Source organism: Dromaius novaehollandiae, chromosome 1 (genome assembly GCF_036370855.1).
Source record: "Dromaius novaehollandiae isolate bDroNov1 chromosome 1, bDroNov1.hap1, whole genome shotgun sequence".
Classification (NCBI taxonomy): Eukaryota; Metazoa; Chordata; class Aves; order Casuariiformes; family Dromaiidae; genus Dromaius; species Dromaius novaehollandiae.
Window position 1 is genome coordinate 78078477 of NC_088098.1, and position 143622 is coordinate 78222098.

Sequence of the window (143622 nt, forward strand, 5' to 3'; positions counted from 1 at the left end):
CATCTTAGTAACTTTCCTGGTCTCCAGGCAAGAGCATTTCTCTAGATGTGTGCAAAATGTGTTTAGAAAATGCTCTTGTGATGATCTGCTGGCTTTTTATACCAACACGCAGCTTCCTTTGTGCTGCCGTGAGCACACAGCACAAGGAGTGAGGCAGTGGCACTGTCTCTGTACACTGCCCTGCAAAGCAATACTGTTTCCATGTGCTACAGCTCAGAGTAACCCTGACTGCATCAGCTCCTCTTCCTGCTCCTTCCTGGATCCAGGTTAGACAAAGAAAAGTCCTGAGTTGTGGCGATTTGGCTTAGTCTCATGTGCTGTTGACCCTGACCTGAAAGCTTGTTTTCTTGTCACAAGGAAGTTTGATATAATATGGGTAGATTTTGTTTCTCTTTTTTCCCCTTCCCTGAGCCTTTTCCTGCTGGGATGCTCTCTTCTACTTCCTTTCCTCCCTCCCCAGTCACATGCTTCAGCAGACAGCACAGGAAAGGGGTGGGGAGTCGGAGCTGAGTTCCTCCTATGTTTATGGAGACTGTTGTGTTGGAGAAAAGTATTGCAGGTGAAGGATTAGGTGACTCAACTGAAAATAAGTCAAAATGAGCATATGCAAGAGACCATGCATGTCAATTCATGGTTTTTCTAGAAAGCTCACGTAGATGACAAAGACCACAGCAGTTTCAGAGCCAGAGACTGAAAGAAAAAAGAAAGAGGGAAGGTGTCCCAGTGCAAAATGCTGAGGAAAAAACAAAGAGCAGCTTTAATCACTTCTTCAGAACTGCTTCACTTCAGAACTGTCCACTTCTGTGGACAAAGATGCCGCTAATTATGTACTATCGTTACTGTGCATCAAAATGCACTGTACACCAAAAAGTCCAATTCCAGTTAGCCAGATCCTGGTGACATGATAGCATGGTCAAATAGCATGCCTGGACACATATGCTAAATACTGGCCACTATCAAAAGACTGTTCCTAATCATGAGATAGAATTTAAAGATGGAGTGGAAAGTATAATTAACAACCTAGAGATTTATTCAAAAAAAACCCCCTTTGCTTAGTCAATTAAAATCACTCAGTGCGGTATGCAAACTGCTCCTGTAGGCTGCCTCAGCAACTGCTGCTCTAGGGAGCATTGGCTGGATATGCTGATAGATGAAACTTTTGCACCACCCAAAGGCAAAAGGAAAGGATTTCATGAGACAGTGACTTCTGTCCACATTCCATTCAAAACAGAATATAAAGCTGTCAGCTGAAGAAGAAATGCCACAGCAGTTATGGTTCAGTAAAACCCCTGACTTACTGCCACATTTACTTAATTCTTTAAGACTGCATAAAAAAAAGGACATGCAAAAATTCACGTTTTCATGTGGTATCAAGAAAAAAAGCTTCCTTAGGAAGATAATGAGAAAATATGAGGCATAATAGCATGTTATCTAGTTAGAAATCAGGCCTATCTCTGGGGATCATGGTCTGACAGGAGCGCAGGAGTACTTGAGAGTGCAGGAATGCTACTATTTATCTGGGGACTGGCTGTTGGGAGCTATGGCTGGTCAGGACTAGATGCAAGGGGATAGGGGAACGGTCATGCTAAAAGATCAGTCATGGATGCTGCGGGGGAAGCTAGAACAAAGACAAAGCTGAAAACTGGCATGTGCAATAGGTTGGGGGATGGATTGCTAAAAATCACCAGTGCAAAAGGGAGAGGGGCATCCGGGATGGTCACCAGCTGTTTAGGTGATTTATAATGGATTCAGCAGTTACAAAATGAGACTGAAAGTGAAAACACAGGCATCTTTTTCCTTATGTTGGTGTTTCTGAAGGTGCAACTCTGTGGCACAATCACTGTGGCAGCAAGGACGTTTAAAAGTTTTCTGTCCTTACCTGATCCCAACCATCCCTCCTACCTGCAAGCAATAGATTAGCATCTATGTTCTTCCACCAAAAAAAAAAAAAGCCTAGTGTCAGAAATACATAGCAATTAGCCTTGTTTCTTATTGTGTCTGTCTATGTGAAGTGTCCTGCCTGCTATCTTTTCAAAAAATTTGCCATCTTCTAGGTGAGATTCAGCTGCAGTGCCTATTTTCTCAGTCTCACAGAAAATACAGAGACCTAGCAGTGATTTTCCTCAGAGGTCCTCGAGGTCAAACAAGTGATTTCACACATTCATGTGAAGTCATTCAGAAATGACCTGCAAATGAAGAATTTTCCCTTCCTTGGGTAGGGGTTTTTTGCCTTTGGGTAGGGATATTTTTGTATTGTCTAAGGAATACATGGGGTCATTCTCCAGCTTTTCACTGGAGTTAGGACCTAATTCAGCCCTCACGTAACAAAATTAATGTCTACTGAGTTAACTAGAATTGTAGATGGAGTTTTGCCTAGTCTTTCAGAAGCTGTGCATCCTTTCGATGAGAGGATGTGATCAGTAACACACAGCTTTCCAAAGAAGCATCTCAGCTACCTGACTGCATTAGCCCCCCTGTGGCCTTTTCAAATATTGCACAGAAAACTGGTCAAAAGCTAGAGTATCATTTTCAGAAGAAATTTAGCATTCTGTGAGGGGAAAAAAACAACAAAAAGAGAGTGAAAATCAAAGTTTTCTGTGAAATAACATTTCTTCAAAAATAGCTTTGGATCAAAATATTTTTATTTCATTCTCATTTTAACTCTACATACTTCTGTAATTTAGTTACATTTAAGAAATAACATTTAACCATAATGAACAAAAATATGAACATTATGAAATTAATCTTTGAATAAAAATGGAAGTGTTCAGTCTTTGCAAAATAGTTTTGATTTTTTTTTCAAAAACAACCTTTCCAGCTAAAAGCTTTCTCACAATAAATACCTGCCACCAAAGCTCACACTACTCTTGTTACCTTCTGCAGCTTCTCTGGGGTCATGAGCTACAGTTTCATCTCAGCCTCTTTTGCTTTCTCACCATGCACAATTATCAGATGTGAATCTTCAGCTCTTAATCTATCAGCAATGAACAGAGCCCTGTTAACACTCAGTAAAGTTTAGATCCAGATTCCTACAACAGTTCGCATGCCTATTCTTACTCAATTGGAAAGACCATAATGAGATCTTAAGTCAAGATTTTACCACCAAAGTTGGTACCTTAGCTAGAAGTTCTGGCTGTCTTGAAATGCCCAAGGTTAGCTTCCCGTATCTTTTGCAACAGATGGAAGAAGCAGGGCTGGAGTGGAGTGCATTTGATACCTCATGCCTTTTCAAGACTAGGGAAAAAGAGAAAAAAAAGTTAGCATCATTCCTAATTTGCACAGTGGATTTGGGTCTGCTTTGGTCTCTTCACTACAGTCATGGCTACAGCTGCAAAGTGCAAGCTCTGGAACTGGGGACAAAGCCACCACTTAGAATTTTAGAGTTTATCCCAGGAACTCAAAAAGCTATATAAATATTGGCTTTTGTGATCCCAGTCCTGCAGCCAGGGTTCCCCAGTCACCCACAGCAAGTGTTAAAAATAAATAAATAAATAAATAAATAAAAAGGGAAGAAAACTGACTTGAAAACACTATAGGATAATAAATAATTTAATCCAAAAGGGACGCAATGTGAACTCTCTATAATACTATATGCAGAGCTGAAGAACTGAGCCTAAGTTCCTTTCTCAATACTTTCTCTATCAGGATTCTTAAGTAATTAACATTCACTAATAAATCATGTACAAGATTTAGACAAAACAATGCTACCTAAATAACAGTTAAAAGTCAGAAAAAAATATGCCTTTGAACATAATGCCAATTTTGACTGTAAATCTCACCCTTTCCTTTACAAACAAACAGCATGTAAACTTTTCATGAAAGCAAGAAAATCTTAAAAACAATTATTTAAAAACCTACAATTAAAAAGCTTATAGGTCAGGGAGTGAAAGCCCAGCAATGCATGTTACATATCAATTGGATAGTAAGTAATGTCTCATCTAAAAAGATTTCTAATAAATCTAGAGGTTGGAGTTTAAATACTGAGGACTTGCTTCATGCTGCAAGTCTCATCCCACCATAATCCACATATTTCATGGTCTGTCTTTCAGTTAGGCTCTGGTCAGAGGGGACAACACTTAGTGCCTGGAAACCCTGAAGAAAGAGGCTTCAGCTCTAGGAGCCCTGCATTAGATTAGATTAGTCACCTGCACTAGATACAGTCAACTGAGGAAAAAAAAGGGGGGGAGGGGAAGATCCCCCCAGTATAATTGAACCACCTTGCACCTATTACAATCAACCACCACAAAAAGCAGATCAGAAGGCTCCATCCTGTTACACAGATACAAAAAACATTTGAGAAGAGACTTTTACATTTGTTTCTAATTACACATATGTACATTTCTATTTATATGAATATGTATTAGGATAAAAAATGCACATTCACATTGAGACATTTCTTTATAAATTAGTAATTTTATTTATAAATTTAAAAAGCCTTTACATTTTTCAAACCATTACAAATATAGGTTTTCTACATAAGCAAGAAGAAATAAAAGAAAAGGCGAAACTACAAGGAAATGTTTTGCCTAGAAGAGCTATATAGCCCTGGATGATACATATGTCATCACAGCGACCTGTCTCCTGCACAGTCATTTGAAATTTCATAACTCTAGTTCAGATTAAATACCAGTGACCTGATTCACTCTTACAATGAATTTCACCATAGATAATTGTAAAAAGCACATTTAATACCATGACTCAGTATGCAAAACACACTCTTCCCCTGCAGGTCAATGCTTGCTAAGTCCCACATCGACCTCCAGCAAAGGCCAAGTGTCAGAGTTTCAGATAAACGGCCCCACGGCTCCATAACCAGGCTCCTGACACCTACTTTGCCGAAGCTGAACTAGTGAAAGGACCAGGATGATTTGCCATCAGTACCTGCAACAAGGAAAACACCCAATTATATGATGTTTTAAAATAGCTTCCCATGCCCTCAAAAATAGAGAAGTCATCATCAATTCACCACAGGTTTCAATATATGGACCATGGACTTTGGGGGGTTTGAAAACAAGTACTGAGGAGTCTACAGAAGATCACGCTGAAAAGCAAAGGTCTTAATAGACTTGTAGGCACTATACAGCAGTCTGCAGCTATCCTGGAAATGCTATGAAGGATCTAGGACTGAAAACAGCTGTCAACCACTTTTATAGTACTGAGATCAAAAGCCAGGAAAAAAAGATGACAGGAACACTCTGTTATAAAAAGTTTTAATTCCTGGGAATCCCAAGTGGTCAGTATTGTGTAAAATATTTACTAAAAATGAATGCCATTCCATGAATTACTTGCATGATGCTTAATTTGACTATAAACAATGCAATTACCCATTGCAAATGAAGTTCTGTCTGCTGGCTGTTGGGATGTCTTTTAAACCACAGCCTATAACCCTTCTCATAAGTAAATTGAAGACCACATTTTATACAGACATATACTTTAAAAACAAGCTTTTGTACAAATAAATTTTAAAAAATAGAAAAAATAACAACGAATGCAGCTCATCAGTAGCTCCTGACAGGAGCTCTAAGAGGATGGAAAGCAAATATAATAGAAATGATAAAATGTGATGAAGAATTTCTAAACCTCGCCTAGGGCTGGGAGACAACTATGTCAACATGAATTAGAGTTCAGGTCTATAACCCACTGAGTTAAATCGCTTCCCACTTTACCCCTTGTACATTCATATGCTCTTTCCTGTTCTCACTTACACTTGCACACAATTTACATGGCACAGCCATAACTTTGGTCCTTCCACTCCAGGTGTTCCCTCTGCATTTTCCTAAAGGCAACTCTTCTGCCACCCACATTTTTCAAAAAGATTGGAAAACCAGTAGCAAGATTGAAATCTCGACACCTACAAGAGGGGCAGGAGAAATAGCAGAGCATCCCTACATACTCATTCCAAAATACAGCAGCAAAATACAGCTGATCTCCTGTTGTACATGCTGGCCTCACATGAAAGGGGTCCAGAGGGAAAATAAATCAACACACTAATTAGACAACTAAAAAAAAATCCCCTTTAACAGAGCTAGAGATAGATATCCCTACATTATGGGACCAATCTTGAAGCTAGGTCCTGTCTTCAAGTGTTTCTTAGCTATACTTCATGAAGGGTTAGAAATGTAACTTTAAAAACTGCAGACCTGTCTGGATCAGCTGACAGAATATACAAAGGATTTGTTCTAGCATCTTCCACTTTCCATACACAGACCCTTCTCTGTCAAGCTCCTCTGCTACCTCACACACAAAGACTTGTAGACTATATGTATATGTGTATATGTGCATATACACACACACATATAAAAATCTATAATAGTATAAATATATAGCTATATAATATCCAATATATTATTAAAATATTGGATAGTCTATCCAATAAATTAATTTTTTTGCATACACAGTGATTCCTACAGTTAATTAATCTGCAGCTATGCATACACAAATTTCCTTTCCCTCTAAGTGAACAAACAAGCTTTTTACAGAAACTACATCATCTGTGTTCCCTGACTATGTTGTTTCAGATTCTGACTTGGTCTTCTTTTTCCCTCTGGGCTTCTGTCTTCTTTGGTCTTAGTATTTTGTTGTTTCTATTCCACATATCCTTTCCAGAAGACAAACTACAAAATCACAGGAGTGAAACTGCTGATTTTTTGAACCCCTAGCTCTCAGAGAAAGATACTTTACCAGCACATCCTCATCTTGAGCAAAGATTAACTCCTTATTAAAAAGGAAAACATACATGAATACAAAAATATTACCTAAAAGAAAGAAGCCTGGCATATAACAAACTGAGAATAAGTCATCCAACAAAACAAGAAAAGCCCCCTAGTCAAATATTAAAGAAGCATTTCTAGGGTATGATTCACCTACTTCTAGGGTAGACATCTAAAATAGGTCAGATGAATCACTCCCTAACAGTGCCCTGCTCTCTCCAGTGCCTGTGAAGGGAGCCCGGACCATAATTCAGATGCAGACACCTGCCTTGCAGGTATTGAAGTGTAAGCAGAGGAACCCCAGCCCCAGTCTTCACCAAGCCTGCCTCAAATGCGTTCCCATTTTTGCAGAAATTACCCCACAGAAATATAGCTATGACAGAAAGGGAGCAAAAGCTCTGTTTGACTCCTTTGCTTGCTTGCCTGCCCATTTCCAGCTTTCTCAAGAAAAACATTCAACCAGAGCTGCTGCAGTGAGCAGGCAGAGCTCTTCTTTCCCATCCCTCCCCTCAAGAAATGAGAGATTTTAGAAGAAGGGGGAAAGGAGAATTAGAAAATGCTTTCATGCTTTCCTACTCCTGTAAATACAGCGTCTGTCTGCTCTGTTTCTTCTTGGCTTTTGTCTTGACCAAAAAGATATTTTTTCTAAATTTTATTTTGACCTAGATATTCAGAATGAGCCACGTTTCCAAACCAGAAGACAGTTCAAAAGTGCTGTATGACCTTCACTAAAAATATATCTGCAGATTTAGGGATCAGTTTCATGATCTATTTTTGACAGGCCCATGTTTTTTCCTGTAGTTGCTTAAGGAAACAAGGCTTTTTTATCACACTGTCAGTGTGTCACTTAGCAGTCCTCCATTAGTGACTTTGGACCAACTGTAACATTTCAATGGACTTTACCAAGTATGTAGAGGAATCAAACATGAGTCTGTTCCTAGAGCTGCAAATCAGCAGCTGAGTGCAGCAGCGAGGTCTCACTGGCACCCCCATGAGAGGAGCAGCAGAGAGAGCTTGGCCCTTATCCATTTTGTTCGGCAGCTTATATAATATCTTGTCCAGGAAGCAGGTCGAAAGGTTTGGTTTAGGGACACTGAAACTGCTGGGAACATGGCAGGAAGGTACAGATGATTTGCTGAGAGAGGCTTGCTGGACAGAAGGAATACTAATAAGCTGCTTTTTCTCCAAAACAGTAGACTGAAACTAATAACAAACAACAAAATATGTTACCTTTATAATAAGGTATTAATGACAATATTAGTAATAATGAGCTAACTATATACTTTTCAGGGTCTTGATTTAGATATTTAAGGTTTGGGATTGCAACACTGCACATGACTGGATTTTTCACCCCTGTCCACAGAAGCAGCTGATACAAGGACTGGCAAGAGCCCAATTTTGGGTTAGATGACCTGAACCGAGCCTGGAAGTTGCTGCATCTAAAGTGATGGCAAAACATCTGAGGAGAGAGTGAGTGATTCCCCTGAACCTGGGAATTAAGGATTATAACCGGAGAGCAAGGATGCCCCTGCTTGCTAGCTGGGCTGGGAAGCAGCAGAAGCAAAGTGCACATGCTAGCTCCTGCGCTGCACATGGCCTGGGGGCCTGGCGCCTGCCCTTGCAGCAGCTGGCACATCAGGGCTCACATCAGCCACCCAGCACCCTCGCTGTGCCCTGGCAAGGAGTGAATTCACACTCCAGTGCAGACAAGAGGCCGTGGTGGGGCACACCACGTCTCAAGAGACACAAGGAGTCACTGCCTGCACTGCGCGGGAGGACACCATCTGGCCAGCTGAGGCATGGAGCATGGGCATGGGAGGGCATCTGCAGGGATAAGAGCTCCAGAAAACAGGGAGTCTGAGGAAAACTGCAGGAGCTGGGGTTGTTTAGTCTGGAGAAGAGAAGGCTGGAAGTAGGACAGGCACAATAATACAGTTCTAGCGTGTAAGAGGTTGTTATTAAAAAGGGCAGTGCTTACATTGCTGGAAGGACAAGGATAAGATCTAATTGGCTTGACTTTCAGGAATGGAAAGAAGAAAAGAAAAAGAAAAAGCCTGGATATTGCAGAAAACTTTCTCTGAGTAATTCAGCATTGGAGTAGGTTACATAAGGAGGCTGCAAAATCAGCTTCACTGGAAGTTTAAAGAAGTTATGCAAATCTTACCACGCTTTCTCAGTAGAGGATGGACTACCATGCTGTTTCTCAGCCTTTTCAAATGAAAGGGCCATCCAACTTAAGAAAAGAAAAGAAAAGAGAAAAGAAGAGAAGAGGAGAAGACAAGAGGAGAGAGAAGAGAAGAGAGAAGAGAAGAGAAGAGAAGAAAAAAGAAGAGAAGAGAAGAGAAGAAGAGAAGAAAAAAATCTACATGTATTGTATGGATTGTCAAATGTGTGGATGGTAAATAAAAATGTTTAGCATTTAGGTAGAAAACTACTATAGTTTTACAAATCCTATTTTTCCTACTACAAATGCAAGCATTTAAGTTCAAAATATTTTTAAGGGCAAGAATGGATAAGCTCTGATCTTTCCTGTCAAAGAAATTGGCTTACAGTTCTTAAGTAGGTAAATGCTGGCAAGCTCTTTTAGCTCTATTTCTTGTCATACAAGATACCCCGTCACACCTTACTGCCGTCTACCAGCCCTTCCCTTTTCTATATAGTGAACTGTAGCGTCTTGCAGAGAAGCAATGGCCAACTTCTGTATTCTTGGGCCACTTTTATTCCCATCCAACTGTTTGGCAGCTAGACCAGTCTAATAGCATGATTATATCTCTCCATTAGCTACAGCTATGGGATCCTAGGAACCTCAAAAACTGGAAAATCCTAGGTAATATGGTTGGTTCATTTGGGACACATTGAAAAGCATTGTCCAAATATATAGAGTATAATGAGTGCATGGAGTCCTTCCCAGTCCATCAGGACATATTAGCTCCATCAGAGCATCTTAATTCCAACACCTATACCATACAGAGAGAGTTAGGGAGGTGTTCTTGGGATGCTGCACCAGTATCTAATGTTAAACATCTAATCTGATGCTGAATTCAGACTGGCTTTTTATCACTCAATGGTCCCAGTACCAATAACTCCAATAAGCTTGGGCAGACAACTAGTTAATGCTAATGACACAGCTTGTTAGGACTATGTGCTGACTGGGCAGCTTGCCGGCAGTCCCTGGAAAATCCTAGGTGTTTGTTCCCATGCAAAGAAATGGTGCCATCTACCCCGACACCCTATTTCCTCTCTGTGCAGTGCTAAAGTGTTGCTGGAGGTAGTAAGATAGAAGCTAACTCCACGTAGCAGAGGCACTCCATACCGTGTCAATCCCTCTTTCCTAAAGAAATGGCAAACTTTGGGATAAAGGAAAGAGGAGCGTCTACAGGCTGTCCTGCAGGAGGACATCTCCTTCTGAGATGGAGTATCTCCTGTGACACTGTAGTACAACCTGGGCTAGGACTCCATGGTTTTATTTTAGTGCGTAGCCTGCATTTTGCTTGAGAATTCCAGGATTCTTTGCATTTATGAGGAATTAACATATATTTTCCCCACAGCCTGTGTAAAAGGGGAAAGAGATTGAGAAATATAGTGCAAATCAAAGCTAAAAGAATTTGATTGGAAAAGAAATACTGTTTCAAGTTTGGATGTTTGAACAGACATCACTTCTTTCCTGTATCCTGCCTCAGGCATCATCGTCAAGAGAGTGTCTGTCTTTTGGTTTTGGGTGTTTTTTTTCAGATTTGGAAATGATCAAGCAGTAGCTTAACCCTTGTGCTGAGTCACTACATCCCCAGATGTGCATATATCCTACAGGTCTTGGTATAAATTTTCCATGCCCAGAATATTTCTATGAATATCCTCTGTCTGTTCAGATAACAGATGCCCTGAAACAATAGGGGCAGTAAGTTTCAAGTCCTTGATGGTAATATTTACATGTATTAAATTATCTTTGATATCACTCATTTCCTAAGGCTTTTATTTCTAAGCTGTGTGCGATCCCCTACATGGATCAAGTGGATCCAAGGGACTAAACAAGGTGCCCTGAATCTCTGCGTCTGTGACCAAGCTCCTACTTTCAACCTTATAAACTCTTGCACATTTGCTTTTCATTTTTGGACAAACCTGTAGAGAGTTTATCAGGTTCATCACTGAAAAGGAGGGTCTTTGGCACAAGAGCTCTAAGGGAAAGAAAGCACAGGGTACATGAACAGGGGAAATTTTGCAGAATCCTGGCAATAGGAAATCCTCAAAGCATCAGAGCAGGAAAGAAAAGGGAGAACTCTACACGAAAGAACTAGAGTAAATCAATTTATTATGGAAGAGTTTTGGGAGAGCACAAGGACATCCTTGCCCAGGGAATGGGACTGAATATCTGCAACAGATGTTCAAAGAGCTTCCATCTGAGATCAAACCGCCCCAGCGTTCCAGCAACTCTATCTAGGAGAATCATCTTACATACTCATCAGGTGCAAAAAGTATTTCATCCAGAGACCCCTGCAGCACCAGAGAAGCCACAGCAAGAAGAAACTCTTCAAACGCCTGGATTGTGGGAAGAGCATCACACTGAGCTCCTCACTCATCCCCCATCAAAAAAAAAAAAAAAAAAAAAAAAAAACCCACAAGGGAGAGAAACCCTACAGATACACCAAAAGCTTCAGTAAAAGGTCCACATTTGTACAGCATCAAAGCATACACACAGGAAGGAAACCTTACAGCTACCCTTCTGTGTGGAGTATTTCAGCCATAGCTCAACACCTGTTCAGCATGAGAGGATCCATGCAGAACACAAGCAGCATGAGTGCCCCCAGTGCGGGAAGAGGTTTGGGCAGGACTCAGACCTGACTGCGCACAAGTGGATCCACACCAGAGGAGAAGCTCCACTGCTGTCCTGATTATGCAAAAGGTTTAGCTGCTGGTCAATAGTGATGAAACACCAAAGGGTCCACACGGAGCAGAGGCCATGTAATTGTCCTGCAGATGAGAAGAATTTCTCCTAGAGCTCAGACCTTATTCATCACCAGAGAATGTACGTGCAAGAGAAACCCTATAGGTGAGATAAATATGGGAAAAGCTTTGGAAGGAAATCACAGTGGATCCAGCATCCGAGAAAGATAAGCTGTCCTGAGCTCCTGGGCTAGAAGGGAAAAAGCATGCTCCTTCCCCTCTGTAAAAAAACTTCCATCAGCACAGTGAAGGAGATCATTTATTGTCAGTAGCTGAGATTGTCTGCTGTCATCCATGGCACTAGAGCTCCAATTCACAAAGTTACTTAAGCACCCACTTATTTAAGCCACAAATGCTTTAATTATCTCCCTCTATTTCTTTCTTCTTTTTTCAGAAAAAAACAACAAATCTCCCTGACCCTTTCCATCCTTTGCCTTTTGTCCCTTTTCTCTTGACTTCCTTCCCTTCTTTCTCCCCTTGACTGCGTGAATCCAGCTCACAAGTCTTTTAGAAGGGCTATGTGATGAAGAACACCTCCCTTCCTAGCACCAGAGCCACAACATCCTCTGCTTCACACCTACTGCTTGACCTTTTGAGTCATCTCTGGAAATTGAGAGACTTCATATCAACTGTTTCACACACAGATATCATTCGAGAAGGTGACAGTATACTTTATCCTGGAAGAATGGCGCTTGCTTGCAGAGTAGAAAGAAAGGCAGAAGTGGACAGAACAGCAGAGTGACCACTGCAAGGACGTCATGCAGAAGGCTTTTGAGTTGGTGTTCTTACTGGGTGAGTGCTTGCTTCAATTTGACTAGCCAGTAATACACATGCATTTAACAGATCAGAATATCATCTGCTTCCCATCCCATACATAGAATTTCCAGTCCCCAAACCTGTTGTGACTAGAAGGAACAAGGAGAGCCTTATATCTCCAAACTCAGACCAACGAAAGACAAGCTCTGAGACCTATCCACACATGCTAAAAATAAATTATTTTACTAACTGTGAAACAATGAACAATGTCAATTGTCATGGTTACTCACAGATAATGATTATAAAGCCTATAACCTAGAGCAGTGTGGAGTTGGGACAGCCTAGATACTGGGAGAAAATGGTTAATATGGATATCATGAACATGCTGGGAAATACATTGCAGTGATGCTGGAATGACTAAATGGGTCTAGGACAGCCTCTTGACTCTGGCTCCTACCGATTTGCGTGTCTTTACATCTGGCTCACCAGTGCTCTGAGATCCACATGGGCTTGTGAGCTCAGGCACAGTGGTACATGAAAACACAGCTAGCTCACATCTGTCAGGGAACACAGGATGAAAGGTTGTCTGGGAGGTGGGAACATCAGGGAGTATGGTGCGGGGTGCACTGACAAGCTCCATCCCTAGGGCCAGCCCTGGATCAGTAGTGCTGGTGCTGAACCACAGCTTACAAACCTTGCTGGGTCTGAGCTGACTCTGTGGGGAGCCATTCAGGTGCCTCTGCATCATTCCCCAAAACTTCTGGCTCCATCAGGGCACACTGGCTTGGGCACTTCATCATGTGCTTCCAGGCCCAAGATGACTCTGAAACAGTCTAGGCACGTCCCTACTTATAATCCCTATCAGGCCAAGATGTGCCTTCTCAGAGTCAGCTCTGGTATCTCTGCACTTCAGGAATAATATATCCACAAATGGGATAAGCTATCTAGAGGTAATTGAGGGTTGACAGTATTTAGCATTGAAAGAGCGCTTTGATTGTTCAAAGTCACATACAGATACTATCTAATGAGGACATCACTCCTTTGCAAAAGAGATTGTGGAGTAAGATTTATCGATCATCCTGTTTTATGATGAACATACCAGCCTAGAAAGAGGCTAGAACACTGGTCAAGGACTCTGGAGATGTGGGACCACTTCTTATCTCTGCTTCTGGCCTGATGGGCTACTTTGTGCAAGACTCCTCATACACCACAGTTTTCTCCATCCCAGTTTTCCCTATTTGTAAAACTGGAGGCAGTGCCATGCATCTGATGGGAAGAAGTACTATATAAAACAGATATTACATAGATAAAGGCTATGAGAGAACTGGTGGCAGAACAAAGATGAGAATCCAGGAATTGCAGGCTATGAGCTCTGTGCTTAGTTCTGTCAATCATCATCATTTGATCTGAGAACCCTTTATTTGAAGAACTGGTTCCTGACTTTCACTCTCATTAATGCTGTTCTTTATGTGTTGTTTGTTTGGAGGAGCAATCATATCTGAGTTCTCTCTTTTTTTTTTTTTCCTGTTTCAGTTGATGGCAAGATTGTCCTGTCTGAAAATAAGGAGAACTCTCATTACAGAATTCATATGAAAATGAACACATTTCAACCTTTACATTCACCAACAGATGATGGGTCTTTGAAGATCATTTTGCTTTTGATGAGAATCACTAATGAGGGAAGAGGAGGTCCAGAGAATGGAGAACCTTTAAGTGGTGAGAGAGAAAGAGAAGAGGTAAACAAAGGAGCAGGATGAATGCAGTCATCAGGACACTGAAGTGGGGCATAAATGATGTTGGGATCTCTGTGATGTGAAGAGACCACCTAGGTGCTAGATTGGTAGTATACTTGTATATCTGGGGTACCTGCTCAGAAGAGAAAAAGCAGTAACTGAATCCATGTTTAGTGCTGAGAAAGTATAATATGACAGATTCTAGATTCATTATGAATCACTATTTGCACTTTGTTAGTTGTTGTTAGCTGTAGCCTATAAGTACTTCAGATCCTAGACTAAGCAAGACCTTACAGGGTTGGTCTCCCTCACCTTCTACTCAACAGAAGTCAAATATCTAAATCTCCAATCCACTGACTTATAGCTGTGAAAAGCCAACCACTAAAAGATTTTTTGGTCTTTGTTTCTTTGTTCTCTCAAATGCTTTCTCAGATGCTTTGGGGACTGCAACTCACCCATCCCATGGGATGTGATAATTTCAGAAAAGACAGAGGAGATTCTCCCTGTGATAAATGCACTACAAGCATAGGACAAAGACGTGGTCTCTAACTCAGATAGATTACAATCTAAGCCCGTAGTGTTATGTGCTAAGGTTTTGGGTTTTTTTCCAAAGGTAGGAAAAAACCTCTTTTCATAGAGTCATTCTGCTTTTATGTTTTACTTGCAGTATTATTCTTGCCCCATTCTTAATTAAATACAAAGAAAAATAAAAATACTGCAGAGTGTGAACCACAAAAAGACCCTTTTTGTGAGTTAATGACAAAAGCTTACTTCATGAAAACTGTGCCTTTCTTCATACAAAACAATCCTTCTCCAGTCTGCCCCTCCAACAATAGCACCATAGTGCCAGACAAATGATACCTTCCCACCACTGTGTGGATGGTCTTAATTCTCTGGAAGCTCACATCTGAGAGCTTAGCTCTGGCTGCTCACCAAATATTAATGTTTGCAACCCATCATATAGGAAAGGTTTCATTTTTCATGATTGAAGGATGTGGGTGAGGGGCATGGGGATCCTCTCTCTGTATAAAACACTGGGCTAAAGATAGGATTAGAAGGAAGGTAACAAAGGAGGAGATGTAGCATGTCCAATAAGGGGTGTCATTGCATTGCCTTTGGTAGCTTTAGTGCTGGAACTACAGTGGCCCACAATAATGTATTTATTTAGCAGGACTAAAGAACCACAACCACCACCACCACCACCACCACCACCCCCCACACACGTACACTTAGGATTGGGTGTCAAAACAACTGTCCTGGGAGTTTTAGGACTGATAATACTGTGGACCTTACTCATTTTACTCTTACATCTTACTCATTTTAACCGGCTGACTGGCATTAAAGTCTGAGCTGGATGAGATTTGTGGACTGTGTTAGGAGCTGATCCTGCAGGAGATGACTTGTGAGAGACTTGTGGCCTGAAGCAGCTTCTAATCAGTTGTCCCTGTTAGGTTTAGATGCAGCACTGTGTTGGGCCAAAGCTGTGTAAGTGATTTCAGGAACATGCGGTCACTTTTCTATTACTAAATTTGTGGGCTACTATAGGATTAATGTTAAGTTTGGGGCCTCCAGGAAAGTCAGGATAGTTGGCCTAGTTGGGTTTGGCCTTGTGGTACCATGGGCCAGAAGAGTATTCATTTTCAAGGCCTAACAAGGTCATGGATATTAAGGATCAGCAACCAGGTGACAGTTGGGTTAGAGTAAGGGTTCGGTCTCACAGAAGATGTGACCAAGGCTGTCCTCTCGATGTGGACCCTGCAAAGTAAGTTATCTTGGGCCAACATAGTACAGGCGTTCTGAGGAACTACAGTATCAATCTAATTTCAATTTTTGGAGTAGGGTGAGGGTTCACTGATGTACGATTAGGACTGGATGTTGAGGATGGCAGGATAAGGTGGGAGGTAAAGGACAAAGGACATAGCTCTGCTTCTTCAGGGCAGGGGAAGAAAAGGGATCAGGCAAAGCCCAGGAGAGAAAGATTTCTCTTGTTATTGTCAGGAATGGGAGAAATAACTGCTGCTACAGGGAGAAGGTACTCTAAAACTTGCATCTTGTACATAACAACACCTCTTCGTGCAAAGACTAAGGACAGGGTTTTTAGGTTAAAGCTGATCCACCTCTCCACAGACAGACTGAGCAGGCAGTCCGTGCCCCACACATCTCCCTGCTGATTCGAGTCAGCTTGACTTGTATGCTTTGGGCTGAACACGAGGCTCTCAGTTTCTTCTGTGGCTACTATCACTGAGATTTTATTTTAAAAAAACTTAAACTGAAATGAAATGAAATGAAATGAAATGAAATGAAATGAATAAAATGGTAGATCATTCTTGAACACTCTTACACAAAGTAGTGCTACTGCTTGTAAATTTAAACAGTGCTAATTTGTGAATGAGTTACTTTCCCCAAACCTAAAAAAAAAAAAATCTCCCGTGACCAGGGAGGAAAAGGTAAGTTGAATTTTAAACTTGCTGGTGTGACGCTATATAGTCTTCACTAGCACGTAAGAACATGTATAAAAGTAAGATATTTGTGCTGATTTTATCTCAACTGAATGCAACCGAAGAGAGTTATAAAAGGTTTCCCAATAGGGGGCACTATGTTATTACATATGGAAACCTAGAGCTCTCCACTTTCAGGAAGTGTCATGCAAGGAGACTAAACATGGAGGAAGGCACTTACCAGTTTTGTTAGTCCTCCTCTGCAAAAACTAATCTCAGTAAAAAATAATACTTGTTTATGTAATCAAAAGCTACATTATTATGCATAATTATATGCATAAAAAAAAAAAAAAAAGAGAAAGCCCAAGCCCTTCATCCAGGTCTCAGGGAGAATCCTGAATTTCTGAACCTTTAAGTGCATGATTTTACTGCCACTCAAGATTCTCTTAGTACAAGCCAGAGATTTTTGTGTGCAGTTTCTTAATTAGCTGGGAATCATCTTTCTATGTGCATGAGACAGAGATTAATTTGTCTGTGGGCTGGATTTTGTGTCTAGCCAACAGGAAGGAGGAAAGCAAAGGACTGGTCTGAGTCATAAGTAGTACTGACCTATACCACAAGCAACAATGCTTGGACGTTGTCACATGAGAATCTCAGCTAGGACGAAACAGCTTCCTAGCGCAGTGGTTTCTAAATAAACATGGGCAAGATGGATCTGAGGCAGGGGCAAAACTGCTGTTTTGGACTTGGGGGAAGGCTTCTGTTTCCATTTGCTTAGTTTTGATGCTCACGCTAAGGGGCTACAGCTGCATGCATGGGAAAGGCCTGCATGCATGCATGCTGCATGCCTGTGCTCTTTCATATGCAGCTCCTGCACACCAGGTTCCTCCCACTCTGATCCAGAGTGCTATTTGGCAAGTCGCTTGAAAGCAGTACGCTCCCCCTTTTGCCTTCAACCTCCATCCTGGATTTTGCTGAGGTCCTACATACAGCTCACTGTTTGAGCAGCTCTGGGCTAGAACAAGACTGCCCAGAGTGGTGTGACTATGTCTATATCCCACCTTTCACTTACAGTAATTTATTTCTAGTGCTCACAGTTGATCAGAAAGCTTGAAGAAATGACCACAGGATAACTGGCTTACTGGAATCAAAAGAGAGAAGAAGTGAGGGATGAAGTTTCCTAGTTGTTCTGATAGCATATTGATTTATTTGTTGGTAGCATCCCTTCCACAGAGGACTTTGTGCGTCATACACAAACAGCTAACTTATCTATTGCCATGACTACCCATATATATGAGACAAATACAGAGGAAGACTCTGCTCTTGCCTTGGTAATGGATGGAAGTTAAAAAGAGTCCCAGTAGCCTTCTCCTGGACTTCTGAAAGGATGCTGGGGGAGGAGAAAAGGAGAAAATTGGCCACTGTCACTGATCCTCTGTTTAGGCCTTTCCTCACTCCTAAGGAAGGACAGAAAACATCAGTGTGTGAGGTCCAGGTAATGGGCAAGGCTGTTAGAGACTCTGACCCTGCAATTATCTGTGTATGAAGAGAGAGAGGTGTGTGTTTGTAATGGAGTGGGAAACAATTTGCTTCACCAAGATACAGAATTAGGGCTCTGATTCATGTTTGCAGGAGGATTTAGCTGAGTCTGTTCAAGCAGTTATCCTCCGCACAGCTGTCTGCCCTGCCCCTCACCTGTCACCATGCAGATGGGATGGCCAAACACGACATGCGTTGAATTCCAGTTTGCCGGTTTACAGATGGGCCTATTAGCACAAATCCCCAGTGACCTCCTCCATATATCGGTGTTAGGATCTCTCTCCATCCCAGTAGGCCAAGTTTGGAGGTCATTCACTCAAGTCAGTCTGCAGGGAGAATTTGATTCGAAAACTTCTGTAGGGTCAACAGTCCTACAAGAGAAATGAGAGGAAATTATAGTTATTTAAGTATCAAGACTACGAATTTACAGAGGTCAGTTAATGAATTACAGCCATATAGCTTGAGCTCTGAATGAAGCCCCAGAAAAAAAAAAGGGGGACAGATAACAAAGTTGTCGGACAATTAGTGTCTTATTCAGGAAAGGCAATACTCAAGACAAGGCTTTTAAGAACTTTTAAGAACTTTAAGACAGCTGCAGAGACATCCCAACAGCCTCCTGCCTCCACTAGCCTTCCAAGACATTCGTATTTAGCTCCTGCTCCCCTACCCTTCCCCAGACGTCTCATTCCTGCTCCTGCAGGGCAGTTCACTACCTTCTCAGCTGTGTAGTCACAGATCTTTCAAGGCCTCATGTATCTGAGATCACAAAAATAATTTGGGGTAAAAACAGTGTTTTGCATTCCTCTTGCGGTGTTCATAATCACAAATGCAGAAATCAGAGGACTCTAAGAGTCAGAGAGCTGCACAGCCAGCCTCCTATGACCTCTTTGGGATTTCAGTCTGTAAGAGATATCTGCCAGGAGCAAGCAGTAATCAGAGGATCCTTCGCATATAGCAGGTCAGCAGGGAGAAAGCCTAAGCCCAAAGATTTCTTCAAAATTGTACCTGAGCTAGAAATTTCCTATGTTAATTGGCATAAAAGAACAATAGTTTGGAAATGTTTGCAAAATTAGCTTTTGCTAGGATTTTTCAAAATTTATTTGTGGTATTTCTGGACAGTGAAACCAATGTTGTATGTTCTGGATTCCCAGGAATTAACACTTATGATGATGGAGTAAAAGCAAAGCTAATTAAAAATGTTCCTATCTCTCTCCTTGCCAGACTACTCATTCCCAGCTACAAAAGTTTTGTTTCCATAGTGTGTTTCTGTCCTTTTGGAAGTGTCTTAATGATATGTTTCATTGTTTTTTAACCTTTTTTTGTTCTTAGGATCCTTGTTTACAACTATTGCCTTGCATTTCTTAGTTACCTTCTATGGACCCTGTTCAGGTAGTCCAGGGACCTTCTGATGTGTGTGGACAAATGTAGAAATTACTGCTGTAATCTTATTCAGTGAAAGACACAGGTACCAACATTTAGTATAAAGTAGCAGGGAATGTCCTAACTCATGTTATTTAGCTGTGGGGTCAAACTCATGTTATTTAGCTGTGGGGAAACATCCATACATATGACTATATGTTACTCAGCTGGGAAAAGGGCTTGAAAAACATTATTCAACAGGAAAGAGTATGATTTGCATTAGGTATAGCAAACATAATCTTTGCAGTTATTGCTGGGGAAAATCTAAGAATTTCAAGGCTCATTACTATTTCATTGGAACTGTAGACACTAAGTTGCCAAACGCTATTGGTGAGTAGGAAACAGGTTGCTTTCACCACAGTATGTATCATCCAGGACTGAGTAATTACTTCTGGGAATATACCCCATATAGTTACAATTTTTTTAAAATATATATTTATTCTTGCATGTGCAAGAGGTCTCTATATTTATTACTCCTAGATAATGATGTTTAATTGAATTAAACTAAGCTTTAAGCTATGCTTTTTTGTCTTTTAGAATACTGTGTAAGGAAATAAATATAAAGTTTTGGATTGTGTTTTGCTGTAGCTAATCATATAAAATCCTATGTACAAGAATGACTGATTATGTTGTGCGGATTTTTTTCTTCTTTCTTTGGTTTGTACCTAAAGTTATGAGTAGTTCATAGTAACTTGTCTTCTTTTTGCTTTGTTGACAATATTTGCCCCCTCAGCAAAAAAATAAAGGCTGGGGCTATTTTGCCTGCTTTTGCTATTGGAGGCTGGCTATTCCTGAATCTATTTCAAGAAAAATCAGGAAAAGTGAGGAAAACCAGCATCTGTACATGTGAAGCCTACACCTTACTGAACTCCTGGGACAAGCAGTCATTTTCCTTGACAATAGTCTGGATTGCCCTGAAAGAGCTGCAGCTATGATTGTAACCGGGAAAGCTCATCAGCCTCGGCCAGGCCCATGTCCATTTGCACAAAATAAGAACCACCTTTTTGCTTTTAAAACAGGCAGTAGCTTATAATCAGGTGAATTGTTGAGCAATGTCAAGGCTAAATGGATGTATGCAAATTAAAATATGCTTTTTTCCACATAATGCGGTTGACGGTCTCCAGAGGAACCCTTACCCTTGTGCCTCTAATAGGAGACTTTGTCTCTGATTTTGATTTTGAACCCTTTTCTATTTGTTTAAAGTCTTCCTGCAGCACCTGTAAGAAAGTGGACCTTAGCAAATACTGCCCATTTAGGAGCATGGTCCAATTTGCACACTGGACACAACCACTGCTATTATTCTGGAAGAAATTTCTATAACATAGCAAACAGGCCACTAGTTCTTAATCCATCCTGCCAAAGCAGATATTCGTATTAACTGGTACACACAGTTCATAGTTCAGTATGACATAAAATTATTACTACATGGCACGTATCCACTTGGACAAAGTGTCCCTATTGCTTTTTGTAAGAAAAAAAACCCACTAGGTTGAATAAAGATTATAAAGACATAGTTTAAGTGAATGACTTTGTTTCTGATTTTATTTTGTAACAGAAAACACAGTGTTGTGTATAGGTCTCTTGGTTGCTGCTGAGTGGTTGGGATTCCTAGGCGAGAAAGCACTTGAGAATGAAATGGGAGAAGCCCATTTCAGTCTGTAATTGCTTTTCTTGAGATGTACATGTTCTTTGGCAAGAAGTGTGATTTTAAATTGAGATCATTTCAGTAATCCTTGTTTATAACTGCTTTCACATAGGAAAGCATTGCTAGCTGTATCACCTGAAGGACTTTTCAAGTTCTGTGTTTTCCTAATCCCTGCTGTCATGGCCAGCTATTCCTGGACATCCACTGGAACAAATTTCAGGGAAGACCACAGAAATCAGTATTTGTATATGTGAAGTCTCTACTCTCGAATCCTGGGATAAGTGAAAGCTCTGACAGACAACACCCGGAATTCACTATTACAACTGCATCCACAACTGTAATTGAAGCTGATTTTCAGATTAATCCATTTCCGCACACTAAAAACTACAACAAAAGTAAGCAAAGAAACAAAAGCTAAAAATACTGTTCCTGCATAGCTGCCATCATGTGGAGATGTCCGAACATGAAATGTGTGTGAATCTGAACTGGGGGAGCTCAAACCCATACCTCTGAGAGAGAGTTTTCATACTAAAACAGCTTAATATTCCATCATATCCTCTCTGCCCTGTAAGAGTGAATTCAAAGGGATCGTTACAGGAATCTAGATAAGATCTCTGTTAATATTACGAAGGCTGTATTCATCATGTAAGATAATAACAAAAAAGCTCAGTAAACTCCATAAATCTGTTATTCTTTCCTCTTTTACCCCAACATCTGCGACGGTTCAGTAAGGTGCTAGTGCCTACAAATCCAGCAACAGCATAGGACCTGTGGTCTTAAACACGAGTTGAGGCCTGGAAGAGTCTGCATCTCTCCAAATGTACTGCAGAGAGACCTCTGAAAATTCATGGCCCTGGATGTCGGGACTCTGCTAACTAATGGCAGCAAGCAATAATAAATAAGGGGCAGCAAAAGAGATGACTGTAATTTATAGCTGACATTTACCATTGGGTGTTCACAGCAAACCCTGGGGGAAATGAAGGAAACACCCAGCACTTGGCACACTCTGGAGATGGGTGTTTTAGTTACTGTTCGTATAAACATATGTTGGTTAGGTTTCCAAGTTCTGTTTCTTTCCATTTTTAAAAGGGGGTTTTCCGGTCTTAGACACAGGTTAGTGTTTGCTGGGAGGAAGGTGTATCTGCTAAACACACCTCAGGAAGTGATTTGGTTTTGCCAGGAGTGTGGGCTCAAGCAGATGACTTTAGTTAATTTTGAGAGAGCTTTGGACCTGCTGGTACTTCTGTCATGTCAGCAGCTTACCTAGTAGTTACTAAAACTATCAGGTTTTGTCCTACTGTCTGCATAGCTTTTTACATTTCCAATTGTCTGCTTTGCATACAGTTAAAAGCTAAATTCAGAATAATGTCTGCTGCGGAGTGGTGAGGGCGGGATATGGAGCAACACAGGCCTCTGCCTGGATGGGATGTTTACAAGGAGGATGCATATATGGGAAGAAAAAGCCTGAGTGGGAGGCCAGGGTTTGAACTGTCTCTCAGCCAGCTGAGGTAGTGGGGAGCTTCTATAGCATGGGGAACGGCAGGAAGCAGGAGCCTATCAGGGCTTAGGAGGGACGGCCCCGATCGTGAGTAGGGTGGAAGGTAAAGCAATACAAAGCAGCTTAAGGGAAATGGGGCTCTTGGCACTGGCCCTTGGAATATGAGTGTTTCCTTGGCAGAAAAGGGACATGCTGGCTACTCAGGTGGTGCAGTCCATGATTTGGAGGGCTGAGAAACGATGCAGCCCAAAGCACTGGGGAGCGGAAGGTTCTTGCTCTCTATCCTCCTTCCCACTGTTGCTGTCTCTTGGCTTTCATCCTGCTTGCAGAGGATCCCCGTGCTGTGGGCTCTGCTGGCCAAAAATGTTGATTCATTTAGCTCATCTTCCTAGAGAAGGGTGAGTATTCCCAGAATGGGACAGGATCTGTCTCGATTGCACTGTGCAGTGCTCCAGATGTGCACCATACGTGCTCTTCATTCACCTTCCTCCAGAAGTATCTTAATAGCACTGCAGGAATGTCAATGGGTGAAAACAGAAGATAGGAGTCCATTTCCCACTGAATTAGGTAGACAAGGAGGGCTTAGCCCAGAAAAGGACATAGATATTGTGATACTGAGAGCTGCAGGATATAGCTTTGGGGCACCTCTTCATCCTAGGGAATCCATGGAGACAAGTTAAGCCCTCAGACTCCCTGCGCGATAGGCAGGGAAAGCAAGGGACCTCAGCATATGATTCAGAAAAGCACAGAGAAAACTGCCTCTGAAAACAGCTGGAGATCCCAAGGAGAAGGGTGAAGCTTAAGCCCTTCTTAGACTCTAAGGTGTCCTTTCTAGATGACAGAGACGTGCCATTTTCCAGTCAGGATCTCCTGTTTATGTAAGGGATTACAGCACTAACCCAAGAGGTATCTGATCCAGAGTTGATTTCTCCACTCTCTTCCCTGAGGGAATTTGAAGCATCCATTTCCTCTCAGTTGACTGTGAACAGCAGACACATGGAATAAGAATATCAGGTACAGAAGCCGTTCCACTATGGTGAAATTATTCGTCCACATGGATGAAAGCATTGACTAAATCAGGAAGCACTAGCAAGAAAGAGCATGATTTTGTTATTGTCTGGGTCAGGCTTTCACTGTGCCACTTCTGGGGGAAGCGTCCTGGATGGGAGATCCCACACTAGTCCTGCTATGTGGGCTGCTCTCCAGAGTTTCAGTGAAGATCCCCCTTGTCTTTTACTAAACTGTTCAGAGCATGTCCTGGAGATATGCATCTGCAAGCCTCATGAAATGCTTAGGAAAAGGACCTCAGGGAAGAGGGGGCACTGGTTATCAATTCAAGGAGACACAAAATACAATACAATGCAATACAATACAATATACTATAATATAATTTCCTTGCTCAGTCAGCTGTCTGACAAAATCCTTTGCTCACCTTGCATTCTGTGTAAGCAAAGTTCTAAACTGTAATTGAAGGAATTCTTGCATCAAATCCTGTACTCCTTAAAGCAAATCCAAGCATCTGTGCAGCAAGTAATATAAGGGAGGGGGGGCAGCAGAGAGGGTTAGGATCAAGCAGCTTACTCTGTTTTGTCATGGAATGAAAACCCTAATTTGCCCCTTCTTTTATGACTGCAATAATCAGTCCTCTCTTTTTCTTCTTTCCCTGTATTCAGACTTTAATAGAATTTAACAAGTTTCTCTACCGAAATCCCACTCAGTTTCTTCTGAATTCAGATATCTAATTTAGATTTATTTGACAGTCTCAGACATAACATTGGGATCTCTGAGGTCTGGTGCTGCAGAGGCAGAGTCCTGGCACTCTTCAAACACCTAGTGCTTTTCCTGAAAATCTTGGCTGCCTGCTGGAGGGAGGACATTAAATACAATGCAGAAGGGCTCACGCACGCAAAATTAACCAGTGACCTTAAAGAAAGAGAGCCAAGAGACTCAGGTAAATAAGATCCATTTAGGAAAAAAACAAAAGGGGAGTCCTCTCGTTTCTTAAGCCAGTCCGGGGACCTGATGGAGGCTGAGATCACCGGGGTTAGGTATACCCGCTCTGCGCACACTTTCAAGCCAAAACAAACTAGCATTAAGTGCGTTTTCCACCCCGAACCCAGCAGAGGAGCACTCACCATTGCCCCAGTTGCAATAAAAAAAATCTTACGCTCAGATTAAAAATATATATATATACATATTTATGGAGGCACGGCGGGCTGTGGCGGACCGGGAGCTGGAGCGAGCGCCATGCCGCCGCGTCCCCCCGCCGCCGCCCGCCGGTGTCCCGGTGTCCGCTGCCCGCGGCGGGGGCCGCTGCCCGGCGGCGGCGGGTGAGCGAGCGCCGCTGCCGCCGCCGGCGGCGGCGGCGGCCGGGCTGCGCCCCGCACACCAATCACCGGGGCCCGCCTGCCTTCCTGTAGGTGTGCCCGGCGCACCTGGGGAGCCTCGGCACTCATGACATACCTTCAGCCCCGCGCAAGGCAGGCAAACTTCGGGCGGGGGCCGTAGCCGGAGCGGCGCCGGGGGGGCAGCGCTGGCCTCGGCCCGAGGATGTGAGCCCGGCACAGGTAGGGGCGCTCCGGGCGGCTCCGCGGAGCGGCGCGGCGCGGCGGGGCCCGGCCCGGCCCGGCGTTGCCGTGTTCCTGGGAGAGGCGGGGTGCGGCGCGGGCCTGGCGTGGGATCCTCGCGGAGCCTGGGCACGGGGGGCCGCTGTCCCCGGGGCCGGCGCGGCGGGGCAGGGCGGCCCACCATTTTGGGATCTGCCAGGGAGGAGGAGGAGGGATCTCTCCAGGGAAAGGAGCTTTCACTCCTCCCGAGATGGGACGCTGGGGCCTGGTGCGCTGCTCCGTGGGGAGCTCGCCCCGCTGCGGCGCGGCCCGTGGTGGGTGGGTGCGGTGCGAGGGGAGGGCTGCCGTAAAGGGGATGCGGCCCCCAGAGAGCAGGGAACGGCACCTCGCAGGAGGCACTGCATTGGACGCCTGCGTGAGCCCCTGGCAGGTCCGTGCCTCCGGAGATGGTGACAAAGGGGGGCCTTTGCCTCAGCCCCCAGTGCGGACCAGCTTGGGGGCGAGTCCTCAGAGAACCTTAAACACTTGTAGTGGCCTCTATTGGGGTGCTGAGGTTCAATGCCCCATAAGGAGATCACTTTCTTCCCCCTCCTCCCAGTAGCAGGTAGGGCCTGAAGCGTAGGCCTGGTCCCAGGTTCAGCTGCCAGCGATCCGAGTGTCTTCCCGCATAAACAGTGCCTCCCACGTAGGGGTGAGAGCCCACGGCGTTTGCTGGGCTTTCAGTTCCCAGCAGGCTGCTGAGGGCAGAGGCCAGGCAGTCTCAGGGCTGTATCTGAACTCTGGACACCTTGTTGTTTTCCTGCTTGCTTTACTTGCTGGCGTCTTGTGACTTTTATGGCCTGACAGAGAAGGGAAGGCAGAGGAATGAAAGGCACGATACTTGCATGCTGTACACTTCCTGTCTTATTCCTAGATCTGCTTAGGAGTCCCTCACTGCTGTAGTGGCTCTGGTAGGGGCCTTGGTGCCCACAACCTGCCAGGGGGCTTTTGGGCTCCCATTGCTCTGGCCTGACCTGTCCTGCTGCCAGCATCAATGTTACTCTTGTGCTTGACACTTCATTTGTTCTCAGAAGTTGGATAAGACCTGGATCAAACCTGGCAGGGAATACAGGGAAGGAGACCTGGACTCATCTGTGTGCAAAGAGTTGTCACTGGCTCTACCAAGGATTTGCTGGATGTGGATGCTGTTGCCTCCTCCTTGGACTGTGTGCCAGTTCCTCTTTGACCAAGCCACAGCTGTATCACTTTATGGAAGTTTTGTAACCTCATTCTCTGATGGTTTGGAGTTTCTTTTTAACTAAGTGGCTTGTTGGAGATGGCTTGCATAAGAGCAGAGTCCTTTTAAAGGGTTGCATGGGAGGTGGTTCAGCTTGGAGGAATAATGTATGGGTGACCCAGATTTCAGAACTGGAACTGAACTGGGAGAGGAGGAGGCATCTGTAAATCAGTCTTGAAGTTGTATCAAAACTGAATTATTGTTAATTCTTAATTATTATTAATATTTGGAACAGCATAGCTGGCTTACATGTAGAACATATTTTGCCAGCTCCTGACTGAGGCTAGTATTTGTAGTGCCATTTGTACAGTAGCCTGGTGAGCTTGATACATCTGTGAGTGGGGTTACACGATGTAATTGCCAGTGACAGCAGGGGCCTAGACATGAGCTTGGTGCTCCTGCTGCAGCCCCCTGCTCTTGGTTTCTGAAATAATGGGGCTTGTGTGCTCCCTCTGGGAAGCTTTCTACAGCCTGACAGACTTTGCTGGTAGGAATCTGTTCCTTGGGCCTTTCTTAATTTCATCCTGTTATATTTAGCTGGATATTCTTGCTCTTGTCCTGTTGAGTCTTCTCCTTCTTAGGCTTGTTTCAAGTGTTCATGTGTTGTTGTCTAGCGGTAAACAACTTTTTTTTTTAATGTACTGCAGAATTTGTTTTAAAATGGGCTGTTTTATTTAGTTAGTTTGTATTCATGTAAGTTGTGTTCATTGGCTATTCTGAGCAAAACTTAGGAAACAGCTGGGAAGTGATTTCAAATTCATAACTAGAATCAAATATTCATGGGAAAAAATTTGATTCCAAGAGTTATGCTTTTTGCAATCTGGTATTTTCCCAATTCCATGTTCACTACTTAGTTACTGTTTAGCTAAATTATACGTAGTTAGCTTATTTTAATAGTCATGCCTGATACATCATTTTGTAATTCCTTTCAACATTCCTCGCTGAACTCTTACTGTATCTTTTAATAACGTACTTACAAGTGAATTCTCTGCAAGTGTAGCTGTGCTTTGTTGCTTCTGCACTTGGGCCATACAGAGAGAAATTGTTTCTCTGCTTTGTGATTGTGCAGCTTGTATGTTCAAGTTTCAGCCCTTTGGGGACAGATGGCTTATTCTGACCCCCTGCAGGTATTTACATTCACAGCTGGGCATCGCTGCCTCAAATCCGAAATTCTATTAGAAAAGTACCTGGTCTTGATTTCATGATATCAAGCAGTAGACTGCACTGGTTCTCCAGGTAAATTATTCCAATAGCTGATTACCCTCACTAATGTCTTATCTGAATCTGTCCAGCCTGGTTTCTAACCACAAAGTCTTGTTACAAATTTTCATGCCAGATTAAAGAGCCTGTTGCTGCCAGGATGACACATTCCAGCAAAAAGGTGGCCTATTGTACTGCAAACTTACAGTTGTTATCCATGCTAAACTCTTAGTTCTGGTAATAGGCAAGCATGAAACTATAGTCATGAGATGACCGATGTAATTTAGAGCAGCAGCTAAGCGCTTCTTGCTGAGGAGACTGTGCTCAGACAGGGTTTTTAGAGAAATGTGAGTGAATAACTTCTCTTGCTTGGAGTGCAGATTCACATTATTTTTAATCTAGTGTAACTATAGGCTACTCCTGAAAGGAATGATCCAGTCTTCTCTCACTTAGCCCTGACTGCAGGCTCCTGCCCCTTCCCTTGTGTTAGATCTAGTGATCGAGCAGCCTTGGATCAATTCAGTCACTGACCCAACTGAAAACCAACCCCCCTTCCCTAAACAAAAGTATTGCTCTGCTTTTGGATCAAGAAGCTGGACCAACCTGCCTATGGTCAGATGGTGCTAGGTCTGATGCAGAAGGGTGGCCTGGAGCTGGGGATGAGAAATGTGAAGAGGGACTACCTCTTTCCGTAGTGACCCATGCTTATGTGGGATTAGGTGCAAGAGGGAATCATGCACTTCTGGGTTCAGATAAACAGGCTGTAGTTGCACAAATCCTCTCAGCTGGCACTACTGTTGAAAGAAGCAGTCATGCATACCCCTCATCATCTATGTCAGTCCCCCAGTCTGGTTCATGTTAGACTGTACACATGCTTTTACCTCCAGAAGAGAAAGGGCACTGTGAGGGTTGTGAATGAGGAAGGCAGAGGATGGGACTCCTTTTGGCAGTTGTCTGCTTCTGACAAGCTAAAGAGTTTGGGAAACTAAGGCTTGAGTTACAGGAATTGTCACAAACATGACTTAGCTTAAATCTTAATGGAAGCTAATTTATTTTTACCTCCACTTTGCAGCAGATGTATCAGAATAGCTGCCCTGATCTGCTCATTAGTCCAGGTTAACTCAATTGCTTGTCTTGGGACAACTGGATTTAGTCAAGGCTGGATTTAGGTCTATGGTCAAGAAGTGTGTGTTGGAATTGGACTTCGCGTGTGAAAGAGCATGTAACATAAAGTCTGTATCTTGGTTGTGATGTGTCTGATGCTTGTGACAGGTTCATCAGTGCAGGAAAGTTGCTACTTATACTTTTGCATTCTAGATATGAAGTTCTTAGTGGTTTTCAGTGCCTGAGTTCGGTGGGTAGCCTTCTGGGATAACTTTGTTAATCTTGTCTCTTCCGTTTCCAGATGATTCCAGCTTTCTTTTCTTCTAGTGGAATTAGTTTGCTGGGACAAAACCCATTCCCCATCTATTGTTTTAAACACTGTTTCATCAAATACAACCCTGAATATTGTAGGGGATGTAGAACTGATCCATATGGTAAAGAGTGGTTTCAAGCTCACGATTAGGGGGTGGATTACAGCTAAATAAAGTCAAAGAAGAAATCCTTATGACTCCAGTACCAGGTCGGTGCAAAGTCTGGAGAAGGCTGTTGGTTTTGATAGCAGGAAAAATTTGAAACAGGGGAAGGTGATTAGCACAACATGTGTATATATGTATATATAAATAGACATGTGTGTGTATATATGTATTTAAAATAGAGGGTGTTTTGATGCTAAAAGAGGTTGAGGAGGAGGGGCTATAGAAACTAATTGGCTAGTATATGAGAAGTGATTGAAAGTGGGAGGAAACGTGAAGCTACTGCTCAGACAATACTGTATTAAAGCAGAGTTAGCCATAAATTAGCTTCCTCAGAGTGTACCCATCTGCAGTAACTCATGTAGATGTATGTGGTGACCATGAAAACATTCAGATATCAAACTACCTCTTTGTAGTCTTGGATCTAACATTTAAGTGCCCACAGAGTCTCAGTGTGTGAGGTCCACTGCTCCCAGACTTGTTGGTGCCTAGAAAGCACTTAGCACTTAAGTTTCTGCCATTGATGGTACACACAACTTCCCAAATCCTTACCAGGGAGCCTTGGGTCATGCTGAGGTGCCTGTGGGATCCATAAACTTGATGGTTTTCTGCATGTGCCACTTGTGGGCACAGTACAGTCATATGCCAATAAGCAGATTGAGCCTTGCACAGAATATGACCAGAGATGAGTGTCTCTGGGGAGGAGAGGTGGGAACATCTGCCACTTCATCAATAGCCAAGTAATTTGAGAATCCTGATACCCTGTGGATATCTAATTATTTGTGTAAGGTGGAATGAATCCAACTGTAGAGACTAAAGTTCCAAAATATTCCAGTCTGAAGCAGAGGGGATTAGGATCAAGGTGTTCTCCAGGCATTAGAGACGTTTGGGTTCCTTCCCCATTTTATGCAAAATGGGGAGTTGGAAGCATGTTCTCATATTCCAGGTGACCTATTGGTGGAAAAACTGGTACAGGGGATTGAAGAGCACCCTCTTCACAAATGCCTTCCCCTCTGCCCCCTCCCCCTCGTCCCCCAAAAATAAAGAAAAAAAGAAAAAGATTTCTCAAAATATTTGCATGTGTAGAAGGGAGGAAGTGACCACTGGGGTTTTGTCATCATAGAAGAACACTATTAAAGGAGATGTGAAATTCACTTTAGTTCAGAACAGGAAGTGCCTCTGCCTCAAGGAGCAGAAGATCCTGGTTCATGTCAGGGTATGATTCTTCTAGATTGCAGAAGACCTGAGATGATCTGAACTTTTATCATCTGACTTGTGGTGCAAGGCCACTTGCTGGATGTGGTCATTTCTTACAGCTGCCACAAGGTGGCTGCACTGGCTACACTTGCATAGTCACATAATAATAGAAACAAATTACCCAAATCACTGCTAAACTAACCTGTGCAGCACCAATGAGAGGAGGGGTGTCAAGAGAAAGATGCTTTGTCCTTGATGTTGAAATTCTAGAAACATTTGGGCAGCTACAAAAAAATTAGTATATGTAAGCTTGATAGCACACTCTGTAGTCACAAAAAATTACAGGTGAAACAATCAAAAGTGCCTGGAAATATTCTTTGAATAGCATAATTCTTAACAGGACCTTCAGACTTTATTACAGATTTCCGCCCTGTGAGGGGGCGCTGGTGGAAACTTGGTGGTAACCACTGGTTACACTGGTAAGAATACAACTTTGCTGATATATTTCATTTCATAGAAGGAAGGATGCCCTAACCATACTGGTGCCTAGCAAAGCTCTGAAGCTCTGTGTCTCTCAGGGCTCTGGTCTGTGAGCAGAATCCTTCTACCATAGATCAGGCCTGAGCTTCTGTCTGTACACAAAAATTTTACTCTCTTAACTCTACTAGTATAGGTATTCTATAGCATAGGTATCTCAGGGTAGCTCTAGATCTCTAAAATATAATCTAGCTGCAATGTTTGAGTCAATCTCCTTTCTAAAGTAGTCCTAAAGGCACAAGGGATTCAGAGAGATGGATTCAACCTTCAAGTCACTCAGTAACTTCTTAACACCATCTAGTGTTTTGTGTGTTGAATGATAGGAAATATCTTACTACGTTGTCACTCTTCATCATCCCTGAGCACCAGTGAGAAGAGGAAATATTGTCTCAGGACACATGGAAGGATTGAAGAGGAAGCTGTGAGGTGTTCCTGTAGGCACAGGGTTAATGGTATATTCCACTGACTTGTGGGTTTTTTCCAGCTTGCCTCATTCCAGTCTCCCCGTATGATCTGGGAGGCCAGCCTTCCTCCAAAAGCCCTCCTGTGGTCTGCCTTTTCCTCTTGCCTCTGTGCAGTGAGTAGAATGAGCTGTGTCCACTTCTCTTGTTGCAAAGAAAGGAAGATGAGCAGTTTGGACACATGCTGGAGCAATGAATACAACTTATCCTGGAAGAGCAAGGCCAGGCACGCTAGTTATGTCATTGTAGGATGTACCATGACTAGTCACAGGGGAGAGTTAGGGCCGTAAAAAGCAGCCTGAGATTATGACTGCCTGTAAAGGAAAATCATGACAGCTGAGTTGCCCAGTGGATATTATCAAACATATTAGAGCTGTTTTTCCTTAGTTCTATAGGCAATGTCATTTTTAGCTTTTCAGCTGCCGAATATATAATAATAGTGGTATCAAAGGCACAAAAATAGGCATCAGCATGTAAAAAGGGAAAAACAGATTCACTCTGTGTCAGTGATGATCATAAAATGGTAAACAAACAATAAAAATACGTCCAAGACTCAAAAGAGTGTGCAAGGTTTGGTGGATCACATGTGCAATGAAATTGGCACATCTGGCATTAACAGAATGAAGTTTAGCAAGGCAATAAGAAAGCAAACCCTGTTCTGAAATGTACTATTTTTTACTAGTATTTTTTTTTTGATAATTTAAAAGGCAAAATTCTAAAGTTTATTTATGGCAGCGGAAAAGAATGAACAAAGCACATTTTAAAATAGAAGTGTGTACTAACAGATGTAGAGGCCAAACACAATGTTGAGGCAAGCATGTGCAAAAGCACTGACTCTTGTGTTCTATGGGGTTTTTCCTTACTGTTCTGCTTAGTACTGAAAACAGAGCTGCATTTCTCTAGTTTGTAAGCACAGTGCTATGGTGAAGCAAAAATTGCCAACATATATTGCTACTTCAGTAATATTTTTATCTTGAAATAGTTGTCTGGGACCTGATAGAGTTGTGATTTTGCACTGAAGTTAAGCCATAATCCTGAGCGAAGAGTTAAAGAATAGTTTCATAAAATTAAGTACCTGAATCCATTCAGAAGCGATTAGATGAGTGTAGCATGACTGAAAAGTTGCAGTGTTGCCAACACGTGATTTTTTTTTTTTCTCCCTCTTATCACCAGTAATGCATGCGGGATTCTTAAAGCCACAGGCTCAAAATTAATGGATTATGTGAGAATAGTAGGGTGTGGCGTGTTTTTTGTTGTTGCTGTTGTTTTTTCAAAGAAATCTTGAAAATTCAAAGAAAGCTTGAAATGAGACATAAGTGTAGCCTGAAAGCTCACAAAACAGAAAGCATGGAAAGAAAAATCCCAAATGTCTTTTGTCTTGAAGAGGAGACTTTAAAAAAAAGGGATGGGGGGTGGGGAAAGAACTGGCGTAGGCACCTGATTTCAAGCACTTGTTGGTGAAGGCTTGGTTTTCAGGTATGGTTTGGTAGAAAAGTCTAGTTTTACGCTTAGGGGTAGCAAGAAAAATCTGATGGGGTATGCACTGAACTCATAAAGCTCTTTCTGAAGTGCAGAAGGGATCTCATCTGAATCTGTGTCCACATACAATAAAAAAATAATAACATTGAGTATCTGACATGCTATGAAATTATGGGTCAGGTGTTTTCATTTACTGACAGGACAGTGAAATTGCTACAGTACGACATGGTATGTTACAAGAGTAACACTGATCCAGAAGAATAGGCTGAAATAAATAATTATGGACACTATTTTCTGCGAAGAATGTGTCTAGTATTTGTATTAAGCATCTCTGCAGCACAAAAGGGAAACATTTTAGTAAAACATTTTGTATCTTGAAGAGCTAGGAGGCAAAAGACCACATGAAGGTTATAAAATGAACAGGGAGTACATTTTTGTTGGTGAAGGGATTGTTCAAATTAGACTTTGCTTATGGTTGCACTCGGATACAGATAACAGGGCTTTGCATATTCAGTGCACTGAGCAGACACTCCCTGACGAATCCTCAGAATATACCTGTGAGATAGGAGGGTTAACATTACCTCAGTTTCACCCGCAAGTAGGCAGAAGCTGCTAGAAAAAGAGGTGAAATTAGGAACTGGGGATTCTGCTGGATGAGGTCCAGGGATGAACGGGCAATTCTAGGTTGTCTTGGAAGAAGAAAAAAAATGCTTATAAATACAAGCCTTTTGTAGATCCTTCCTTTAATAAATGGCAATAGGGAGAACTGAAGGAGAGAAATTTCCCACTACCCTAATGTGCATGTTCCCGTTTCAGCCAGTATTATGTTACTGATGATCACAGTGCTCCTTTGTAGACCTGTTCATTGAAATCCCTAGGTGACCACAACTGTGTTTAACTGTTCACAAGCTGTAACTGTGAGTAGAGACAAGATTTGGAAACAGCAGTCCATTGGGTGCATCTTTGTCACCTTCCATTGGGGTAAATTCTAGTAGAGCAGGGATATCAATAAATCAGGAGTACAGGGCATTCACGTATTTGAAATAAGAGCAGTAAAGGTAATAATTCCTGATCTGACTACAGCTGTAATCACACCGTCTTAAATGCGATTGTTTCTTTAGAGCAGATGTGCAGTGATCTGTGTCATACCTCATGTGTAAAGCACTGCCAAGGGTGACAGAGTAGATTTGTCACATCAAGATGTGTCATGGTTGAGCTGAAGCTCAGCACTGTTGTAGCAGCCCTTGCCAGATACAACTGTCGGCTCTGCAAAATGTGGCCCACGGCAAAGACGAAATCACTGATCCCAGAACAGTAGCTGGGCTCGGGTTGTGAAGCCCTCCTACTTCACCGCCCCTCCTTACCCAGGACTCGTGCCTCAGCCGCCTCCTCAGCGTGCTGTGAGGGGGAGACCTCATTCTTCTTTTCTTCAGCTCTCTGCTTGCTTGCAATTCACTTTCCCCTGCTGAGCAGGGGCCTCACACAACATGCTCACTTGTGCTCGCAGCCTGTCCGCTAACATGCTGGCCAGCTGGCTGGGACACATGGAGAGGGGAGGTACTGGGTTAAATAGTAGTCAGCAAGGATCTGTGCTTAAAGCCAGTTTCCCACTGTGTACCAGTCTGGCAGAGAAATGGCTGAAGACCCATTTTCACTATGGCAGAGATGTCAGGAAGAAAACTCTGAGAAGGAGAGCTCTGATTCTTTCCTCTCTCCTCTGCATGGTCCACTGGTTTTCTTTTTGCACCATCTCAATCTTTCCCTCTTCAAGCAGTTTGTTGCTCTTAGCTTTTCCAAACTAGAAGGTTCATACCAGATTGTATTCTTTGCTGTTGCCTGTAGTGATTCAAGTGCAGTGAAGCAGTATGCCACGTGCCAAGTCTGATTAATTTGTGCAGGTGAATTCAATGGGCAGTGGCAGAAGTTATGATCAAAAGCTGCCTGGGATGCTGAACCGGAGGAACTCTGCTGTATCTCATTGAACCCAGGAGAGATGAGTGTTTGTGTTTATTTATGCCCCACTGATCAAAGCAAGTTGCAGGTAATGGGAAAGACATTGAGCTAAGTCTTAGATTTCATTTGACGGATGCCTGTACTTCCCAGGGGAAGTTCCTCATTCATATTAAAGAATGCACACCTTCAACTAGAATATAGTATAGTATGCAAAGTTGTGTAGGTTGGTGGATGCAAGTGTATTGAGGACTCTGCCTTCCTTAGCTTGAGCTGACATTATTTTGTGATCACGTCATAAAAGAGGTAGAGGAAATTTTATCAGGTTTCTAGTACAGTATTAGTCATGATGACTGTTAGGAGTCTGCTGTTCTGACTTCTCATTAGCACACTGAAGTCATGAGCATAAGTGAGTTTAGGCGCACAGGCCTTACTTTACTCCTCTGTATCTCCATTTGGCAGGGTGGGGCCTGGGAGGGGAAAAAGATAGTTTTACATGCCACAGGGATGAGGAAAAAAAGGCCGCAGGCCAGTCAAGAGTCGGAGCTGATGTCTTCAAAGACTGCCAAAGGGCAATCTCAGGATTTTAATTGCTCAGCTAATATCTGAAGAGCCGTGAAGGAGTACTCTTTTAGGAAATCTTGAAGGATGGCAGTGGGAATTAGAGCCTGCACCTCATTCATATGTAGAAAAATGAAAATAGAGGCAGGAGGGATTAAAATTTCTGTAATTGTGCCTTATTCATTGAAATTAAAGTGGGAAAATACTGTAATCAGTACATCATAGAAATGCTAGTGATATTTCTCAGCTGGTAGAAATTCTGTGCTTTTAAGTAATACAGACGTGGAGCTGCTGCATGTGAAAACACATGGGCAGAGTTTTTGCTTGTTGACAGGTGAGGGAAGATATTGCTGAAACAGAGAACATCAGTATTATTGACCTGGTTGGGCTATCCTTTTTTTTTTTTTTTTAGGCTGTGCCTGTAGGGCTCTGACAACAATATATAAATGAAGAATCAGTGTTATAATGAAGATACAGAAAGAGCTTAGGTTCATAGAGGAAAAAGATTAGGAAATGACTGAGACTTCTCTACTTTTTATAATATGCTATGTTAATTACAGTGTTAGGAACTAATGCTAAATCTAGATTACAGCTATAAACTTTAATTACCTACTACAATAATTTTGAAATAAATTAATGGTAATTGGTGATATTAGTTATAAAAAGCTTCACAAGACTGATGTATAGCAGTTGCACCGTTTTAAACATTGATTTATGGAATTTTTCACTACTCATTCTGAAACAAAAGGTCACAAAAATGCCTCCCTCTTCTTCCATTTGGAATATTTCCGCACTAGACTTTGCGGAGGGGTTGAGAAGGTTTCCAGGGCTTTTCCTACCATCTCATTTTTGTTGTTGTTTGTTTTCAGAGTTGCTTGCAGGGGGCTCCTTTGAGTTGATCTGGCTTCCATGCAATGTCCCTTTAGATCAAGGCCTCTACTGGGGAGAGAAAGAGCCTTGCCTGTGTCATGGGAATGATACTGTAAGTGGTGACACTGAGATCAGGAAACATTAAACTTGGAAATAACTGCTCCCTTCAAAATGCTCGTAGAATCTGATTAGAATATCCAGCTTCATATATTGTGTGCTTAAAATCTGAACCAATGGTGAAAACATTACTAGCAGAGCTTGCATAGTGAAAATGTGAAACTTGTGCTCTGATGCCTGTGTTTTGCGCCTGCTCTCCAGGGTGCATCTCATCCTTAGTTTTAGGTGCTTGGCCACAGCAGGCAGCAAGACTCATATGCTGCAATGGCAGGGCTTGGCCGGGGATCTGGAGTGTGGTTCCACAGCAATTTCAGTCCAAGTCCAGGTTGCTGCATTCCTGCTCTCCAGCCCAGCACCCAGCCCCTAGTCCTATCCACACCTTTTGGCTGCTGCTAGGGCTTCTCCATCTGCACACAGAGCTGCTTCAGGGAGGGGACTGGCCTGCAAACTTATCAATCATTTTTACTTTTGTCCTCCTGCCATTGGTTTGTTTTTCTGGCTGGATTAGCTCCCTGAACTGGCTCACATGGGCACATGAGCATGGGCACATTGGAGAAGGTGGGAACATGCAGCAAGGGTAGGTGCAAACACAGCAGCCTGGACCTGTATTGCCTTAATCTGTTCTGGATTTTGGGGCCTTGTGTTATGTTTTGATTTAAATTTATTAGGACCTGATTGCAAGTGGCACTGAGTAGTCTGTACAGCCTGCAACAGCAAAAGAAGTTGAAGGAACTCTACGTCTTTGCAGGACTGGGCCATATCCAGATGAACCTAACAGGGTATCTGCAAATGCCTAAATTGGGCCTCATGAATTTGATTATTTAAGTTTTGTTAATGCAATTATACCACAGCATATTTCTCTGCCAATCTCGTAGTTACTGGTATATATACCCCTCCTTCCCCCCTTGCTCTCTCCCCCCCCCCCCAAAAAAAAGAACAAAACAAAACAAAGTAATTTTTTTTTCTTTGCGGGCTGGTAGGGGAGGGAGGTTTGCCCTTACTCCCACTAGTCACGGGTTGAGCCGTAACATTTTGGCTTAAAAAAATTAAGATAATATGAGATCTTGCTTTCTGGTTTTTGAGCCACAGTTTCTGGTTGGCTCTTTTTTTTTTTTTTTTTTTAGGACTTTTCCACACCCATATAGGACAGACATGCATTTTTCTTAATTGTAAGCCAAAATTCTCATATAAGCACATCATTTTAGGAAGTGGGACTATACAAAAACCAGAAAATACTCTGATGCACATAATAAACCTATGCCAGTTGGCCATGCAGGAATTATGCTCTGAGTAATGAGAAGTTTTCCATGTGTTTGCATTAGTACCTTTCTATTCAGCACCCACACAATTCCTGTGGCTTTGGGTGTGTGAAACTATTTTTCCATAGGGAGAGGGAAGGGGTCCTCTCTGGTGCTTTCCCACATTTACATTTTTTACACCGCTTTATTTATATTTAATACTCTTTCCTCCCAATAGCAAACATGTCTCATTGTGCTTGTTAGCTTCTTCAATCTAGGTATACCAATTACATTTCCAAGAAAGAACAGTTCATTCTCTGAAAAGCTGGATTAGGGGAGGGTTGTACCAAACACTGTTTTCCCCACACACTCCCCTTAACCCCTTCTGGATGGATTTTTTTCCCCCTCCCTTTATCTGCAGTTTTCAGTGGAAAGCTGCACCATTGTTGCAGTGTTGCCAGCTATTTTTGATTATGATACAAGTCTCATAAAAATTTTTTAACATCTATCATACATCTGGTTACTGGAGTCATAAAATAATAATTTTAAAATGTGGGGAGCTAATGCTGGAAATGTATTCTAAAATCACAAAATGAGGACAAACAAATTTAAGAATTTTCTTTTTTTTAGTTGCTATCTCATGATATGTTGATACCAAACTATTTTTCATCGTTAACTCTATTTGATGGTACCAACAATACTGAAGCCAGATACATGGTACAGGTTTCTGCTGTAGGTATGCTGGTCAGGACTGATGAAGTTGTGTTGGTAGAAGTTGTTAGGATGGTGTGATGTACGAGTGCAATTTTTTGGTAGTATTAGGACTTGTTTCAGTTGCATAGGATATGCTTTACCTATGTTGATACAAAAGCACAGTTTTGCCAGTATATTTATGGCTGAGCGCATTCTTCCATATAGCTTATGTTCTGTACTGGTAAACTGTTTTATGTATGTTCTATTTTGTAGGAGTTCTGGCAAGTATCAGTAATGGCAGCAAGAAATCTTACTATTTTCAAGGTGGAACTTGATCAGGCTGTGAAAGAGGTTATATTATGTTTGCCAAAAACACCAGAGAGGATAACTTAGGAGGCCCTTTCTGCAGGGGAGGACAGTGTGTTCTCATTCAGTTGCTGAATGCTGTTCCTCCTTATCTGTCTGTAGCTTAACTGTGCTCAGGAGTGGTACAGGTAACGTGACAATAACTGTACTCAGCAATGGTTCCACCTGGGCAAGGCCAAGCTTTCAAGTGTGTTTCCAAGCCCTTTGATGTTTTAATGGCATTTGCATCTGTCAAGATGGTTTGGTGCAAACATTAACATTCTTTAATCCGAGACTCAAAAATGGCAGCGTGGGATTCTGGCTCATGCTTCTGTAGCATAATAAAAAAACATTGAAATTCCTGCAGCTAACTGAAGAATCTCCTCCATCTAGGCCCTGGATCACTGTTTAAAGAGGAACTGGGAACTCCTCTAGTTTACAGCAAACCTTCTGTCTAGGAATGTGCATAGCATGTTCCACATCCTCCAGCAGCCAAGAGCAAGCACTCTGCATCACAGCATACATTTTGGAAGCCTTTGCCCCTTTTTGGGCTCCAGATGTGTTTCTGTCAGTGCTCTCTTCATCCCCAAGGTTTGTAGAGACAGCTGCATAGAGCAGCTTGCAGTGACTCCATCCATTGCCTTCACTGCAGGAATTCTTTCTCTGTCAGTCCTGTACTGTCAATATTCTTCTTAGACTTAGCTACTCTAAGTAGTTCTACTAAGCTACAGCAGCGAGAACTACACACCATTCTTATTTGGTCTCATAACTAGAAGACTGTACAATACCAAGGCTTATCCAGTGCTTCTGTGAATATAAAACTGCTTAAAGTGAGACAGTTTTTCTGATATGCGTATGGCACCATTTATCTTAAGACTGAATCATTTTTGTTGCATCTCTGGGAAGTGCAGTGTGCAATGCAAGCAATGGTCTTTATTCACTGCTTGGCAAACATTCAGTAGCAGCTGCAATTTTGTACTCCCAAAATATCTCCCCCCCTTTTTTTTTTTTGTTAGTATTAAATATTATAATCTATTTAAATGGAAATAAGTATAGGAAAAATGTTCTTGTTATTTTTGTCAATTAGCAAGTCATTAGATAATTAATAGGTTCAGTATATCTTGACTGTGTCTTCCATTAGTGGAAGCTAGTGAGATGTTACTGGGAGTGTTACAACTCAGGCAGACTGTCTGCACCTGTGTGGCAGGGAGGTCTTATTCACTTCTTCTGAGCTGCAGTAGCAGCTCAGATGTTTTTTCCAGGAGATCAGATAGTATCAACATGACAGGTTACTTCTGTTTCCCCTGGTCTGTCTATATGTGTTCTCCTTCAAAAGCTCCATTTGCTCTCCATATCTCCAAAACCATTTCTAAGTAACATTATTTCCCTTCTTGATTCCTGTCTCTAGTGCTTGGTGTAATCTCTTCTTGAGCTCAAGAGTGCTGACCCCGCTACTTCACCTCTCTTAATGGGCTGTATAGTGACAGAGTAGCCCAGTGGTGCATGAAGATCAGCAGCTTGGACCCAGTGGCTGTTTTCTGCAGCAGGAGACTTGCAGTAGGCTTCTCTTCCATGGTGGAGGCGTCAAGGTGAGAAAACAGCCTGAAGCATGCCACCGAGTAGCTACATCACTCCATAGCTGGAGAACAGCAAAATAAAAATTGAGACTTGTGGTAGGGCACACTTTGTGTTAGAACAGTCCTGACTCCTTTTCCAAGTGTTTTACCAAACTGAATCAAAATGTGGCTTCTAGGTAGGGATGTTAACTCTGGTAGCAATTTTCCTACACAGTTAGTTCTGGATTTTGTGTGGAGAAAGGCAGATTCTGAGCTCGCCTGAGCCATCTTGACCCCTCTTAAAACAGATCTGTTTTATGTGATGAAGACACAGTTAAGCTGGGAAGAAATAGAAGGGGTTCAGCACGCTGTAGTTGCCTGTTCCTTGCCAGGCGGGTGTTATACCCTGCACTGAGCTTTGTTCTCTTTGCAGCTGTTGCCTGGTACCTAAGCTGCAGCACTTTGAGCTCACTTAAGCATTTCTGCACCAAACTGTGGTCACATCAGCATGGGTATGTCCAAGCCATAGATTCTCAGCCTTTGTTTTATTAAAAAAATCAATGTCCTTAGCCATGCATAATTGCCTGCAAACAGTGTGGATTTCTCCTATTACAGCCAAAAGTTCTTGACACTATGTCTTTAAAAAACCTACAAGAGCCAAAAGAGGAGCAGCCAGTGTACCAAACCACAGGCCCCAGTGAGCTGTGCATGTCTCCGTGGCTACCCCAGCAGCTCCCTCCTCCCTCCAGCCGGTTTCAGGTGTCTATCTGCGAGGCTGGGAGTGGAACGTGCCTCCGCCACGGCACACCTTGGGCCCCACATGCACCCCAAGCTCACCTGGCCACCACTGCCACGCAAAGCCCACACAAACCAGAGCAGCTCCAAGTTAATGCAGGTTGTCCTGTTGCCTGTGTTGCTGCCCCTGCCCTTGAGAGAGGGATAATTGGCCAGCCAAGCCAAGTAACTCAACCTGCAGTGTGCCTTGGTTCAGCTCCAGCTCGCAGGCTTGTAATTGCAGGGCAGGGCTTTCTCAGCCAGGAGCATGTTTACAACAGCATGGGTGTGTTCGTGTGTGCTCCCGTCCTCCTTAGCGCTGCCAGGGCCCATGGCAGAAGGAACAGGAACAGGGAGCACCACGTGTTCCCTGGCGTAGACTAAGGCCTGCACACAGGGGAGAAAGCCAGGATTGTGCAGAAAGGTGACGAAGGCAAAGAAAGTTAGGTCCCTCACACTCTTTGGAGAATGAGGATTTGGGGGCTTGTTTAACTCTAGAGTTGCTTAGGATTAACACGGTATTTAATTCTATGTGTGGACATATTAATTGTGGAATAGGAGCACCTTGTTTCCTGACTAACTGGAGGGCTTGTCTGTGCTTGAGTATGCTTGTTTTTTCTCAGGCTTTCCATTTGGGGGAGTGTGTGTGGGACACAATTAGGTACTTCCTATTTAAAATCAGAAATGTTTGTCATCTCCATCCAGATTAATTGATCCATGTTGGAAGGAAGTATGATATTCACATTGTTTTCTGTAATCTCGGAAAGTAGCGTATGGATGTGTGCACCTTCACAGGAATTGCTTTGTCTGCTATTGCTTTCACTGTTAGTCTGTTTTGCTTAGTTGGCCACCTTCCTCACCCATCCCCTCTCCAATTTTCTGCTCACTACTGCAGTGCAACCAGGTATTATCCATGTGTTTTCATGCTGGCATGCAGTCAGCTGCACCCCTTTGCCATTCCAGCTTGTGCCCAGAGTCACTTGCACATTACACAGTAGCTGCTTCCTGCTGTTGTGTGGTGGTGAGCTGAGGTCTCGCACTTCCAGGCCCTCTCAGGGGAAAAGTGTGGCTAGCCTTATGTAAATAGGAGCCGTCAGCCCACCTCGCTTCAGAAGTCATGTCAGAGCATAGGATGGAGAGATGGCATGCTGAACATCTGATCCAGAGAGATGCGGAAGAATGGCAGCCCCAGGAGTGATAATAGTGAGACTTCTGGGAAAGTTTGCATAGCCTGCTCCTGTGTGCTTTTCTGTCACATTGTTGGACCTACTGCAAATGCTAACTAACAGATTCTCCAGCAAGGCCAGCTCCTGGGCCTTCAGTACTAAGCAGTCTCTCAGGTAGAGGACCAAACTGGCTTGTGGTTGGAACATAATGTGGCAGTGCTCCAAAGGGGATCTTTCCTAGTAACTACTAGGCTCCTGTATACTGCTTCTCTGTATATGACTGACTGCTACAGGTGCAGTCAGGGTTGTGTTTTGTTATTTTCTTTCCATCTCTATGAAATCCTTGTTGCAGAGAGATTTGCGTCTTTGACCTCAGTGCACCAGCCCTCGAGGAGCTTAACTGTGTCCCAGACTAGATGCATAGGGCCCTCTTCACTGTCACTGCAGAAAGCTGGCTTGTCCCTTCTTCTGCCTAACTTCCCAAAGCTTCCCGTTATCTCTGAGGTGTGCATGACACCTAGCAGCAATAACATGAGACAAATCTCACTTGGCAACTTCCAATGTTAATGCACTATGCACTCCCCTCTACTCTTCTGTGTCCCACTATCATTGTGGAACTGCTCCAGCTGCAGCTTTAAACTAGTCCTTTCAGCCATCCAAATACCTTGGCATCAGGGCCTGGGAAGTGGAAGCTGGGTCTTTCAGCTTAGTAAGAGGAAATTCAGTGTTGTTTACATCTGTAATAGCTCAATGAGCAAGAGCTTTTCCTTTCATAGGACAAAGCTTGAGTTTGAAGATTTTGCTATTCAAAACTTTCTAGACCATCTTGTCTATTAATAATAAACTTCCTTAGTAGTCAGCTTTTGTCCAAGTTCCCTAAGTGGTCTCTACTCTTGGGGAACTCATTTTTGAAAACTGTCTGTGTTAGCTGTGATTAGCAGTATTTTTCTTTCCCTACAGCAGAGGAGACTCAAGTTAGACAGCAGGAACAGTGTAGTACAAGAATAATCTGATGTGATCATGAAGCTTATGGTATAGGAAGGGTAAACATACGTATTTGGGATGACACTGGTATGAGTCGATCCTGCCTTGGACAAGGTGACCTCTTCCAAGTTTATGACCCTGCTACTTTCTGTGTACTGCAGAACTATGTTTCTGTGTAGGAGTCTTTTTTTTGACAGTACTGTGCATGTGCAACAGTGCATGTGCCCATGTGCAAGAGTTTCAAAAGATGATTTATCAGCACCAAAGTAGTTGATTACTGACTGATAACAGTAAGATACGGCAGAAGCCCTGTGTAAAGTTTCCAAACAGACATATCTCTTAGGCACATAATGTTTGCTGAAATTATAACTATTTACAACTACTCTCAATTTGAGGGAAAAAAAATCCAGAATGCTAAATCCCATTTTGGAATTATTAAAATTAAAGATTACATGAGAAAAAAATATCCAGGAACAAAGTTAACTGATCAAATCTCTGGAAAAAATGCTAACCTTAAATTTGTAGGGAAATTAGGATTGTTAAAGAAAGAAAAAGTGTATGGATTTAGTTGTCTGTTTTGAGTGGGAAAAGGAATTTTTTGCACAAGTAGTATGAACTTTCCAGAGCCAGGCTTGGAGCTTTTGTGCTGCTAGGCAGCTACTAGGTTTTTTTACCTGAAGAAATATGGAATGGTTTCTTTGACCAAAAGATGCAGGACTACACACTGGCGTCTGGAAGCTTTGACAACTGTAAGATAGGATGAAGGAGGAAAACACTGAGGCTTTGCGCAGAGAGGAATCTGACTGTGGCTGCACATTGTAGCAGTTCCTTCAGGGCTAAATTACATGCTTTGGCATGACTGCAAGGGTACCCAGTGTATGTAAAGCTGCAATTTATAAGCCATTTCTGGTAAACAGAGGACAGAGAATAAAGAAGAAAGGCTGGAACAATAGAGAAATGTTCCAAAAGCAGAGGAAGGATGGGGAGGGGAGCCACTAAGGTTGGTTTCTTTCTCCTGTCTCTTAAGGTTGGGATTGTGGATCACAGGATATGTAGAATCCAGAAAGAAAAAAGTAGTGAGATTTTTACTGTCCTTTCAGACAAATTCCCTAGTGTACATTAATTCCTACATTCCCTAATGTACATTCCCTAGTGCTTTGTCATGTCTGATCTACAAATGCACTAACGGATGGGAAATTTCGGTACATCCTCTAGAAGAGTGTCCAACAATCCTGAGTGTTCGTTCATCCCCCCCACCCCCGAAGGGCAGTCTAAATTATGATCTTATTTCTCTTTGTAATCTGTAGTTATGTCCATGCACATCAAACTTACTCCTCTCAACCCATGTGGTTTACAGCCTTCAAGTATCTTGTGTCTTATGTCATGTTCTAGTTATCCATTAATCAAATGCTTACATTCCTAGTCCTCATTAATCAATTCCTGTGATCAATTGTGTTAAGTCCCTCTGTTACACCTACGTGCATAGAGATCTAGTAAAGAGAGCCCTCAGCTCCAAAGCATGGGCTTCTCCTTGTTGATATAGAGATCTCTAAGTAATCTCAGCTAACCACTGGAAGAGGCAGTGAGTATCCATCAACTGTGCATCAAAAATTAGTGGAGATTGTTTGATTGTTTTCTTGTTCTCTGAATGCCTTCTGGTTTTGCTTTTTGGGTTTGAGATGGCTAGGAATGACCAACACTTTCAGAAGTTGCGCTGTAGCTGGGTATAGAGACACTGCCATCTCTCTACTCCTTGACTAAAGTCATTTTCAAAATTTGCACATAAAACTAGAAAGGCACTAGTAGGTTTATTTTGGTGTTATCATCATACTGGAAACTTTTATGGAGTGTTTGCCTACCCTCAGACATAGTGTTTGTTTTCCAACTCTTATCACCCTAAGTATGTATTTTGCTTTTTTCTCAGCTACAGTAATATATGTGTTTTAAAGCTTTTTAAGCCAATTAGATCTGCCAGATCATTCTGCAGTAGTAACAAAAATATGCATTTTTCATTGACAGGATGTGTCTCTGATGGAGCCTGAAGAAACCAGTGAGGGAGGTACCACTCCCCTGGAAGCCAGCAGCACCACTGGGGAGGCCTGGGATTCTATGGTAGCCAAAAAAGAACATAATGCTCCTCACACATCAGTCAAGATGAGCGCCAGCCCATCTGACTCTGTAAAGGGAGGAGAGCTCAACCCTCCCCAGGACTGCCTTTCTGCTCCAGGGGAAGCAGCAGAGATGCTGGGCAGATCCTCTAACCCCGTGCAAAAAGTGCCAGCAGGACCGGAACTGGAGCAAAGTGATGCAGGGCCTCAAAGAGGACTCTCAGAACATGAAGGAGAGATACTTTCAGAAGAGGGTGGAGTGGATTGTTCTCTCAAACTTAACCAAGTAGAGCTTGCTGCCCTGGAAAGCAACCAGGACTCTTCCTTTCCCAGCACGGTCCAGGATGGGCTGGCCCATAGCAGCAACATCATCCTGCAGGCTGTGGACCTTGGCACTGAATGTCCTCAGTGCCATGCAGAACACATGGCTCTTCACAGCTCAGATACTCAGGCCCAGTGTCTGAAATCTCCTTTGGCTGATGCCATTCCCTCTCAGAGAGAACCAACAAAGTGTTTCGTGGTGTGTAAAACCACTTCAGAGGGCCACTATAAGGCCGAGCCTTTTCTGGATAAGATCTTGACAGAGTCTTTGCAGGAGGTTGAAGCTACTGAAGAGCAACAAAGCACCACAAAAGTGGTACCAGCAACTGATGCAAAGCCTACCTCAAGGGTAGCAGCAGAAGACAAGCCTAACACTTCTGAAGATGCTAAGGAAAGCATAAGAGCACTGCAGGGTCAGGGAGGGAATACAGAGTCATCCTCTTCCCATCATGTGTCTTCCACCTTAACAGATGACAGTCAGATAAGTTCACTGCATGTAGAAAGAAACATCTTAGCTGGTGAGACAAGGAACAGCAGCATGGTCAAGGACCAGGGAACAGTGATGGTTCCTAAGCAAAATTCATCCGTTTCTGAAAGTCTTCATCTTGAAGAAGATGACCACAGAAAAATTGAGAGCGCACCTGCCTCTCCAGTAGGGAGTGCTATCCAAACAAAGGATGCTGCTATAAAAATGGAAGAAATGAATGATTCACAGCATAAGCAACCACGACACAAGGAACCAGAACAGGAGGGGGCAGTGTCTGAACTTAAGCAGGCAGAGAAAGAAGAGGAGAAGAAAGAGTTCAAAGAGCAGAATCTGCAGGAAAAAGGAAAACTAGAGCTGGAGCCCAAAGATCAGAAAAACAAGGAAGGGAATGAGCTGGAACAAGAACTGCAGAAGGAAAAGCTTGAACTGGGGGCTTTGTCATCAGCCTTCAGTTCAGAGACATCTATTCCCAGATACAAAGGAGACTTCTGTGATTTGGAGAATGGTTCTGTTTGCTCAGCTAAAGAAACAGCATTTCTTCCTGGGGAATCTGTCTCTGTGAGTCAGCAGCCTGGTGAAGATGTGCTGCTGAAAGCCTATGTCACAGCAGCAGATTCTGGATGTCAACCAGCTGCTGTCAGTCCTCTGTCATCAAATAGCCTGAACCCAGTGGATGAAACTCCCATGGTGCCCCCACACACATGCCATACCTCCGACCAGGTAGAAGACCTGGAAGACTCTGGCCGCTTTTCCATCAGCGGTCAGGATAGCGCAGCTGACTGGGATGACAAAACAAAACTGAGCAAGGAGGATGAGCACAGTGATGGAAATGGAAAGGCAGTCCAGAAGTTTGATAAAAGAGATGCAGCACTCTGTGAAGGAATGGCAGCATCCTTTAGTGCAGAGAACTCGGGAGCTTCTGTTCCAGCATACTCTTCCTCTGGTACCAAGAACTTGGAGCCACCTGATTTCATAGATGCTCATTCCATTACAGAAAATTCGGGAAAAGCTGAGCTTCATGACTTCGTTCCAGTTATGCCCTTAGAGCTCACCTCAGGAGCTTCAACATCTGGCCAACATCAAGAGGATGATGATGGAACACCCTCTGTCAGCTGTGAGGAATGTCCCGGTGCCAACCTGGACAAATTGCTAGATTCTGTAGAGAAGCCAGCCAACCAAGGTGCTCCTCTGTATGTGCAGGACCCAGCATCAGGGGAAACTGGTATTTTAACTACCGATCCAGGGGAGGCCTACATTTCTCATGAACTGCTTACCTCTGAGGAAGGCTTTCATAAAGGGCTTAGTGGCCTGTCTTCTTTCTCTGTAGTATACATGAGCTCTCCTCTGGAGGAGGAGAGCCCTCCTGGAGGTAGAGGGACAGTGACTTTTGTTGCAGGGCCTCTAGAATCACCCCAAACACCAGACAGGACTTCCACTCCCCTGAGCTACCCAGAGACAATTCAGCATTACCAAAACCCCCCAGAAAAGGTTGCTGTTATCCAAGGAAGTGAAATGGAAGAAAATGTGGCTCATGAGGCACAACAAATGCCTTTACTTGATCGGTGTGACTGGAATGTAAACCAAGAAGAACCTGGATCCAGAATCTCCAGTGTCCTGAGCACCCTAACTTGGCCCCCTGAAGAAGCTATGGTACTTACTGTGAACCAGCAAGGACCAACTCTCTCCCCTGCACCTGAATCAAGCCTACCTCTGGTATCTAAGCCTGATGCCAAACAGCTTCCACATCCTCCATCCCATGTCCCAAGCCCCAGCCAGGTTCAGGCCCCTGCACTTAATGCAAACCACCTTGCCCAGACTCCAAATCTTGACAGTAACCAGCCACCAGCTCCTGTACCCTACTCTAGTCCACATCTAAACTGTGCTATAGACAATAATGACTTACTAGCCATTCCCCCTGCTATGAGCCACCCTCTCCAGACTGTCAGCGCTGTATCTGATTCTAACACTGTGGCCTCTGCTCCTGATGCAGAAGTGGCAGAGAAAGATGTCCTTGTTCCAGCAACTAAAGAGTGGGAGCTCTGTGACTCAGCTACCCAGGATACAGAGACTTCTGATGATTCAGGGGTCAGTCTGTTGGCCAAAAACTTTTCTGCCATTGGAAATGAGCCATTGACCAGCTGCTCTGACACCAGCCCTGAAACAATGGATCAGTATATGGATATACAATGTGGAAAATCCTCACCTGACCACAACTCTTGGCCCTCACTGGAAGGCCTGAGAATGTCCATGGACTCCAAAAATAGAGACTCTGTACAGCCACTTCCGATGCTAGCATTCACCAATCCAATTCACTTCCTTCAGCTCAGCCCTACATCACCACCAAGCACCAGAACAACCTGCAAAGAGGAGGTCTCAGGGGAGATGCAGTGGGAGCAACAGGCAGACATCTTTAGCATGGACACAAAGAACATCTCAGCTCTGGCAATGATTACAGAGAAAACAGAAGCTGAGAGGCAGGTCAAGCAAAGGCTGGAAGGACAAGAAGAATGCCTTTCAGTAGCTCAGCCAAAGGAGGAAGTGACCAGACATTCACCCTTGGAAAAATCATCAAGCTGGCCAGATAAAAAAATGATGAGGGTGGTTGCACAGGAGCTGGGATCCAGTCAAGAAAACCCAATTAAACGCCGAGTAAAAAGCAAGGACTGGCACCGGCAGGGCCTGAAAAGGGTATCAATACCATCAGACATCTTGCAGGGTGAGTCCCCTCCCTTCCCCCAAAACTTACTGCAGATACCAAAACCTAACGTAAAATAGGCAATATGATATGGAGTCATGAGAGCTGAGGGGTCAGCATTGCTCTTGTGCGTTTCTGGTAATACCCCTCACTCCAGCCTGTATCTCTTGATGTCCTGCTCCAGGCTCTACACACACAGCTCTCTGATCCCCCATCCCTTAATTTCACATCCAGTTTCTTCTCCTAAATCTCTTCCATGTTTAATGATCTGTTGCACTTAGTTGATAACACAGGTTATTTTGGCATACCTGCTGGAATTAATTTCTTCATAGAGCTTAGTTCATAAGAGTTTCTGCTAGTCATCTCTGCCACCATCACATGGCTGTTCCATTTTGCTGTATGTCAGTAATGGCCCATTTCCAAGCAATAAGGAACACACATGCACACGCCTTCAGTAGCCTATATCTGTTGTAGCATGTTTTAGTTCCTCATTTATTGCTGCCTCCCTGTATTTTGCAACTGATGCCTTTAGGTTCCAATTTGACCTTCTGAAAGAGATGATCCTCCTGAGAGCATATGATTTGAGATTCCAGATAAGAGTGCAGATTAGTCAAATCCAATATCCCAGCTTGCGTAAAAGCCAATTCACTGATGTCATGAATGGAAAACTTATGTCCTCTGTAATGTAGTGCATTCAAACTGTACTTTCTGTGAGGATGCACGTCTGTTCTTCATTATATCTTACATGAATGATACTTTTAACATTCTTCTTCTCAGATCTTATTTAGTTCATTTTCTAAGCTCAATAAAATGCTGGAGTTCTGGTATACAGGAAGAGGAGGGGAGTGTCAGGGAGTGCAAAAGGGTTTGGCTTTAGCATATGAATCAAGATTTGTTCACATATTTAAATGTTTGGTTCCAAATTTTAAAACATTTAAAAGCAACAATATTGTCTTGCTCCTGACCCATACTTGGAACCTGTGTGTGTGTGTGTGTGTGTGTGTGTGTGTGTTTGTGTATTTTCACTTGTTTTGTGAGAGGCTTAATTAAATAAAAACCCATACTTTCCCCATTTTACATAAACAGAATCTGACTTAAAAAACAGCAGTTTGTAAACACTGATGTAGTACATAAATGTGAGAACGGGATGACAACACTTGTTCTCATGTCTAATCCACCAGACTACATTCCCTCTAAAACTCTTGGTAGATGTGACTTTGTTAGATTCTCAGTATTTATACCACAGAAGTCAGTGAGAGCATTGGGGGCTCAATGGCTGCAAAAGAACATATAAGACTTTCAGCTAGTGACTTGGGGTCCATTGGTCCTCAGATGCCCAACCTGCATTGCCCAAAGGGGAAATACAGCTTATAAAATAGGGCCCATAGGTGGTGTATTCACTTGGGCAGCTAGAAATGGAAGCTTTTAGAGTGGCTGTCACTTCTGAAAGTATCAGCCTTTTTTTGGATAAGAAAAGCTATTATGATTAAATAATGGGTGTATAGTGTAAGTAATGTGAAGGATTATTAAAACCAGAAAGTGGTTGACCCAGAAATAAAGGTCAGGAGGGCAGCTGTACTCCTGCCCAAAACCACCAATTAGGTGGGGTTTAGGCAAGTGGTATCTGTGTATAATTTGGCTTGTAGCTTGACTCTAAAGTTGGACTTCTGTGTTTACTTTCTGATTGTCTTATATGCAGAAATCTCTCCTGTCCCTTCAGAGGAAGAAGCGCCCAAGGCACGCAGGGAGCCACCAGTCAGTTCAGAAACAGTTATAATGCGGTGAGTCTCATAGTCCCCTTTGCTTTTACCCCCAGCCTTGTGTAGCACAGACACCTGAAAGTCTCCATTGTTCCTTAGGAACCAAAGAAGATGATAAGCAGTAGAAAGCTATAATAAAATGACTTATGGTTGTGTCCATACATTCTGGGAGGGGACCCCACTGCAACAGAAGTATTTGTGTCCCTTTAGTACAGTGTCTCCACCAAGCCAAAGTTTGTCCTTTGTAATGGAAGTAAAGCATATGGAGCCTGAGCTTTTTGGAAAGAGGAGTTCCTGTGGTGTGAGGTCTGTTACTAAGATTTGGATAGGCCAACTCTTCATTCACTCTTTTTTTTCCAAATCCTTGCTCTCTGACAGAGAGAAGAAACCTGCAGATGCAAGGGAGAACTTCAAACGCCGTCACTCCAAACTGATCAACTCCTGTGAGTACCTTCTGCCTGAGGTGCTGTGGCAGACCCCTATCCTCTGTCATCTCCCACCCTTGCAGTAAGCACAAAGCAGAGGGAATCCAGAGGCTCTTGCCACACAGTAGCAAGCAGGGAGTGTTAGAGAGGCTGTTTAGTGGGGGCAAGGAAACTGGAGTTCCACAGTGCACTCAGTACTAGTGAGCTCTGCTCACAGCAGGTGCATATGGTCTAATGCATTCTGTTATCCTAAACAGTGACAGTTACAGAGCTTTCTCCAGATAGGAAGATTGAAGTAATAGCTGCTATAGAAAGAATAAATGTATATGCCTCTCTTCACAGCAAGGTTGCTGTATCAGGAGTACAGTGATGTGGTTCTGAACAAGGCCATTCAGAACCAGAAGAGAATGGACTCTTTCTCAGAGGACATAGAGTCAAGTTTCCCGAGCTCCCCAAGGCTACGGAGGAAAGTGCTCTCTCCTCAGGACTCATATTTGCAACGTCTGTCGGTCTCATCTAATGCATCCCTCTGGCAGGACATCCCCGTGATACGGGGCAGCAGAATGCTACTCAACATGTCCTGTGATGAGCAGAAGCTGCAAGAGGTAATGGGTAGATGTGATAATTATGAGTGGTTCCTACTCAAGAAAAAGGATCCAGAAGTATGGTTGAAGTGGAGAGCAAAAATGTGTGATGTGGGAATGCAGACAGTTGAATGCAGAGGTCACTGTAACTAGCCATGTAAGAGATATGGGGACTTGACACCAACGGTTATGAAGTAGTACAGTGCTGAAGTTCACCACTGGAGAGGAAGGCATACTGGAGTAAGGACTCTGGGACATATCAGTAACTTCATGAAAAAAACATGGGGAAATCAGAACTCTTACGAGATAACAACAAGGAATTTTAAGCATGGTCACTGTAAGAGAGGCTATTAAAGAAGACTCCTAGTGTTCTTCCGCTTATGAGAAATGCATATATGAAACCATAATGAATTGTAGTTCCTGTGGCAGACTGTGAGTTTACAGAATTGGCCTGTGTGAGCTGCAATGCTGAAAGCAAACAGTAAGGCATGTGTTCAGTAAAATGGCACAGAGAAACTACAGGAAGTGGAAGGGATATGGGAGGAATTGAAAAGCAGGTGAAGACCCAGGGAAAGAGAAGAAAAATGACAGCATGGAAAATGTGATGAACGAGAAAAAAAGATGAGGGCTATGTGGATGCTGGAAAATTCATGGGAGCAGGTAAAACGGAACCTAATGAAATTAGAGTTGAAGGGGGAGTGAAAAGCAAAATGATAGCAAGTAGTTATTTTTCTTTTAAATCACACCACAAGTTTGTCTTTCAAAAGAAAGTTAGTTTGTATGTAACAGAATGCTTATCCTTCATTCCTAAAGCCTCTTTTTCCTGTAATTAAAACTCCTATTTATTCATGTTGTCCAGTTGGGAGGAGCTTGGCTTTCTATATTGCATATAACGTACTACATGCTACTTACATCATGTATCAGGAAGCCTTCTTGCTTTGCCCCTCAATCTTGTCTCAGTAAGATTCCTCACAGACTTGTCTAGTCTAATCCTTTCTTTTTCTCTCAAGGCCAAGTTTGAGTTGATAATGTCTGAGGCTTCATACCTGCGCAGTTTAAATGTGGCAGTGGATCACTTCCAGCGATCATCAGAGCTCCAGGCCGTGCTCACTAATCAGGAGCGTCAGTGGCTTTTTTCCCGTCTTCAGGATGTACGAGATGTCAGTGCCAGGTGAGATGCAATTTTTTTTTTTTCCTTTTTAACCTTCCAGGACTAACACCCCTCGCTGAAGCACAGATGCAGTCTGGAAACTACTAATCTATCATTTCCATTTCACTCCATGTTCACTGAGCATTGAGATAGATGTGCACATACAGCACTTTGTGATGGGTTATCAATACTGCCCTGAAAGGAACTGTTTCATCTTTTTAGGTGACAGGGCAATGCATATCTTGGTGTTAAGTTCCAGAAAATATGATGCAATTGTGCAAGGAGATCTTTGCAGGAGATGAAAATATTCAAAATGCTACTGTTGCCAAGCCCTATTGGCCCTACAACCAAACCTGACTAACTAGTCCTGAGCCTACAACCAAATGCATCTCCTGCCAAATACAAGACAGCAGAAGCAACTGCAGCAGAAACAGCTGCTGACCTCCTCTGCCTCAAAAAAAAAAAAAAAAAAAAAAAAAAAAAAATTATAGCCATCACTTGACAGAACCTAATGTGGATTAATTGAGCATAAGTCATAAAATTTAGACGTGACTCCACATGCAAAGAATCCTGTATGTTGTAGGGTTCTGTTCTGCTTTCCTTCCATGAGACTTGGCTACATACCATCCTAAGGTTTACTGCTATATTTTCCATTTCTACTGATGGGATTATTATGGTGGTATCTAACTTTCAATTGTTTGCTGGCCATGCCTGGAAAAGTAGCAGATAATGACTTCAAAATAACAATAATCTATTTTGCCTCTGCTGCTTCTTGCTGAGCAAAAGTCCATATCTAATCCCAAATTGTCATCATACAGGCATCTCTTTAAAAGAGGTATCTTGTGCTCATATGCAGGTTTTCAGGATTGTAGGCTTTGCTAAATAACACTGACCACCATGCTCTGTATTTCCCTCTCCTTTTATGGCAACACAAATGTGCTGCAGTTTCCTCTTTGACTTGGAGGAGAAATTTGAGGAGGACATGTTCACCTTCCATGTGTGTGATGTGGCTCTGAAGCACGCCCCTGAGTTCCGGAGGGTATATCTACCATATGTAACAAACCAGACATACCAGGAGCAAACCTTCCAGCGGTTACTGTAAGTTTTCTTGTTTATTTGCCCCTTTTCCCCTCCCCCTGTCCTCCTTGCTGCACTTCTGATGTGTGTTCTTTCAGGTGAGGGGAAACACAGCAGGGCTAGGCTGTTTGCTGGCACTCATGCTCCGCTCCCAGGAGAGCAGGCAGGAACCTCTTTCAATGCGATGGCATTTGGGACAGCAGGACAGAACTGCTGCAGGCTCCTTTTTCATAGTATCAGAAAGGGAATGATTAATAAATAACCTCATCATTTGCGAGCTTCTCTGTCTCTCTCTCCCTCCTCTACTGAAGAAGGCAAAGATGACTCTCCTGGACAGTCGTTTTCAATCTGTGGTCTTCAGACTACTAAGAACATGAAAAAGATAAGAAAAGTATGCATCTTGCCAGTGGGCTTAAACTGGCCATCCGGGAGCCTTTAAAATGGATTGAAAATCCTAGCACCAGAAAACGTTTGGTCTTTCTCGCTTTAGATGATGGAGTAAGCATCTCTTGCCCTCCTCTTCCATGCCCAGCCAAGGGCCCAGTCCTGAACAAGGTTTCCTGAGTACTACTGCACTGCTTCCCTCCCTAACAACGCAATTCCAATGAAGCTGTATTGATTCCAGAAAATCTGTTCCAGGACACTGTTCACAATGGGCCATTCAAGCACAGTCTCTGGGTGCTGCTGACTGGCAGAGACCTTGTCTTACAACTGATTCCCCTCAGTTCCACATGGAAAGGACCTCCAGGATACTGTCTAGAGCAATGTGGGCCTGATAGCTGCTTGTGAGGCACTTCTACTGGGCCTACCTTCCTCCCTATATCTTCAAGGAGATGGGATTAGCTATTTGGTAGCAGATGCTACTCGCATACCATTAGCCTGGTATTTACTATGTATCTTCCATGCTACTGCCCAAAACAGAAAACTGGATGGCAGTGGCTATGTCTAAGAGAGTTAGAGACAAATTAGGGGGGAAGGCAGCTCCTCACAGAAGCAGCAACCTCTGCTCATTCATAAGCACAGCAGGGTCAGTTCTGCTGCTGCCCTTGTCAAGGAGAGGGGAGGCAGCTGTTTCTAAACCCTAGATAAAGCTGCTGGAGCTGGACCACTCAGTGTAAGGAAAGAACACCAGTCATCACTGTCTCTGTGAAAGGTGCCCTTTTGGTAGGGGGAAGTGCAACACAGATGTTACTTCTGGCCTTTATTCCAGAGGACTCTGCCCCAAAGAAGAAAGATATAATTATAGTTGTACTGCCTTCCTTCTATAGCTGTTATAAACCCATACTCCCTTGTCCTCAACAATGTGTCTCAGTTTCTTGACATCTCTTGCCACATGGACAAAACCTGACCCCAGTGGCTGGGTACTCCAACACTCACTGAAATCGGTTATTCTTTTTTCCCCCTGTGTTACGAAGAGTATTCATTTGTTCTGATGCCTAGATACCTTCTCTCTTTACCACCCCCATAGAAATGGAAATGCAGGCTTCCAACAAGTCCTGGAGAGACTGGAAAGTGATCCAGTGTGCCAGCGCCTCTCACTTAAATCCTTCCTCATCCTCCCTTTCCAGCGCATCACTCGACTCAAACTCCTCCTACAGGTAACTGTGCTGCTTCTCTGTTTTCCTACAACTTTTCTCAAGCTACCCTTCTTCAGGTCTGAAAGCCCTATAAATATGAGCAAGCTCCAAGCACTGTGAATAGACAGTGCATATAGGCCTTAGCATTGCATCTGTGATACATTTGGCTAGATGCTCTAAAACCACTCCACTGTGTAGATTGTTAATATGCCTTTGCAAAAACAAACCCATTTGGCAGCGTACAAATGTCTGCTGTGCATTACAGCAGCACCATGAATTGGATTTGATAGCCCCTATGAGCCAGTGCAGTTTGTATACTTGCTAGGACTCTACTGCAACACTATTTCAGTTGTATTCCAGTAAATAATTTAGAGTCTTCTCAGAACATGTTGCTATCAATTTTTTTGAACTAATTTGGCATTCTGCTAGGAAAACAATATAACTATTCTTTAGCTTCCCTTCTGGAAGGCAGCTTGTCTCTACTCTTTGCCTGCAATATTGAGTAACAGGAGCTTTCCAGACAAGCAACCAGCAAGTCCTCCAAAAATCAGGTTTGAGTTCTTTCTGTGAAATTCTTCTTTTTGATTATTCATGCCTTTTTTGGAACAGAGGAAAAGGAATGTCAAGCAAAGAACACTTCTGCACTTAAGTCTGTTTCATGCTTGGATTAGTGGTTGCTTCTCCATGCTGTGTAACTTGTTGTACATGACAGTTAAGTGTATGAGAATTTTCAGGGATGCCCTGTTCAATGCAGCTTGTCAGCTACATTCTGAATCTCTTAGATTTTGGTCTTGTTATCCCCATATCTCATCACTTACCACTGCTTTAGCCTTCCTTTAGGCTGGCATCTTGGTGTCTTTTTGTCTCTCCTCCCCCTCCCAGAGACATGCATCTAGCTTTCCCTGTCTGCATTATGAAAAACATATGCATTGTCCTGCAGAATATTCTGAAGAGAACCCGGCCTGGATCTGAGGAGGAAGTGCAAGCAACACAAGCTTACGATGCACTTGAGAAGGTAAGGCCATCAATCCATTCTCCACAGCCATGCACTATCCAACATCCAACTGCAGGGCAGCTAAGTGTGTGTGTCTGTGTCATTGATTCTCACCCTTGTCAGGGCCTTTGTTGATCCTCAACAGTAACAAATCAGTGTGTTCATGTGACTCTCCTGCATGTGCATGGGTAGCTGTGAGCAGAGAACACTGAAGGAGCCAGCTGGGATGCAGCTGAATGTTGGACCATTGATATCAAACTACTTTTTTCAGGACTTGCTGACTCTCTTCAGTCTCCTAATCACTTTTCCCCCTTCCTGGTCCTTACCTTTGTTTTTAATTAGCTATCACTCCTTACCCCTCCCCCGCAAAAATCCTGCTTAAAAAAAATAAGCATGGCAAGACACCATTCTGTCCATTGCATCTCTTTCCCTAGTATATTTATTAAGGAGACAAGATTCAAAGTTGTCAAGAGACAACTTGTTATCTGGAATTAGTACAGCAGCATAAAGGAAACTTGTTCCCAGCTAGCTCATGTTCCATCTAGCTATCATTTGACCTTCTTGGAGTGTCACTCCCTTTCTTACAATCCCTCCTCTATTCTCCACTGCAAACCTACAGAGCAGTTTAACATCATGCATACTTCCTTAAAACTCCTACAACTGCATCTGCCTGCTGCACAGCTCCTATAACATTGCAGTCTGAGACAGGTGGGTAAGATGTCATACACTGAAGCGTTAGGCTCCAGCTGTGTTTAAGCCAGCTATATTTCTAGAACTCGTTTTGTTTTGTTTTCCTTTCTCTCCCCCCCCCCCCCCTTTTGGGTATGCATATCATGTACTCAGATACAGCCCTATATCACCTCAGTCAGCTACTTAGGCGACTTAAAGACTGAAGTACCTTTGCTTCATTGCAGAGGTGCTACAGAATCTGGATTGTGGAAAATTGGGGGCTAAAGTTTATCTCATCAGCCTTCTGTGTGTTTACGGTGCAGCCTGTAGTAAGAGCTGCTTCCAAATGACCAGCAATTCAACCTCCCTCACCTGAAAAGAGAAGTCTCTACTATCCTCCCCTAGTATCCCAAAGTTAAAACGATACTTTTTACAGAGACTTCATCTGAAGAACGTAGTCCTTAAGAAAGAAGGACAATCTTTGTGGGTATGCAGAAGGAGGATGCCCAAGGGATTGTGTCAGTTGCACTGACTTTTCAGGGTACTCCAGTAGTAGTACTAATTCCATCAAGCCGTTCTGCTCCCACCTCACTGATCATTCCCTTTCCTCTGCAGCTCATCAAGGATTGCAATGAAAATGTCCAGCGCATGAAAAGCACTGAAGAGCTGATCTACCTCAGCCAGAAGATTGAATTTGAGTGCAAGGTGAGCTTGTTCATTCCCTGGGCCTTGCTCCAGATTGCCATAGCCTAATACTTTTTATCTCTTCCCTTGCAAAGTCAAGTGTCTTCCCTTCCGTTCTCCTTCTCAAGCATATACAGAACTGAGAAGCCAGGGTATCATACACAGGTCAGCTCCTCATCAACACTTTCCTTGTCCAATCATTTGTGCCAGCTGAAGGCTCCTTCCAGGATTAGCTGCTGTCCAGCTGGAGAGATGAAAGCACTCTTCCTCTAGTGAAAGGTGCAAATGCAAATCCAAAATGCATGGATGCTGGTTTCCTTGTGCACTCTTGACGTAAATGTTCATTTCTGTCTTGCAGATATTCCCACTCATCTCACAATCAAGGCGACTTGTGAAGTGTGGTGAGTTGACAGCACTGGACTTCAACACCCTGAGTCCAAAATGGAAAGTCACCACCCGCCCCATCTACCTACATCTCTTCAATGACTGCTTGCTCCTGTCCCGGCCAAAGGAGTGAGTGCTCCAACACAATTCTTGCTGCTCCTTCTAAATATCTGGACCTGTGCTTTGGTGAAAGTTCTTTCCCTCTGCCTGCCAGCAAGTGGCAGCATTTGTCAAGTCACTCTCCTAATCCTACGTTACATGAGTATTATGAAAGTATGTGGAACCTGCTACTCTCTACTCTAAATTACTGCATATAATATAACAACATACCTTCTGGTCCCCAGTGCAACACTTACTTTCTGTCTATCCATCTCTATAATGTGAAACAATTTAATGATAAGAATTTATTCTAATTTTACTTATTGGTAAATAATTTCTTCCTTAAAGACAGTATGAAGACCAGTGAATGTGCAAATCACTGGTATGTCACAAGACTGAAGCAATATATATATATATTTTTAACTGTAAGCTATCAAATAAAATTCTGACAAGACAGAGCTTAGTATTTCTACCCTTTTCATTAAGACTAAAGAAAAATCCCCTTTCTTCTTTTCTCTGGACTTCTAATGAGATTTCCAGCAAGAACAAAGCTTAAGGTGTCTAAAGCAGATGAAGATTCTTCAAAAGCTTCTTGCTTTCCTGACATCAGGAAATTACATGGACTCATTTCTTAACCCTTACCACCTTAAAACTAACAGCTGGTTTTGTACTTCCTCCTTACCTGCAGGGGTGGACGTTTCGTTGTGTTTGACCATGCTGCTTTCTCAGATGTGCGTGGGGAGAAGTGTGAGATGAAACTGCATGGAACAAACAAAAACGTCTTCCGCCTCTTTCTACTTCAGAATTACCAGGGCAAGAGAGTGGAGTTTCTGTTCCGTACAGAGACACAGTAAGAGCTCAAGGTTACCCTCGGTATATCCCAGTCCCGCAGCCTCCTACAGCCTGAAGGTGTTGTCTCAACTACCTGAATGTTGAATATCAAATGCAGCTGCTGAGCAGAGGACTCAAAGCTCATCCTCCAGCCTGCCATAGTGAGCCCTTAACGAACCACCTTGCTCTTCTCTCGTTGTGGCTGCTCACACTACGCTACCATGTTATATCATACCATTATCCTCCAAAAACAGGAGTTTTCTGCCTTTTCCCATCCCCTTTTTCCATTTTCACTTCCCCTGCTTCAAATGAGGCCCCCTCCCTGATCCCTTCTGTAAGCAAGCATGCACACGCACGCACACACACATACATGCACACCCATCATCAGGCTGCTGTCCCTCACATTGACTTCTGACATCTACATGGTGATGTTTTCCAGAAGTGAGAAGCTGCGGTGGATCTCTGCTTTGGCTCCTCCGCGAGGGGAACCGGACCTCCTGGAGTGTCCTGGTGAGACTGCTTGGCCATCATACCAATGCGGGTGGGCTGGCTGAGAAGAGCTGGAGTCACTGCAAGGTGGAACATCAAAGAGTGACTCCAAGGTGGAACATTTGCCTTTTCATAAAGGAATAAGCTATTCATGGGCTTTCTGTCAGTGCCAGGTTCTGCCACTTTTTTTACCCATTTTTACTCCTCATATGAGGTAGAAGACCAGTGATCTCCCTTCCAGTTCTTTGCTTTTCAGTGTCTGAGTAGTTCCTTATCTCCTTCCTCCTTTGGGCTGATGCACACAGGTTTACTGTTGCTTTCCTAGTTCACCATTATGATCTCTTTCTTCCCCTTTAGATGCACCACAAGTTCAATGCATAAGGACCTACAAGGCTCGAGAAAATGATGAGCTGGCTTTGGAGAAAGCAGATATCATCATGGTTATGCAGAGCAGCACTGATGGTGAGCCAAATGAACATAGCTACCTTAAATTAGGGATAGGGAGTTACTTTGGTAGTGCAAAGCTTTAATAACACAGTCAGACTTCAGAAAGAGTCTCTCGTGCCTGATTCTTGGGTTGGGAGAAAGAACAGACTTTTTAATCTTCAAGCTTATTTTATTTGGAAGCTGGAAGGGAATCTCTGTGATCTTAGGGCCTTGCTCTAGGCTTATTGTTTAGAAGGGGCTTGTTGGGAAGAGAAAGGGAAAATTCTTTGACTACTTTACATCCTACTGTACTTGTCCCCACACCCACAGGATGGATGGAAGGAGTGAAACTTTCTGACAGGGAGAGAGGCTGGTTCCCCTCAGAACATGTGGAGTTGATCTCCAGCAAACATGCACGGCAGAAGAACCTGAAGGAGGAAGAACGTGTGAAGAATGCTAAGCAGCAGGTCTTCTGCAATAAATAAGACTCTACTTTGTTTGGACCTGTACAGTCTCCCTGCCATGGATAAACCACCTTTTTCTTCTGTGCCTCAGAATAAACACCTCTGCAAAGAGCATAATACAGCACTTGACAGAACGAGGTGCTTTTACCAAAGAATGCGGGAATTCAATCAAGAAAAATCATTCACTTCCTGTGTGTCATCATGTCTACAGCAGCAGGAGGAAAAAGGTTGCATATATTGCTTGCTTTGTGGTAGCAGAGAGGGACTTTAATCATACAGAGGTCTGGGATCTGGACTTCTGAAAATCTATGCCTGGTTTTGCCACTGACAAATTTCAGGACCTTGGGCAAGTCGCTTCAGAATTCTGCCTCAGTTTTCCCATCTGTGAAATGGGGGTAAACTTACCTACCTCACTGAATGTTGTGAGGCTAAATTCAGTAGTATTAGTATACTAAGAGCTTCAAGTTCCTGAGAAGGAAGGTGCTAAGTGCAAAGCACAATATAGTCAAGGAGAGTTTTCCATTTGAGTGTCCTCTTGATATCTTGATAGTTTTGATCTCCACAGTCTAATTTCCATTTAGGACAGTTTAACTACTTGACAGTAGAAGTCTGCTGGTTTTTAAATAGGAACACTATTTCATTGTGCCTGAATTTAGCTCACTCTCAGCATAATGTTAGAGTCTGTGACAGCATTAGAAAATCCACTTGAGTTAAGTAAAGTTTTCAGAAGCCACTGTGATGGTTTCCCCCACCTTAAGGAGTATCAAGTTGATGAACTTCACTTTCACAAAGGTCACCTCTCTTCTGAACAAGTGTCCCAGTAAGGTATCTGTACTCACCATTTTTTTACCCTTCCTCCTACTCAAAGTAGAACAGTCACTTTTGACAAAGATTTTTATGACATGTTGGTACATGCCCTGTACAAAATAACCATGACTAGACATAAACAGTAAAGTGGCACTTTCCTGCTGCTCTTAATCTGATAGCTGATGTGGTATAGCATGCACCATTTTGCACACTTATAGAAAGCACTGAGACAGTTAGCCACTGTAGATAAAGTCAAAAATATGTACCAGGGACTTTGTTCTTTTGTAGAACTCTTTGGTTTTAACTCCAGTTTACATGCAGTCCTGCTTTTGTGCAGAACTTGTCTATCTGAGGACATGACTTCAACTGTAAAATATTTTTTCTGTGTTAAGTGTTTGCATTCAGTTACATCAATGCAAGATCAAGTATGAGAATCAATATACCAAAGAAAACAATGTATAGCCTTCTTGCCTTTAATATATTTGAAGAATTAGTTATCTTTGTATCTCCAGCTTTCCGTCTCTGTAACATTCTGCCTTTAATTCCCATTTACATTGTACCTGGCATAGCTTATTCCAGCCTATTTATATCAATAATTTTAGCTGGATTGAAAAAAAATGCTTTTAGTCCTAATAAACTGATGCACTTCTCCAGTTAAGATATACAACTTTCTGCTTATACAAGTAATTCAGTATTTTCTGGGTGCATTAGGGCTCCTCCCTGCCTATTTAGCTCCCCTTCTTGAGTGCAAATTGCTATACTAAGCAGGAGCATAAGCCTATCCTCAAACTAAGTGGCATATGAAGAGTTATAACCTTCAGCAAGATCTGTGAATGTGCCATGAATGTTCATGAGATCTGAAATATCTGTTTCTCTCAAATTGACCTGAATCCATGCAATACATACAGGTGTTCAAGATCACTGATGTCACAACTGGGCTATGGAACTGGGCAACGGGATCAAATCAGTGTGTGCTTGTGTAAGGTCTTCTCATGCAGGCAGTCTGAGGTATACCATATCCATGCCATAGCCATTTCAACTTCATCTTTGCTATCTGTATCTGAGGAGGCAGGCCATAGAAATTGACACTCTAAATCAGAGGCCATCTAGTTAAACATTTTAAAAGCTAAGAACCTACTCTCTCAACTTTGACTCTCAAAAATAAGCCAGTAAATCATTTATTAGGGTCTATCTTTATTAGTTCCATCTTAAATTCTGCATGTGCTTGTTAGAATTCTTGTTAAGATAGGAAACTTTAAGGCCACTGTTGTGATTAACAGCACTTTTATGTTGTTTAATTAGTTGTTTCAAAGATCAGCTTTTCCCTGTCACAGGTATGTCATTAGTTTCCTGGTGTCAGGCTTTTTGTATTTTAGGGACAGTTAAAGACAAGCTTATGCTTCAAAGAATAAGGGCTTATACACTGTTTTTCTTTGACTTCCTACATTTGAGATAGCACACAGATTCTCCTTTATCTCTACACGTGACCAATTTAGCTAAATTTTAGCCCTATCACCAAATTTCATGAACAAATCTATACTGCTTTTAATGGTTTTTGACTTTTGACTAGTTTCATGCTTTTAAAACTGTCTTGGCTTGTATAAACTTAGTCAGTCAGAAACTAGTAAAATTCCTCTTACCATTTCTTAGCACAGGCAACTGCACATTCAATTAGAAGAAACCAAACAGACTGTGTAAAAGGATGAAGTGGATACGTGATCATAATTATGAGTCAGGCTCTCTCCCTCCATTATGTAATGGGGATAACCTGATTTCCCATGAAATTTGTTTTAAACAGAATGGTAGATTTTGTCAGCCAGATCCCTATACTCTTCTGATAAGATCCGCAAAGAAGGTCCACAGAATAGAACACTATATGAGAAATGGCCTTTTCATGTTCATCAGCAGGAATGAACATAACTCAAACGTCAGCCCTGCCTGTTCCCTGTTGCTCTATCTAATCAGCTTGAGACAACTATTTGAATGGTAACACAGTGGCTACAGAAAGGAGGCAACTGCATGTGTAAATAACAACTTCACAGCAGTATGCATTTGAAGAGCCATAAAAACTCTTAACAGTGCTTTTTAATGCTCCCTCCCTCCCCTGAATGACACCACACATCGCAGTAGGAGCCATTATTTCAGGAAACATCTCCTAACATTTTAGGACATTCACGTGAACCAATGTGGTGGCTGGCAAAGTCTGAGAAAAACAGGCTTATGTTTCTATAAACAGAGAGAAGAGCCCTAGGAAGCAACTTCTCTCCCCTTTCAGTCATGGCCCTGATAAGCTTTAACAGTCCTGACTAGCTTCCTCTACCTCTACCTGCACAGCTGCTGCTTCTTGCCTCACGAGCTACCTTTAAGCTCAGGCCTCGACATCCAGACCCATGCTGTGAGTGTGCCTGTGCCCGGTCCTGTCTCTGACTGTTTCATGCATGAACCTTGGACCTATGTTGTGGACCTTCGTCTCCAGTCCTGTCTGTGGCCCCCAAGTCCTACTGCTCCTGACTGGGCCCCCTGGATAGATGCTAGACCTGACTCACCTTGCCTTGTCTGAGATTATCAGTGAACCTTGTTACCAGCACCCTGCTCTGTCCACCCTGTTTAGATACTCTAGGACTTGCTCTGGTTACTGATGGCACTATCGGTGCCTGTGCTGGAGTCACACTGGCTCCTGGCTTGTCCTATTTTGCAAAGCAGCCCTGCTTTTGCTGACCCCTGGCACCCCTGACATGCTACGTCCTCAATCAAAATGATACAGAAAAATCCCCCCATAATCCATCCAACGAAGCATTCATGCCAATATCACAAATCCTTCTGACATGTCACATAAGCTAATAATGGTCTCTAGTGACTTTCACCTAGTGACCTCTATTCAGTTTTTGTTATATGGTACTCCAAAGCAGACAGAAATGAAATTCAAGGATGCTCACCAGGGCAGGCAAGATCTGGAAAGAGTAACCATGTGGGAGTAAGAAAATAAGATTGGAATCTTACAATCCACTCCCATCTGGGTGGATCCAGTATTCACATGGACATTATTCCAAGCCTGGGAGCCTCAAATCCATATATGTGAGTTATTTGACAACAGCAAAGTAGAAGAGGGAAGGTTTACAGCAAATAAAGTATTTTAAACTAAAAGTAATGGAAGGAAACTCAGATGCATGTATGAGGGAACCAAAGCACATCAAGATGTGCTACCGCCACCTAACTTTAAAAAAAGCCTAAATTTTGCACACAATTTGGATGTTAATTTTCTATAGTCAGTGAAGAAAATTTATATAACTCTAAAAAGTAAAAAAAATAAAACCCCACAGCCCCTGGTGATCCTGAATTGATCCCTCCTAAAAGAAAACAAAGTTTCTCTCGACAGTTCCTATTGTCCTTTTGAATACTAGAAAAAAAATGACAAGACCAGAGCTCAGTAAATAACCACAACATTGCTAGAGGACAGGAAACCCTAGAGCAGTTGGATCAATTTTATCTACTATTCAAGAGGTCCCACCCACCCTAAGAGTAGACTTGTGTTTGGTCAGCTGAATGCTGCTAAATGTCATTTAAACTGCAATCACATTCCAGCCAGCTTTTTCTTGCATTTGGGAGCTGAACTAAGTATACTCATGCTTTCATATTAACTGTCCTCAGTCTGAGAAGTGCTAGCACACATGCTTCAGTTTATACTCATTTAACTTAATGAGATATCTCCCAGGTGAAAGCATTTGCAGCAACAGGTCCTTTAATGCTATAACATACCTTGAAGCCAAGATAGGGCAGATGGGTAAGTGCAGTGTAGGAGAATGGTGCTATGGCAATCCAGCAAGAACATATCAAGCTAATAACCAATAAGATGATGAAGGATGTTCCATCTTGGTGGAGCAGAGCACAATTAAATATGCCATATTTATTAAGGAAGTGTTGTCTTTGTTGTTTGTAGACCTATATATATATATAAGCTGTGTTTAGAGCCAGCTGCATTTTTGGTGATTAGAAGAGTTGTATATGGAAGATATAAAAGAGGAGGACCTGATTTCTGGAACCACTGTGACTTAGTGAGTTATGGCACAGGTCTCTCCATCAACTGCACGTGAGAAGAAAGAAGTCAAATAATCTCAGCTTGCTTCACTCCTGCTTGACATGTTGTGTAGTTGCTTCATGCACACAAACCTGGTTTTAAATGTTACCACAGCAAATGAAAGCACTTGTGGTACTTTGATAGCAAGAGTTGCCCGGTATCACTGCATTAGGAGCCTTGTTTCTTCTGAGAATTATCAATATAAAAGGAAGCAGGATTAGAGCATCTCCAAATCAAGAAGTGTGTTTATTTCTTCCAACCACTCATTTAGAGAATTAGAAGGGAAGTATTTCTAAGCAACCAAAGCCAGAGTACATAAAAATCTATATATATATATATATATATATATATATATATATATATATATATATATCCTTCTGACGTCCTGCCAGCCTGCAAGGAAAAACTTCATTCACTTCATTGAGTGTGATGTTACATGATTCAGCTTTGTAACAGCTAGGTTTAAAATGCTTGCTACTACCGATGTTAAAGTCCACTCCTCATGGGGACTCAAGAAGCATAGTCTTTCAGGTGACCTTGCATTTCCCAGACATGCTTCTGCACCCTATTTCAACACGGGAGAGCGACGACTTCTTGCCATTTGGAACGCAGCTCTCCCGCCCTCCAAGCCCGCCTCACACACGAGGGAGGGAGGGAAACGGCCTCGGCGCGCAGCAGCCCGCAGAAGATGGCGCCCCTGGGGGGTAGAGGGGACGCACGAGACAGCGGGAAGGCACGAACCCCCAAACCGCCACAACGGACGAGCGGAGCCGCGCGCCCCCGTTACCTGCGGCCGCCCCGGGCGCCAGCTCTCCCGCTCCCCCACGGGAGCAGCCTGCCTCGCGCACTCCTCGCGCGGCTGAGGTAGGTTGGAGAGGCAGTCTCGGCCCGCTGCTGGGCCTCGCTCTCCCCCAGGTGCCCTTGATGAGCCCGCCGCGGCAGCAGTCTACGTGGGCTCGCTGCCGGGCGGGACATTAACTGGGCCGGGCGGGACGCGCCGCCGTCCAGCCGATATGGACGGGGCGGGTGCGGAGGAGGAGGAGCAGGCGCCCGACGGGCTGGGTAAGGGCCCGGCCGCGGGGCTCATTAATGACCTGGGGGGAGGCACCCAGCAATGAGCCTAATGAGCAGCCCCGGCGGCGGCTAACAACCCTATCGCCTCCTCCTCGTCGCAGTCCCAGCGGGGTGGGCAGCTGTTGGTCCCTGCCGCCCCCCCCCCCACACCCATCCCAAGCAGAGCTTGGGACCCTGCAGTGCCCGGGCCTGGGGTGTAGCTGCCATTGAGGGAGCTGGAGAGTTTGGGGAAATATGCTGCTGCTAAGCTCTGTATCTGTCACTGAGCTTGTAAAAGTGCCTGGTGTGAAGGTTGGGGCCAGTTGCTTGCTCTCTATTGCACTAATGGGACCCTGCTGCCTCTGGGTTTCTAGGCTGGTGGCACTTTTGGCCCTTGCTCACTGTTCGGTGTTCCTCCTCCTTGTCTTAGCTGGTGTGGGTGGATCTGCAAAGTTCATGTTTCTTACTCTGTGTGTGTGTTCAGATTACTTTGTACTATATGCCCAAAGCAGCCTTAAAAATCTCGCTGTCACTGTGCAAGTGGTTACCTTGTTCCAGCTAAGGAGATGCTTGGACCATTCAAGGAGAAGAAAAAGGGGACTCACTTCCTGCTAGTACTTTCAGCAACTCAAGACATTTCAAGCTCCTTTAGTATGATGTTTCCTGCCTATTAAAATTCCTTCTATTTAAAGTTATTTATCTAAAAGTGGCACAAAGTGATGTTCAGTCTGCTCGCTTGTAATTTTAATGATGGGCGAGAGGAATGAATTGGCAACTTCCAGATTACCATGAAGGTCTGTGTTTCTCACCAAACTTTATTTTCGTTGCAGGTCTTTTCTTGGCACCTGTAATCCTAAATTGCACATTGTCAGGCCCTTCCTATATGTTTTAGCAATAGAGCTAGCAATTCCCTTTCTGATGAAGGAAGATTCCTGTAGATGATGTAAAACTCCCAGATGTTGATCTGTCTCTCTGCTGCAGATACAAGGGACATGCACAAGACTTTGAAATGTGTTTTATGATGTAAGCACAGACCAGTATGTGTGTAAAACTAAAATAAGGAAAAAGACTTCTCATTTCAAAACTCTAGGCTGAAAATACCCTTCCTCATTTGAGTCAGAGGGTGAGTGACAGAATGAACAACACAAGAAAATACTGTTTTTTTTGTATAATTAGAACAGGATTGGCTTTTTCATGTAATCAGTGAGAATGGGACTGAAAAAGACTCAGATATAGTGGGGGAGCACAGTGAAAAAAGGAATTAGAACATAGCCAGCTTCTGCTTGGCTTCATTCTCAACGCTGCTAATCAGGATATTTCTTCTCATTTAACAGCGGTGAAAACTGTTGCTGCTTAACAAGATCAAATTATTTTGGTTACACAGTTTCCTGCTTCTGTCTCTTTCCCATGCAACTAATTCCACTCTCTTAATCCTGTAAAAAGGTGAATTGGAGCCTTGGAAGCAGCCTCTTACTTCCATGAAGGTTCTCCTGGCTGACTGGTGTTGTGAGGTTCCTACCTGATTAGTTGTATAAGGAGAGAAACATAACGGGGAAGAAAGCAAGTCCTTTATTTTGGTGTTGCAATAATTTATGTCAGAAGCAGGGTAGAGTGAAATGAAATGATTTTAGATCTTTTTTTCCCCCAAAATTAAACAGCCACATTTTTCTGTAGACATTTAAAATTGAAATGCTGCCAATAGTCTGCTCAAAGTTTCCTCTTTCCATACAGAGGCAAATATATGGTTCTGCTTTTATTATTCTACCCTCAATTCTTAAAGAAATAGTCACCTGCTTAAGAAAAAAAAAAAGTAACAGAAATCGCACTGACTTATATACATATTCTGAGACAATCAGCAGGTTTTCTTGGTTTTAAAATGTGTATCTTAGCTGGGAAAGAATGCTTATTTATTACTTTGTTACAAAAATAGTTGCATATTTATTTCTTTATTTTCAGATCTTTCTGACCTGTCTTCTACTATTCAGTCTCTGTTAGTACAATGCAGTTTATGCTTTTTGTTAAACTTGACCAGACTTCTTAAATTATTTTTCTCCTCAGCCAGCTATTTCATTTCCCGTCTTGTAAGCCTATGTTATCATAAGTATTGTTGTGTTTGAAGCTGCAGAAAACTAATTTAAGGCAGTTCTCAGAAGTCTGTACAATTCAATTGGGTTTTGCTTGGCCAACTCAAATATGATAGAAACCTCTATAATCAGAAAGTGACATCATCTGTCAGATAATTACTATTGATAGAGTAAACCAGAATTTTGCCCGCCTTTTTCTTTTAATCTTTTTTTTTGTAATGAGACACTTAGTGTCTGGATATGTAAACATCATTGATTTTTGTTCTATTCCTCATTCCAAAGACCTTTATCCCCAGTGCTATTTTACCACTGCTGTATTTGTAATACACATTATTCCGTTTATTCTGTATGTCTGGCCCTAATTCTTATTGCAGTTTGCAGTTGGTTGTTCTTGCAGGCATCTTCACTCTCAAAATGAGGCTTTTCTCGTCTCAGTTGCTTGAAATATCTCCATGTTGACCATATCATATCCTCTGCTTTTACTTTCCTAGCAGCACTTTATCCTAGTCACAGTCGTCTTTTTGAACTCTAGCTTTTTTCACCATTGGCTTTCATTGCATAGTGTTTTCCTTCTCCCGTAACTGACACTTCCTGTTGAGGCACATCTGGCTTAGACAATGTGTGTGGGTTGGGGGGCTGGTTTTTCATTTTTTCCTTGTAGTGTGCAAGGACGAGAAGGAGGATTCATCACAGAATACTGAGCACTTTGTGGTGGATGCTGACCCTGTTGGTGGGCATGGTACAGGGAGCAATGTGCTACCCACACCCCAAAGCGCAGCTACAAAAGAAGTTGGGGATACCTTGGGAACAGAAGAAGGGATAAGCCCTGTGGAGGAGGAGGAGGAAAATGGAAGTTACTGCATGGTGCAGGCAACTGCGTCAACTTCCCAAGACTCAGCAGCCCTTGACTGTCAGCTCAACCTTGCCCCGGTATGTAGGCAGCAACCAGATTTCCTCAGTGACATGAACTCTGTGCCTCCACCTCCTGTGGCTGAGTTTGCTCAGGAACCCACAGATCAGTCAGGGTCACATGAACACTGTGAGAGTTATTACTCTGATGGGATTGAAAAGGAGGCAGAGAAGAAAAAAAAAAAAGATAAAAGTGGATTGTGTCCTGAGAAGACATCTAGTGTCATCCCTGGAGACCTCTGCAGGCTAGCCCAGTTACAGCACGTGTGTGGCCTGGCTACCCATCCATCATCCAAGTGTGCTTCAGCCAACACTGCAGCTCAGCAGTCCTACAAGGTACCTTCAGTGCTGGTAGCTGGAAATAGCCATGATGGGCCCAAGGAGAAAAAAGAGTTACTTGTGAATCCAGAAATTCTGCTGCCTGTCAGGAAGAAGTCACGAACCTTCTACAGTGCAGGTAGATAATGGGGAACTGAGTGGCAGACAGTGACACTTATGGTGGCAGTGGCAGTAGTGTTTCCTTCACCATACAGAAGACACAACTTGGAGACACTGACTTGCACTATTTGCAATGCATTCTGCAATATTAGTTGTGCAGGAACATCTTCAAATAAAGGTTCCTGTGTGCCTTGTGTTTGAAGTATTACTAGCAATGCTTTTTGTTTTTACTGTGGATGAAGATTTGTGTTTATTTTTGTGGTGTGCTTTTAAAGAAGTTCTTTATTGCTCAAGTATTTCTTTTTCCTAAGTATAGTAAAAGTTGTTCTATTTTGTTTTTTCCCCTGTCTTGTTTCTCTTGGAATATTTTTATTCTCTTATCACCTACTCCCCATATCTCTCTCTCTCTCTCTCTCTCTCTCTCTCTCTCTCTCTCTCTCTGAACAATACATCATTTTTAGAGCAGCTAGGAGAGTTGGAGAAGATGTTCCAGGAAGACCACTACCCTGACAATGAGAAGAGGAGGGAGATTGCAGCTGTTGTTGGTGTAACACCACAGCGTATCATGGTAACACCTGTGTGGGTAACAGAGTTGGCTGTGGGTTATGTGCCAGAAAATGAGAAGGAGAGGGACTGGGGCAGGGAGGAAGATCTTGAGTAAGAAGAGAGGAGCTTGCGAGAAACAGGATAGAGACTGCAGCTTCCACTGATGAGAAGGTCAGAAAGAGAGGTTGTACAGATGGATACTAGACCAAAAAAAAAAAAAAGGCAGTGGAATCAGCTGATTTCTACTCCATCTCTCTTCCTGCCTCTTAACATGAGACACATAATGTGTGAGTAAAAGAGGCTGGAGTTAATCTCTTTATCTTGAAGATTATTCTATGAGTAACAAATGAAACTGGGGCTTGAAGTATGATCTTTCTGCTGTTATTCTTCTCTTTCTGGTTGCAATGAACCTTGCTGATTCTCTGGAAGAGAGGAGAGTTTTGGTTGAACTTGGTGGGCTGTGGAGGCAGTTATTGCTGATTTTTTCCCATGTCCCCATGTGGAGATGGTTTCTGCTCTGAATGTATCTTTTCCCTCCATTTATCAGGTCTGGTTTCAGAATCGCAGGGCAAAGTGGCGAAAAACAGAGAAGTTGAGTGTGAAAGGGAATAAAAAATACTCAGCATCAGCAGCTCCGTCAGTCCCCTTGGGGTCAGACAGTTATGGGTGAGAGACTTGCTCTGTTTTTGCCTTCCTCCACATTAATTACCTAATGAATGAAATATTTCCCTGTCCCTCTTTCCCTTTACATTTAAGCCACTGAGAGCTGACCATTGAGTTGGACCTCTGTAGCTCCTCCTCTGTATCCTACAGTCTAACAGATGTCTAGGCAGATTGTAGTGGACTGTCTAAGAGGGCTTCTGATTAATCTGCAGCACAACTTTGAAGTAAAAATGTTGAAATCCCTCTGTTGAAGACATGTAGAGAGCAGAGAATGAAATAGGAATTTGATTACAGCTCCGTTTTCAGTTTCTGTGAGTGTGCTGGCCAGACCCTTTGTGTGTGTGCTTGGGAATTCTTTCATCCCAGTCCCTCTGTCACCTGTGCTTTCCTTGTTCATAGATTTTCCTTTGATGATAGAATTGCTACTTGCCCAGATTAGTCTTACAAAGACATGGGTTTATCTGAAGAAATGAAAGCTAGCACCTCTGCAGAGGAGAGGTGGGAAATTCCTATTGGGGAGAAATTGGAGTGAGTGAGGATAGATGGTCTTTCAAGTGGGGGGAGAGAGGGAAGGAAGAAGTGAATCTTTCTGAGGGAAGTATTTATGGCAGCTTGGAATGCAGGTCTTTCTCTGAAGAGAACGGAATGAAGTGTAAAAATGGAATTGAGTGAAAGACAGGAGACCACCTGACTGGTCTCACTGTGCTGTCCCTGTCACCTGCCCTTTCTGCCACTCGTGACCTGGGACTGCTTGTCCAGATATTTGATACAACATCCCTTGCACTGCTTCTTCTTGTTCTTGGAATTCAGCCAGCACTTCCCCTTCCATCTACTAGTGATCTAGGGCTTGTCCCTTATAGGAGAGTTTAAGTGTATATTTTTTGATAATGTCTTGTCTTGTCCTCTGGTTTACGTTCATGTCCTTTATGTACACCTTCAGGGCACCTCTTCTGCCTATGCCTCCACTGCCTGACATTGTTCATGACCAGCCTGCCATGTTGGGTGTAGACACTACAGTTGGGAACTATTCCAGCCTGCTCAGTGGACACCATGCACCACTTGCTTCCTCTTCAGGTAAGACCCATATCAGTAGATACAGTGTTTTGATAGTAGCTACAGCATTGGTTGGTGGTGCTGATAGGTTCCCAAACACTCTTAGGAAGGTCTTGTGAGTCATGTTCCCCCTGACCAGTCCAAACAGTGACACCAGGTTTAACAGCTCCCTGCTAATCCAGTTACCAGCTATGCTGGGTGGAGTCTCAGTGCTAACACTGGAGCCAAATATGCAGTACTTATTCATAACCTAGCACAGCCCAGCAAGGACTTCCAAATACGACTCCATAGGGTTACAGGATTGGGACAGTCTTCTGTAATAGCTATATGATGCTGGAGCTGTTGGAGATATTCTGGTCTCGATTACAGTGTTTTGGCTACAACCTGTAATAGAGCAAGCTGTGTGAGGAAGGTGCATTGTGTAAACTGTTGGTGTTGCAGAGCCTCCCTCAGATCCCTCCTAGATCCACCCATACCTTTCCATCTTCCCAGAGAGGTTCTTTGACTTCTCCAGCCACTAGGAATGGGCAGTGCAGATTCCTATTTTGTGCAATACCTTGAGGGAGTGAGACTGTTTGAATTCTTAAGCATACAGCCTAACTTAGTTCCTGTTGCAATGTTGTTGAAAGTCAGAGGGCTGTGCTGTTGGATCAGTTTTCTACCTGAGCTGCAATTAGACTTGAAGATTCATAGCAACCAAAGAGAAAGGGTTTGTTCAATTGCATATTCATGTGTGGAGTACCAGGACATTCCCTGGGGTCAGGAATGTTCCATAAAGCATTTCTTATATATGTTTAGTTTTCCAAGTTGATATGACTTGAAAATATTTTCAAAATAATGAGGGTTTCACCACTTCCTTAGGGAGAGATATCACAAGCAATAGATGTGCTGACACACAGTACAGCTGGGGGGGGGGGGGGGTGTTCTGCTCTTCAGTACTATTCATTCTTTTGAATTTCATGCTCTCATTTCTGTCCTTTTGTTGTATGCTAAATACATAGTGGTATTACTTTTAAGACCAATTCTATGCAAAACATATTTTTAATATGACTGAACTTTAATACAGTATTATTTTTAATAGGACTGATAACTTACAAAATATTTTGGCACTGTAGAAAGCAACAATAAAACTGTATCAGCAAATTCAGAATTCTAAAAACCAGATATCTAAACTAAACATATTTAATTGTGATGCTTTCTTGATACTCTAATCCAGCACTTCTGTCATTTAAATTTGCCTGTCAAAAATAATCTCAAGGCAAGGACTACTTAAGTCAGCTCTATGAGCTGTTTAACCAATTTAACTGTAATTCAATTAACTGCAGTTTTTCCACATCTTCTTGCAGCAGAGTAAACATGGTCAAAGTGTTTGAATAATCCACTGCTTCCCAGAATGAAGAAATGGTGCAGTCAGTGAGTCCTGTATTTAATTAGATAAAGACCAAGATTTTGAATAATTCATTTAAGGAAAACAAACCAAATATGTTTATATTTCTACTCTTGTCTGCAAAACTCTCCTGGTTCCTAAAGTTCACCTGCAGACATGTTATTTAGTCAAGAGAATCAAGTTTATTAGAGAAAATGAGCAGAGCTACAGCTAAAGTTTCATTCAGGGCTGTGATCTTGTCATCTGTCTGTACTGAATACTTTCTTCTGAAGAACCTGCACACTGGATGCCACTGCACTCATGGAAAACACAATCGTTCTGTTAGGAAAGAAAAGTCGTGTCTGAATTTTTTTGCATAATGTGTAAGGAAGAAAAAGGCAAGTGAATGTTTCTGAGAATGGACTGCTTATGTGAGCAAACGAGTGATAAACATAGCCAAGTTCTTAACTGCCTGAGTCCTCTGAACTCGCTGCTGTCGTCTATTGCATTTACTGTGTGTACATGTAGCTTCCATAGTTTGTCTGAAACCACAGTATCTTCAATATTAGGTGCACGTTTAAGGATTAGAGTATACTTCATTTTGCTAGATGTATATGAGGGAACAGACTTCCCCTTGTTCTGTTTAAATGATGCTGCTTCTGCTGGGCAAGAAGTAATGAAATCTATTTGTGTCATCTAAAGCTGGTAAACACTTTCCAGATACAGATCTGTTTGAAAAGAAAGTACCATTTCTAAATTGCTTCACAGAAAAGAGGCATACTTTGCTAATACACACAAATCCTGAGGGCTATTTGTTGGTGGTGTTTTTTTTTTTTTTCCTGACTTGGTTTCCTCAGGGGAAGGAGATGTACGTTGTATGTAATGAGCCACCACACAGAAGTGTGCTCTGTTTATTAAACCCAGTTTCCCCTCCAAATTTATTTAACTCCAGTCAAATTTGATGGAACGTGGACATCTTAAAAATACTGCGTTCCTACAAGTCATGGGAAAATTGCTGCCAGGGCGGAGCAGAGATATCTAAGTTAGTGCTCCCTCTGAGGGAAAGACTGTTACGAGGTACAGAGAGACCTTGTGGGAGGGAAAGCTGCGTAGCCTAATCATGGGAAAAGCTTCAAACACAGTTTTGCCACATTAGATGTAGGAAAACCCAACAATAAGGAAAAAAACTTCCTTTTTTTGTTATCTGACATCATATAAGCAGACTTTTTTTCTTTAAGAATGAAATTAGAAAATGAGATGGAAGAAAAATAAAAGACAACGCAACTTTCAAATTCAGCTGCCTTCTTCAGAAAAAAAGCTTGCCAACAAATCGAAACATGCAGGACCCACCTGTTTTCTTCATTAGAAGATCTCAAAATGAAGGAGATAAAATATGGATAGGATAAAATCCAAAATATAAAAAAACCAGAAGGACAAATGAATAGCATGGTGCATTTGCAAGACAAGAGCAGTTGCTTAGTACAAAGAATGGCCTCTGTGTAAACAGCTCATAAATGACAGGTTTCTTCAAACTAATCTTTGACCTGTGTGTCATGGTACAGTTCTGCCCAAGATTGTGGCCCAGTAGAGTGATTATTCGGACACTTTCCTTGGTAGCAGTGGGCTAAACCACTTTCAGCTGGACAAGCAAATCACTTATGTGCATGAGAACAGTAAGATTTGTTACCTAACACCATTGGAGAGTGTTCAGTGTCCTCTTTTCCTTTGTTTTTTTCTTGTTATTTAGCCAGTAATTCAGACTGAATAGTGTTTTTTTATGTCCCACCTTTTTGTATGGTTCTGTAAACAAGATGATTAAAAATGTCACCAAGTTCTATTTGAGACTTAATCTTCCTTGCCGGCAGTTGTGGCTTCTGAGTTTGGTTTCAGTTTTCTAGTCTTACCCACACAACTTGCCATAAGAGCCTTGTTTACTTTATAAATTCTTACCTGAGCTTTCTTTGATCTTAGAATTGTTTTCCTACTACTTTTGTAAGACAGCTAGCTTGTTTTAAACAAATTAATGTACTTAATTCTTTTTTGATATTTTCAGTTATTTGAAGTTTCTCTTCTTGTTTGTCTGAGACTTCCCACAGATTTCTTTCTGGTAATTTATTGACTTAAGGCATAAAGAGACTCTTGGAGATGAAACTCTAATGTCTCTAATTAGGCTTGAATCTTCCTTAGCATTACAGAAAGTATGGATGCAAGTACAGTGAAGTGTCTTTTACATGCAAATCAAGAGCATGTTTGTGCAGGTGAGCAGTGACCATATGCATACATAAACTTTCAGTTATGGCAGTTCTTCAGGCAAGACTAGGCATGCACTTGTGCATATTTTTGCATATTTTATGAGGTTACTGATGATTTAACTAATGATGTCTACTTTGCAGAAGCTGTTTGTGAGCAGGAGAGATGCTTGTATCTGTATGGCCTCCTTACCCCTTTAGATTTGACCCTTTAGAGAGAAAAGTTACATTCTATACCTCTGGTTTGTAGGATGAGATTTTTCCCCCCCTACCCCCAGTGCTGCTTTTGCAGGAAGTATTTTGCTTCTTGTAGCTATTTTGCTGAGGACACGTTTCAGGAGCCCAGCATATGCTGGTAGTTCTTGTGCAAATAACAAGGTAATTACTTAGTAGCAGAGATGGGATTGTAATGGAAGTTTTAGAAATAACCGCGTGAAGTTTGACATGACCTAGACTCTGCTCTAGAATAGACCTCTGTCTGCTTCAATATTGGTATAAGACTGAAATCACAGTCATACCAAGAAGTGTACACATCCCTTTTTAATCATAAAAGACTCTGTCCCATACACTGGAAACTGTTTGCACTAAAGAATGGGTATCTTAACTCTACCAGTATGCTGAGGAAGCAGCTAAAGCATGGAGAAGACATCTGTGTAGCTGAAGACTTAGAATAGCTACTCTTGAGTTAAAAGACAAGTGTATCACCACAACTGGTTCAGAGACTGACCAAAGTGAGATCTGAAGCTGCAAATTATTAAATTGCTCTCCATAAATTGCCAAGGTTGTCTCATGGACTGAAAATCTAGAAACAGTGGAAGTGATAAACAAAATCCTACTGTTGCATTCGCACTTTCAATGGAAAACCTACTGAGAATTTGTATGTCTACATCAACGTCTGGCAGAACAACAGAATTGTAAAATGTAAGTATTATCTTAAGCCAGGGGTCATCAAACACACACTTCACCATTGAACAAGATGCTGAAATCTTACGTAAATGTAGTGTCGTATTTAGCAGATACTACTTCTCTGGAAATTTGTTTATTCTCACTGCAGTTGTTACTGTACTCAGAAGTGATGCATTCAGTGTCTGTCTTAGAATGGTCTGAGAAGCAGAGGAAATTCTAGACAAGGCTGAGCCAGCTCTTTGGAGGCTGAGTATGCTATCTTCATGAGCTCATTGCCCATGGTACTATTGCCATGATCCATAAGGATAATCTGCACTAGGTGTTGCAAATACTTCACGAAACAGAAATTAATTCTAAATGTGTGTGAAAGTGAATTTAGAAGTGATTCTTGGGCAATGTTGGTAGCAGTGCTTGTATTAATTCTGAGCAAGATGATGGCCATCAGCAGAATAGCTGATCCTACTGTCATTGACTAAAGGTTTATTTGTATGTGGTCAATTTTTCAGGTAAGTTATTCCCCAAATGACTGCTGTTTCATAACATCTGTATTTACTACTACATTTCAGCACAGAATGGTTAGGAGAACAAGTGCAAAAGAAGGTTTCCAAAAGCCGGAAGAGATTCTCAGCTTCATTTCTGACTTAAGCCATTTTGACTTGCAAGGAAACTAAATATTCTCTTGACTAATGCTGTGTTATATGGGACTAGATGAGCTGTGTTATGTCAAAAAATAGCAAATGGTGAGATAAACCTATCGCATGTACGCTACAAATGTTGCCCAACATGGAGAAAGGATACGTTCAAATAAAGAACAAACCACTGACAATTGCCTGGGCATGTGAATGCTTTTGAGATACCATCATAGGACTTGCTCTGGTTTTCTAAATGAATCAAAAGTCAGGGCTGTTCAAGTTTTCACTGAAACATTGCAACTCCCTCTTTCCATAGCTGCAATGAATTGAAAACCATTTGATGTAGGAAGATAAAATAAGATAAGCACAGCTGCACAGTACACTGGGGAAACTGAGAAATTGTGCTGCAAGGTGTTGAAGTGGAATCTCCTTATGAGCTCTCTGAGCATGCATTCCAAAATTCTCTAACAATTGCATATGCTTGTCATTGCAGTATTATGATTAAGTCTTTTGTTTAAGGCCTTTGATTCTCCCTTGGTGGAGTGCATCTGATGTTGCACTGTATGTCTGCAAGGGTGCAGATCACCAAATACAGTTACAGCTACAGCTGTAAGCTATTTGTACTTTTAACTTTCCCTAAATGCCTTCCAATGCGTAGCAGTAGACTAATGTTGCCTGAACAGTCACTGGCATTTTCTCATATTTGCCTACTACTTGTGCTCATTCAACCTAGCCAGACTTGAAAATTCATTTCAAATTGTGTCATGCACACCTGATTGTCACACTTCTCAGGAAAGAGATAGTTTGCTATTTGGCATAACAGAAGAGAATCTTATTCGCTTGCACCATGTGCAAGCTTCTTGAACTCCCACATACACTTGTTATTTTGGATCATCAACATATGCGCTTCTGACTTTCTCATTTCCTACACTGTCTTCCTTTCACAGAGATAGGAAACCATTCCTCTCTCCTTTTCCAGCAGTGACTGAGGAGGCAGGTCATGAAACAAGACTCTAGCAATCAAATGATGTCCATTTCATTTTCCATCTCCCAGCTTCTTGTTCCCAGGGCCCTTCAGCTGGCATCTCTGCTTTTTTGGATTGACTCATCAGAGGCCCAACTAGGAGTGAAATTTTGGTAATGACCTAGACAGTGGATCTCTGAAGGCACATTTTTGTTTCTTTCAAACCACAGTTAAGTCTTTTGAAAGGGTAGTCTGTGCAGCACATTCTTCCAAGAGGACACTAGAGATGGAAGATGGCTGGGGGATTGTGCCTGGCTTTTTTCCAGGAAGTGCTTTGCTTCATTTGGCTGGCTTCTTGAGAGCTGAATAAATCCAGTGTGCAGAAACTGAGATCATGAAGGTAATTTTATTTAATCAATAAACATCAGCCTCTGTTCCAGAGAGCCTGACTCCTTATATACCTTTTGCTTCCCAGCAGCCGTGCTGCTGCTTACTTACTTTTATTCTCATCTGTTAACCTCTGCTCATTCACTGACATCTTGCCTTTCTCTTCTGTCACTCCTGTGACTTTCTTCCCTCTGCTTGCTCCTTTTTATTTTCAGTATTACAGCACAATGTGACAGTGTCTCTCTTTATTCACAGTATCTTCAGTGACAGGAATGGTGTCACCTTGTGAAGCAGTTCAGACAAAGCCACTGTCTCAAGGCAACTTTGGTTCCAGCAGAATGGAGTGCTTTCCTAGTCTTTCCAGCCCTCCACCCATCCGCAGGGCCAGCCTCCCTTTCAGTCTGTCCTTCAACCCCCACAGTCATATTGTCCCCTTGATTCTGGACACTCCCAACAGTGAATGCAGCTTGTCCTGTCAGGAAAACGGCTCCATGGACACCTTCACTTACAACACCCAGAATCAAGGGTAGGAATGGATGAGATTGTGTTTGAAGGAGATGAGAAAAGTGAACCTTGGGAGAAGCCTTGCGAGGGCAAAGCTGGATTGTTGGACAAGGAAATAGATGGGAGCATAAATGAAGATTTAGATGTGGGAGTGAGAAGGTCCAGAGAGTAAAAGAAAGGAAACTCCTTTAAAGGGAGTATAAAAAAATGTAAAGATGTGCATTACTTCTCACAAAAGGCATACCTTTTACCAAAATGCAGTCAGAATTGCAAGTATGTTGACGAAAGTGGGGTTCAAAAGTACAGTGATAAGGAATCCTTAGGAGATGATGTACTGAGTATTGGGGGGTGCTTAGAGGCTAGGCAGAGCAGAGGTAAAGGTAGTCCTCACTAATGTGCACTGTTAAAGAACCCTATGATATGCTATGATACCCTATGATAGCACTCTGCTTGAGTGGTTTCCGTTGCTCTTGTTCTGTGCCTGGGATTTGGGAGAGAGGATAGGAATTATATCAGGGTTGGAGTGGATGTTAAGGGGGAGATATAAACAATTATTTGTTATACAGGTTGCTGTTGCCCCTACTTTAATCTCTGAATTGCTTCTCTCCTTGCTTGCAGTGCAAGTTCCCCAGCTTCCTGCAATTACCCTGAACAGCTGGAGTCTGCAGCCAACTTAGAGACCTCGTACTGCCAATACAGCAGCCAGGGTGGAACCTACCACCTGCCCCAATATCCTCAGCAGCACCAGCTCTCCCAGTTCCACCATCTGCCAGTTCACCTGCCCAGCAATGAGCTCTCCAGCGTCCACCTCACACCTACAACATCCACTGAGTCCAATATGCCTTTTCTCACCTTAGCTGGCAACAGTGGAGTCATAACCTATGGGGCAGCAGGGGCCTCGCAAGGCTACGTACAGAACCACATGGGGGGACAGATCTTGTTACAGCAGCCAAGTGGAAGCTCAGGTAAATTTCTGAATTCTTTTGGCATTCTACTCCTCTGGAGTAACTAAATGATACCCTGAAAGGTCCAGGATGATCAGTAATTTTACTGATGATAATGAAAGGAAGAAGGAACATGCATATACATGTGCATATATATATATATATATATGTATACACACATATATATGCCTCCCATCCATTTATTTCCCTGTATTCTTTTTTTTTTTTAAGTGCCAGGTGACACAGATTTGATTAAGAAGTTATTTCTTGGCTGCATGTCAGAGAGAGTGTTATCATGTGAATAGGTCAGGTAGTGCAATGGTTTGTCTGGTAGGAAGCTAATTTTTCTTTTCCAAAGGTGTACTGTGGAGCAAACTAATATGCCTATGGTATAGGTAGGTATGGATCAAAGATGCAAGGTGAAAAAAGTGCAACAGCAAGTCAACTAGTTGGTGATAGCGAGAAAAATAGTCTTCTGACTTTACTGGGCTTCTGCTGAAACCATTTGGAAATGTGTGTACCATGGGGCAGTGCAAAAGAAGAGGGTTAGAGCTATAGGCAATACAATATGAATATAGCTTCGTTATTTTTCTTCCTCTGACATTAATTTGTAACATCAATTAGATTAAAGCACTTCAACATAATTTATTTTCTAAAAAGTAACTAGGTAAAAATGGCATTGTCAACCTCCTTGTTTTGTGTCAGTGATTTGTATTTTGAAGTTGTTCAGGTCCAAGTAAAATCAAAAGATAACAAGCTATTGCAGTTTGTTTGGACTGTCAGGCTTGTTAAAAGTAAGCACACAGTCCAAAAATCTGTCTCACTTCTTATCACATAAGAGAATAAAGGGTTTTCAGACCACAGATGCTGCTCCTATTTCTGTACTGTGTTTGCATACCTTGTCAGGGAAAGAAATCTGACTCACAGGTTTGTTGGCACACGCTGGCTCATGTTCACACTGTTCATGGCTAAAAACAGTTTGGCAGCATCCATTCTATCTGGCACTTGGCCTGGCTCTCCTCTGTGGTTGTAAAGCAGAATTATTATTTTCTGTGGTTTTTCAGTTTGAAGTGCCAGAAGTAATGAGAGGGCTGTGTCACAGCACACCAAATTAATGCTTTTATAGCATGATGCCAGGAGTGTGCATTGTATGCCTTGGAGCATGTCATGAGAGCATGAAGGGATATATAAAAGTGCTAGCCTTGCAAGGACTGATAAAGTTGGAGGACTGCTGCAGGAGCAGAGTGTCAAAGTTGATGCTCTCTCCTTCTGTGCTCCTGTGTGGAGCACAATGTGTAGTGAATTCGCAGTGCCAGGCTCTTCTCTTCAAGGAGGGGATCCTTTGATTGTGCAGTGTGGACAGCTGAGGCCCAGGGCCCGGAAGTGCAATGGGGAGAGGACCGGACTGGCAGTTACACACACCCCTAAAGTCTTATTTCAGCATATAAGTGAGTGAGCAGTTCAGCTGGATTAATATATATGAGTTAAGAAATGTACCTGCTTTTGGGATTGCAAGTTTAATAAATGAGAGTGATGAATGAGCATCCAGCTCACACTTTGCAGAGCTGATTTGGACAAGTAGGGGTGGAGAAAAAACTTTTTTTTTTTTTTTTTTTTAACTATAAGGTCACTAAATACTCCCAGGATCTGTGCTAAAGTGACATCACATTATTTAGATTAGAACAGTGCTATGAATTTTTCAAGTTCTTCCACCTATGAACTATGCCCTGAATAAAAATACTGCTGTAGAAACAACAAAGTTAACCTTCATATGCCTGCAGTGTCTGCTCTGTTGCAGAAACTGTTAAGGTGTAAGTGTTAATACTGATTTGCACTAAACATGTTTTTTGTGTTTTTAGAAGCACAAGATAAGCATTTTTACATGTACACGGTATTAATCCTACCTTCCTTATTTTTAATTATTCTGTCCTTTGTTGCTTTTTTCTCAGCAGGTATCACTGCCTATCAAGCTGTCCCCTGGAATGATTTCTATATGCAGGGAGTTCCATTCTCAAATCAGTTGGGCTCACGAATGCCATTTTCTAGCACAGCAGGAGGACACTACTTCGCAGAGCAGATTTCCTACACTCAGCCCAGCCTGCCCTCCTCTCCATATTTCCTTCAAGTGCCCAATGGAACAACATTAGGATCCATGTCACATACTGGAAAACCAAAGGAAGTGGCAACACCAGACCAGAGTTCATATCAGAACCACCAGACAGAGCTGGAGTTGACATCACTTGCTGAAGAAGTAGAGAGCAGCAGTAGCAAGAAAGGAGAGAGCATTGTTGGTAAATGAAAGGCCAGCTGAGTCCTTCAGAGAAGAGGGAGGGATAAGGAAAGAATTCCAAGGCTGCAGTAACTCCTCTGGATGCAGCTGTGGGATCAAAACTGTGGCATGAATGGGAATGGAAGCCTAATGATCCTATTGCTAGGTTCTCAGATTGATCTCTTTTCAGTGGTAGGCACTCATAGGCAGGTCAGTAAAAGAGACGGCAAAATTCTGTCCTCTGTCAGACATCTACTGTTGTGAGCTGAGTGGCTACACAAGATTGCTTTTTTTTCCCCTAATATTCCAACAGGCCTATACCTGTTTCTTCAAGGCAGAACTTGAGCAAGAGTAGGGAGAAGGGGAGAGTTTTGTCTCAATATCCCTTTTCAGGTTTTTCCTTTAGAACCAAAATTACCTTACTTTAGATTTGATGGAAGGTATCTTATGTCTCAAATAGTGAATTTCTTTGGAGTTTTCTAATTTTGAAACATAAAATATTTTTTAAAAATTCAGGTAATTCTGGGTGATCTGAGATCACATTTTATTATGAATCTGTTTTCTTTTTTTCTTCAGATGTTAAAGAAGAAAGTAATGACTGATGCTATGCTCTAAGAAAAAAAGAAGAGAAAATATTACCATTTTAGACTCTGCAAAGTAAGAACAGAGACAAGAAGAGAATACTCCTTGCAACAGAAGCGCGTTTTTGTTTCTTTTGAGAGGTTGATTTTTTTTTTTTTTTGTTGCCATGAGGATCTTCCTGCTGAGAAAAGAAGTGGGGAAATTTCAGTCAATAAAAGCTTCTGGTCTGTGTTTTTTGCACATCTCCTGACCTTATTCTTCTTACCAAATTCAGATCTTCCAGAGCACGCAGGCTGGAAAGCTTTGATACCAGCACCAGAGTCCCATGGGTAGGCAGAAATTCGAGATCATGCATGAAATGCATGCATGCATGGAATTCTGGAATATGTGGGAAGTGAGCCCAAGAAAAGTAAGACATATACAAAGCAGAAGGAGGAACTCCAGCAAGTACACTTAATTTTAGGGACTCCAGACAGTGGAAGAAGTGTCATGGGAAGTCTGTCATTGGTTCAGTGTTTGCTAACCTTGAGGAGTTTTTTTTGTTTTTTTAATTTTCAATATAAAACTATTATTATAAATGCCAGCAGTGTAACAAGATCCCCATCAGTTATTAATTGGTTTAGCGTGCCCTTTGAATTATAGGTGATTTTGAATGTCTAAGGATCATACTGTTCAGAGTTACTAATCAACTAGTTGATAACTTAAATGTTCAGTGGCTACCACTTTCATGAGATACTTGAATGTCGTCTCTCGGGTTGACCCAACAGTTCATTTCTGAGGTGGCTCAGTTATTGCAAAAGGAGTTAAACTCTCTATTGTCTTTCTCAGTTAACAAGATCTGTGGAAAGTCTGCATGGGTACATCTGCATCCTGTTAGGATGTGTTGCCGTTTAATCTGATAGAATGTTTCATAACTGTGGTCTCATGGCTTTTTTCTTACAGTCCTGCAAATCTTACTGTGGGAATGTCAAGCTGCAGTGTTAGCAGGTGTAATTTAGTATAGTAAGCAATCTTGGCATGATAGTGTTGGTTTCTTCTTTACCTGGGACCGTCCTCCCAGGAAGTATAAAATATGTCTGTGGATTCATTTGTTACTGGCAGTAGCAGAGGACTGAAGCGAAGAGATTGTTTGCCCTGGTACGTAAACAAATGGCTGTAATCCATAGGCGCTGCGATTCCTGAATGAACTTAACCAGCTGAATGTGTGGGATATATAATACGAGTGGCTAAAAATGTATGTCAGGCTATCACTGTGTCCTTGTGGGGGAAGACCACTGTGCTGCAGGAAGCTGAGGTGCATTTCCTTCGGTACCTTCTGTGTTTAACCCTGAGTCTTTCCGCTGTCTTTTGAACAAGGGAGAGGCCTGAGTAATTTTTATGTAAACAGTGACCTGCCTGTCTTGTACCTTGTGAAATCTAGCATTGTCAGGCCTTTGTTTCTGAATTTTCCATAGGCTGTTGGTGAGTAGTGTTTGGCAGGAGTCAAATGGTGCTGGTACACTTCATTTTTTTCCTCTTGTGTGTTCTACAGCACTATGTTATGACTGACAGTGGCTAAAGACTGCTGAAGAGTAAGGACTATAATCGGGGAGAGATATATATCATGAATCTACAGATTTGCATGAGAGATTCTTAAGTTTTCATTTGCAAGCACAAAAGTTTTCACTGTCTGTAACAGTCTGGGAATGTGGTGGGGAATGTGTATTAGTTCACACTTGTTTCACTCATCCACAGCTAAACAGTTTAAACCAGTATTTCTAAGAAGTGTGAATAGGAGTGTTTTCATTGCAATTACTGGTTCACCCTGAAAACTGTTAATGATGATGACTGCAGCATTCTTTTTAGCCAGGGCTGGTCATATATCTTGCCTGGGTCCAAAACCAACAATTTCAGAAGATAAAAAGGACAAAACCAACAACAGAATGCAAGCTTCTCTGCTCTTACCTGCCTCTTGTCTTACAATTATAAAAAAATTGTTTTTGAAAAATGTATTTTTAGAAATATGCCTTTGGGATGTTGTTTGGTAGCACAGTCATGCAGAGAACTCACCTGTTCTGCCCATGATGATCAGGATCACTAAGTGCTATGTGATTTAATCTCATAAAGTTTAGGGATTGAAAGCATAGTCAAACTTTTTAAGCAGAAAATCTTTTGTATTCAAACATTTGGATAAAATGTTGGCATCTCTGAGTGGTTTGAATGGAATGGTTTGATTCATTTGCATGTTAGTACCTTAAACTAGCTAAGTTTTACTTGGCTTGAAGTTTTGAATTTAGGGGTTTTTTTTGTATCACTTAACAACTGGTGTAATGCGCTAGAGGAAAGGATAGGTACTTGAGAGTATGTCAAATTCATGTCATGAGAATGTCAAATTCATCACTTGCATGGTTCTGCTGACTTCACTAGAGCTAAACCAGGTTTAATCTGCTCTAGAGATATGCAGACTTTTTTGCCAGGTGCTGCCATTAACAAAAACAGGAACAGTGTTTGGCTGTCTGCCACACTGCATACCAAGGTGGATGCCTGCATAATCTTGTGAGCTTGTGTATTATATCTGCAATGTAGATTGCAGTAATATTTTGGAATCTTATCCTTCTTTTATTCTTGCTACACTGTTTTCCCTGCTTCAACTCGCTTGCCTAGAATTAGATGCATCTTTTGCAACCACTTTGGGTTTAGAACCACTCTTCATAGATTTCCTTCCCATGTTAAGCCTCAAGAAGTCTTATTTTGTTAGGGTGGCATGATCAAAATTCAGAATGCAGTAGCTTTCTGACTGTGGTGTTTCCTCTGTCAAAATTATTACACTAAGCGACAATTGTTTTGCCTCAGACTATTGTAATTTATACTGAAAAAAACATTATAAACATTAATCAACAGCTTCACAGAGGCAGAGGTTCTGAGAGCAGCCCAGTAAGTATTGTTGCTGAAAAAGTGAACTGCAAAGAGGTGTTAGATTTTACAGCAAGGGAACTATAAATAGCCAGGAGTTTAAAAGTTCCAACTATATATAGGCATATAAGCAACCATCTTGTGATACTTCCCATGTCCTTAATGCTTACTACGTATTTTTACAGCACCTAGAAAAAAGGGGTCAAGTTCCTCTTCTGGTATTTATTAGGAAATTATTAGTGAAGTGTGAGCAAGAGAGAAAGCTGCTTCCCGTTACATCTGCAAACTGTTGGTCTGGGGTCGGTTTGGGCTGAGGGCAAAGAGGGAGCACCGCTCCGCCAAAGCTGCCTATTGGCAGTGGAGAAGCTGAGGCACAAGCTGCTAGGCAGTTTCTGGGGATGGGAACATGTCTGCCTTGCCTTTTCTGCAGCAAGGTGATTTCCTCCTTACTTTTCTCCTTTCCTTTCAACAGGGAAATAACGCTACTGCCTCTCCTCAGCCCAGGTTCCTGGGGAAGCTGGGTTTCTACCTGATTTCTTCCCAGTGTTCCCGGGCATGCCACAGTGAGACACCTCGGTGCCTCAGACAAGCGTGTGGTTCATGTGTGCAGTCATGCCTGTCTGCCTGGGGGCTGGGGCAGGGGCTTCAGTTACTTTCGTTTGTGCCCACTCTACCTTGCACCATGCACTGCCCCAGAAGCTCATAAATCCAAACCAGCTGTGACACGCAGGGATTAGAAGTGGCGAGCACCCCTTATTTTGAGCTACTGTAATCTCTGCTGTTAGAGGAATGCAGAAACACTGATGGGAGAAGGTCAGAGAGCAAAAAAGGGTCAAGGAGAGGGAGAATAATAAGAAAAAGGGGGAGGAGGAACAGATACACCAAGGAATGCTGTGTGACCCCGTTTGTGTTGTGACTAGAATCCTGAGTTTGTGAACAACAGTCTAGTAAAAATATTCTGCAAATGCTGACGCCAAGCACAGCCACTGCCTCGGCTTTGAGTTTGCATGAATTTGAGCTGGCATGTGGGGAAGCCACATACGGCCATTATCTGCTGTCCTACATGCTGGCAGGTTGGTTTGCCTGCTGGGTTGTTTACACTTCTCTGCTTGCAAAAACAACAAAAAAAAGGCTGAAAATATCTCGCGTAATTCTGTTTGCTGTTCTCTGAAGAGCAGTCATGGTTTATTTTTATAGCAATCACCCATTTTGAAAAGCACCTTCCTGTTTGTGTAACGTTCCTCTAGTAACAGGGGAATACATACCCTTTGAGCCCTGGGAGCAAATGCCAGTGGTGGCTGTGTGCTGGAGGAACACCACACCATGCCACTGAAGTCATGTTCCCTGCTGATTCATTTCGTTAATGGCTAGGGAAAAAAAGCCTTTTGTACACAGGCGACTGAATAGCAGCCAGTACATCATAAAGCAAAAAATCTTTGGCTATTTTTTTTGTTTAACTAGGATCCCCACCCTGTCAGAGCTGCTGTACTGAGTCATTCCCCTCTTCGAAAACACTGTTTTAAACTCTGTCTGCACAAAGACAGGAAATGGGAAGGGAATTCCCATCTCTTCTCCTCCCTGCAGCAGGGCCTTCACCTCCAGCTGTGTTGGTCCTAAACCAGAGTCTGCAGGAGGGGAGGCATGAGTCATACTTGTGGGAATGTGTGTCCTGCTTAACTGCCATTATGAAGCAACTGCATAAAAGCAGTTTTTGAAGGGTGCAACTGAGGCAATTGTCCCAGGCCCTGTGCTGATGGCAGGGGAGGCACCAGCTAATGGCTGCAGAAATCTGTTTCTGCCTCAGGCCCCCCAAATTCAGATCAGCTTAGCAAGCATGTTGGAGTGTTTTCTGCTTCTGTCAGTCTGGGCTCCAGTAACTTCAGGTTATCTACCTTAATATTTAATTATCTACCTTAAAAGGGGACTTGGGGACTCCATTGCTATGGTGATTTCCATAGCAAACCGTGTTGCCCGGCACCTTTAGCCTTGAGTCTTGGTGTTCAGCTGTATTCATTCCTCTCTTATCAGGCAGACATCAATAAAGATGGTGGGGAGTGCGTTAGGCTCTTGGTGGCAGTGGCACAAGTCCAGTCGTGTGCTCTCAAAGGGTTTGTCCAGTACCGGTGGTGGGAGACTAGGACTTGAATCAGAAATAGAGTAACCATTTCACAAAGTTCTGGGATAAATATTAAATTAGTCACTAGAAGAGGGCTGGGAGCCTCTTGCAGGTAAGCACCCAGACTGAGGTAGCGCTGAGGCTTACACTCAGGCTTGTTTCTGTGCCCTCCATGACTTAATTCCTTGCAAAATGAAGCTGTTTCAGGCAGAAGGACTACCCCAAGCCTGAGCAAGCCTAGTTTGGCGGGCACGGTGCACTATCTGGAGATGTGGTAACCTCCCTCCCTCGGGAGATGAAGCCACAGCATCCCTCTGCGAGATAGTGCTTGGCTGTTCTACAGTAAAGGATCTCCAGCAGCATTGCGTTTGGAAAGGAAGGTACTCGAGTCTGCGAAGGCCCAGAGGAGAAAGGTGACTCCCTGCAGCCCAGAGGAAGGAAGCTAAATCTCAAGGAGATTTGTAAAATCTGTGACATTTCCTTTTGCTTGATTCAGTTGACTGTAGGCAGTGGGAGTGGTTTCTGTAAATCCTGTTTTTAGGAGGAGAACAACACCCTCTTTCTGCATCCCTCCCAGAGGAAAAAAAAATGAGAAAAAAAAGAAGTGGGAACTTCCTGATTCTATTCTGCAAAGTGACTGTGGGAATGTGGTGCTTTCTTATCCAGTACTAAAATGAGAGTTGCTTCTGTCTAATCTATTACATCTCAAAAACCAAGGTAGCTGTGGTAAAATACGCTAGGTGCTCTAACTGAATCCGCACATGATCAGATAATTTAAGTTTCTGTTTTGGGAACACTTTTTGCCCTCAAAGGTGTTTGTACAAAATTATGAGCCACAGCGTAATTTCGCAAACATAAAGCAAGGAACTATTTCAAGATAGTAGAGATGCACTCATGGAAGTCTGCAGAACGCTTTTGCTAGCAGGTGCATAGAAACTGGAAAATAGTCTGCTTGAAGCAGAGCTGGAAGGCAGATAAAAAGACACTATACACAGAGCATAGCTGATGTGCAGCCACAGAGACACAATAATAACAAGGCCTTGCACAATCACTTTTTAAAGGGTAGAACAGCATTTTAAAGAGCATGAATGTCGGTTATGTCAAAAAAACTGCAAAAGAAGTATTAGGGTAGTAGAGTTCAAAAATTAGGAAGTGCTACAATGAAGGTGTAACTTTTCTTCAGCTTCTTCTGTGCCTATGTATTATAATAGTAGGGTATCCTGTAACTAGAATTTTTTAAATTCAGAACCTGTGTCTGAGCCAGTGAGTAGGTAGGTAGTTATTTGGAGTTTTTTAGTCTTTTCAGTCAGTGTATGACTGAGGCCATATTTATTCCATGTAATCTTCATTCTTCCCTGAGTAGTTAATAATTTCCTTGTGGCATTTTGATGATGCTCATCAGTATTGTTTGTGAGAATCCTGCATATGTTAAAGTATTCACCCAACGCACTGCACAGATAGGAGCCACTATTACAATCTTCTTCTACATCCTTGCTTTACAGCTTGGGACCTCAGGCACAAAAATGTTTGAGTTCAGAAATAAAGACTGACTTTGGATTGAGACAAGAAAGGCGTAATTCTTCAGGAGGTGTGATGTTTTGTTGTGCCTGGTTCTCATGGACTTCAGCTGCTGCTATGCATCCCCAGCACCCCAGTAAAGGTAAGTACACTAAAGTAAGTGTAAGTAAGCTAAGTTCACTTAGCACACTCAGAAAATGAGGAACACAGAAAGAGGCCAACTGTGCGACTTGCCCCACATCACTTCAGCCCTGGTGGCAGAAGCAGGGCTTTTGTCCCCTTCTCAGGGCAACACCAACCTGTGTTCATCACAAGGCCATTCCTTCTCTTCCTTAAGTCCCTTGATTTGTTCATTAGCCATCTTCAATCTCCTGCAAAAAGTAGAGATCTCACAGGTCTGCATCATAACGCATATGCACATGAATTAGAGGTTTATCGCATGCTCTTCATATTAGCATCACTTGAGATTGCAATCTTAATTTCATTTATTGTCTGCTCTTAGTTGTTGAGATTTTTTTTGCTAAATAAATGGCAAAAGCTACATTTCATCATGTGGGGTCTTACTAGCACACACAATGTTTATCCAAAGGTTGGATCTTCAATTTCATTATTTGATCTAAAGAGCTAATTGATAGAGCCGTTCACAGGGCCAGCATTTCAGCTTAGAAGAGGCCTTTATACTGTCTGCTCTGGTTTCCTGTGTGGCAAGGCCACTGCATTTTCTCTCTCCTGTCATTCCCCAAACCTCTCTCTGCCCTGTCAGTTTACTGTTTTCTTTAAGTTTACCCATACACCTATGCTCTGCATTTGTCTTCCCAATCTGTTTCTAGCTCTGACTCTTTCTCCCATCCCCAGTTTTCCTCCTTTCCTCTACTTTCCCAGCCCTTGTCTCCAGCTCCTTTTCCCCTGATACAAGGCTCACCGTATTCTCCACACTGCTGTCCTCACGCTGCAGGCAGTAGCCCGAGGCACCCGAGCTTCTCTGCTTTCAGTGGCAGTGCCCAGCACTGCTGAGACGACCCACTCAGTGTCTGCAGTGTAAGGATGGAGTCCTTCTGGGGACAGAGAGCCATGCTGCAGCTTGTAAACACTGGGAATGGCTTAATGCTTCCTTTTAAAATGGTTCCAGAAAGGGGAGCGGGCACAGAGGAAGACTGCAATGCCACTGGCCCTTACTTATCCGCTTTATGGCTATAGTGTTTATGGCACTTTCCCGGGACTCTGGGGACATGTATTTAGCTCTTTTGCTGCCTGGCAGGTCTGAGTAAAGGCACAAACAAAGAGGTCATTGCCTACTCTGAGATTCTTCATTTTTCTGTTGAAACATCAATAATGAAAAAAATCAAAATTGGTCCCAAATGAGGGGTGGAACCCTTGTGCTTGCTGTGGATATCCTGGAGATGAAGCAACCTGGCTGTCCTAAATATTTTCTTATAAACAAGGCCATTGTTCAAAATGCGTGAATGCTCTTGGAACTGTTATCTCTCTTGCCACAGCTGCAGGAAGGACCATGACCAATGCGCTCTGGTCATGCATCTATCTGACACAATGAACGTCAGATTGTTCTGCATATTGCAATACGAAAATGGCAACGGATACCTGCGTGTGAGAAAACCTGCTCTCGTACTTGCAGCACAGCAAGTTGTTCCTGCACCTGGCATGTTTTGCTGGTGTGTCATGCATTGTTTCTGTAGGAACTTGGTAACACACCCAAGAGGTGGAGTTTTACAAAACAATTGTGTGATGTCTGCCATAGAGCATTTAGTACAAAATGGAGAGAATAAATATGAACCAGTTAACCAAGAGGGCTGACTAAAGATAGATGGAAACTTCAAGGCTACTCGAAGTGGGTACTGGGGACCTGAAACCCATCAGTAGCCTCCTGAAGTGAATAACTGGGAACTTGGACACCACCAGTAAAAATGCAAAATGCCTGACTCCCTTGATGGTCCTGACTCCAAAGGGCTCTGAAGAGCAAGGCACACAGAATTATGGAAATTATCTGTGCACCAGGGTGATTCACGGCCAGGACAAACTGAGACAGTCCTGGGTGAGGTTAGGGCAGGTTAACACAGACTAGGATTGCCTTTTTGTCATTTGCAACCTTGTGTTCCTGCACTTCTAAGGATAAGCCCTTCTTTAAGTCTTGCTGGATAGGTTTTGTTTCTGTTTTATTAAGCCTGGAGGTGGGAGAGGAAAAGACTAGATGGAGCTGAATGAAATCAGTGAATTTCCAGTGTGTCGTCTCGCCTGAGGCGGCAAACCAGAACCAAGGGAAATTTGCAGGCATTCCTGAAAGACATGTACCTCGGGACACACTTGAGTAACCTGGGTGCTTTGTGGCAGCCTGCAATGGGTCTGATGTTTTCAGGTTTTAGCTCATCAGGAGTTCCCCATAAAATGGTAGGTATTCCCCCTGCAAAGAAGCTGATAGCAGGGGTGTGTCACAGTCCTGGACAAAGGTTGGCTTCGGGAGGGTTGAGAGTGCTTGCTCGCTTTCACCTGGCATACAACCAAAACCTTATAGGCATCATCTAGAGAGACAGGAGTGAAAGATGGGAGGTCTGAATTCCCCTTGGCAGAGAAGGGACTTGATCTTGGGGGAGTCTGTTGTATAAAAGGGCCCTTCCTCCTGCCATGTCCTTGGGAAAAAAAAAAAAAAGAAAGGACTCATTTGCCTCTGGAGTTTTATGCTGCATCCTGCCCTCTAGCTATGCCAGAGATGTCCTTGAGCAGCCATATAGGCTAGATCTTCCCAGGGAGGCAGCCTCCTCCTGTGAGGAGCCTGAAGCAAGAGCCACCAACTCAGCTCTGACTAGGCTGAGAAATGAGGTTTGCTTTAAAGCACAGCTCTGATTCCCAGGAAAAGCCTGATGATTTTCTACAGGTTTTGAGGTGCACACGGGGAGAAGTGTAGGCAAAGCTTTTGAACTTTGTACTCCTAGTTCTAGGGACACAAACACTTAAGTGCTGGGTCCTTTTGTGGATTCAACTCCAAATCCAGTAGGTATATACTTTGCTGTGCTTTTCCTTCCTAAAAAGGGATAGACACATCTCTGACAGAAAGCAAAAGCTGTCATCAGCCTTCAGGCACTGCCTCCAAAGCAGAGGCTGTCCTTGAATTAAACAGTTCTTAGACTTTTTTCAACATTGGTAAAACAACATTTTTTTTCCTCTAAGAAGTTCATTGTTGGAAATGACAGAACTCTGTTTGCTGAAACTTCAGCACATATACAAAACATTCAACTTGTGACAGAGAGCATGGAAAATTCTAGCCCAAGCACTTGAACTTTGGCAGTTATAAGGAACTGATGACAGGGGCTGATTGTGAAAAGTGTGCTCCAAGAAACCTTATGAATAGGTATTACTAGCTGCAGCACTAATTTTGCAGATAAATGTGACGTGTTGTAAAATAAAACATTTACAGAGAGACTTACTTAAACTTTTTAACAGAAACCTTCTTCCCTGGGAGCAAATGGGGTGTTTGTCAGAAATGAAGGAGGGAAGTTTCCCTCATAGTGTAACAAAACATTGTCAGAAGTAAGTGGCTCTCCATTCTCGGAAGGCCTTTGATAGCTGGTGTTTACCTGGCTGGACAAAGGGCAGGAAACAAGCTCGCTAGATATGCAGACAGGATCACAAGGGGATTGGATGGCAAAGAAATCAGCCTTTAAAAATTGCAATGCCAAGTCAAGGGTGGATCTGAGCCAGCCCTTGCAGTGGGAAGGAACTGACTCTTTCTAGTGGAATTTGTCATACGAGATTAGCAGCCCTGCCAGAGACAAGGGACCTTGACGGGAACAAGCGTCAAGTGGCACATTTACTGGCCGGTCAACTTTTTGCCCCATTTGAACCTTCAGTTTTGGTTCTTTGTCCATCAAAAAGTCCTTCACCATGACCACTCTGTCCTTCATAAACCCATAAAGTACCAAAAACCTGCTTATTGTTTTTCATCGGTATGGTTCTTCTAACCTTGGCCACTTCTTGGTCAGAGTATTGCAAGGGAGAGACAAAAGGCACATCCTACAGCTTTTCTTGGAAAGCAGCTGAACAAAAGCCATATCTGTGACAGCTTTCTGCAGGAAACTGCCCTATGTGGAAGATTTAAAGATTTTCTCAGAATGGTGGTGTGGTATTTTCCCTATACTTAGCGTACTTGCTTTATCAAAAATTAATTTTCAGTTATCCCACAGCTGGGACAAGTTTTGAGGTGGGTAAAAAGAGAAATTTATTTTAAAGGATGCCACTAACAAGTGGAGCACTGCAGGGGTCTGCAGGGAATTGTCCTGTTTTGCATCTTTATCAGTAACCTGCAGCAGGTGATGGAGTACACTCTTTTCAGGTTTGCAGATGACAGCAAACTGGGGGACCAGTCACGCTAGAAGGCAAGGCCATCAGTCAGGGAGGCCTAGACAGGCTGGAGCAATGGATCAACAGGAAGCTTATGAAATTCAACCAGGATAAATGTAATGTTCAGCACTTGGAAAAGATGATCCCCTTGTGACAATGCAGGTTGGGGACTGACTGGCTGGGGAACAGCTCTGTGGAAAAGGCCCTTGGGAGACGTTGTAGACAGCAAGCTGAACATGAGCCAGCAGTGGGCCCTGGCAGTGAAGGTGGACAACAGCATCCTGGGCTGCATGAACAGAAGCATAGCCAGTAGATCAAGGGAAGTGATTATCTGCCTCTACTCAGCACTTGTTAGACCACATATAATATACAGCATCCAGTTTTGGGTGCCCCAGTATCAGAAATGCCATGAAACTGGAGTGAGTTCAGTGGACCACAACCAAGATGGTCAAGGTGCTGGAGCACATGCCCTGTGAGAAAGTGCTGAGGTTATGGGGCTTGTTCAACCTGGAGAAGAGGATTTGGGGGACTGATACGGAAAAAGTTTTGCACCATGGGGCCAGCCAAGCAGTGGACCAGGTTGCCCAAAGTTGTGCAGTTTCCATCCTTGGAAGTTTTCAAGATCAGATTAGATAATGCCCTGAGTAACCAGGTCTAACTTCATTGCTAACCCTGCTTTGAACAGTAGGTTGGATATCCTGACGTCCTTTCCAAATTGAATTATTCTGTAATCCTAGTTCTCTTAAAGCTTTACAGTCTTCTTATCCTGGCAAAAGTGGGACTCCGCCCTGCCTCTGCTGTAAAATTAAAGCAATTTTAGAGTGGCTTAGTTATGATTTGCTTCCTATGATTGCACCAGAGCAATGCCATATCTGCTTCCTGCCATGTGGTGCACTATACTAGAAGCCAGTGGCAGGGCCAGCCAGGGAGGATCCTACTGCAGGGCTGGTGGAAAAACCATGACAGGCAAAGGAAACTATGCAACCTAACTGACAGAGTTAGGCTGGCAGTGCAACCCCATGTGTTTCATTAGCATTGGCAAAATGAAGTCTGAATGGCTCAAAGGACAGAGGCAAAACCCAGACATTTCTCCTGCTTTATAGTTTAACAAAACATACACCTTTTGGTTGTCCTGTTGGCTGCTGGGGGATATGCAGTATGTTGTCTTCCATTCTGCTTCTGCAAGGAAAAGCTTTACACACTCATCTTACTTGCTCACCATTAAAACATGGTCAAAGGGGGGTGGTATTTGACTCCATGTTCTCTCTTCCACCCACTGGCATCATGTTTGCCACCTTCACTTCTTTTAAAGGACCTTTCTGATTTGCACACCACATGGAAATCTTCAGCTGCATATAGAGGAAGAAGGCTAGAATGACGGATGGTGCTAGAGAGCTGGGAGAGGGGGGAAATCCCTTCCTGTACCACAGCCAAAATCTAAATGCTTACATTGCCTGTAGGATTTTTTTTTTAAAAAAAAGGGGATATAGAAAGAAATACAAATACAAAAAATATAGTTTTTTCTTTAGTTGGCAGTTATGGTGATGTTAATGGCTGACAATCTACAAGTGACAGTCTTCTCACGTTATACAACCTTTAGGAACAAAGGTTACTGGGGGCTGCTGTCTCTTGATACTGTAAAAGTGACTGAGCAACTGCCTCCAGAGAAATGCTGTATAAAAGGTAGTTCTCACGTAAAACTGATACAGTGATGTCAGAGGTAAAGCTCTGACTGGACACAGAGGGGCAGCTGGGTTCTTCATCTTGGCTGGTGGAATGTGAGCTAGATCCCTGTTCACCTCTGGGATGCGAAATATTTTGCAAATTCTGTATACTAATAAAGCCAGCCCTGAGGACAAGCACACAGTACTGGCTAATTTGGACTTTGCCCCTTCTCACCCCTCCGCTCCCCATCTTCATGTCTAGTAAGGGCAACTGCAGGTTGCTGTGGAGCACAAGCAGCGACCTGTCCTGTAGCATCTCTGGAGACAGCAAAATTTATGAGGGGGAGGTGCCTGGCTAGTTTATGGGAGTGGACTCCATAGTAGGGACAGACTTCACTGTCACCCCTGAACAATAAAGATTTGTCTTCTTCACTGATAAAGCAGTCACACAGAATTGCAAGAGATTAACTAGGCCCATGCAAGAAGGAGCAAAACAGTATGTTCTATTGAACATCCACTGCCCCTTTTACAGCTGTGCCCTGAGAAGCCTGCAAGTAGACCAGGTCGTGAACCACAACTCAATCCCAGTTGTCCCTCCCAGTCTCTCCTTGTCCCCTGTTGCATTGCAGATGGTGGGATGTGATCTGGAGTTTTGAGGTGCCAGTTTCCCTCCTAGGAATTCTTGTGCCACTCAGCATCTCTCTGTAAGGAAGAATGCACAAGAGAACAGGCACTCCAGTACTGCCAAATGAAAGGGACAGATAAATCCCAGCAGTAGGAAGTGTCAACGCAATAAATCAAAATGATTTTTTTGATTAAAAAAACCCTCAAACCTTGCAGCAGCTAGGTAGGACTGTGGGTTTGGAGGGGCCTGCTGAATACTCCCCCAGCTTTTCACGAGCAGAGGCGGTGAAGCTGAAAAACCTGTTGTGCTGTGTGCCATCTCAGCCCCCCCCGCCCATACTCCCTCCTTGCACAGTGCAATGGAGCAGCAGCTTCAGAAAACTGGACAGGACAAACTTGTGTTTTAACTAACAGGACCTGCCATATCAATGTTGATGTTTCGAGAATTAACAGGGAGATATTTCTTTGGTAGAACAAAGCAACAGAAGTGCAGTAGTCCAGTGCGTGGCATGTTCGCGATTAAATGTCAATGTTAAGAGTAAGGCATAAAAGGTCACTTCTTAGCCTCAGCCTGAATGTCTATTGAACGTCAAATGGGCAGTTAGAGAAGAGAAGCATTCAAAATGCTGTGAATGGCTGCCTTGTGGATTCATTTTGCAGCAGCCACGCATGTGGAAGCCTATCCCCAGCAGTGGAAAATCTTACTAATCTATTCTTACTATTGCCAGCAAAATCTGGCAACTGCCTGGATGCACTAGATTCATTTAAAAGTGACTTTTGACAGGGCTCAAGGTCTGGGATGCTGGTAGTTCAAATTAGGTCATTTTCTCAGAGCTGCCAACCAGCAGAAACTGAAGAGGTGGCTCATTATGTAATCATCGTAATTATATATTGACTATAGGCAGAAACCACCTTCTAAATATAGAAAGCCAACAAAACCTAGCTTGCACTGTACTACCTTAGTGTTTGCACATATGCATCTCTATGGGAGCTGCACACAGCGCACACTGGCCCCGTGGTGGTGGCTTCAGCTGCCCATTTTCGCTGGTGCAGAACACCTGGTCTGTCTTGCTGCTTGCACCACTGTGCAGTACACGCACACCACCACTGGCTACCCCAGCCCTTGCCTGCCATCCTGCCAGCAGCCTCCTGCCAGTGGCTGTCTGAGTGCAAAAAACAGTGAAAAGCAGATGAAGAAGGCATTGTTGAAAGGAGCTGCTGCACTGCTTGTATCATGGTCTACAGCTGAAGGCTCTCAAGGCTTCTGCCTCTGCAAAGACTTGCAAGCTCTTGGGTTGTAAGACAACAGGGCAGGGCTTAGCCGGCACCACTCTCTTTGCAACCTCCTTACCTTGTTTTTACCCCAGCACATCCCTCATGGAAATAGCACCAGACTCACATTTATCATTGGGATTTATTCCCCTCTACCCCCCCCAAAAAAAGATGGGCTCCTAGCCCATCTCTGGCAACACTCACTTGAACTATAGATTCAGTTGAAAAACTTGAGTTCTGAAATACTGGAGATGAATGGCCAGTTCTTAAGAAATGCCCACAGACTGTTCATATTCTTTTGTCCTGATGGGTGGAGGGTGCACAGCATGGTTTTGAGTGGGTTAACTTGCCAAAGTAAATCCAGCTTTTCATAGCTGCTGGAGCAATGCCTTTTGAAGCTTTTTTCCAAGTCACCCAGCAGATAACCACGTTGTCCCCTTCTGCAGATACATCTTCTCTACACCCTTTAGGAGTAAGCCAATTAATTGTTGAAATGTAGTCAGAATGTGATGTGATAATTTTTTTTTTTAATGGTCGAAAGGACATGATTCTTTTTTTTTTTTTTTTTAATGTTAGGCTTGTGCCTTTCTTTCCTCTACCATCAGCTTCTTCCCACATCCCACACTGTTTCCACATCTCATGGATCTGCTCTCATTAGTTCTCATACTTGATTACATAGCTGGTGTGTGAGGAATCCTTGGCAGTGACAGCGTGCTGGACTACAGAAGTCTTTCCAGCTCCATCGTAAATAAGAAAGCATATTTTCCAGCAATAGATCCTGTCCGTTTGGAAAACGAGGCTCTCCCTTCTTTGTTGTGCCTTCTTCTGATTTTACTGACCACTCAGCCAACTTGAGATTCTCTCCATTCTTGAGGTATGCCAGATCTGATTTTAAAAAGGAGCCTAAAAATGCTTCTTCTAGCATAATTTCCTCACAGATGCCTGGATCCAGCCTTCCTCGGGACTTTGCAAAGGCCACTTAGCCACGCGTTTCTTTTCTTGGGCTTGCAACAGGAGATGCGCTGTTTCCTGGTGCAAACTCCCATATTCTGAATACTTGGTATTATTTTTCCCCACTTTCCTTGGCTAGTTTACACATACAAATAGCCATATCTTTTAGTGATTTGGCTTTATCTTCCCATGTTTTCCTGATAGCAGGGAGTGACTAGCACCATTAGCAGTTGAAATAGAGCAATTGCATAGAGCAATGTTGTGTGAAGTTCACTGATACTCCCCCATATCCAAACAACAAAAACCAGCAGCTACTCCTTATCCCCTTTGCAGCACACATTTCAACAGTTTATGGAGCATTTGCCTCACCCACCTGACAATGCTACAGGCTGTTTTGCATTAGTGCCTGATGGAGGACTTATAATCAGTTATTCTCTCTTCTGGTCCCGCAATCCAAGCAAACATCTGGACCAGGACTGCTCTGATCCCACGGCTCTTCGCTATCCAGAAGCACTTCCCATAGATTTGCAACATATAGTACATTTGGCCACAACACAGCTCCACGCCAGACAAATTCAGTGCAAACAAACAGCAGCACCTATGTCTAATGAAGAAATCAATTTGCTTCTGGAAATAAAGATTGCTTAATCTCCTTTCCTTTCTGCAGCAGTTCCTCACATTCCAGATAGGTCTTGGCATAATCATGTCTTTTTATTTATTAATGAGGAAGCAGAGATGCCATAGGAAAGGCAAAGAAATATTTTACTTCTGTATGTTTTCCTTTGCCCTGTCTATTCCTCCCAACAAATAATATATTCCACCTCCATGATCTTTTTTTCCCACGGGCCTTTGAATCAATGTTTGCTTCTGTGGTGATTCCTCAGCATCAGAATAGACATTTTCCTAACAGAAATTCTTGCTTTGTCCTAACTCTCATAATTTTCACTTCGCTCACAAAGATATTGCTTGTTCAAGCTCATTCCTTCCTTCCATCAACATTAGCTGCTTCCGACGTAGCATGCAAATAGTAAAATCTCACTCTGAAGCTATCCCAAATTCAAGAGCATTTTCCCCTCAGTAGTGTAATTCCCCCATTCTTATTTCCTAGAAAATCTAATCTTCCCTTTCATGCATCTCAGCCTTTACACACTACTTCACAACTTCTATTCTTCTCCAGATTCTTCAAAGGAACGCTCCTCTCCAGGTTCTCAAAATAATCCTGACCTAATTTAGAAGACGGGGATTGTTTTCCTGCTTGGACAGTCAGTGCTATGAACACAGATTTTTAGTGTAGCTGTACTTAGATACAGAAATCATGGCTTAGAACCAAATTCTTTAGTTAGGGCAGATTTTCTAATGAGGTGGTTTATTTTTCTGATATAATTCAGATCACCAGCATTCATTTCTAAGAAGTATTCATTCCAGGTTATCTAGCAGATTTTAGAAGGACTGCACCCACATTTTGCAGTTGTATTTCATCTTCTCGTTTACTGAAAGTAATATTAAAGTAACAAATAATAGTCCTTTCCTCTCTAGTAAAATAATTAGAGTTTTACCCAGCCACTGATTACTCATGAGACACCAAACAACATAAAACCAGGTTGTTCAAAAAGATGGGCCAAGAATAGTCTGTGGTGCTTAAAGACTTCTTGGGGGGGGGGGGCACCATCACAGAGACATTAATTATTACAGTAAACATTGTGATTAAGAAGACCGGGTTGTGAGGTGAATGTTGTTGCTCCACAAGAAGCCCTGACAGCTTCTGTAAAAAAAAGGTAACATTAGAAGGTGTACATTTATGTCTTGCAGTGCCTAAGTTGACTCGTCTGCAAGTTTCTGCGCACTAGCTCTGCAGCTGACACTGCTCAGTTGCACTGCTGCTGTCAGCCAAACTCATGCCACCAGCTCCAGTGCTGAACCTATGGCTCAGTTCTCAGAGTAATATTAATTGTCCAGGACTGAAATGTCTCATCACCTTAGTTATAGCCCACTGCATTTTCCTTGGACAACTGTTATTGTTGGAATAAAGCCAAACATTGGGTATAGGTGACCTGCGTACATGTACCTACATGGAGCAAAAGGCAAGGCCAGCTGAAGACAGCAGTAAGCTTTCATTATGGTTGCAAGCAATTCACTCCAGCTCTTCTGAGTGCCAGGTTCAGCCTCAGCCCCAGTACTACACTGACAGCAAAATGCTGCCTCTCACTGTTCTGCAAGAGCTGAAGGGATGGTCAAGGACACCCTGCTTCTTATACTTCCATATGAGATTAGGTTTTTCCCTTTGGGCTCTCTCCTATCCAAAGAGTAAAATTAGTCTAACTCCTTTTTGGAGTCATTCCAATCTCTGTAACATGCGCAAACAAATAAATCCCACTTAGGTTCAGAAAAAAAAAAATCAAGTGAGGGACCTTTTTTTTCTTCCCCCCTTCTCCAAAGAAAAAGCCTCATTAACATACAACAGCACAGTACAGAGGACAGCTATATGATTTGCATAAACCCTTAGGCAAACAAACAAACAAAAAAAACCTGCAAGAAGCTGAACACAAAGGTGGGCAAAACATCCAGGCATTAGTTCAGAGTTAGAGCCAAAGCCTGCCCCTTCCGGATTCTGGTATTTCTCATGGTAAATGCTACTCTGGTTTCAAGAGAAGTGCAAGTCATGTTTTCTGCACCTGTGGGAGCAAGCGAGGAATACTGTGAGACATTTATGGTATCCAGAGGCCAAAGCCCAGAAGCTCCTAGGAGCATCACCTAGATACCACAGCAGGGCAACACCAGATGCAGGTATAGCACACCATAGGCAACTCCCCACCAAAAGATATTTTGGACAAAAAGAACTAAAGTACAAATGCTGGAAAACTTGGTAATTTCTTAGTTGAGGGTTATCTGCTTTTGAACCAGCCTAAAATTATGATTCTAGCTGCTACTCTCAGCAGCCACTGCAGAACTGCACAGTAATTTCTAGCACAATTTTTGTTTCTTCCTACTTGGAAACTTGAGATTTGGCACATAGGCTTTAACCCTTTAGACTCTGCTCGCTTTGGAGAGACAAAGCACAAAGCCAGCCACTGAGAAAAATGAGCAACATCAAGAGCTTGAGGCCTCATCACCTGCCAGAGGACCGAGTGATGCCAGCACATGACCCAGTGCAAAGAAATGCTGCCTGGCTCCAGTACAGCCTGGGTGCACCAAGGTATTACTGCCTCAGCAGCACTGCTATGGCACCCAGTATGAAAGCTAGGGTAAAGAAAAATTGTGCAGCAGTAATATTAAGGATATAATTAATAATGCTTTTGTTCTGACACAGAGGAAAGGAGGAATGCTTAGAAGTTAAACCTTCACTTACAGCTTCCCTAACACGTAGGCCATAAAGAGCTTCTTCCAGGTTTGGGTGTCCCCCACACATACCTCCTTCTCTCCATGCTTCCCTACAAATACAGCGCTGATGTGCAAGATTTTCCCTGCTTTATGGTACAGCCCTGGTGATTTAACATATACCTGTGTTATGTAAGTTCAACTCAGTAATAAACATTAAATACACAGTATGATTGTTAACAAGTATAGTAAAACCTCCTCCCCCCCACAAACATACAATATGTCTTACTCTTTATTAAGTATCAAATTGTCTCCAACATAAATTACATCCAAATCACATAAATTTCAAGAAAGTCAGATACTTTATGTACAATATTTGTCTTGAGTCAGATAATACCTTTATCATTTTAACCTATAACATAAAAAGCAAACCTACATCAGTACCAAATAAAGCATTAAAAAGGTAACAAATATATAACTTTTTAGAAATGCTTTGAGAATGCTAAAGTTAATGACAAAGATTTTATAGTGCAGAGGTCTTTTTTTTCCCCCCTCTTTAGACCATTTCTCTGTTTTTGCGGATAGCACAGCAAAGAATCATGCTGAATATCATGCCGAATATCTGCAAAGAGAGCAAACTCATTAGAAATCAGAGGACGAAAGCATATCCTCCTACCACCATGAGGGAGAGTAACTGCTCTTCCCGGCCCAAAGGCCATACAATATTTTATTCTGCAGTTTGTCTTCCCAGTTCTCCCCACACCCTCCCAAAACAACAACAAAAATTTACAGGCCATTTTCACCAACCCACTTCACCCTCAGTGCTCCAAAACAGATCAGCTAGACACCAATCTCCCAAGAAAGCTTTGGTCTTCCTTGCATATTTGCATGGATGTCACACTATAGCTCCATCTGCCCTCTAGGAGAGTCAATGAGCTAGCAGAAGTTTTCTTGCCAACACTTAATTTTTCTAACAGTCTTTAATTATTCTAAGAAACAAAGGCAAGGATCCCTGAGAGATACTGGGATTAAGAAGTGGGCTGGCAACATGCCCAGTAGATCTTAGCCCTACATCTACTATCAATACAACTTAACCACTATTAAAATTACCAGGAGTCAGATCCTGATCCAAATCAAGAGCAGGGAGGTACAAGACACACCACCCGCTGTGCTGCCTCCAGGTCCCACTGCACGCAGCCCAATCCTGTTGGTACTTGTCCCGAGCAGAGTGGGTTTGCAGACTGCAGCATCAGGCATTGGGTTTCATATGGACTCGCGCTTTCAATAAATACCCTTGACAATACAGCTGCTCTCAAATCATCTGCAAACTCACCATTATGACAGCAATGCCAAGGCCAACTGCTCCAATCACATTCAATTTGGAATTAAAGACATCATCAATGGCTTCAGGGCACGACTGAAAAGAAATAGACTGCTCATTAGCATTTCAGACGTATACAAGAGATGTATTTGGCCTTGCTTGCTCGAGCTTAAGTCTGCCAACTGATAATATGCCTTTGACCAAGTCTGCCTGTACAAGAGACTCACCATTTGAAAGTTGTTTTGAACTGACTTTATTTTCATGTCTTTAAAAAGAGACAGGAAAGTTATCTACCAGCTTCATTTGTATTGTAAGTTTAAGTCTATTCTTTAAGTATCTAAGCCTCTTAAACGCACGTTGGCTACATCAGTATTCCTTCTCAACACCTACAGCTTACCAGGTAACTCAGGACCAACAGCAGTAGCACCAGCACTGGCCTGTTACAAATGGCAGTCAGTGTTTTAGCTGCCACATTGCTCGACCCTCCTCAAAATAGACTTGAGGACACTCTCAACATTGCCAGCTGCTACTGGAATTTTGTGGACATCTAGTGAACACAAGGTAAGGGAGGATTTAATCAAGCTGCATGCATAAGTGCTAGGCTGCGTGCAGATTCATGGTGGTGTCAGTTTATGCCAGTTTAAAGTTCTCGGGGCAAAGAAAAACAGTGCAGCCCTTTTGCTAGCAGAGATGCATACCCAAGAAAATAACCGGGAACTTATACTGAGGTATGTCTTTAAGAGCCTAGTAGCTGGTCGAAGTCATATCCCAACTCCACTCCTACTTATCCCAGCATCAGACCAGTGTGAGCTGCTGCAAACCACCTTTTTCTTTATTCACTCCTTATCCAGTCCAGAAGGAAAGACCAAGTCCGAGATTATGGGGATGTATTAGCAGGGAATGGATGAGTTTTAACCAGAATATCAATACAGTACTACTACTTACAAAAGCATATAGATCAGTCACGCCATGCTGTCCTTTTAATCTTACAGCCTTCCTAGCTTTTCTCTACAGTTTGGCCTAGTCCAAACACTTTGCAAGATAGAATCAACAGAAGAAGTTAAAAAACACACTTTAGTGGAATTAAAACAACTAAACCTGCATGTTGCCTCAATTATTTTCATGTAGTCCAACTGAGAGCAGACAGATAGTACAGCTAGGATTAAAGATACAGACTGAATACTGATTGACATTTTTCACTTGGTCAAGTAATATTTAAAGGCACAAAGTCATCTACAGTGAGAGGAACAGCACAAATAATGATTTAAATTTCACATCCTTAATTGAAACGCTACATTGTAGCGATTTCAGTTTTTATGCAAGTTACTGAATATGGCACATAACTAGCCAATAAACAGATATCACCAAAACAGATTTAAGAGAAGGGGAAAACCACTGAACAATCCACAAAAACAAAAGACCCTCTCTTGGAACATCAAGTTAGGGCATAAAACAGTAGCAAGAACTACAGGGAAAGGAGAGTGAGGACACTACATAGTCTCTCATATTTGTGGCATACAGGCACTTTAATAGCAATATTTCAACAGGAGAATCAAAGTCAGGGCACTGGCTTCACAGTCACTTACTCACCTAAGAAGAGGCCATCAATTCCTTACCTCTCTCCCTTTCAGAAGGGCAGATTTCTCACTAAAACTTTGGACCTATTCCACCCCCCACGTGCTCAATCTCCCTCTAAGGGGGAGGTGATGGCTCTGTGTAGCACCATGGAAGGCAATTGGTAATGGGAGCATAGCAGTAAGAACTGAACTCTTTGGCATTTTAGGTGAAGTTTTGGCCTTAGGAATGTCTGTTATTCCACTCAATTTAATGACACAAGGACTGCACATTCTGCGTGCAAATTCAATGCCTAGGTTTCCTGTTGATCCACAGTAACAACATGTACATTCCCTGTTACTGGGCTGATTATACAGACAGGTTGCCAAGTAATGTGATGGAGGAATTCTCCATGGACTGGAAGGGTACATTCAGGAGCACATTTCTTATTCTACTCTTCCACATATGGATGTCAGGCAGAGCTTTCAGTGAATTGAATCATGCTTTACCTTTACAGTAAATGACTCAAGCAAGCTCTTCTTAGGACAGGTATCCATGAATTGCTGCTCAAGACCTCCTGTCATACCACAACAGTTCAGCTACAGGAGAAAACAGAACCATGTTAAATAATCCTTATTTTTGCTTTGTATTTGGTTAAAAAAACAAACAAACAAACAAACAAAAAACCAAAAAAAAAAAAAACCCCAGATTACAGACTGTATGCAAGTTTGTTTAAAAGTCCCACCAACTTGACTGCTACAGAACTCACTTTAAAAAGCATTTATTGCATTGAAGGACAAGATTCTGAAAGTAAGAGCTAGATCTCACTGGAGAGATGCATTAGTTTGGGTCACAGCTTGTGTTCTTTATAAATACAAAGCTGAACTCCTTACAAAAGCTCTCACGGTGCCTCTACATCAATGCCACTGAACTTGTGTCTCCCAGCTTGTTACTAAGTTCCTTTAGGGGAGGAGGGAAAAAAAAACCCCAAACAAATGCCACACTGTTTTTTATATCTTTCAAAGGTTCAAAAGGGACAGAGAGCTGTACCAAGTTCACTAATGCTGTAAAAAACTTCCCTGCAATTTGTTCCTAACTTAGGTTTCTTCTAGTTAGCAAGGTTCTAGATTTGCACAGGAGACAGGGTATCATGGACAACAATGTGAACAAACTGCATTACTGTCCAGTTCAGGAACCAAGTAGAACCACATACTTACAGCTAACTGAAATGCTTTCAGGGTTTCCCTGGCAGCTACTTGAGACCTCTTTTCATAGGTTTCCATGTAGAATTCTTTTAGCTCTTCAATAACCTACAAGATAACAGAGAGTTAGCTTCTATCACTATTTTACTTTGATTGATATTACTTATGGAAAACTTGTTTAGGATGAGTCATTAAAACTGTTGCAACCTATAATACCCGTTCTTTGACACAGAGAAAAAGAGGGTGGAAATAAAGGGTGGACAGCACTGGAACAGGGGAGCCTAACAGGTATATTCACCTTAAAAGACACTTGAACAGATAAACTTCCGGATTTCCCTTCCCAGCTTAGAGCTTCTAGGAGGAGTTAGAAAACTAAATCTGCCCACTGGTTACACAAAAATAATTCCTATTCATTTTGGTACCTCAGCAATAGCTATATTCCCCTGTTATATGCAACAAGCAAAGCAAGCCCTCATCCTGATCATTAAGTAGCACCCTACTTTTAAACAGGATGACTTGCCTTGACTGCTCAAAAAAACCCATTTACTGTGAAAACCTTTTGGAAACGCATGGCAACAAAAACGTATTTCAAAAGTGTCCATGTCGGCAATTGAGGGGTAGAAAATGTGGACTTAAACCCCAAAAGTACCTAGGCTTGTGAGCAGATAGCACATACCAGCTGCATTTTAGATGTGAAAACATTCAACCTGGAGCTGCGTTAACCAGCTCATATCTAGAAACAGTGAAGCCTCACCCAGCGGCCTGCTTCACTTAACAGCTCAGGCAGGTACTGCCTGGGGGTGGTCTCTACATGCAAAAGCATTTTGGGTTCTGCCCTCTGCTATAGTCTCATTTCATATGCTTAGAGCTAGCTTATTTCTTGCATTATTTCGCTAAAATGTGTCTTCTTACCCCTTCCCCAACTTATTTAGATATTAGAGATTTGACTAGTACTGGAACAGTTTTCAGCAGGCTGCTAAATTTCTGTAGGCACACAGTCCTGCTGACTTTAATGAGAAGCAGGCAAAGCCCAGAGTAAAAGAAAAAACTGCACTGTAGTTTAAGGCCTGCAGCTTTGGGAAGAATCTTTGTATTTAAAAGCTAAGACACTGAAATAGTCAGACAAACTAGCAATGTGGTCTTTTGAATGAAGGACATTCAGCTATTTTGGATGTCTCTGAGACAAGAAGATTTTTTTATTATTTTTACTTTTTTTTTTATTAAAGCAACCTACCTTTTCCTTATTTGCAAATCCCCAGATGGCAGCAGCAATTTCAAGGGCAAAAATCACAAAGAGGAAGACAAAGAACTAGAAGAGAAAGACCATGCCATTAATCACAACTCTAGCTCCACACAACAGCAGCAGACACGCACACTGTGGATTTGTCCAGTCCCCAGCATTCAGTGTTGTGGGAACTGTCATGAAGGCAAGTTTCAGGTGAAGATCTGAAACACAGGCAAGAATAAGGAAACAGTACACACTGCACTAACTCAGCACTTCCTCCTGGGAGCATCAGAAAGCCTGGGTAATGTTTTCCAAGCAGAAGCCCTCCTTTTTGATCAGTGTTAATTAAAGCAAATCATCTGTTACTGAAGGCTTTGAAGTTGCCCACAAGAGTGACTCGCTCTTTCCTCAAATTTGTCACCCCCTATTACTCTAGGAGCTATTACTCAATCCCTAGCATGCCACCAACTCCCTAAGAACTAATGGTCAAGTCTTTGTTGTGTCTCCCATAAAACAGAAATAGAAGTGTCACCTATGCGTTTGACTACCAGGTCCAAACCACCACTACCATTTAAAGGGAGTCAGAATTTTAACAAAGGGCCAGAGGCAGCGTTTTGCAAGAATCGCATGAAATGAACTTCTTCCATAACACAGGAGGGGGAATTACTCTTCAGCCAGTTCCAGCAGCAGTTTGTTATTAACCAAGGCTCCTGGTTATTCGGATGAGTAGCTCCACCAAGATGTGCACATATGCAGCAAACTCCACTGGCCCCTCTGCTCTGCAAGCAAGGTGCTCTCCAGCAATGGACTTGGAGAGTAGTTGTCAACTAGAAGAGCTCACCCTGCAACTAGCAACAGTAGAAAGGTCTTTGTTGACTCAAAAACCAAATACCACAGCTCTAGTCTCGCTTAAATCACAGGTAAAATTCAGCTGTCTGTATTTAAATTTAAAGATTGCACAGCATTCAGAATTCTGGATGAATTAATCAATGCTATTCATTTAGTCTCATCAGTTAATAATTATCATTAGTCTTATTAACATTCTAGTTCTGCATTCACACATCTTGCCAGAGTTTTGGTACTTGAATATCTGGGTATGTCACTAAATCTTAAAAGTCCTTATGTGTTCAAATACAACATACTCATTTGGAGTCAGTATCAGAAATAGAAATTAAATTTCATTATTTAACTTTTTTTGCATTATGTAGGTTACTGTGAGGTAGCACATTATAGAGCCAAAGCAATCGCTATCTGCTACCCTTTAACTACATTACCAGTATTTTCCTTCCTAGCATGCTGCTAGAAAATAAATAAAAAAAAACATTATCCTGAACACTTACCAGGCCAAGCATACACTGCGATTCCTGCAGTGCACCACAGCATCCCAAGAAACCAACTAACATCATGAGTGCACCAGCTCCAATTAGAATGTAAACTCCTAGGGAAGAAAGGGAAAACAGGAAGGTATAAAATTAGTTGCTCCACAGAAGTTTGTGACTTTTGTCAAGGTTTAAGTTTAATTTTGAAAGCAAACGCATCTCAAAACTTGCAGGAAGAATCATTGATAAATAAAAACTCAAAGCTATGACAGGTAATATGCATACCCTTATTGCAGTTTCGCAAGTTTTATAAAATGAGCAAGATATATAAAGCTATCTTTGAGTCAGACTGTAAGACAAACTTTAGAACTGGGTCACGGCCAAATTTACAAGCTAGTTTTAAAATGAAAAACATGTTAGACAGTGAAAACCAGTGATTTATCAATATACTAGGAACCTTGAAGTGCATGAGTGTCAGGAGAACGTTTATTAAGAGGTATCTCAATCATCTGTCAAAGCTTTGAGCGCTTTCACACCCTGCTTTTCCACAAGGAAATACCAAATTATTCCACCAGCCCTTGCGATACAAGGCTACGTTTCAGCTCCTAAATTGGCAGTCTTTCCCAGTACAGTATAAGAAATCCAGCACTCAGCCTTTTTGAAAGCAGACACCTCCTCAAACCAAATCAAATAGACTGTGCTGCCCACAATGTAGGTAGTGGGTGTCCTGGAGAGCAGAGGGCAAGCAGTTCTGGGCTAGAAGACTCCATTTATGCCCAAACCTCTCCTCCAAACCTTGGGCACTATCAGCTTAGGAATTACAGCTGCTCAGCCATTAGCCAGCAAGACATAGCTAGGAAAATGCAAGTCCCAAAGTATAACAGGCAAGTTTTATTGGGGTGGTGAAACATGAGACAAAGAACATGAGACAGAAACCATTAGCACGAAGCACATAGAACTAGCTCAACATTTCTATCACTATGGGACAAGAGAGATTGCGGTCTGGCCTTGGGAGAGTCCCAATCAATACTACTTAGAGAAAGCGATACATAAGCACTGACAAATCATATTTTATGGATGTGAACTGATAAATGTTAACTGCCAAAATAAATACGCATTTAATTAAGCACATGCAAGTGATTAAGCCTTGACACTTCTTATCAGCAGGAAATTGCAGCATTTCTTTTTTTTACCCTCAGCTTAAGCTTTTTCCATTTTGAAATAACAGTCCATCAGAACCCCTTATTTTAAAAAAAAAAGTTTATTTTAAGTAGTACAGAAAGCTTTTGGTGTAACTTGTTTCATATTTAGGTGCAAATTAACAGATTCTGCTGTTTAACTTCCTATTGAGAACTACTGCACCCATTAACACTCCCATAAAAACATTTTATGATATCAAGCCAGTAATTCAGTCATTCCAGTTAAATCTCTCTCTTATTTTTTTTTTAAACCTCAAACATATATGAAACATCTGTAGTTGAACTTTGTTTTATTATATTGCTGCATCCAGCCAGCAGTTAAAGCATTGGGTCACAGAAGTTTTGTATCTTTTAGGAAGTGAAAGAGTTGTCTCAGACTGCTCAAAATTAGCCTTGCTAAATGGTCAGCTCAGTTTCTAAGTTTAGCTTTCTGTTCCCCTTTCAAAGTCCAGATAGAAGCACCCAGAAATCTTCTAGGTGCCTGCAAGAAGATCCCAGTTTACTACCATGCCAGCATACCACAGGTGGAACAAGCTTCTTTGAGGATAGGCAGTCTGCACGCAGAGGCACAAGTATCTTGGTGTTCATACCCATGGCCTCCAACAAGCCTATCTTGTGCTTTCTAACATGATGCCCTGTCAGCATAAGCCACTGGGTGCCCGAGAGCTGCCACATGAGTTACATCTACTAGCAGGCCCTACCAGTCTCTGCTGACCCTTCATACACCCATTGGGATGTCAGGACAGCTCATGCAACCCACCACAAGAGATAAAGTTTTCATAGCAAACAAAAGAGGCAAGCTTAACTGTGCTGCGGGCAGCTAACAAATGACACAGGACATGGCAAATTCAGGAGCTGCAGTGATGCAAAATATAAATGAATAATGATTGCCCAAATCTAAGATGACAAACATATACATGATAAAGATGCATATTTGGATATGCTTCACTCCCAATTGTTAGAGACATTATTTAAGTTCAGCTACTCAGTTTCAAAATAGGGTTGAGCATCTGCAGATGATAATGACTAGACGAGCATATGTTCCTCTGTCCAAGCTTAAATGTGGTTATAGGAACACTTACATGTAATATTTTGATCTAACTACATCAGACTTATCCTCAGATATTAGGACAACAAAGTAAAAACATGCATGTTCATTGCCTAATTATAAGCCCAATCAAGCTATCCCAGGCTTTGCCTATGGAAAGGCCCAGACTGTGATCTTGTAGATCACAAAATTTTGAGGAATAATTTCTACATAGTCTAACTAAAGCTACACTGATCTAGTGTGCCTGTAATAGCCGCTTAGAGATTAAAATATTGTGCACTCTTTTCAGTATTTCTAGTATAAAATAGTATACATTCGGCTATTAGAGATAGAAGATGGCACATATGTTCCTTTTGAGACATGAGAGGATATAGAGTTTGTGTAAGTTAAGTTAGTCATTTTAGAAAAAAAGCAGTTCTTGATGTCATTCATGACTATTCATTTATTTTAGAGGGAGACTTTACTGACTCATACCTGTGAAGAAGTGTCAGGAAGCAACATGCGCCCTGTTTGCTGGGAGTCCTGACAATAACAAAATGCTTACCAACAGCATTTCTAAGTAAGGCTAGCCCAAACAATGCTAATTCAATATCGTTTCTGTTAGCATTAGAGCTCAAAACACGGGCCAGCTCACTGCACCAGCCAAAGGAGGCTGCTCCCTGCCTTCTGCTTAACTGAGGCTACTCAGGCCATTTGGTCCTCAGGAAGATGACGGCTGACAAGCACCAAGGAAGCCAAAGTGTAACCCATGGCCCGGCACACCTTGCTCCTAGCTCACCTGTGTAAAACGTCGTGTTGTTGGATTCCAAATCAAAGATGCTTTTGGTCTGGGAATCAAACCGGAGCCATAGCCCAATCGCAAGAACCGCTGTTCCTGCGAGCTGCAAGGACAAGTAAACCTCATTAAGTAATAGCCAATTAATACAGTCACCACTGCATTAATAACAGCCTCACAAGTAGTCACAGGATACGGCTCTGTTATTTAAAGACGTGGTGACAGACAACAAACCAGCATAAAAGGAGAGGGATACTAAAACAAGAACAAACTTAATTCTGGACATAATGCATCTTGTTGACAGATCCATTTACAGATTAAGCTACAGCACACATGAACAATGCCACTCCTATTCTTTACCAAAAATACCCCAGGTTTATATAACTGCCCAAGTGCCAATATTTTCCACTGACTCCTCCACCCATTGTTTTAGCCTGAATGATTGCAATGATGTCGCATCATTTAGTCTTACGTCTTCATACTGAAGGATGGGCTTAATGTAAACAAAAGTGTTGCTAGGTATTGTATGGCCAGCTACAAGTTTTAGAGCACTAAACAGACTAACAGAGTTCAGCATACTGCAGTACAGTGTATACAGTATTTGCAAAACAGGATAAACCAACAGGATAAGTTACCACACCAACAGGAAGCAGAAAAATACAGGCAGCTGAAATAAGCTGATGTGAAACAAAGCAATTAAGTTTTAGATAATATTTAGCTTTACTGTATTATTGTCTCTGCCTATGTGCCTTGAGGATCCTTTTAAGATAGGGGCCTGTGTTTGCGGCAAATCATTACTGAGTGTAACTAGCTTCTGGATGCAACATCTGGCAGGAGGCACTGGAGAAGTATTGCGAGAAAAAGGGAATGGCACTCTTGTAAGGCACATGCTAGCAGTTTGCTTTGAGCTGACACTGAGAAGCCTGATTCTCCCCATTTAAGAAATAGAAGAATTGGTGTTTGCTTGTGTACAGGACAAAGCAAGCAACTAGGAAGGGTATGCTTTTCAGCTCTTGCTTCCCATTGAGCATCCTTTAACTATCAGAAGAAAAGTTCCATGAAATAAGGACAGAAATACCATGGATATAGCAGCAGACATTACAAATATAATTTAAAAAAAAAGAGTGATGAGAGAGAGAGAGAGAGAGAGAGAAAGCGATGAGCTTAAAGCTTAGAAAATCTGGAGCTTTGGTTTGGCCAGACATCCATGGAAAGAAAAAACACCACCTTATCTTTGAGAGGAAGGATAGGTTCCATCTAGAAGGGAGCAGCATTCTTGATTTGTCTCCAAGAAACTGGAAAGTGTTTACTTTAAAATGCCAGTTTTTAGTAAGAATATGGAAAGAATTGCCACAGAATACATGTGTAAGTGTATTCTTTAGACATTGGCCTAACTCCTCTGGCTCCACACTCCCCAAGGGAAGCATAAGAGCCCTTTCTCTGTGCTACAGGAATGTTTGCATTTACTGAGGGAGGGGGCACACGTTGTTGCCATGGACATATTCTCTAATTCCCTAGCATTGCTCTCCAAAAATAAGGAGAGTTGGAAGACAGAAATAGGATTAAGGGATGTGGGGGTTTAAGGTAAGATATGCCTTGTAGCTTCTCAGAAAGAAGCATCGTAAAGTGCTATGAACAGCTCAGGTATCAGCAAGGAAAAGCAGGAGGGCGGATTCATGCAAGCAGCCAGCTATGCCAGAGAAACCAGAGTTACTGGTATAACAAGCACCTGGTTTCCAAGCCCATCTCAAAGAGGAGTTGCAGGGTTTACACTGGCAAAAAGATGAAATGATACATAATGCATGAAGAGCCAAACCCAAACAGAGGTTTCCAGACCTATGCAAAAGACACTGTTAGTGTCATGCGCACGTAGGCACAGGCTTACTCACAAAGCACAGAGCGAGAACAAAGCCCACACATACCTACAGCTATCCTTGTTAAAACCATGCTGACAAAATAACTTTTGCTGAAGAACCCTGATGTAGCACAACACATGTCATAACAGCATATTAAATTCAACTTACTGTGCTGCAGCTGTGCCCAAGGGGAAGCGGCAGGTATAGGAAGGCCAGAGGCAGAAGGAAGAGCTGCTGCTCTACCTAGCAGTCATTGGTACAGGACCACAAAAAAGGAATGGCTTGGTTTTGGGGAGGTAGGGGGAGATTTTAACATCCTCTAGCTTATGCTCAAGTCAACCAATATTTAAAACTCTCCTACAGCCTGAGTTTCTGAAGTCACTGACCTGCCTCCAGCTTTTGTAGGCTTTCCTATCAGAAGCATGAGGAGAAGGAGCCTATTGCTTTTCCTTTGGTTAAGATTTCATGAATTGTGAAGCCAAGAGTCTCTGTGTGCTTGGCTGTATATGGCTATGTATTTCTGCAGTTTGACAAGCTTCAATGTTTTTGATCAGAGAGCTCAAAACTAAGACTTAGAGTTGATCCCCTACCAGATGTTTAAAGGCCACACTACTCAATTTCTGAAGAAGTTCCAATCTACATTACAAAATGTTGATAATCTTGCAAGTCCAAGCAAAGCAGAAGGCTCTGTTAACCATTTTTCTGAGACAGAAGCTTGATAGTGTTGGTTAACATTAACATGGCAGCAGAAACACTAGTGCCAATATCAGACCTCTCTGAAGACTACGCTTTTATCCAATCTATTGGATATAATTTTTCCCAATTCAACAGACCAATTTTCTGTTTTGTCAGAGTCAAGTAATAATGGGTATTTTAAAGTAGATCTACCCTTATTGGAAAAAAAAAAAGTATCAGAAAAAAGAGCCAGTTTTACTCCTTTTCTGAAGCCAGTCTGCCACTTTGCTTTTATGTGTGAAAACCTACACAACTAAGTCACAGGTTCATGTGCTTTTAAGCTAGGTAAAAAAGATGTTGCTGTAGGAACAAGTATGGGCAAGGGAACTCAAAAAACACACACGTTCTAATCAGTCTGTCCAAAATTTGAACTTAAGTTGATACTACTCACTTATTGTCTCTGAAAGAATCTGTGGTAGTCACACTCAGGGAATAGCATTGCCCCATAGTATCTAAGCAATAGAAAGCTTGAGCAGAGACAACTACTCGGCTTACATGTGTTTTCTCTAGACATCTTAAAACACCCAGCTTATTTCTGCTTGAGTCATGTCAATTCTACAGCTGCAGTAGATAGACTATAAACAAAGAGAAAAATCCCATCGTTCTTTAGGCCTATACAGGCTTCTTGTCATTTCTTTGCATCACATACAAGCTCCCCTCTGTTGTCTCAGAGGCTCTAGTCCTGCATGTGTCTTTCTGCCTGTTGCAACAGGAAAACAGACCTTCCTGGTCCTCCTCCCTTCTTTACCCAGCCCTGTACCTTCACTTGTGAAACCTCTGCACTGGACTTCTGTTCCCATGCCCATGCAGCCTCACACCAACAAATGCCTTTTCAAAACTATCCTTGAGCAGAAGGTACACGGAATACTCCCCCTTCCTCTTGCCATTGTATTTTGTTAAAGTATAAACTTGGAGCATTCAGTCACTGAGGGCACTCTGTCAAGCTGTTTCCACTGCATTTTTTTTTTAAAACCACTTGGGGTTTCACAGAAACAGTCTCCTAGCAGGAAGTTTTCACAGGGAACCATTAGATTTAGTGATACTGATGTAAAAACACATCAAGAACTACCACATGCACTGTTCAGACCAGGAACCGTAACTCTTATTAACATATCCCATGAAACAGAAATACATGACACCACTTTAGGAAGTGGGAAAGTTCATTTTCAGTTTAATTGCTATTTTGCAAGGCATTCTAACATGCTGAGACCCTTCTGAACTTTTCACTTCCACTGGTCCTGAGACAGCATGAACCTCGGACAGCATTTGAAAGCCATACCCAGCTGCAGTGCTTCACTTGCTGCAGACACCTCACAGCATATTACCTTTTCATCTAGAGAACCTCCATTCAAGAGATCAAGTAGTTAGCAAGTCCTTATAGGTGGCTAGTTAGGCTCAGGGATGGGAGACCTCTAGAAAGCACGGACTGGGTCCTTACCAGCCCTTGCTCAGTGTGGAGGCAGGGAGAATAAACAAGAAGAGCTTCCACAAGAAGTCTTGACATATGGACCAAGGCCCGTGAAAAACCTTTGCACAGAAAGCTCTACAAGGTCCCAATATTTAAGTGCGTTCAGGCCAAACATATACACAAGTTATATCAAGTTTGTAGAGTTACCTCTAAGAGAAAGTAAGTCAGCATGTGGAAAAATGTTGGAGTTGGGGGGAGAGAAAACAAACAAACAAACAAAAAAAAACAGAAAAAAAAACCCCTATTGCAATGCAGTCAGTTTAACACTGCATCTAACAGAATGTCTTTTTTTTTTTGGGGGGGGGGGGGGGGTTGTACATCTTCCCAAGCCCTACATGACTATCCCTTGTGTTGGTTTTATCCAGTGCGTGCCAAGAGTACACAGAAAAACCTAGTATCCTCTTCATCTCGTGATGAGGCAAGAACCTCAGCAAAATGTTTGACTCAGATCTTCCACTGCATAAAGCTGACAATGAACTTTCCTCACAGCATATGAACAAAGACAGAATCAAATTAAGAAAACACTGCAAAGCACACAGACAAAGAAACTGAGAGCATTAGGAGTAGTAAGGAACTGTCTGTCCTGGTACTTGGTACTCTTAAGAAGTCTGTAAAAAAGTAAGCACAGATGACACTTAACATCACCTTGAAGTCTTAATTTTAGCATGAGTATTACCCACAGCCATAGAAGTTTTCTGTTAGGAAAGTGTTGGGGTTTTTTGTTTTTTTAGAAGTCTGATGTGCAATAAGTGCTAGCAATTATATAAGAAGCTGCAACTATTTCCAAACTTCTTCAAAAAAAAGTAGATTGGAAAGGGAAGTATTTTCTTTCTGCTTAAGCTAGTTTCAAAAATGTTGTGGGCTAAGTTAATGTCATAGCATTTATTGCAATAAAATGGTGTTCTAGTACAGTAGGAACAGCATTACAGGGAATTCCTGAACCACAGCCAAGGCCAGTGTCCATTTCATACAAGTTCCTGTTCAGAAGGAAGTTTGCTGTATTCACAATTTAAATTGCAAATAAGAGTTAATACTGCTATACCTCTAAACATAAGCAGTTTCACAAAGTTTCTCAAGGCTTCATTCTCCAAATCCATGCCTGAGTTAACAGTATTTGCATGAGTTAAAATACATGAACGTAAGATGAATGTAAGTGGCATTTTGATTCATACACTATACTCAGTAACTAAATCAGTTGACCGCAGAAAGCAAAAGCAACTTTTGTATGTGTGTACACATACGTATGTACACACACACACACACAAAACACACACACATTTCCCTAACCACGCAGCAAGTCCTTGTCTCTGCTTGAGCAGGAATATCGTCTGAGGAAGTCAAAAAGCCAAATTGCTGCTGCCTGTTCCTGATACAGCATGAACAGATGAGATTCTGGTTCAGAACAAGTTCCAGATATCTCTGAGTTAGAGAAAGAAAAGAGCCCTGCAGGCCTAACCTTATTAATTTTACTTTAGCAGGAACTCCCATAGCAAATGCATTTGTTTATATAAAAAACTCTAAAGCACTCAGAGTGGAGAGCCTGGACAAGACAGTTGCCTAACAGCATAAAGAATCAAGAAAATTAGCGCCTTTAAATCCTCTGTGTAAACTTTGACTGTGTGCTATTGCACTTCTTTGGTTATAATATACTAAGTTGTAAACATTAACAGCAGAGATCTTTGAATTGCGCAAAATTCATAGGGGAAAAACTGGCATTTAAGTTTAGTGCTCAACTAAAGGTGGTAAACTCATACAATGCAAGTCATTCGAGCATGTGCTCACATCAAGATTATTCCAAACCAACTTTGCTATGACTACTTCACCACTCAGGCTTAGGGCGCATATTTGAATGTCTTCACTGACTTCTGGCCAGACTCAGGCTGGCCTGACTGGGGGTGGAGAGGTGTCTTTATGTTAGTTCCACATAAGTCTTAGCAGAAATTCTGAACTGATACAACTGGTATGGATCAGACCAAAGACAAGGCCAGCACAGGGAAAAAGAAAAACCCTAAGTACAGAGCAGCTCTACTCCCAACTGGAGACACACACAGCATTCATAAAAAAGCACAGCAGCAATAAGAAGTTGGGTACTTGCAGTCATTTTCTCTAACTGAAGGGAAAGTACAGCGACTTATCACTCTCATACCTTTAAGCCAGGGTGACCAGACCACCTAACTTACTGAACTATTTAACTGCCACAGTAAAACCATAAGCATAAGTAAGCAAAAAACCCCCATGCAAGTACATTGGTTACAGCACACTTTCAGAGGCATGACAAGCACTTCCAGTAACTAAAGGCAAGTTCCCCCTACCCTCCGTTCAGGCGACAAGTACATTTTAGTCAAAGCTCTGGAGATCTGAAAGTTTGAGAGAAAGTCACAATAGTGACACAGTAGCTCCCATTCTAACACAGTCTACAGGCCTTACCAGCACCTCCCCCACCCCCTTCTTACTCCTAAGGCTACCAAGGGGTAGCCTTATCATAAGTCTTTTCTTCCCAAGACTTCATCCTCCCGTTGCAGTGGTTGCCTCTGAACCTACCATGTTGTAACTCTGGACCGTTTCCTCTTTGCATCCTCATGCACATCACTTGATTTCTACCAACAGTGGATTTCACGTTCTGTTTTGTCACACAACCTCTTTGAGTCCTGGTATTTCACTGTGCACTCATCTTGACTGTTTTGAATAATGCCTGCTACCTTCACAAAGTCTTACCTCGCTCTTACAAGCTCTTCCAGATTGAGTACAAATCTAGATGACCATGCAGTTCACTCCCCAACATCAACTCTGCTCGTCCTCTCCATTGTGAGAGAGATCCTCTCTCTTCCTGCCCTTGCCCCATCACCGCCTCCAATGTGCCACCAAAACCAGACATGTGTGCATGCCCCATGCTCCTGAGTATCAGGTTTGCCACACTTCTCTGGTGCCAAGGTGGGTGGTAAGCCTAAGGCATTACCTCATCAATGTATTTCATCCTTCACTGTACTCAAGTAACTACTGTGTGACCCTGCAAGTTGTTAATCCCGATTTTCTGTCATGTCATGGCCTACTCACCAAGAGGTCAACTCAAGCCTGTGAGCAACTCCGAGTCAAAGACATGTCACAGCACATGATTTTCCCAAAGGTCTTCCACAGACACACTAAGAAAAAGAAAATTCTGCTGAACTTCTCTCTTGATGCTCTTTTACACCTAGACTGACTACTGCCTCTCTGGCAAGCCTCCTGGTTCTAGTTTGTCCAAAGAGAGGTTTATTAGTTGGAATTACTTCTGCAAGTTGCCCCTAAAGCTCTTATGATTCTGTTTTCTTCATTTGGATACAGGTTCGACTTTTTGAAGGTTTCCTTTCTTTTTATTTTAATAACCTCCTACACCGAGTATTTCTGCTCTTCCCACTTCCCTTTGCCCTCAAGTCTTTGATGGAGGCACACAGCAAATATGCGCCACCTAATATGCAAACTGTAAACACTCACAGGTTTGCAGCAAATTGTTCAGCTGTCCTTTTGAGGCAACTTATTTTAGAAAAAGGGTACTGTGTAAATGTAATCACAAGTGTACTGGATCTTTTGGCTTCTGTTGTTCCAGGTGGCAAACTGAATCCGAACATATCACTGTCGCCATTGCAGAGTTGGTTCTAGGACAAGACTCAGGCCTCTGGACTATTTACTTCTCATGGGGGTTCCCTGACTAACTGCCCATGAGACAGTTGCTGATCATGCCTTCAAATTTAAGTGCAGAATTGCACTCTGACATGACATTTTGCCCAATTTACATGGAATTACTGACTCTTCACATCTCCTATGCTGTATGAAGCCTGCCCATGGGAAGAGGTAAAGCCTTCTTTCTCAGTAGGGTTGTTTCCTCTAGGGTGCTGTCTGCTCCAAGGGAGTTTTTTTTGTTTTTTTCTTTATCTTCTCTAAGAACCTGTTCAGAGGCCTAACAGTTTAAAAGAATCTAAGATATCCTCTACAGAGGAATAAAGTAGAGGTATGAGGTTCACTTTAACATCACACTTGAAACTCCCCTTCAGTAGTTTCTGTAAAGCACTTGCTCTACACACACATACACATGTAATGAGCCCTGAAAGCCAAGGACTACTAGTGTTAAGTGACAGCTGGTCTACACACCCACTTATCTGTAACTGATCTCAGATGTTTTACATTTATTGCCTATTGATGCAGCTGCTTGTCAGGATACTCAGATGAACAAGCATTGATCTCCCTTTAATTACTCTTATAGAGCCTCTTTCTTCTCTTCCTTTCACTCACATTCTAGTTTGGTTTAAGAAGCTAACAGGGCCAGCCCGTAGGCAGGCTGGTGCTCCTGCTGCTGGGAGCAGCAGCCACCTCACTCAGGGAAGACCTCCATCCTCAGGGCTGTCTTCAGCCACAGGTCTCCTCCACAGTCAAGCTGGTTTCTCATGTTTCAACAAGGTTTAACACCTCGCTGAGATCAACAGCTGCCATACAATATGAAAAGCTACACAGATTACTTGTGTTTTTCTGATGTTTCAGGATTACACACATGCACTTAAACTGCCTAAGTGACCTGGTATTTGAAAATTGATTATAGCAAAAGTAGCACTTGATCCAGCTGCAAGTCCAAGTGCTCCAAGTGGCAAGGGAAGTAGTGTCACCTTACATAAACTTCTAAATTAAAATCAAGACATGTTTGCAACATGCAAGGCATCCAAAAGTTTTCATCCAGTATGCTGTTAGATGGTTTCTTCTTATCAGTTATCCTCCTCCAAATGAGTGTGCACGCTCTCCCTGCCTCTCCAAATACTTATTTCAAGTTTGGTGAGTCAAGCACGGAAATACTTTCTACACCCTTGTAAAATTTCTCTGTGCAAATTCTGTTGATTTCCCTCAACTGCAGCCTGAATCCATCTTATACTTTACTGAAATCCATTTTTTGTTTAGGAGATCAGAGTATTTTATTCTTAACATTGTACCTGCAACCATGCCATGTGCAGCACTGCTACTGACCACAGTTTTTTTTTTTTTTTAAAAAAAGAAAAAAAACAAACAAACAACCACACAGCTCTAATCTAATTTCTCCACATGGCAGGGCAAGTGGGTGTAGAAAACACACACATAAACTGCATTTCTCCATGAAGGAGAGAGCTTAGAAAAAATTCATTAAAAAATGGATGGAGGGGCAGGGAAGAAGCAAGAAAGACAACAACAACAACAAAAAAAACAACCAAAAAACCTACCTGCTCCTAGAACAAGTTCCCTAGTTCCCTTTGAGCTTACGCTTCCCACCTATATGTCATGTATGCAGGATGTTCTCTTGCATTCCCTTTGTCCTTTTTCCACAAAGCAGACTATACTAAATTCAGATGTCTATTCTCCAAACAGTTTGAGAAGTGGCCATAACTTCTTAATTATACCATGCTTCCTGACGTTGCCTGGCTGACTAGAAACAGTCATGCCAGAAACTACACTGGTGACAACACAGTTTCCGCTTGTGGTGTTGGGCTCTTCAGATTAAGCTATTTTAAGACTTTCTTTAGGAAACACTGCCTACAAGATTTGAAGCAGCTGCTACAGCTTTAGCTGAAGTTCCCACCAAGACGAGGGAGTAAGTTAATTGTGATTACAAGCTCCAATTTACACACAACTAGTTCACCACACCTTGTAACAGCCGGCACACCTAAACAGGCTTCAGCTTTGCCAGCAAGTTAAACTCACAAGGAGAGTTTCTGCGCAAGTGTTGCGTATGCTGCTGCGAGAAAAAAAAGAAAACAAGCTACCTTCACTCCCAGCATCCCCACAGCACACATCAACAGGCAGGATACACAGCCTGACAATTGGGTTTTCCATCTATGGGTCCAGGAAATGAAATTTTAAGAGAGCAACGACCTGGGTATGCATCTTATTTGAACGCCTCTTGCTTAACGTATCGTGATACATATCATATCTGTGAGATATATATCATATTACTGAGCATATTTTGTACAGCAGCCGTTTCGTTAGACCCACTTTCACCCCAGAAGCACCTAACGGCATTAGCGGGGCCCGGCCTGCGCCACCACCGGCAGCGCGCCGCCGGGGCCGGCGCGGCATCCGCGCAGCGGCGCCCGGCGCGGATCGGTGGGGCGGAGGGGGCGGCCGCGCCCCAGCCGCGGCGAGGCGCGCACCCCTCCCCCCCCCCAGCTGCTTTTAATCGCGGGGCAGCGAAACGCCCCAGCCTCTGGCACCGCCGCCACCTGACCGCGTGGGCGTTTGTTTGCAGCGGCGCCGCCATGGGCAGGTAACCAGGAGCTGGCAGCCGTCCCGGCCCCGTGGGGCGGAGGGAGGCGGAGAAGGCGCCCCGGGGAAGCGGGCAGACCTGCCCCCGGGGAAGGGACGGCCACCCACGGGCGCTCCGCCCGGGAGCCGCCGGGCTCCGCAGCGCCACGCCCGCGGGGCCGGAGTGGGGGCGTCGAGGCGCCCCGCTCCCTCCGCGGGGCTGAGCCGCCGTCCCCGCCCCCAGCGAAGGCCTGGCCCCAGGGCAGCGCAGCTCCCGGCGCACGCCCCCGCTCGGGGCAAACTTCGGCAGGGCGGGAGCGCAGGGAAAATACCCGCACCTAGAGAGAGGGGGAAAACACCCAGTCCTCTCCTCCCGCGGCGGGTGGGGTGGGTGGAATCCCCCTCTCCCCGCCCTTGCAGGGGCACCCCTCCTACCCACTCCCAACCCCATCAGCGCGGGGGGTGCCGCGGGCGAGGCAGGGTAAATGGCTCCTTCCCGGGGAGCCACGTCGGGGGAGGGAGAAACTGGCGTCCCTAGCTCCGCGACGCGAGCCCCGGGCAGAGAGGGAGGAGGGACGGAGCAAACACCCCCTGTCCCGGGCACGCCGGAGGGGCGCCGGGGGCAGGTCTCCTACCCAGAAAATAAAGTTGAAGCCGAAGAGCAGGTACTTGATGCACTTGGTGCCTCCTTTCACAGGCATCCTGCGGGCCGGCGGGGGGGAGCAGCGTGCAGCAGCGGGGCTCCGAGGTGGGGACGGGGCGCAGCGCAGCTACTTTCCCACAGTGCCACTCCTTAAATCCGCCTCTCCCCAGGTCCCGCGCCGCTTCCCCTGGTTCCCCTGCTCCTTAACCCGGCCCCCTCTCCTCCCCCTGCCCCGGCCCTCCCTCCCGGAGCATTTGGCCCTCCCTCCTTCCCTACCGTGTATTTCGCCCTTCCCTGTTGGCCCTCTGCTCTGAGACCTGCTGCCCCGGCTCGCTCAGCATCGCCGGCACCTTCGCTCGGCCGCTGATCCGCGCCCCTCCGCGGTGCCCGCCTGCCCCGGCAGCGCCGGGCTCGGCCCCGCGCTGCTGCCGCCCCGCTGGGCTGCTGTGGGGCACAGCGCAGGACAGAGGAGTCGAGAGAAATAGTTCTCGCATCATCAAGAGTTGTTCCACTAGACAGTGATGAAACAACACAATGTGCAAAAAGTAGACGCATCCCTACAATACGCATGCAGGCCAATACTTTGCCCGTGCTTGCATGGATTTAGTTAAATGCATCGGCCCAGCTTAAATAGGTATCCTTCTCATGCAAGATACACTTAGGACAAAGTTAACAGTTAAACCATTTTAATCTTTCAAATATGTCTGTGCAAAGTTATGAGAGCAAAGTGAGACAAAACACATTAATTTAAATTTCAGTGGGGAAGTTCCCATTGATTTTAATTGGAAGTTCAGCCCTTGGCTTCTGATTCTTGTTAGCGTAGTAATGAAAACCGAGGGCTTATATCTCAATTTGTCATTATTAAAGTATTGACAGCAGTTACTGGGAGTCAAAAAAAGAGGGAAAAACAGAAAAGCGTTCCTGAAATGCAAATAAAAACATGTTGGTGCTTTCCTTGCCAAAATAAATGATAGCATAAAATATTGAATTGGACAGCTGTTTTGCAAAATATTAATATATTTTTCCATTAGAAAACAAGGCAGAAAAATTTGTAGCTAGGAGAAAATCAGAGAGTGCATACAGCTGTGAGTGCACAAGCAGAGATGGCCTCTGCTGGTGCTGCGCTGCTTGCAGAGGCAGCAGGGGAGTACATGGGGAAGGATGGCAGGCTGTTGCATTGCTGTTTCTGAATCACGCCCACTGGAGCCAAGAATGAAATGATGCAATGGTCCCAGTGTCCAAAAGTAGGATGGGGGGAGCTGGGTCATGTTAAATGATGCTGCCTTAGCTTTCTGCCACGCGGTTTTGGGGCCTTTGATAAAAAGGGCCGCTAGTAAAGAGGGTCATGACCTTGTCCCCTGAGAGAAGGGCAAATGACACTTAACTTTAGGGAGCTCAAGCTCTCCCTAAAGCATTTGGGTTTGTTATGGAGGTCAGTAATGGGAATCGGAGAAGTGGAGGCTACCCACAACGGTGTAGATCCAGAAAGGCTGATAGTAGTAAATGGAGGTAACTACGACTCTACCCTGGTGGTAGCTGTGAACTAAACAGGGGTTGTTTAATAATCAGTAATGTAAGTGTAGTAGTAAATGTAGTAATTAGTAATGTGAGTGAATGTACTGTGTTTCATTCTTGACTATGACTGATTTTCTATACTACTTTTTTTTAATTTCTTCATTAATAATTTATGCCTCCTAGTCAATATCAGTAATGCTGCTTTCCTTAACTTTCTAAAATTTTTAAGTGCTTTGGATTAAAAAGAAAAAAGAAGATCATATGAAGTTTTTCATGCTTACACTGTATTAAAGCAGCTGCCATGAAAATCAGGCGTAGTAGGTACCTTTTTGAGCAGCGGAAGAAATGGACCTGATGGATCAAAGCATCCTGTGAGTTTGTACTTACTGAAATCCAAGCTTTCACCGTTCACCCAGGGAATTTGGAATTTTTTTCATTCTGGCTTTTTTTCATTCTACATGAAGAGTAAGGAGAGGACATTCCTGTTTCAACCTTTGAGTGTGTAGTTCTAACATTTATCCATCTCTCTGAAAGTAATCTGAACTTCTCTGAGCATTTTGGAATGAGATAGTAATCAATTGAATTTCTGTATAATAGAAATCACTGTTGGAAATCTGTGGCCATTGTAAAATTATTTCATAATGATTTGTTATTTTAAAAACTTGTATTTACATGGGAGAATAGGCCACGATATTTTGCACTCAAGTGTTATACTTAAGTGTTGTACTTAAGTTAAAGCGTTATTTTCTCCCAGTGTATCAGAGAAGAGCAAACTCAGGACATTGCTGCCAAGGAGAAATCTGAATTTACCAGAAATCTAATTATCTAGACAGGACACTGACTGAGTTTCCACCTACAGATAACCCAAATTATTTTTTTCTATTTTAATATGAAACTATATGTCTTGCTTGTGCCTGTACTGAAGAATTGTTTGCTTCTCACAGAAAAGCATCTTCTCCTCAGACTATGCTATCTGAAGGACCTTCATCCTTTGATTAATAGAGAGGGAAAAGAGAAAGGGGTCTTTCCCCAGCTGTATTAAAGGATGCCAGAAACCACTGGTAAGTACTGCAGAAGCATGGAGTCTTGCAGCCTCCTTGGCTCCTTTTTTCCATATCTCTAACTTTGCAAATATATGGAAGGACTTGTGTCAACTAACTTGATTCCTTTAGTCTTCTTTGCATAAACAATTTCAGTTTTTTTAACATGTTTTTTTCAGCTCCTTTAAACATCTAGGCACAAATGATTCTAACTGCAGAGAGATAAAGTGCAAAGCTTTCCTCAGTGAAGGACAGGGATTAACAGAGGTTCTTGAGAAGTGCAGATTAGAGTAGAAAAATAATAACAATTTTCATTTTTGTAGAAAAATAGCATCTCTTACTGTATGAGCCAGTCACAAAAGAAAGAAAAAAAGGCTGTTTTGTTTGCTTCTTAACTTCAGTGAAATTTTTTTTGCTTTGTAACTTGTGATTGTGGTATCCTCTGATCAGGGCTGGAGGCATCCATCAAGCGAGCGATGGGGGCTGCACAACCGCACAACTTCTCTGCTGTCATATAGCTAAGAGATTACGATGAGCCTGGTCACAGTAGTGTAGGCCAGTGGCCTAATTCCTTTCATCTCTTAAAATCCACCCCTGAGTATATCCGTGAAATCTTAGTTTAAGTGTGTTAGTTCTTCTGGCCTAATCCATTCAAGAAAATTTTAAAAATACTTATTTTTATTATTTTAAATGCTGCAATAATTTGGAATAGGGTGATACGTGAGAGATAGTTATGACATGTAAAGTTTTCCTGTTGGCCTTTCCATCTGGGGCTGTGAGGGAGAGAGGTTGGTCTTTGAGCTGGAGCATCAGGATTTTCATTTCGTTGCAAAGCTGACTCAGAGGATCAATCATCCCGAAAAGACAATGGCAAAAACACTGGCCTGCTTTCACTGCTGAAGGGAAAGTATTTGGAGTTTGGTATCCATAGCAGCTTACCTTCTGGATGACCTCATGCTCTTAGCAATTCTGTCCATGGTGGAAATTTGTCGGCCTCTGCCATGAGAGAAGGGCTTTGAAGACTCCATGAGACCCCATGAGATGTCATTAGAAATTGGGTCCTCCTTTACCACTGGAAGTAAAGACCTGAAGCCAGACAGATCTTTAACTTCTCTGTTTTCCATGCTTTTTAACTCACTTTTAAAAACGAAGATTTGAATAAGATTAGAAGAGATTTAGGCACATCCTCTCAAGTATTTGGCACAAGACCTTTGTGTATAATACGTTAGTAGTAATAATGTCAGGAGTGCAACTGGAAAATCTCTGTGTGAATTTAGGAACTCTTAAGAAATTGTTTCATAATCATTTATCATTTTCAATCTCTGTATTGGCATGGGATAAAAAGCAAAAATATTTTATTCTCAGTTGTTTAAATTTAAACTTTCTGTTAAAGTACAAGCATCACTTCCAAATGAATCAGACTCCTGCTACTAGCTATGATGAAAGTAGGTCATTACATGAAGGAGGGATGTGGAAAGTGTTACTGTTTTAGTAAAGGAAAAGAAATTGCACATTCTTTTTTAATTGTCATGGATTACAAAAAATAATCTCTGTACCCTTTAATTTTTCAGTAAAGCATTTGACATCATTTAATATCTACTCTGTCATTTAACTCCTCTTCAGAATTTATACTCCAATAAACTTACCTGTAAACTTAAGACCCTGATCCTGCAGATACCAGAACTTAAACCTGACTTTCAATATGTGAGCAGTCTTGTGTTTTTAGGATTGGGATCCAAACCTTTAGGAAACAATGGGCTGTTTGTAGTAACAAATGCCGTAGCTATGAAAAGTTGCAAAATCCCTTTTTGGAAATCATGACTGTAACGAATATGCAGCTGTAACTATGATTCATCTAACTATGGCTATTTTGATGTCCGTATGTTCAGACCTCTCAATATAGGTGAGGCTATTTTAAGATGACAAGTGGAGCCATAGGCTGAGGCTGCTACTGAGGTGTGCACTGTTGGGGGCTTCCTTGAGCATAGGCACCCACCAGGTGCCACATCTCCCTTGGGATAACACAGTGCTGCAGCATCTGTGGCTCTGCATGGCAAACTCTGCTTGTTATCAGATTAAAAATCAGGCCACCAAGGGTCATTTTCTGAAAGGAGCTGGAAAAAGGTCCTGGCTTTGGAAGTGCATGAGATAGAGATACTGTACTTCTGGTGGAAGAAGTCAGTCATATACATGCAGCTTTTAAAACATCCAGGATTTCTTCTAAGGGCTGCTCCTCTAGGGCTCATCTCTATCACTTTTACTCTGCCAGAGTGAAGAGGAACTAGCTGCGTACATTTGATAGTATTTTCATTAAAATGTGAGCACTAGTATATGTATCAAGCACAGACTATTAGCAGAACGGATCAGAAAATGGTACACCCATGCCATGTGGCCCAGGTGGCATGGCTACTTTAAGTAGTGCTGTACCTGCTGTACCAATACTTAACAGTTGCCTATATTTAATAGTTTTTCTCTGACATAAAGTGTTTATCAACTAAGACCCCAATTGTGCAAACATTTGTGGTCTTTATTCTGTTGCCATGAGTAGTTCCATAATCTTTCACAGGTCTGTTTATGGTAGGCAAAGTTAATCAGGCATGTAACTCTTCAGATTTAGGCCTAACTCTATGCATTCAGCTGCTTCTGTTTTGCTTAAGCTGCCTTTATTGGCTATGTCTATTTATTTGGCCAGGCTGTGGAGTGGTGGTTCAGTGGATGTGGTTTCAGAGTCAGTGGTGGCTTCTCAAAGAGAATAGTAAACACTTTGTCACTGAAGGCATCTGATGCTGTCGTTGCATCTGTCAGTTCTTGCTTTCCCTGCATAAGAATGGCTCATTCTCCCTTGGCTTCCTGCTTTCTCTCTCTTTCACACCAGACTAGCAACGTTAGAGTTATATGACTGAGCTTTAAAAAGCTGGGTTTTTTTTTAAAGAACTTTCATTCAATTTAAGAAAGCAGGACAAGTAATGTTTTACAATGGAGAAAGTGGGGGTATTTTTTGCCTATTTTGCAGTTACTCAGAATTGTTCCAGGAGATTATTCCTGCTATCTTCTCAAAAAGAAAAGAAGGCCTCTTTATGCAAGTGCCAAGCACAAATAAAATGAAATCCAAAACAAAACAAGGGAGACAAAACTGAGTACCTGAAAATAAGAAAAAAATATCAAGGAGTGTTTCACTTCTGTGGTAGAGGTTTAGTATTAGAAAGGGAATTAGAATGCACAAATGCATATACATTCTGTATGTGATAGCCTCTCTGAAAATTAACATGACTTAATTTTCAGATTGGCTAGCCTAGATTGCCTACTACAGAATAACTTCCTATCTAAGCACTGTTTTTGAAAGGAAGAGGGTTTAATTTCTGAATAACAGAACAACATTTGCTCACAGAGTTATTTTTATTTTTATTTAATTCTGAAATAACACCTATCTGAGAGAGCTGATCTAAATAGATACTTCAGCACAGGTTTATTTAATGAGTGCATAGATAAGGCTGACTTTTTCAGCACTGATCTCTCCAACTTCTCTATTTTGCAAGCACATAGATTTGATTTCAAGCCTACAGGTAGCTCTTTGGTAATTAGGCAACTACTCATAACTTTGAGCAGGTAGATTAAAAAATGCTGTTTATAGGATTGAGTTTATTGTTTTATTCTGTTAATTTCTTTTCTCTCTCTAACTACTCATCCCCCCTGCCCACTCCAATTTAGCTCTCAGATTCTTCTCTTGGATTTTTCCTTTACTCTCTTCAGTTGCTTTTACCTCTTCATCTTGGGAAGTGAGGGTAAGAGGAGGAAAACATGTCGAAAAGGGGATATGGAGAGAGGTTGCAAGAGTACCGAATATTATTGCTCCCTCAAATCTGTCAGCTCTGAGCAGGTCATTAGAGGTCTTTTAAAAAAAGTTTTACCGAACTGTTCCATCCTACTGAAGTCATTGCCCTCCATAGTTTCTGTGAGATAATCAAAAGGGCGCAAGTAGGGCTTCCCAAATAGTCATGGTTACACAGTTTTAGTGTGCTCATGAAGTCAGTAGTCATTTCCTCCTGATCACTTTGCATGTTGCTTCATAACTTAAAAAGCCTGTCAAAAATCACTTCCCCTTTCCATCAGCATCTCTTTGCTTACTTCACAAAATCCTTCATTTTGCAGACTTGGAACAATGTTTAAGATCCTCAGAGAGAAACTACTGCTTTATAACATTGCTTATAGGGATGCCTTACAGACCTCACTGGTCATCCTGGCCAGTGTTGTGGGAGGATCATTCATAGGAAAAATATAATGGGACTTTAATTCCCAATGTGGTGTTCAATTTCAGCTTGTCTTTTTGTGTAAGGAAGGGATCTAATCATGTCACCCAGGTTACATCATGTCGCACCTGAAAATCAGCTGACATGGACCTGAAGTGTGCTTCTAGTGGGCCCATCTGTTCAAAAGCAGCTGCACAAGCACCATCTTCAAAATTACTGGCAAATGTTGTGTCTTGTGCTGTACTCAAATATGCTATCAGGCTTTGGAGAATAATGGCAGTGTCATGCCCTGTTGCCAGAAGCTGCTTTTTTTCATGTTGTGAAAGAGGAGGGCAAATTTTTGTGGGCAGATGTTCAGCTGATATATGCAATGTGCTACGTAATTTATTTTGCCATGGCCACTACTGAAAAGTATGATGCTATGGATACCCTTCTTGTCCTGATCAGTCTAGTATGTTTGACCATTCCAAGCTACTGTTGTCTAATCTGAGTCAGCTGGAAAACTGTTGCATGAACTTTTGTACAGTTGACAGATGTGTCCTTGGATGTTGAAATTTAACTATGTGGATTATTTTGGTGCCTGTGCTTATGTGGGCATTTATTTATTTATTTTTGTGACTGGAATAGAGGAATGTAACTAATCAAGACCTACCTGAGGCAAACTGCTCTGTGCATGGAAGAGAAGGAGTAGAAAATAAGGCTTGTGGCAATCTACGTGTGCATTTGAAGCATTTTAAAACAGAAGTAACAAGCTGTCGCTATCTCTTCCCAGTCTGTAAGAGAGGGATGATTACTTTCCTGAAAGGAATACTAGAGCTTAAGGAATAACAGAGCAAAAGTATCCATCAAATACTGTGGCCTGCTCTTCAGAATAGGAAAAAGAAAGGCAAAAGCCAAGCTGGGAGAATTCATGATGTTTCGACTCAGTTTAGAAGAGGGAGGGTCATGACAAGTTTGAGACAGATTGGAGCTGATTGCCTAATCTTCTTTCAGTGAATGCTCCAACAGGGCTGTATTTGCAGTAAGTCCAGAAACACAGCAAGGTTTTCAGTATGAACTTGTTGCTAAGCATGTCTTCCATTTGTTTAAAAGACCTGGTCGTTTGTCACCATTTTCAGCATTTTCACAGAGATTTCAACATTTTTCCAGAAATACGCCATTATTCTACTACCATATGATAGCAACAGTTAGTGCTAGAGAGCTTCCTCTTATTAAAGAAAAAACATTGTCAGTCTAGCAGAGCAGTGTTGTTATATGTCACAACTATTCTCATGCATATTTTCCTATGAATTACACTGCCTTAAAATGAGTGACATACATTTCTCCAACTGTTCCTCAAATAATCATTAATTAAATAACCTCTTGCGGAAATCTGGGGGGCTAGCACATGTCTCATCCTATCACCCAGGAGGGCTTGCTTCCACAGGAAGGCTAGATTTTCAAAGAATAAGGTATGTTTGTAAACCCACAGCAGTGTATTTCCTCCCATCTCAATTTTAGCTTATGCTGTGTCAAAGTTAAACAGAAAAATCTTTCCTTATTCTGTAATAAGGCATTGCCATTACTCTAACTAATGCTTTAACTAATAATAACTAATTATGTTGACCTAACATGCCATGTACCTGTCCCAGGTTAGTGGAATAAAAACGTAAGTCTTCTGGTTGCTCGGTCAGACCATAGGTGAAATGACCTTTGTTAGCCACCTGATGTTTCGCTAAAATTTATTTTCAGCCAGTGCTCCCTCCTTTGATGAAACCTCAGATGAAATTGGTAGACAAAAAGAAGGCTTGAGATACAGCAGAACTGAAAATCATCTCCTCCATGCCTATCAAAGAAAGAAATTAAGACTGAAAGTCTCCCTGGAAATTGGTTTTGTTGTGTGCATTTCTGGGTATTCTGCATACTTCTCAAGGGTGGGGGTAGAGCTGCATTTTCTAACTTTTAATTTTTGTTTGCGTAATATTTTCTGAGATAAGTCTTCACCTGAAGATTTAAAGAAGTGGCAAATGAGCATCTTTGTATTATTTTGATTCTTTTCTAGTAACAACTGATTAAAACTCTTTGATTTTGATTCAGGATGTTATCTTAGTTTATATTCAGCTCACTACAAAATTTGAAATTGTAATTATGTACTGTGCATAACAATAACATCATGTTATTGCTCAAAAGTTGTGTTGTGTCCATAGTTACCATTTCTAGTTTAGAGATAATGAATAGCACTCATTCCTCACCTATGTAAGCAACTCAGTGCTTTGGGTAAGGATACCAGGTGACCTCAGTGTTGAAGCTGATCAAGCAACTCTGTGGCTTTCAGGCTTAAAACTATTGTCAAAGTTTTTTCAAATGAATCTAGCAATACTGAGAAGGCACAGAGTTTTGGCATTATTTGGAGTTATAATGGAGTTATTGCCAAATCACTGGCAGTGAGTCTGGTTCTTAGAGTCAATATTGAGTATTTCCAAAAAATTTTAACCTCTTTCAGGAGTTTCAAGTTGAGTACTCTAAAGCTGAATCGTATAAGGAGCACCTGACACCAGAGGAATCTCTTTGGAAGGCAATTTAATTTGATTCCAAAGTCAAGAGGAAAAATGCTAATAAGCAATGTGATTAAACTAGGGGAAATTATTTGCTCTTCAGGAAGCCTTTGAGAAGCTCTCTCAGGATTAGACTAGATTTCCTTGTTTTCCCAGAAGGTTACAGTTGCTTGGTAAAGACTCTTCTGGGGAGAGAGGATGGGAGATTGAAGTAAGGTTAACCCAAACCTCCATAGTATTTACCTGGAGTGGGGGAAGGCAACAGATCTAGTAGAATGCCTGGGGTAAGGGGGAGCACCATTTTTAACTTTAATTACTAGTCTTCAAATGCCAGTAGGCAGAGACAAACTGTGAAATGTGACAGAAAATTAGTATATGACTCTAGTCTATTGATGGCCTCAAAACTTCAAAAAATGCCAAGGAATAAATCACCTTCTTGATGGAATAGTATACTTTTGCTTGTATATGTGCCTTGTATGTGTCCTTGGTGGCTACATTTGTAGTTGTGTTTGGTTTATAGTAAGTTAGCTATTCCTAAAAATTGTTGATATCCTATGATGTAGCTGATCCTGAACCCTAATATACACAGAAGAAACCTCAGCTTTCTGCTTGTCCAAGGATGGTCTCAACGCGATGCAGAATTTGCCATTTCCGGTTGCTAGTAAGTGTGGGTACAGATCTCACACAACTGTATATTGCAGCTTTGTGTGTGTGTGTATTTTTTTTTTTTTTAAACTTAGTGCAATTACTTGCACACAGACTTGTTGCCATGAAACTAGCCAATGTTTGGTATGACTCATAATGGAAACTTGAGAAAAGGTTTGGCTGGAATCGCAAACCAGGCAGCTATATATAAAGCAAGAAAGGGTTGATTTTTTTTTTTGTTTAGTATTGGCTTAAACTGTAATTCTCAGATGTTCTGAGCGTCTTTAACTCCCAGGGCCTGATTCTTATTTAAAATAAGGCTCTTCTATAAATGCTTGGCAGTGGATCAAGTGTGTGAGTATCCATATTTAAGTATCTAAACTTAGAATTGAGTGCTTAATTTAAGTTACTAAACTTGAAGATTTTTGACCATTATCTTTATTGCAGAGTAAGTCATAGAAAATAATCATAAAGAGGAACTTAATTCCTTTAAGATTACCTTTATGCCTTTAACAGTCATAAAAGGTGCTAGCTAAATATGAATGGTTTCTCATATATGAAGTGTGGTGTGAGCAGTAACAGTGGAAGTAACATCGTTCAACCTTGAACTGGAGAGACCACCTATATATTTACCCTACAACACCCTTTTATCCTGCATGAATGGACTGACTTAGTGCAAGCCACTGCTCTGTAATGTGCCTGCACTAGACTTTGGATGTCGGCTTTGGACAATGCATTGCTTCCTTGCACCGAATGGCCTCCAATTGCAAGGGCTGGGGGGAGGCTTGCAGGGAGTTGCACCTGTCTCCAAATCCCAGGACAGCTCACTGTAAGAGCTGAATAATTTCCTTAGCAAATCTTTCCTTGCTCATGTTCTTGGTTTAATTTCAAAGATGTTACAGGTGGTTCTCTCCTGTGCAAAGGGCACATAAATGTTAGACAGGAATGGGCCAGCCCTCCTAGCACGTGTCTACTGGGTATCTTCTTGAAATAAAAATCTCCAGTGTTCATCCCAAGCCATTAATAGCTTGAGATTGTAGTCTAGGGTGTAGTAGGTATCTCACAGTCTTTAAGAGGCAACACTGTGGTAACCGTCCATCTATTGATCCATTTAATTTTTTAACTAGCTGCCCAGTTGCTTACCTTGAATTCTTCTACTTTATTCAAATTCAAGCTTCTCTTGCCCTTCTCTGACCTGAACACTGTCATTCCCTAAATGTTCTGCTCTCACTGCTTTATATTGGAAAGAAAGAAAAGGAGAGAAACATAGCTCCTTTCCATGTAGCCTCGGGACCTTCACTGCTATACCTTCTTCAGGGTTTCTTGTTCCTTCCTTCTGCAGCCATTCTCCATTCTTCCTGTTCTGCATTCCTTTTTGCTAAGGCACAAACGTGGTATTTCCACAGTGAGGCTTGAATTGCTTTTTTTAACTTACTGAGTGGAAGAGGGAAGTCTTTTGAAAAGAATAAGGGAACATGTTGTGCAAAGGGCTGGGTTCATAATTCAGCATTATCCTGGAACACACTGGAGTATTCAGCAAATATGCAATACTGAAACTTTGCCAGATCCTGGAGCAACCTGCAGGGGTTGAGGAGCGCAGACTGAGGCCAGCAAGGCTGTGAGATGCGGGAACCGAGGAGCCTGCTGTGGTGAGGAGGAGAAGGAGGAGACATGGAGTCTGGCCTCTGAAGGGGAGAAAAAGGGGCTTTTGCAAGGAACCCAGAGGAGATGGCAGAGTTTGCTCTGGCCCCGGAAGTCTCAGAGCTGGTCCTGGAGGACAGCACTCACATTGTCCTTTGTGCGGCCAGTGTCAGGAGGAGATGCACTTACAGTGCCTGGTATTTCTAGTCTGGCTTCATTTGAGTTTCTTTTTTTCTTTTTTTCTTTCTTTCTTTTTTTTTTTTTTTTAAAGAGTTTCATGCTCTGACCCTTTTGATGGTTTTGCTATGTTCACTCAGGCATATGGTATGAAAAATGGCATTTGGGAAGTAAGCCTTGTCCCTTATACCTTTATTTCCATAGTACCTGTTCCTGTTCTCTCTCTTTTCCTTTTATTCCTAACCTAAGGCAGAAAATAGGCATTGCTGCTGAGTCATAATATTTTTTTTCAGTTGTCCAGCCTGAGACACCTAAGAAATATTGGTAATCCTGGGTCAGGAAACTTAGAATATTTGAATCCTCAAATGTTATACATATGTTTAACTTCACAAAGTGCCTTCTATGTGAGGAGGAAAAAAACTCTACCAGCTTCTCCAAGGAACCACTGGGATTTTAGGGCAGAACTGAGATTTCTGGTATTGCAGAGATTAAATATTTTGTTGTTTAACTTCTGGAAGCTGTTAACTTTTGCACATAACTTTATCATATATTATATATGTATACACACACACACACACACACACACACACACACAATCCCCAAAGTATATACATTTTTTCTTTTTTCTTTTTTCTTTTTTCTTTTTTTTTTAAAGCAGGGTTGTCAAAAGGTGGGAAAGTGCCTGTATACTCATTTCCATAGATTTGGTATTTGGTTTGGGATGAAGGGGAGGAAAGCAATGTCATTCTTTCTGCAGACAATTTATGTTTTTGTGGCTGGGAATAAAGCCAATATTTTTCTTCTCCTATTATATTTCATTGCTGTGGTTAAATCCAGAAGTGCCAGCCATCCTATTAGTGAGATCTGTAGTTTGCCTGTTTTCATTTCAAGAGGTCGTCAGTGCAGAGAGCAGCAGTCCAGGAGGTGCTTTCCTGCTGGCTGCAGACCCAGGTGTGCTCCTGTCAGTTCGAGTCCCTGTACCTGAAGATGCATAAAGTCTCCAGAGACAAGTAGCTGGAACTGTATTTGTACTGTTAGAATAATATAATTGTCTGCTTTTACTACAGTGATACTAGTATCAGTGTTGAATCAGTACAGGAAATATATTTAAAGTTATAAGACATTTTCCCTTTAATATACCAATATCTGATCTGGGATTATAGCAGATGGACTAGTTAGGCTTCAAAGCAACCCTACCCTGACACATGCCTAACTGGAAAAGTTAGTATTAAAAATTGGATTTGACCAGAATCTGTATTACTCACCTCAGATTTAATCCAATCCTTGCTATATTTAATCTTATGATTTTGCAGCTTGTACATTCCAGAAGGGATATTTTCCTTGTATCTGAAGATCTGTTGATATATTTACCCTAGCAAGAGTGATTCAATGACAGCAGAAGTTACGAAAGGGCAATAGGCACACTGGGGAGACGAAAAGAAAAGTAATTGCCATCTGACACCTTAAAGGCTACACATTGTAACTTCTCACTGAAATACAGCATATTTGCTTTCTGGAAGATACACATCTGTTCACTCCTTCCACTAGTACCTGACCAGCCTCTTCTAATTATTCTCTCTGTGGATGAATATAGCTACATCCAGCAGAGCAAAAAGCTGGGCTGTTTGCTGCTTGAGTTGACACGATGCAAACACTGGTACCTTCTGCTCTTTCCTCATTGCTCACTACAGTAAAAATAATTGCTAGATATAGATATTGCTAGGTAGCATGTACGACAGCGACAATGGAAACTTAGATTTAATCTTGCCTCATATCAAGTAGGGCAGATTTAAAGTATCCACCAGCTTACAAAGCAGTGTTAACTCTGTTTCTCACTTCTCAGAGAGTTGCTTTTATACTGCCTTACCTCTCTAGCTCCTGATTTCTGGAGGTTCCTTTAACCATGCTTAACGCTGAGAATGAGTTATTCCTACACATTCTCACTTTTCCATGAATGATGATTTTTGTTGTTGTCTAAGTTTGTGCATATGTGTGCACAAGTACTTTTAAACTAACTTTTTAAAGTAACTTTTCAGGACTCTCATTTATCCCTTGCTGAAGACTTCGGGAGCCTCTGGCTCCCCGGCAGTGACTGCATGAGGCATCCAGTGCCTCAGCTGCGTGTTAATTCTTTCCCTGTCTTCTGTCTCGTAATCTCATACTCTCCCTGCTATCATTTAGTGCAACCCTGTTCCCCCCCCCCCCCCCCCATTAATGAAGAGGCACCAGAGAATGGGCAGGTGGATAAAAAGGATAGAGGGAGCAAGGATGGGGACAAGGGACTGGCAGACCTGGTGTGTGAGGTCGAGGAGGACTTCTAGGGAATGGAGATAATAATGTTCTTGCTATTGGGCAGGAGCTGACACATGTGCTGGCATTGGTCAGCACACAAATATGCAAAGCAGCCCTTTTTAATTAACTGTTACGTTTTTGGTAGATCCATACCTGTGGGGCTTTGACCTGGTAACTTGCCCTGCATGCTTACAAGGCACAGTAAAATTTTAAGACAATGCAAGTCAGCATGAATCTTCTCTAGTACTTAAAATTTTCTCTAGCCTTAGCTGCAAGGAACTCAACCTTCATTTTAAGAGATGTGAAACTGCCTTCCCTGCTCTTGCTCTGCGTTTTCCCCCTTTCAGCATACAAAGCTTTGTCTAGACTAGGATTTATGTCAGTTGTGTGATTAGCTCCTTCCTTACTGTAAATTCTACCCCAGATGTGAATATATCTTTTATAGCTTGCAAAGGCTTTACCTTCCTCCTGTTCCATGGGATTAAACTCAACAAGTTTAATGCACGTGGCAGAGTTCAGTTTTCTTTCTGATGTGGTGGTGGTGCTATTTGTAATGTGTTAGCAGTGAGGAGTCTGAGCAGTGTACCTTGTCCCTGCTTTGGTAAGTGCTGTACAAATTGTAAATAGCTATAAAATCCCAGCTCCCCAAAATTTACAGTATGTGTGAAAGATGAGACAAAAGTTAGCTGTGGACAGGAGGAACATAGGGAAATAGTGAAAAGGTATTGGTTAGCATCATTGGCCATGGTTGTGGCAGTCCAGCCACCATCAAGATCCTATTTTGCTTTTTAGAGGTGCCCTGATAAAGGTGGTAGCATTTAGCAGTTCAATCTACCATCACACTTTTTAATTATTATCAGGATAAATGATGTGTGTAGCATATACTGTGAGAACATGGAGGCTGCGGATATGGTACCCATTAAGCAAATTCTTAGATGAGGAGAGGCACTGAGCTTCTCTTTTAATTAAATTTGACAGAAGCTGTGGTTTCTGCGTTTTCCGTACAGCTGCTTAGAGACTTTCCAGCATTGTCATCAGAAAATGCTAGGTCATCAGCAAATATGTTGTTCCTGCAGTACATTTTGTTCAGCTATTGTGCTTCAGGACACTGCTCGATTAGTCTGTGATGGAGCTGAGGGATCCAGGGCATCTTAGAAGCCTCCTAAGATGGCATGAAAGCTTTTTTGGAAAGGAAGAATTTTCTAAATGGTAAAAATGTTGTTTCACAATTAGCTTTAATTATCGCTAAATTGTGGAGGTTTATGCGTCTAACTGGAATTTCCAGGCATTGAGCTTTTGTGCAGTCCTTTGGATGAGCAGGCAGAATTGGAATTTTTTAAATCCCCTGTCAGATTTTTCCAAATGGAACTTTTAAAAAACCATATAAAATAGTTCTGTAAGCAGTGGAAGTAGTGAAGCTGAATTTCCTATAGATTGGTACCCTCTGCCCCTGCATCTCGTTCCCAGTGTAATAACCTCAGCCTCTCTTCCTCCCAGCCATGTCCTCTCTGATCTCCCCCTCCACATTTCACCCAGCAGAGTGGGGACTTCCTGCTCCCTCCTGTGTTTACCAACTGCCATCAGGGAAGGAGACAGCACTTGCAGGTTCTCTGTAGTTGTGTGAGTGCTAAAAACTGCGGAGTGAGTGGTTTTTCCTTTATTGCGGACATTTTTTTTTTTCCTCTAAGAGGTTGCTGGTATTCATTAAATATATAGGAACATCATTTGGTTAAAACTGGCCAGAGGATTAAAAAGTTTGACCAAGTGGTGTGCAGCACAGCTGGACTATGTAATTGAATGTCTTTTTCTTGAAACTCAGTTTAAAGTATATCTGTTAGGAAATTCTGAATTTTCGTTGCCAGTGGTATTAATCCCCAGCTGCGATCTAAGAACCAAGAGATGTGAAAGACCCTGCTCCTATGGATGGAAGCTGGGCACGAGCCTGAGGATCATTTCAGTGCCTGAGAATAACTGCTTCATGCCAGAGCCCTTCTTTTATAGCTCAATCAATAATATAGAGCTACATAAATACACACGTGGCATTCCAGTTGCTTTGTGCTGCCCATGTTTGTACAATGCCTGATATAACGGGACATTGGCCTATGAGTGATGTTCTCAGTACCCTTAGGAGGTCTATAATGAAAGTCTTCTTCCTTCCCCTTTATAAATAAAACATTCACTGAGGCATGTGTTTACACTTCTAGTTACATGCAATCTGCTGAACACTTTTGAGTCTGGAAGAAAGTGAGTGTGTGCTTATGAGAACTAAGAGTTTCATATTGTCTTTTAGTGAATGAGATGTGGCTGTACTCCTTCTTTAAGATGCAATGTTTTAGAAAATTTAAAGGTACTCTTTATTTTTTTGCTTCCCAAAAGAAATCCCTGTAATTTGATAGTTATATTGTTTAAAACTTACAAAGAAGTTACTTTATTTTTGCCCCATCTCGTAAAGAGTAATTGATGCTTTTATGTGTTAAAGAAATTTCTTTTATTTAAATGCTTACTGTGTTAATTGAAGTTCTTGATGTTTTCTTACTATAAATCTGAAAAAGCCTGCCTAGCATCAGTTTTAGCAGCATTATCAGCTTCTGCCATCATTCTATATGTGTAAAGATCATGTTATAGCAATTAGTAACTACACCTGCTATAACAATACCTACGACATATCTCTGCCTTCGTGTCCTCCCAGGAGTCTGAAAATGATGATGTTTCCTGGGTCGTGTTCCTGAAACAGGGGAAAGGAGGAGAGAAAAAAATAAAAAGAACAGTAAATGGAGCAGTGCATGAGAGTGAGCATAGTCCCTAATCCAGAGTGGTGGATCTTAGCAAGAGAGAAGAGAAGCTTGAATATTTAGCGTCTTTCTAGCATATTCAGGAAGGGATGAAGTAGGCATGTATTGGGCTGGGGAGTGGCAAAGAAACTATTACTGAGACTTGTCAAGTTCGGTGGTAATAGGAGGGGACAAAAGTTTGAACTGAAATGTCTGTATATTTGTGTGCAGCTGCTAGTCAGGGGTTGCTGATGGTACCCTGAGGATGGCCACAGAAGCTGTAAAATGTTTGTTTTCCTACTTCAGAAAAGGATGTAGTTAATGAGATGTTAATTAAACAGACTGTATTAAAGTAAAACAACTGAAGTTGAGCTAACTTTTGGAAACCTTTGGATTCCATTTTTCCATTGACTGATGAGGGAAGAGGATTTCTTGCCCTGTGCTGAAAGGTGAAATTGGAGAGAGTGGGAAATACACTGTGAGTGCCACGATAACTAATCTGAACACCAAGGTAGAAAGGTGGGTGAACTTTAAGGTGTCCGTACAACAATACTGGCATCTCACCTCCCAGAAAGTATGCCAGACTGCTGTCAATCTCATATTGCCAAATATGAGCTGTTTCATATGTATGTAACCAAGAGCTGTTTCATATGTGTATGTGGACCTGAGTATTTCTGCAACTGTTTCTGCATGTATCTTCAAAACCAGCAAGGAGGTCGCTGAGCCTATGCACTGAAAGGGAGAAATGAAATAGAAGAAAGGGTGAGAGTAAAAGGCAAATAAAAAAAAAATCTGAAAAGATATATCCATGCTCATATAAATCCTCAGGCACTTTTCCTTCTAAATGCCATGCATTTTTTTCTAAGTTAGGGGAGGAAAAAAGAGCATGTTCTGCTTACTTTTGTTTGATGCAGAAGGTAAGCATAAATTTTGACTGTTCTTTGTTTTCAGAACTATTTGAGACCCTTATTATGTCAAACAATCAAACATCAGATAGCAAGATACAGTCATATTTTATGTCATTTTAAAGATAATATCTTTGGAGATGGGCTTGAAGCAAAAAGTGAGCTCCAGGTAGCTCCCAAGTTTGAGGCCCTTCAGAAGCTGAACTTTTATCAGGTTACAAATTTTGCACACAGTCTTTTGTCCCACTCCAAACCAAGAAAAATCGATGCGCTTGAATATTTCTCTTTTTGTCAATAGAATCCTCAACTTGAACTTAGAGGGCATTTTTGAATTTGTAATGCAATTTTAGTTTAAAAATTCCATAATTTTTGTAATTGTCCAGTGGACTAGGAACCCCACCACCACCATTCTTGCATCTTCATTGTCAACTTATCTGTTGTTATTGGGAATCTTAGAGTATTTGGAGTTTTTTTTCTTTTTGTTGCATGCTAACTATATGAACTGGGAGTTTTTGTGAATATCTCGTCTTTCTTTTTTATCTTAAAGTTAATTTCTGGCCTTCATGTTTGTGAAGAAAATCTTGTAAATACTAATCTTAAATGATAGAAAAATAATTAAAAGGTAAATAAAAAAGAACCAAATTCCAATTCTAGGATTTCATAGTTCTTATAGCAGTCTGGTGATTTCAGAATATGTACTGTATCCAAATATGCCAGGAAAAAAAATTGTAGCTAGAGACTAATTTCAGAATCTGAGCTTTTGTTGCCCGCCCCCCCCCCCCCCCCGTGTTTATATTAGATGAGTATAGGGGAAAAAAGGGTGGTGGTGGGGAATGCTCATGAGACATAGATTTAATGAACGCATAATGGTGCCAATTGTTCCCAGTGTGCAGTGAACGTTTCTGCAACTTAATTGTCCTCCACAATGAGTAACATGCTCTGTCTTGTACTAGGGTAAATCAGTGTTTCAGAAAGAGAAGCACGTGATTTCTGCTTAACGGTCTGCTTATTATTACAGTGGGTTGTTTCTTGCTCAGCATTAGAAAAGTGAGCTAAATAGAAAGGTTGTATGTGGATATGACTTCTTTCTCAAAAGAGACTAAGAAAATGGAATAAGTGTTTCAGGTAGAATCCTAGCTCCACTGTTTTAGTGGAAAAAATGCCCTCCATGGGCCAAGATTTCTTTCTGTTGGAGACCTTCAGAAACTCACTTGTTCCATGTGAGCTGGCATCTGTGTATGCAATTTGGTAAAAATCCTATCACGCCTGCCAGTCTTTTACAGCAGTTTGGTATGTGTGCAGAAGTTTCTTGACACTAGAAAGGATGTAGTTGTATTTAGTCAGAGAAATTTCCCTTTTATAGCCCATATTCAAAAGAGAATTAAGTCAATGAGCTTGAAAGCCTGAATAAATATTTTTCTAAGTGATCAAGAATATGAATACTGTGATTAAAACTCTGGTACAGATATGAAAGTTGAAATCAATGGAAAAAAATCTAATGAGTAAAATCCCCTTACTGATTACTATTTCTTGTCACCTGTACTTTGACAACACCAGTATAATCTTTTTATGTCAACAATAATTTGTTCTTAATATGAAGAATTTTCATTAGGGAATTATAATGTGGTTTTTCATTACTTACAAGGGCAGCCAGCATACTTTTAATTGCCTTGCTAAATGTCATTGTAAATTCAAGTTACATATTTTAAATGGAGCCGCATAATGTATATTTAAGAGTTTTAAAGGATCTGGATAGATCACTAGTTATATTATGCTACTTGATCTTTTTATGAATTTTGGTGGCTTTATGAAAAATAGATCATGTCTAACGAACCTCATAAACCTTTAGTGAGATCACAACTTTGGCTAATAGTATTAATGCAACATATTTAGCTTCCTTTAAGGCTTGCCATATTGCGATTTGGGTTATAAGAAAACCTGCAATGATGGAAGAAACCCACAGAACACTTGTCACCTTGCTTAAACGTGGCTAAAGGATAAACATCCTTTGGAGAAAGTTTGTTTCTAGCAGAGTCCCAATAGCATCTATCCCTGGCTCTGTGCTGTTAACGTTATGCATCAGCATCCTGGTAGAAAATGCTGATGAGTGCAGGAGGATATGAACCAGGAGGGCAATATTGTGTTTACAGGGGTAGCACCTGTGTTAGATATTGAAGCATGAGATCGAGTTCTGGTCTCTGCATGGAGAGTGTTAGAGGAGAGCCATGAAAACCATGTAAAAGACCAGGGGGATGAGGGTGCATCATACTCTAGGGAGACAGTCTAGAAGCTTGGCTGATTTAATTAAATAAATGGAAGGCTAAGAACCAGCTTGATCTCACTGTGAAGGCAGGGAAGTGGAGAAAATCTGGTTAAAAGATGTTTCTTCAGTTTTGATACCCACTGTCTGAAAACCACAGCTAGACTAACCGAAGCCAGAGTTGCAGTGTGTGTTTTCAACAGAGTGGAATAGTTTACCAACAGGTTGCAACGTTAAATCAAGCCTGACAGTATTCTTGTTCCAGCAAGAATTAATTTAGGACAATCCCACAGGGGTCAGCCTCGAACACAGAAGCTCCCCTGGCTTTATACGCTGAGTGGGACAGTGGAAAGGCACTTAACAGTTGCAACCCTAGAAATTTAGTAAAGGACGTATACTAGTGCTCTTGCAGGAGCGTCTCAGGAAGCCTGTCATTAGTGAAGTCTGTCATTAGTAAACCTCCTAGGACATTGGGCCAACTCTGCAATAGGAATATAAGTTGTGAGTTAATTAATTTATCCCTGTTTACACCCTTGTGATGGAAGTATAATAAGTATTGTTGCTGTCATGTTACAGAAGGGCAGAGGGAGGAAATAGATTCTCAAACAGTAAATCAGCAGCAGTGTCTGTGTCTGTCCCTTCTGTAAAGCAAAGAACTCACTCTGCAGAAATAACCACTGAACTATTAAAATCTCATCTTGCAAACTATGTTTTGTAGGCTATTGTTTCTGTTGTCATAGTTGCTGAAATAAGTGGATTTATACCAACAGGGAATTTGCCTTTAGCCTAGGAATAAAAGTGTAGGCATTTATAGAATAGGTGATTCAAATTCAAGAGACTGTTTGCAAGAAGTTTATGTAAATTTAGAAATATTTTAAAACTTTTTAATTTTTCATGTGTCCTTTAAAAAGTTATTGGATTAACCTCAAAGGATCCTAGCACTGATCATCCTGCCAACAGACCAGAAGCACATAAGAGAAGTTTCTTTTCTTTCTTTCTTTTTTTTTTTTTCTTGAAAAAAGGTTAAGAGGAGAAGGGTCTCAATGTGGTAGTTAGATTAGAGGCTGTTTAACAGTCTCTAAATATTAAGTTACTGAATTTGCTTCAGAATGGTTTATTTTACTTAATGCAGTATCACCCAATGGCTTTCCCAGTGCTAAACCGTGGTGTGCGCTTGCCACCTCTCCCCTGAAGGGTTCAGATCTTTGCTAAACAACAATTGCTTATCTGGAGGGCTCAGCTGCCCTCATGCACTGGCTATAGCCTTTTAAATGTGAAAAATAAGAAATTGCAAAGTTTCTTTGTGGCCTGTTCCCATGCTGTTGCTTTCCAGGTGCCATATAAGCTGTATTTGCAGCCAGTTGCCCACCTTAAAGGATGCTCCCAATCCCTTTGCCATTCCCACTTACTTCTGCTTCTTTCTCTGTGCATTAAT

General features: G+C 42.3%; 4 protein-coding genes and 1 long non-coding RNA gene across 6 annotated transcripts in view; 3 read left to right on the forward strand and 2 right to left on the reverse strand.

Annotated features, from left to right (window-relative positions):
- Positions 1–4393: 4393 nt before the first annotated feature.
- On the reverse strand, positions 4394–25269 carry LOC112984501 (uncharacterized). Its single transcript, XR_003259512.2, has 3 exons — positions 25140–25269; positions 18271–18485; positions 4394–4881 (listed from the first exon to the last, which is right to left on the reverse strand). It is a non-coding gene; the product is annotated as an uncharacterized LOC112984501 (long non-coding RNA).
- ARHGEF5 (Rho guanine nucleotide exchange factor 5) lies at positions 25112–61922 on the forward strand. Of its 2 annotated transcripts, XM_064517520.1 has the most exons (16): positions 25114–25243; positions 40153–40333; positions 45244–48856; positions 50535–50616; positions 50974–51038; positions 51363–51625; positions 52615–52775; positions 53700–53852; positions 55300–55429; positions 56349–56423; positions 57687–57776; positions 58114–58268; positions 58927–59088; positions 59509–59579; positions 59916–60020; positions 60315–61922. In XM_064517520.1, the coding sequence occupies exons 3-16, from the start codon at positions 45256–45258 to the stop codon at positions 60467–60469; spliced, it is 5268 nt and encodes a 1755-aa protein (XP_064373590.1). In that variant the 5' UTR covers positions 25114–25243; positions 40153–40333; positions 45244–45255; the 3' UTR covers positions 60470–61922. The 2 variants fall into 2 exon arrangements, with proteins under 2 accessions (XP_064373582.1, XP_064373590.1); XM_064517512.1 differs by lacking the exon at positions 40153–40333 and having other exon boundaries at positions 25112–25243.
- Positions 61923–69087: 7165 nt separating this feature from the next.
- NOBOX (NOBOX oogenesis homeobox) lies at positions 69088–83121 on the forward strand. Its single transcript, XM_064514122.1, has 9 exons — positions 69088–69833; positions 70276–70382; positions 70908–71026; positions 71964–72191; positions 73423–73426; positions 78817–79106; positions 79703–80049; positions 81978–82319; positions 82874–83121. Exons 1-9 carry the CDS (start codon positions 69329–69331, stop codon positions 82897–82899), a joined length of 1968 nt encoding a protein of 655 aa, XP_064370192.1. The 5' UTR covers positions 69088–69328; the 3' UTR covers positions 82900–83121.
- Positions 83122–101860: 18739 nt separating this feature from the next.
- Positions 101861–122385, reverse strand: CD9 (CD9 molecule). Its single transcript, XM_026102397.2, has 8 exons — positions 122153–122385; positions 111228–111330; positions 108224–108321; positions 106893–106967; positions 105674–105766; positions 104966–105055; positions 102915–102998; positions 101861–102203 (listed from the first exon to the last, which is right to left on the reverse strand). Exons 1-8 carry the CDS (start codon positions 122216–122218, stop codon positions 102138–102140), a joined length of 675 nt encoding a protein of 224 aa, XP_025958182.1. The 5' UTR covers positions 122219–122385; the 3' UTR covers positions 101861–102137.
- Positions 121473–143622, forward strand: part of VWF (von Willebrand factor) — a 173542-nt gene continuing 151392 nt past the window's right edge. Inside the window, exons 1-2 of the mRNA XM_026102396.2 lie at positions 121473–121539; positions 124620–124736. The gene's annotated coding sequence lies outside the window, so the exon portion shown is untranslated. The remainder of the gene's footprint in view (positions 121540–124619; positions 124737–143622) is intronic.

Excerpts from the sequence above, each read along its gene's own strand:
- ARHGEF5 (XM_064517512.1), top strand. The coding sequence starts at position 45,256 with ATGGAGCCTGAAGAAACCAGTGAGGGAGGTACCACTCCCCTGGAAGCC. Across the intron at positions 50,617-50,973 it reads TCAGAAACAGTTATAATGCG|AGAGAAGAAACCTGCAGATG; the intron begins GTGAGTCTCATA and ends GCTCTCTGACAG. Across the intron at positions 56,424-57,686 it reads CTTACGATGCACTTGAGAAG|CTCATCAAGGATTGCAATGA; the intron begins GTAAGGCCATCA and ends TTTCCTCTGCAG.
- NOBOX (XM_064514122.1), top strand. The coding sequence starts at position 69,329 with ATGGTGCAGGCAACTGCGTCAACTTCCCAAGACTCAGCAGCCCTTGAC. Across the intron at positions 69,834-70,275 it reads ACGAACCTTCTACAGTGCAG|AGCAGCTAGGAGAGTTGGAG; the intron begins GTAGATAATGGG and ends CATCATTTTTAG. Across the intron at positions 79,107-79,702 it reads TACAACACCCAGAATCAAGG|TGCAAGTTCCCCAGCTTCCT; the intron begins GTAGGAATGGAT and ends CCTTGCTTGCAG.
- CD9 (XM_026102397.2), bottom strand. The coding sequence starts at position 122,218 with ATGCCTGTGAAAGGAGGCACCAAGTGCATCAAGTACCTGCTCTTCGGC. Across the intron at positions 111,331-122,152 it reads GCTTCAACTTTATTTTCTGG|CTCGCAGGAACAGCGGTTCT; the intron begins GTAGGAGACCTG and ends TTGTCCTTGCAG. Across the intron at positions 108,322-111,227 it reads CAACACGACGTTTTACACAG|GAGTTTACATTCTAATTGGA; the intron begins GTGAGCTAGGAG and ends TTTCTTCCCTAG.